We start from the raw sequence: 143,794 nt of genomic DNA, 5'->3' as shown, positions 1-143,794 counted from the left end.
ACAATCCAGTGCAATTCTGTTAAATGACTAAACTAAGTATGCAATTGAGTACTGCATTTCTCATCCATTTTCAGTGTAATTCAGAAGTTTTGGGCTAATTGGATCTCATTTGTCCCCTGGTCAAAGTCATGTCATGCTTAGTGGAAGTCATGACAAACACAAAATGTGTGAATGAGTTCCAATAATGCCGACATAAAAGCTTTTTGCCCAACAACAGCGACATATTCTGATCTCAAGTCACGTTGAAATTAAAGTCGCACTCCAGACATTAACAGTTACACACTTTTCACGCCTCTCTCTCTCTCCTTGCTGTTTGATGAAACTCTCTTGCACTTTATAGGATCACTCCCGCGCACACACGCACACACACACACATACAGACACACCATGTCACTTGCACTACGGTGTAATTAGCCTGTTTTCTTGTCACTGCAGCCCACACTATTATCCCACAAAAACAGACACACACTGGTCCTGCAGCCCACACTGGATCTCATTGGATGAAGCCCTCAGGGGTGTGAAACTGTTTTGGAATTATCAACCGTTTACTTGTGCTTCCTCCTCCTCCTCCTCATAGCTGCTCTCCGAGGACAGGCGACGTGTTATGTGCAGAACAGTATAATTCCCTCCCTTGGGAATGAGCGATACACTTTGTCCTCACCATCTATATCAATTGCATTTCATTGTTGCATGGCTACAACAGCCACATTCTCAGATGGGACGGCTCACAGTGGACCCTCACCTGAACCAATTAGCCTACAGCCAGCTGCTCCATCAGGTGTTGAGAACATTCAATTACACACTAGCAATTCCCAACGGGACCATCTGGACAGTTGACACAATTAACAATTACGCACAAACATTTACAAGTAGATCCTCCTGCATAAATGTGGACCAAACAACACAGCAACTAATATATCAACCCCTGTATTAATTATGTACAGGATTTAAGACTGTGCATCCTAACCAGCTAAGAGCATTATTGTTCACGAGGAAGGTTTGCTTATTAAATCAGGGCCAGTGATTAAAATCCATTTTATTGAGTGCAAACTGCACAGACTGAACAGATTTGGAGTGGGCGAGCACTTGAAAACGGCCTGTTGGTTACAAATGCTATTTTCTCCCAGTTTGACTGTTAGGAGTGAGGATGAGACAATACAGCGGAATACATTTGAGCGGAAGACGGAGGCAAACGCTATTTGTGATGACAGGTAAATGCCTGAACACTACGACACACAATCTGTCACAGAGAACCACCTAAACTACCACATCCACTAAAGTGTAGACCTCTCTGTTTTAGCCTGAAGCCGACCCTGGAAGAAGCCCACTCCTGGCCACTGTCGTTCGAGAAGCTGATGAGAAGTGCAGCAGGACGTAGCTGCTTCAGACAGTTCCTGCGGACAGAGTTCAGCGAGGAGAACATGATGTTCTGGTTGGCCTGTGAAGAGCTCAAAAAGGAGACCAACAAGACGGTGGTGGAGGAGAAGGTTCGTCAGATATACGAGGACTTCATCTCCATCCTCTCCCCTAAAGAGGTGAGCAACCACGGGCCAAACGTTTGATTAAAAATACACACAAAAAACACTTTTTGACCTTTGGAGTAGTGTCTGAGTACATTTACTGAATTACTGTTACCACTGAAGCTCAACTCTCCTTCCTCTGCAGGTTAGTCTTGACTCGCGTGTTCGAGAGGTGATCAACCGCAACATGTTGGAGCCGACCTCGCACACGTTCGACGACGCCCAGCAGCAGATCTACACGCTGATGCAGAGAGACTCGTACCCGCGCTACATGAACTCCACGGCGTACACGGACCTGCTGAAGAGCCTGGAGGAGCCTCCGCCCGAGCCGTAGACTCTCCCTCCACTCGCCACACACACACACTTGGCTTTCGAAAGCGGCGCATGCATCCCAACCCCAGGAGTTCTGTGTTCCTGTAGGATTCCTGCTATTTTAGACCACAAAGGGGGGGGGGGAAATGAACACTACTTAAACCTTGTCTTTACCAAGCTGTACTTGCTGTTTATTTATCCATTATCAGCTTACCAAAATCCTTGGATCAAACAAGAACAAATGCTAAGTTTGGGGTCAGTTACTTGTTCAAAACATATCTATATTTTTATATATATATTCCCTAGCGCTTTGACATTGCCCTTTTCTACCTTGTTTTATGAGGGAAAGCATGTATCTGTGAGCACTGCATTGGTATTTAGGTACATTCTTTTTGCCTTAATGCACATTCAGTTCTTGTAGAAACTAGTTCAGATTTATTTAATGGTAACTAAGAAGAAGGAAAGTGCCTTGGAATAAGATCTTTTACACTAGCACCTTTGGTCTGACATGAACGGTGCGACAATGACTTCATGTGTTGGTGCTTTCAGCTCTTCTCAAAGATTTTACAACGGACGAGCTGATACCCGGATAATAGATCTTGTCTGTGCATTTGAATACTGTGATATTAGTCATTCTATTTAACAAAACAGGGAAAAATAAAGCAAACACATGACCACTGATATATTTGTGTATTTAAAAAGGAATTTGTGTGAAATAGCTATTTCAGTTATCACAAATTAAATAAAGCACAATCATATCTTGTTTTTGCTGTTTTGTCTCATGAAAAGTTACTGAATATTCTTTAATGGTACCTTACATCGTTATAAATAATTCATAAGTCGATTGCATATTAAGCTGTTTTAACATCATATCGTTAATATCACCTTTGCATCTGTGCTTTGTTAACAAATCCTACTTGTTTTGATTTGTATACCTATTTCAATAGCTTACAGTAAAATTTAACAGGCAATTTATTGAGAGATATCACGTATTAAACCATAAAGTATAGCCCTAGTTATTCCAATACGTATGTTTCCAGCAGGAGATGGCTTTTCTCAATGGCAATTAGCTTTACAATCAACAGTGGCAACTAATGTTACTCTACTGTAACACTGAGGATCGTATGTGGCTCCAGGTCAGGATGCAGCATTGGTTCAGTCATGCCTCTGCAGGGGGTAACGTGTAGCCCCGCCCTCCCCGGCTCTATGAGTAGCAGCGTGGTTTATTGAGTCAAGTCAGTCAAGTGTTCCTCGAGTCCTCGTGAAGTCTCACCGGAGTCAACCCCCGTCCGTCGGACTCTTGACGGTGCTGTGCGGGCGCGCGGCCTCTCCTGCAGTCACAGCTCGCTGATGGGAGGAAGCTGCTTCTCTACAAACCGTTTGACATCCAACATTTCCTGCAGGGCATGGAGCAAAGACGCGGTGTTAGAGCGGACATGTGAGGGAAGGGTCCGATGCGTTCGAGTGACACGTGACCCCGTCCCCACGCTCACCTCGGGGCAGGCGCTGTGAGGTAGACCCCGGTACGTCTTGAAGGTGACGTTGGCAGGGTCGATGAGGGTTTTCATCTTCTCTGCCGTTTGATTGCCGAAGACAAAGGGCACCAGGGGGTCGGCTTCACCGTGGCACTGCAGGACGTGCATGTCCTTGTTAGCACTGTTGGCAGAAGCCTGAGAATAGAAAGATTAGGATTATTGCCTTTATCAGATTACGCAAGATTATGTCAATGGATCCACTTAAACCTTAATTCATTTAAAGGAATAGTTCACATTTAAATTAACCTTCAGCATGTATGAGCAGATGGATACATTCCAACTTTGTCCTTAAACCCATGTGTTAATATTCACTAATCCTCTACTGTATTACCATCTAACCTACTGAAACTCTGAGAACGAGCGGCTCATTTCCTCTGTACCTGAGGGAAAGAGTTACGGAGCGGCAGCCAGCAGCTCAGAGCGACCACTCCAGCCAGCTTCTGTTGAGACGTCAGAGCGGTGTAGAGCGACAAAGCTCCACCCTGGACACAACCACACAACTATTACCACACTTGAAACTTGTACCACAGATCCTACAAGAACAATGCTGCTCCACCACAACCAAGAATGAAGATTTCAGAGCCTACTGCATGAGGGAGAGAGAGATTTAAATGTAGTTCACCATCTTGAGATATAAATGCTTGGAACAGATTCATTCTGGCACAAGTGGATTCTAAATGTCTCTCTAAATTGGCATTTTCCCCTCAGTTTTCAATGAGTCTGCCGGGTTGAATCTGTTTTAGAGTACTCAATTTAAACGAGACACCTAGTTTTGTCATTCATACATATTTAATTGATGTACAAGTGTGTGAGCGTGTGTGTGTGTGTGTGTGTGTGTATAAAAATACCTCTTATGCATGAGGTGACTCACAGTTGAATCAGTGATACATATCTGTGTGTGCCACATGTACCTGTGAAAATCCACCCAGCATGATCCTGTGGGAGGGTATTCCATTCTTCACTTCTTGGTCTATCAAGGCTTTAACTGCAAAAAACAACACGCAGAGTCCAATCGTTCAATCGAGAAAGCAGCACGATAAAGAGTACAGAGCGTCATTGTACGTAATTCGATCTTATACACGTACTGTTGTCTGTTGCCCTTTTAATACCCATCTCATCCTCCTCTGCATCTGGGCTCAGTCCATAGATATCAAACCTACAGATGAGAAAACAAACGTATGTATTTTGTAATAAAGGACAAGCCCACTGATTGTTCCGAACACATCCCCAAACAGTGACACTTACCAGGAAGGCATGGACATCCTCATATTGAGGGAAACAGGCATCGTGGGACTACAAGTGGAAGATAGAAGACAATTAGGATTTGGCCTCAGCACACAAATATGGCTCTGTAAACACAGCCTTAAATGATTTGCACACAATAAAGTCATTAAGACATACAGACATGCTGATATGAACACTTACGCGTGTGGACAGATGTATTTCACGTGCGGTAACCGCATGCCCGCAAAAGTCTCGGCCCAGCCATGACTGTGATATTGGACAGATTTAACAAGTTTAATACGAAACTCAATTTCCACACTCAACGTTTCTCATACATGCGTTTGTTGACCCAGATCGGAACATTTTTAACTTGGGCTACAGGATATTTCTGGAAATAAGAGACGTTTTAGGGTCATCTTGACATTTTCACAATTGTAAAGGATTCCGTATTTGTCAGAGTTAGACCTGACTTTTTGGGGACACTGACAACTTTTGGGAGTACTTCTTACTTATCAGGCACCAATTAGAGCAGTCATACAAGACCATTTCAGATCCAGAATTCAGACTTCAAATTCAGAATCATAAACACATGTACTACCTAGAACCTCAAACAATTCGATTACAGTACAGCAGTGTAAAGCACTACAAAGCTGTCATGATTCACTCAGTTTGCAATTTCGTGAACACAAATTGGATGTATTCAAAGAACCAACACCAGCAGAAGCAACATTTGCATTTACCCTGTATCTCCCAGGCCGTGGAGGAAGATCACCTGTGTGCAAAGGACACAAACACAATTACGGGCTAGCAGGGTGGATTAGCATGGTACAGTACAGACAGCACCTGTGCGATTCATACCGGCACTAACAGCAACAAACGAACCATACGGTGGTGCCCGGTGAAATAATGAATAAACTCACCGCTGCAGTGGCTTTCCGGGCAGCAGGCACGATGGCAGGTAAAGGCGCCGACATGTTATTGCCGCACATACAGCGTTGAAGAACAGCAGTAGAGCTAATGCTAGCTAAAGACGATGTCCACACTAGTCTGTGCCGCCCGCCCTTGGTCTGACTCCCGACTTTCAGACAGCTGCCATGCGATAGTTAACTAATACAAAACTTAAGCGACGATAGATATTACAAAGTACAAATGGTCTTAGTAAAGCGTATCACCGTGTAAATCTTGAATTTGGTGGAAAAACACACCAGCGTATCTCCACAGGACTACACTAGCCACACAACACTCACGAGCTGCACCGAGGGGATGCGTAAACCCGCCTCTTCTGACCATTCGCTATAAGGAGTGGTCGTTATAAATGCGTGACAGACATTGGCTCAGCGACATGTCAATCACTCTTGTGTTAATGACGTCTTAATCCTTAACAATAATGATATACTGTACTTTGAGACTGCGAATTATGATAAGTGAGGGTGTTCGTCGATACAGGTGTTATGTTTCTAGACAAAGACATAACTTGTGATGAATTACCTCCTGACAATAAATTAGATTTAGAAATTAGAAATGTATACGGGTGCTTCAGAACGTCAAGAGCAACGTGTATTGTTCTTCTACCTATTAAACAGTATATATGCTATCATTTATGATTTCACACCTGTTGATCAATTGTAACGACAAAACTGACGCCGGGTCACTGGGCGCTACCAAACTTTTATACTGAAAATACCGCTGAACTAAACAAAACGTACTTCCGCTAACCTTTAGGTCACGTGACCCGCATGTCCTTGGTGTAGCGTTGTTTGACATGTGAGCTACACAAACATGTCTTTTCCCAAGAAACCTGGCGGAAAAGCGTTCGAGATTTTAAAGACTCTACCGCGGATAACGTTGGCAAACTTACGACCTGAGCCGGGATCTCAAAAAGAGGTACTTATGTTTGTATATTTCATTCAAACGCCCCTCTCAAGCTAATATAGTTAGCCTGCTAGCCTGGGATGCACATCATGTCAAGACTGTCCGCTGATGTTTTTTGCTGTGTTTTAGGGCAAACGGCGGGGCAGAGGTCAGCACGGAGGGAACAGGAGCGGCCGGGGACATAAAGGAGAGAGACAGAGGGGGACCCGGCCTCGGCTTGGGTTTGAAGGGGGTCAGACTCCGTTTTATCTGGTCATTCCCAAATATGGATACAATGAAGGACACAGGTAAGACAGCCAGGGTCTCATCTTCACTGAGCTGACTTGGTTGTAGTTTCACACACAGATCTAATCCGATTTGGCATGATAGTAGTAATAATTCATGATCAAAACCAGATTAGATCTAAAATTTAGCTGTTGCATAGGAATTTGAGCCATTAACTAATGCAGCTATTGTTATTTTGCCCCCCAAATCTTAAGCCAAAATTGACATTATACAGTATAAATACAGTTCAAGCATTCCCTTACCAGGCCAGATTGTTAGGTTGCCAGACCAGCTTCCAGTACTGAACACAGTCATCATGACGACTTTGTAATGAGTGTGTCTCTGCGATTTTCCACAGTCGCCGTCCTCAGTACCAGCCTCTGTCTTTGAAGCATCTGCAGTACCTGATTGATCTGGGAAGGATCGATCCAACTCAGCCCATCGACCTGACCCAGCTTGTCAATGCCAGAGGGGTTACGGTCCAACCTCTAAAGAGGGACTTTGGGGTCCAGCTCGTTGATGAGGTGACTGCTGATTCATTGTAGCCTCAGACTTGTGAGATCAGTATGTGTTGAATGTGAGACCATGCATCTTGGTCCAGTAGGTGGCACTACAGAACAACATTGTTACCATTCTGACAGACACAGCTTAGGATGCTCCTGTTGACCCCACCGTGCCCCGCTAAAACTTGACCTCTGTTTGCTTTGCCCCAGGGTGCTGACATTTTTGCTGCAAAAATCAACATCGAGGTTCAGAGAGCTTCTGAAACTGCAATAGCTGCCATAGAGAGGAATGGAGGAGTCATCACCACCAGTTTCTACGATCCTATCAGCCTTGGTAAATGGACCGATGTTCTTTCTTTGATGTTTCAAAAAGTTGAGCCCTAAAAGTTTTCCAACTTTAACACGATCTCTTTACTTTTCAGGGATTCTCATCAAGCCTGTGCCCTTCTTCACACGAGGGCAGCCTATCCCCAAGCGAATGCTACCAGGGGAGGATATGGTCCCGTACTACGCAGACGCTGACAATCGGGGTTACCTGGCAGACGCGGCAAAGATCCAGCAAGCCCGATTAGCCCTGGCACAGAAGTATGGATATATCTTGCCAGACATTTCAAAGGACAAACTGTATCACATGCTGGCCATGAGGAAGGATGTCCGACAGATCTTCTTTGGCCTCTCTCCAGGCTGGGTCGTTAACATGCCAGAAAAGAAGATTCTGAAACCAACAGATGAGAAACTGCTTAAATATTACAATTCTTAGATGTTGCAGGAAAAAGAAACAACATGTTTATGTACAGGGTCTCGTGGTAAATATTGAGCTTTGCATACTTGAAGCTTTCAAAGGATCAAATGTTTCCCCTGTTTCTTCATTCTTCACTCTCTTTTTGTTTTATATTCATGAAAAATCTGCATAAAAGAATGGACATTAAACTATATGATGGAAAACAGTGTTACCGTGCAGTAATGTCATTTGTAATTTTTTTTACAGCGGTTATTAATAATGTGACACTTTTGAAGCCACATGCCGCAGCATTTCTGTGGTTTGGATTGGCCGACCCCTGACGGCCCGGTGTCAAACAGTAAAAAGGCCTGTGCGACATGATGGAAGGAACGTGGACTGTAACAGGTGAGGGGGAAATAAGGAAAATAAGATAACTCAAAGAATGAAAACAGGAAACAGATGCCTGGTGATGTGTGTTACATGTGAAATGGGTTGCCTAGGCCGAGGAGGGGAGTTAGAAATTAGTCATAGGCAGCTGTATCCTGGTGTGGACGTTCAAAAGATCCCCCCCCCCTCACCCCCTGCTTGGAACACAATCAGAGACAAACACTTATAAATTTGTTCAGAGACCTGATGGATCCAAAATGAAGATGAAATTGCTTGAATAATACAAATTATAATCCTTGTTGGGATTTGTGTTTCTCATTTGCGGCTGATTTACTGATTTCACGGTACCACGCGTTCAAACATGCTGCTGTAACACAGAATCCAATTTATTACGAGTTTAGTAGCTATTAAAAGTCTATTTAAGAATAGACTTAAGGGTGTAATGGGTGTTGGACAGAGAGGCCCCCTTGTATTTAAACTCTCCCTTACGCCTGTGTTTATTTTTTGAAGTCAAAATGGCACACTCGCTATAAATAACTTGGTATTTTACGCAGATATTGTCTTAAGGAACGCTTCCATAGAATTGCTGCTGGTATAAAAACACTTTATCAAAGGAAGCATATGTTTGTGTGTGTGTGCAGGACTTTTAGCATTGTGTTACTGTGTCCCCTTAGTTACTGGCAAGTCTCACTGACTCATGCACTAATTAAAAGAGAAAAACAAGCCATAAAAATAAACCGAATCAATCAGCGAGTGCAGTTTTATTAATAGGTTCTTCATTCAACATCAAAATCTTCTAAAATGAACAACTTCCTTGCAGTATTTGGAAATTCCATAAGCTGTTGCATTTTCACCAATGCAAAGGTTACAACACACTTTGATGACTTTGCATGTGGTTCCTGTGAGTGTTTTCCTGAATCTCAAGTATCCAATAAACCACAAGTAGTGGATGCATACACAGCCCGCCGGCCAGGAAAACCAGCCCAAATCCTTACAGCATAATACTTTAAATAAATCACGCCACAGGAAAGAAACAGCACAATCATTGTTTATGGCCGAACTACAGAGCTTATCTTCAAAGCAGCAGATCCTTTTGAATTTCTATCAGGTCTCAGACGAGCATGAAAGCGAGCTGAGCGTCTGTGTAGAGGGACATCTCAAACTCAAGACTAAATCTGTGAGAAAGCTGCAAAAGTCAATATTAAGGTACATGACATCACTTATTTATTTTGTTACAGTTAATAAAATAGTCCTTCACCTTGGTTAAACAGATTTGTTAGTCTCTTTCAGCCTGGCGTTTTATCTTTCCGCTCCAAATAATCTAATGTCTGAGTCTAACCAGTTCACACTATTTAATTAAACATGCAAGTGCTTGTCATTGGAGTTGAGCAGATTGTTTTGGTTATCTGCTGCTGTGAGTGAGCCGTTTAGGACAGACACATATCACGGTGTCTCACAGGTCTCAGTCTAGTTCCAGTTAATAATTAAGGATAATTAAGACTAAATCCTCTCTGTGTCTGCTTAGAGAGAGGGAGAAGTGTGGCAGCAGTCTGGTCTGCAGCCACTCTGGAGACGATTTGGGACCACAGCTGCGTCAGATGTAATGAACGGCCGGCCTGCTGTGGCAACGTGCCGCCGGCAGCACAGAACTCAACTGGGTGGAAAATAAAAGACTCAGGAGACTTATTCAATCCTGCAGATAAGAGCCTTATCAGTAGAAAACAATTCCTAATTTACAAAGAATAGTACCGTTTTTCAGTAAGTGAGTGGAACCATGCTTCGTTAGTCTGTCTCAGGTCTGACAATGTAGAAGCTTTACGACCCTTGACCCCACAAAAAATATAACGATGATAGGATTATTTGTCAACACTTTAAGTAGTACCTTATATTGCTAATAAATGTTGTCCCGTCTCCTTCATGTTGCTTGTTTACTGCCCTGTAAGCTCTTATCCTATCTATTTTAATGTATGTGTAAGTGGCTTAATAACATCTGGCAAACTGTGGCTCATTTACAGTATTTCAAGTAATATGGACAGGCTGTAAATAAACCAGACACTTATAAGGTTATGGTTTTTATTGTCACATTCATGAGATGTTAATATTCATGTTTGTTTATTCTCAACACCATGTCGTTAAATGGCACAACAAAAAAAGTGCAAAATGGATTTAAGACAGTACAGTAAGATTGTTCACAAGTGCGAAGCCTGAGCAGCATCAGCTCTCCGGCCTCCATCCTGAACTACGGGGCCTTGTGAGTGTGAGCTGTGTTTGATGTCTGGCTGTGTGTTATCTGTGCTGAAAGGTGGGGGCATTATTGTGTTCCGCTAATGAGGCTACATTAAGCCTGTCTACACCAGGGGGCATGTAATCCTCTCAGCTGGCCTCGCGTTGGCCCGGGCAGGGCACTGTTTACCCTGGGAGTGTTGAGGCTAGCACTCAGGGCCTGGGCCTCAGTCTGATGTTGAAAGTAGTCAAACACGTGATTAGAGGGGGCTGGATGTTAGGGGGGAGAGAGAGAAGGGGGCGGGAGGGGGGGTGAAGGTGTGTGTGGAGGGGGGCAGGTCACGGGCCGCTGCATAGAATGGTGTCTGAGTCTTGACAGGGTATATCTTGATGCTGGCCTGCTGTTCCCATACAATAACACAATGCAATGCAGAACATGGCTGCGGAAACATAGCCACCTGAGACAACAGCGTTATATTCCCTTCACACCTTCAGCTATGAAACAATGCTGCTCTGTATGAATGAGCCACTGTAAGGAAAGTCAGTGGGATGGCACTGAAGAAGTGACTGAAGCTGGAATACAGAGCTTCATTACCTGAGGTCAAAGTGCAGGACGCTGGCTTTAGTTTTCTTACTTTTTCGAGTCTGCACTCAGAGTTTTTAATGTTGCTGTAAGAACTTATCTGGATACTCAAATGCCACAACATCCACATAAGAGACAGGAAGCAAGTGCATAATGCAACACCACCAACTGTGTTAGAATTTACACCATTTCTGATATTTTCACGGTCATGAAGGTCCTGTCCCCACCTGGAAAATCAGCTCACCAGGCGCTATGAGCAGCATTGACTGAGCAGCTCTTGTCCAGGTTATCCAGGGATCCATCAGGCCGGGCATCTTTACACACAGACAGTCCAATTGTGGCATATTTCATCCAAAATCCTCACGATTGGTGATCTTTGTAAATCCTGTTGGAGTGTTCCTCCATGAAGTAGTCCTCTTTAGTCCTGAGTGCACCGCTTACCTGCGCTGTGCACCTTTGGCCATCACTGACACAAAGTGAAGAAAGAGAGGAGTGTCCCATTTATGAGTTCTGTCTAATACAATGGTACATTGTGATCGGAACAATCCCCATTCACAAAACACAGTGCCTATTGAGCAGCAGCACTCACTTTGTTTGGCTATGGGACAAAGCAATGATACCTTAATGTCATTAGCAGTGCAGTATCAAGCCCTGATCAGTGTCAATGTATAACTCCATATTTTAATAACATATTCAGGTCATTTAAAGAATGCAATATGCAAATTAAGCCAATATTTCTTAGAAGAATAGCTCTGGCTCGCCCCTCCCCTCCCCCACATCATGCTCTCATAGTTATCCAACTCCATTCACAGAGAAGATGAGCCGAAACTAGCGTTATTGTATTCACGCTGCGCCGCTCAAACTAATTGATTCAATCCATTAGCGCTTCTCACCGCTCAGTGGAGCGCGTGCTCCCTGTAACACCGCGAATGTGGATTCAACTTCTAATTCTGACAACCTGTGAAAGAAGAAAGAAACCAAACACACCACACACACAAACGCCCTACGGCAAATACTAACAATCTACAGGCAAGCACGGTGAATTTGGACGGATAATTCTATGTCAAATATAAACTGAAATCAGCTGAAATCACACAGATATACAGGTTTTGAGTGCAGTGTTTTGTTATCTCCCCCCTCTCTCCCTCAAAGAGACCTTATCAGTTTCGGCCATGGGTGCAGATAGTTACAGAGGGTTTATCTGTAGTCTATAGTCAAGGGGAGATGAGTGGTACAGTTTAAAAACACTTTAATCAATTCTGCAATTGAATTAGTCCATGTCACAGTATTGATCTGACTTTTGGATGAAGGAGTCAAGTTCCATTTGGGCAAAGTAATCGAAATTTTAACTTTATTTGATACATTTTCTGTCATATTATTGCCATTTGTGATGTGAAAGCCCTTGTAGTATTTCTGATTGTCTCCCAAAACTCTGTTATAATAGGCCCAAGCCTCCTGGTTTGACTTGTGTATTATCACTCTCTGCTCTGAGCTTTAATACACAGTATTTGCAATTTAAAGCGTCTGCATAAGTGACTCGTCTACCGTGACAAAGCAAGGCAGGTGCATGAATTAGGACGGTCCGTGTATTGCAGATTTAACGTTGCTGCCGTCGGAATAATGGCATCTTTTGTGTGTGTAACGTGCGTGTGTGTGTGTTCCATCACGTATTCATTGAAACTGGAAGGGACTCGAGCAGATGTAATGGCTTCCTTTTATAATAAAAGTGGGAACACACGCCTGAACAGCTGCACACCTAAACGTTCTGATCACAACAACAGGATAGATCACATTTTAATGTTTCCATGGTAATATATAATGTAAGCATGTTGCAATTTTTTGCTGAACGAATTCCGGTAGTCAGTGAGTTCATCCCTAAATATAAAGGTGGTTTAATTTCCTGTGATGAGAATATTCCTATAATATAAATATATTGGCTGTAATACTTTTTCGATTTGATTTCCAAGAATAAAATATGTTTTACTCTGGTATTCATCCTCCAATTGTTATAAAAAAGATACATTTAAAGTACCTATTCTGTAAAAACCCTCCAGATATGTGAAGATACATGAGAAACAAGCAGAAAGAGGGAAACACAGTAAAGTAGCAAAGATCCTGATGGTTTCTGTTAATCTGTATCTGCCCGGGAGTTTGTGACGTGTCAGTGTTCAGCTTCAACTCACCCGTTCATTCAAACACACGTAGGCGACTATGATGTTTAAATCAAAAGGTGCAGTTCCTCACGTGTGCTCCACTTCTATCTGCTGTTTCAGGTAAATATTTGTCCGAGGTAATCGCGTAATAAACACGCCTTGATCATGTTTGTAAAATGCACTTTGATAGAGACAGTGGATGAGCGATAAGAGCCGAGAGCCACAATGTAATTAGTAACCAGCTCTGCCTCCCGAAAGCGATGATGTCGACCTGTCAATACGCCGCCTTTCAGCTCCTATTGATCACATTACATTGATCTCATAAAGAAAAATCAAATTACAACGTAGCCTAATACGGAATTAATAAATGAATCAAGACTGAGACAAACCCCAGAAAAGTGATGCGTTTACGTGACAGATTGCTGCAATAGAGGAGTTTAGTGTTTGGTAGAGTAGGATCTATTATGTTTAGTGCATTTATTATAATTCACTCTGTATTCCATCTTTATATTATCACATAGAGGAAACTAGTCCACGTGTCCGTATTTATTAAGCATGAAACAATGTAGATGTTAGTGCAAAGTCTGTTTCCATGAGAGGTTTCGTGAGACGCTAGATTGCACCAATCACTGCCCCGAGGAGACACCTGGAGTTCACACCTCAGACCCTCATCCCCGCCCACTGGTGGACCGGCCACATATATCCGTCAGGGTCCATCACCGGTAGTATGACAGCGGCCTGCCGAGCCCCCAACAAAGACCTCCACTCTACCCTCATCATGCGCTTTAGCAACGACCCCGCCGCGTTCTGCGCCAACATGTTCCACAGAGATGAAGACGCCGCTTGCCTGGACGGGGGCCAGATTCCCGAGGTGCACTCGCCAAGTTCGGGAGTCGCTAGCCCGCTTTCCGTCCAATCGGACTCCAGCTGCGCCAGCCCCGACGCCAAGTCCGTGCCCACGCAGCAGCAGAGGGTCAGAAGACCGCTGAACGCCTTCATCATCTGGACCAAAGCAGAGCGCAGGAGACTGGCGCAGCTCAACCCGGACCTGGAGAACACCGATCTGAGCAAGATACTTGGTAAGAGGGTTCAGCAGTAACAACCTGGTGTAAGAGTCCTCAGGAGATTCTATGATTTTTTATAAAAAGTTTATTATGCAGTAGATTAAGAAATGTTCAATGTTGATGAAAAAAAACCAAACATATCGATCTCAGGAAGTGATTCAGGTTCACCTTCACTTAACACATTATATGTTTAGATGATTAACTCAGTTGTTTGTCTGCAGGGAGGAGCTGGAAAGCCATGACCCTGACTCAGAAGCGTCCATACATGAAAGAGTCCGAGCGCTTGAGAGTGCAGCACACCATCGACTACCCAAATTACAAGTACAGGCCTCGCCGCAGGAAGCAGCTGAAGAAGAACGCCAAGCCACAGGCTGCAGAGGCCCCAGCTGGTCTCCCTTCGCAGTGCAGCAGTGACTACAACATGCCCTACAACCTGGCCTACCTGCTGCAGAGCCAGCAACAAGCCTACCCAAACACCCTGGCTTTCCCAAATGCTCCGGCTAATTTCGCCTCCGTGCACAGCAGCTATCCCAGCACGCCTGTTTTCCCAAACGCAGCAGACTCTAAGCCCGGGCCGTACCGTAACCCGACAGCATACCCTGCTCCAGAGCCACAGGGGTACTTCAGCGGCCACCAGGGGCAGATGCAGTCCAGCTTCTCCAGCTCCGAACCCCAGCGAGAACAGGGGCAGTCCAGGATTTATGGGGCCCAGCCGTGCTCCTCTGTGCCCCCCCTGGAGTTCTACCTGGAGCAAGCTAAGCTGGACATGCTGAACGATCTGGACCGCAACGAGTTTGAACAGTATCTGTGTCCGTCCCTCCACAGGCTCGAGTTATCCGACCCCCCCAGTTACCAGCAGCAACAGAGCAGCTACAGATAAAGGAACCCTCCCTGCCATCAAACTACCAAACTTTTGTATTAATTTAAATGTTTTTAATGTATTGTGTAAACATGTGCAATATAATGACAACTGGCAGCTTCCTGTTCTTTGTTTCTTAAATAATGAGTATAAATGTAATAAGTGTGTGTCAATAAACAACTACTTCAACTTATAACACTCTGGTCTTTATTAGAAGGTTTGGAAAGAAATGAAGTGATTTAAAAGTGATGTGATTGTTTTTGAAGATGGTTGCACCTGATATCTGCTATGCGTGATATGGTGGGAGAAGCAAAAGTGTTGATACACTGTTTAATCTGTATCCCAAAGTCTTTGTTGGCTGGCAGTGGGAAATCTGGTGGGCGCCAGAGGGATAAACTTCCCTACTTCCTGTTTCGTTTCTAAAACATTTCACAAAGGCTCTAAAAATATGCAGAAACATATCTCCTAACTCATTTGACTTTGGGTGGTAAATGTTTATCCATTTAGGAAAATGTTTCCTTCCCTGCCGTGTGTTTTCTGTGTCACAGCGTCAAGCTTTTCCTCTGTTCAGTATTCGTGCAATTGTAGGTCAGAGGTCAAATGCCGCTAGAGTCCCTGTCAGGTGCTCTGAAGACGTTACAGCCAGCATCCTTTGGAAATGAGTCAAACACACAGGGAAATATTATGAGTCAGTAATGGAAATCAGATCTGAAAGTGTTGGAAGGAAATGGATGAGCACAGAGCCTGGTGGGCCTGCAGAGTGCAAATGAGCTGATTAGGAATGTGAAGATCTGCTCCTCTCGCGCTGCAGTACAACAGCAGCTGAATGAGAGGAAGAAACCTGACGTCAGTTCTATTCCCATGGTAATATCGCAAAACATTGCAATATGCAATAGAGAATCTGCTCCACAGACGAAAAAATGACAAAAATGTGATTTTCCTCTTCGACTTTTCCGTTCATTCTTTTGATCTTTCTCTAGTTTCATCATTTGGACATAATTCAAGTTGTGTTTTCGTCCATTTTTTTTGCTCCCTTACTAACAGTTAACGACCAGTTGCCGGGATTTCCTGAAGGAAAAACAACTTGGTGTTATCAGGTGAAAATATGAACAACAACAAACAGCTGTGGAAATGGGAATGAGACAGGCTGACCATCTTCTCTACATTTGTGCAACTTGTATTTCACAGGAGGTTCATAATAATAATAATAACAATGTTTCATATTAACTATAATACTAACTACAGTGACGGCACAACTGGAAAACAAAGAGTCAAACAACAAACAACCACATAGCAAACTTACATATATGATCATGTTATACTTCACAGGTTATTTTAATGGCAAAGATTAGTCTGTGGCACCAAACAATACTTTGTATCCATTCAAATGTGTCTTATGTCAATAATGAGGGGAAATATACTTCATAAATCAATTAAACCCAGTGTGCAGCGGACTGATGTGCGGTGAGGCTCAGTGAGGCACGGCTGAGCTTATCATGAGCGAAGAATGTGTGGAATCCCAACATGTCAAACATGTTGTAATTCAGAAGAGACATTCCTCAACAATAAAATACTTTCCTTGTTAGAGATTAAATATTTAAATAGCTCTGTATGTCCAATATTGACACATGAATCGCTCCGGTTTATATTCAACCTAAAAATAGATTTGTGTTCACCTTTGTGGTACATTCCTGAGATTTTGTGAGCCATAATTAGGTTTTCTTCTTTTAGCCTCTACTTCCTCTCCGCCGTGCATTTTGGGTGGATTTGGGACTGCTGGGTTCGGATAGTGCTCATCCGAGTATTATCCTGCAGGGACATCTGCTCTGTCTGAAGCTGCAGAGGAAATTCAAACAGGATTCGGGATGAAAAGTGAGATACTCGACAGTTTCTTATCCAAAAGAAATAATGGAACTAAGTTGACGTTTACAGCGTTTACCCTCCGACTCTGGAAAAGGTTTTTCCATAAAACTAACACTTCCACTTGAGCTCAGACATGATAGCAGGACCTACTGGAATCAAGCGTCTGTGTCTGACGGCAAAATGATCTGATAGGAGCACTTCATTATGAGCCTGTCTGCTCAAGGCCTAATCAAGCACTAATTGGGTCTATCAGATTAATCATCGGGGTAGACCTGCATTCCAACTTGAGCAACTTTTCACCAGCGAGTCTCACAGTTGTGTTAACTCAGATTAGAACCAGGCATGGCCTCTGGGCAGATTACGGTTCAAAGAAGCACAAATTTCTTAGATGGACGTCCCTTGTACAAAGAAACAGCAGATCTGTGTTAAATATGGCACACGAGACATGTCTCCAGCCTGGATACAGACAGTCAGTGACCGCGAGACACACTGAATAGAAAAGGACAGCTGGGTGTGTCTCTGTGACCTGCTGAGCTGATACAATACTCTATCAGACGCCTGTCAACAAACACTCACAGGATGATTAACACACACACACACAGTCCTCAAAGCAGCTGGAATTGTGTGTGGGGGTGTGTTTGTATCTTTTTACTGAAAAGCATGCTTTAATGTACATTTTTTTTATATCTGCCATCATTTGTATTTCAGTGACCTCATAGCGCAGTTGTCCACCGTTCCTGTTTTCCCTGGAAATAACGTCACACCTTTTCCGCAGTGTCTCCTGTTTCATGAGTCAGTCTGAGAGTATGCACAAGTCTGTCTGTGTGAGTGTGTGTGTGTGTGTGTGTGTGTGTGTGTGTGTGTGTGTGTGTGTGTGTGTAGGTGATGAGTGTCATTGTTTTTTTTACACAGATTTCCTTACACTGGAATAAAATGATTCAGGATTTATAGAGCCAAAACTTTGTCACACACAGATTGATTCGCTGAGAGCATTATTACACAAACAGGAACAGGAAACTAAATAGAATGACTTTAATCTAAGTATCGACAATCTTCTCCTCACTCATTTACATACAGTATGACAAACATAATGTGTTAATCAATGTGAAATAGCTGGTTAACAAAGCTTTCCGAGGTGTTAATGGTCTTACTCTATATATAGAGGTGGACAATTACTAGTGTGTTAACTGTATTTAACATGTTTTTCAGTACAATTGTACACGTGTATATTTGGGGTTGTAACAAGAAGAGAAAAGGTTGAGAATGTAATTTCACGTGAGATCACCTCGTCTGTGTAATTGAAACTATCTACACCAAGCAGCCATTTCAAACACACGGTCACATAGCGTTCCCATACAATGACATCACCAGTAAAGATGCAGTCTCACCATCACCATCCTCCCCGGCCCCCTCGGGCTTGTCAGGGACCACCTGTTTGTGTTGACGTGACGTCTTTAACGCTTCTGCTGATTGATGCTGCAGGCTCACAGGGATCCTCAGCAGATAATTGACTGTGTGCAACAAGCTGCCGGCACCTGACGGCTTTGCTCTGTGTGCTAAGCTGCTGTAACATCACCATCTCATGACTGGTATGGCAGTTAAAGTGTCTTCACCTCAGGGGGCGTCAGTGATGTCTGCTGTCATGACTGCAGGATGCTTCTGCATGTAGGTGATACGGCTCCGTACATAAAAAAGTTTGGGATTCTTGTTTTGCATTAGTTTTAATTGTTTACAAGTATGATGTGCAGCGAAATGCAAAGAAAATATTGAGAAATGTGAGTGATAAAACAAAAACAAAGTGAAAAATTAGAAATAGATTGGAAAATATAAATGAGGTTAATAAACTTTGTAAGGGAAGTAGTCCTGAAATCAGATTGGAGTGCTGCGGCCCTAGCAGGTAACTGAGAGTAAACAGTCCAGGGTTTGATTGGCAGGGTATTGTTGAGTCTGTGGGGGGGTTGAGGAAGGTTGAACCTTCTCTCAGGACGTAGCCTCACTTCCCTTGCTCAGAGGCTCTCAGGAGGAGAGCAGTATGCCTTTTAACTTTTTTATTTGTGCTGTGTTTGTAAAGGCCACATTCCCTGAGCCTGGCCGCTACTTCTGTTATTCTTCCTGTGCTGTTTGCACCACTCGCAGCTGGAAGGACAGGAAAACCTATCTGGAAAACTACTTCGTGTATGTCATCGGTGATTACAGGACGGCAGCGCCCGCCTCTGCCTGATATTGGCAGGCTCATGCCCAGACCCAGGGGACGGAGGCGTGCAGGCCTGAATAATACTGTCCCTCGGGGCTTCTTTGCACACCCCTCCTCACACAAGGCCTTGCTTTTTCTTCCAAGCAAGGAACTCATGAGTCCATGCAGCCTTGTCAACACTCTTCCTGTGGAGAAACTGAAGAGGAAGCTCCACCAACCTGAGGTGGCCAGAGACTGGCACAACTTTCAATTTCTTTCTTTCATCTTTCCAGTTAGAATACGCTCACACAGATGACACGGATAGAGTAATGTATTTACACATACATTAGTCTGATGATGTCTTTATCTCTCCTTTGATTGTGCAGAGGAACATGAGAGACATACAGTAGCTGAGACCACATTCTGGAATGTAACATAATAAAATGTATCGCCTTTTTGTGGCTTCCTCTTTCCTGTGCTTGCACTTTCCCAGGCAGAGGATCTTGAAGAGCAATCTAAGACGATTGGGAATGACAAGGCAGTCCGGCCTCCCATTGTATGTGAGCGTTTACTCAGCATGGGAGAGCAAGGACAGTTAGGCTACATGAATACAATAGGCTCATATTTATTTACTGCTTAGTGGTGGCCGGGGAGACCCCCCAATCGCTGATAGCAGCTTTACAGTAATAGACCTCTAATAAAGACCCCCAGAGGGCAAGTAGAGGCTAGACGACTTGACTCTGCTGCCTACAGGTACAATTAAAAAGTCCATTCTTAACCTACATTGTGCTATTGCAAAAAAAATAGCAAAGGACAAGAAATCATGTTGTCATTGAAAATAATAAAACTACTGTTATCAATTTTCCGATGGATTTGCATATTTGACATTAAATACTCTGCATATTTGTGCGTCAAAAACATGAACAATTAACAAAAAGTATACCTTTGCAGTGATGACCTTAACACAAATAGAGCACACTGTATGCTATATAAACCTTTAAGAGCCATGGGGACAGACTGTAAATTCTGATGTGCAGTACCTATGAGCTCCAGTAGAGGGCTGTCTCTGTTATAGTGACTGTCCAGCTAGCACAGAGTTTATAAACCATCTGTAAATCCCAGAAGAAGTCTATCTAAACCGATCTGATACACATGACGTGATGAATATCTATTTGATGGTGTCTCATTCTATGGTTCTATGGCTGCAACTCCACATGCAGCGTGAATCATAATGTATGTTTTAATCTGATGGCAAAAATGCCCGGAAACGAAGCAAACCGCTGGCGACAAAACTGACCTACATGACCGCTTCACAAAATTAATTTTCACAGAAGCATTATGAGGGCTTGATTTATTGGTTGCCTTGCCACAGTTTGTGGGTGTAAATGTGAGAGCGGTGCTGAAGATGAGTGGCTTTCATGCCCCGGTCCATCCCCTCCTCCAATCCCTGAGATTAACACAGACACTGGATTAAAATCTCAAAATAGAGAAATCCTTTTTAGATGAACAGATTGATTAAAAAGAAGAAAAAAAGATGTGTGTGTGTGTGTGTGTGGTAGAATGGAGCTTCGCCAGGGCTCTCTGGGATATCAGGTTGGTTTCCCATTTAGTCGATTCAGGGATCCTATAGGTGAAGGAGATCCTGGACTCAAAGGGATTCTGCTTCATAGGGAGATCAGGAGTGCAGATGAGATCAGTTGATCAATGTAAGAGAGGGAAAAAATATATAAAGAAAGAAGAACAGAATGAGGGAAGAAGGAAGGGTGGAATGGAAAAGTAGACAGGAAGCATGAGAGGAAGGAGAAAAGATGAAAAGAGGACGTGATGACGGAAAGAGGAGATAAATCAGGGGGCAGGAAGTAGAAAGGAATGGGAGAATATGAAATCTATTGAATTTGTGGGTGTTGCATGTACTGAGTTGGAAGTAGCTGGAAGGTTGGAAGTGCCAGAACTTGAGTCCATCCATCCATCCATCCATCCATCCATCCATCCATCCATCCATCCATCCACCCATCCATCCATCTGATCTTCCATTGCCAATCCAATTTAAGTTCTGGGAATTCTCTGTAGCTCCTTCTTTTCATGATGTTCCCATACAATCCCCTCCACTGTATTCTGGGTCTGTCCCGTGGTCTCCTCCCAGTTTAGTTTGGTTCTATTTGCACCAATGCACCACCTACGTCTGGCTGGTTTTATTGATTTCAACAAATGGCAAGAAATTACAAAATCTGTGTGCATCTTATCTACACTCCTTATTCAGAGGCCTGTAACTCTGCTCCTTTTCTTCTTTATCAGCAGATTTTGCATCGGACAAAAGCGTCACATTCAGTTTGATATCGTCATCATTGTGTGTGTGAGTGTGTGTGAGTGTGTGTGTGAGTGCACGTGTGTGTGTGTGTGTGTGTGTGTCCTGTTTGATTGCGGGAAGCAGGTGTATGTTAGTGTGTGTTGGCTTTCACACCAAATTTAGTCATTCACTTACTTCCCCCTGGACCCCAGCTAGGTTCCCCCTGCGTTTCCCAGCAGAGAACTCAGTCTGGCATGGCCATTCGCTTACTCGCTCAGCTCTCCCTCCCCTCCCCTCCCTCCACTTTCTCCCTCCCTCGCTCCCTCCCTCCCTCCCTCCCTCCCTCCCCCCTCCTCCTCCCCACCTGCCTGTATGTAACACAGCGGTGCATACAGATACCAACGGCTCATATATGTGGTCTAAATTTTGGTGCATTTCCTTGGAGACGTTTTTCATTCTCGTGCTGCTTCACTCCCCCCCCACCCCCCCCCCTCTACATCCTCCCCTCTACCCCTCCTCCCCCTCCTCCTCTCTCTCTCCTTCCAGACCTAAGCTCTCTCTTCCTTCCTGGCCTCTCGCAGCTTCCTGCTCCTGCTCTTATCACTCCAGAAAACGTGACACGGTCTCAGCCTTGTCAAACCAACACTAACCTCTGTCGTCCCTTTTCTCTCGGCCATCACCGCCTTAAATGGAAGTGTTCAGGCCCGTTGGGGTGGGTAGTGCCTGTGGGGGGCTGAGAGGAGCAGCTGGGGATATCACAAAGCCCCCTGTCACCCACCTGGGCCAAATCTGTTAATGGACTTATTTATTATAAACAATTTTGCCTCTACTTCACAGCCTACAGAGGAACAATAAATCTGAAGTGGTCAGGCGTGTTTTTATTTATGTATTTATTTATCTGAAAGGAAGCCGTGGGCACACTGGGACATTATCAACACATTCTCCTCCGAGGGGTTTTCCTATGAGCTAAGGAAATCAGCAGCTTTGATTTACTCTGTAAATCAGTGTCTCATAGTACAGAAACAAGAAGTGCTGTGAAGTCGCATAAGAGGGGTCATTCTCATTCTCTCAAGTTTTACATTGATCCTTCAAAACAAGATTAAGACTTTGTTCTTGGATTTGCATTTGTGATTCTTAATAATTTCCTTCATTCAAATAGATTTTTAACAGCTTATTAGCACTCCTGGCGATCCCATTTTATTTTGGAAATCACACATTTTCCAAAGATACCATATATGTCAGGCTGAATTTTGTGGAAATGTGCATAAAATAGAACAGAAATTTACTATGGACATTTTAGGGGAAGTTCAAATGGCCTATTTTTATGGAATCTATGCATGGGTTGATTTGTGGATGATTTAGTAAATAAGTAATTGTTTTAATGTTAGTTATTCCAGGTTATTGATTTGAAAAGACCCTTACTCCAAACTGGAGTAATTGGACCTACCTCAAAGGACCCATTTTGAATTTTGATATATATGTAATGACTCAAAAGCACTTACCTCTATGAGTCGAAGATGTTAAAGAAATCCCCATCCCATCTTCGGAGCACCTTAAGTGTGTGTGGCATTATGTGCATGGCTTGCATGTTGTATTTATTGTTCTATGACACCGCTGCCAGGTTTAGGTCTGCTTGCCGCACGATAGAGTCTGTGTTATTGTTAGGCCACAAGGCCATCTGATAAGGGCCCATATACTCCACAGCCGGTGGCGATAACACATGTTTTGCATGGTGCCAGGCCAGAAACTCATAACCTGCTGCTGCACAAACTGCAGCAATTCCTGCAAGGTGCAAAGTCTGCTCAATGCGCATTGATCAGAATATCTGGATGTCATTATTCAGCGGTGCATGGGGTCCACTGGGATCTCCATTGTTTTGTACGCTGCAGTTTATCAGTGCAGGTATAGCTGGTTGGCTTTTGTCTGCAGCTTGTGATGATATCAGGAGGGACTTTCCCGAGTTTCCCTGATATGAGCTTTTCCCATGTTATCATATTTGAATTTCACAGGATGGATGCTGATTAGCTGACGTCAGCAGTGGAAGAAGTGCTTAAATCCTTCACTTATGTGAAGAAACTAGCACAATATGGAGAAACTCTTGTATAATAAAGTTGACCAGTACAATATTTGAGTAAATGCACTTCAAATCCACTCAAGTGCTTTATATGTTTATACTTACTTTGATGACTTGTGCTTTTCAGCATTTAACATCTTTCTCTGAGGCTCTGCAGCTTCTTTGGTGTATGTGACTCGAGGTTGATAGTGAGTTGATATTGCGACCCCGACCATTGTGTGTAAATGAACAGAGGAGATAATCTGCATCAGGTGAACTCAGACACAGAGGAGTTTAGTCAAACACACAGGAACCCCTTCACACTTAAGATAGGCAAGATAACGTATTGATAAAATGATCTAAGAGTGTAAATTTCACAGTCAAGCCTCCAAAAAAAACTGATTGTATTCAATATGGCCTGAATTTGTCATAGAATGGGGTATTTTGGGAACATACAGTAATAGTGTCACTCCTCACTTTGCTCTCATATGTGAAATAAATTATTATTTCTTTAAGTGAAAGGAATTTTTCACAGCTCTGGTGGATTATTCCTCACCACACTATCGCTGTTTTACACCCAGCCATCTGCCTTTATAAGTTCAGTTCATTTACCGTAGAGGAAAGTTGAAGTTTATTCATCCTGAAGAAAATTATCTCACACTGCATCGGAAAATTTAACTTAAAGCGTAGCAGCTCTTCCTATCAGTGATACTTGTTTCTATATGCTGTTAGTGTAAAGGGAACAAGGTTAAGGGAGGAAGCACTCACACACACAGTGCATTTCCTCCATAAAACCACAGCTGTGTGAAAACAACGCACAGTGCATTCCTCAGCCATTTCTCTCACTTTAGCACAATCGAGGACAACAGGGACTCAGGTTACTGTGGTTGTAATGTAACGCCACCAAAACATGATTATCCCAGTAAGAGTGGCGTCAGATCAATGTATTGCAACGATAATCGATTGGTGATCGTTGCACATTAATGTCTCATAGATTAGCACTGTAAAGACTGAAGTTGTAGTAGAAAAACAGTTTTAAGGAGCGATTTACAACAGTGTATTAAAGGAGAAGTTAGCTTGTCTATAAGAGGAAGTTGTAGAGGTGAGTTTTGGAGTATTTGTTATGTAATCTCCAGAAATTACAGGTGCTTTATTGTCACAACAAGAAGAACTATGAAAAAATACCATATTACCACCTTGTGATTCAAATTATACAAGGGCTGATCAAGTCCGAAACAATGGACAGGTTACTTTCTTTGCTGTCCAAAACCTTCATGTCATAATAGGATAAAAGGTATTCCAGCAAAAGCTTAATTCATGGATGAAAAGAGGTGAAAGTCTGAGGGCAGCAAATCAGGTGAATAAGGCGGCTGCTGAAATAGATAGAAGCCACAATCGACCATCTTGTATTGCTCAAACAAAAAAAGTCAATCTGCAAAAATAGTTTCTAGATTTCCAGATATTATGTCTGCAAAAACTTTTAGCACACGCTCTGATCTTTAGCACTGGGCTCAGAACTTATCAATCAACCCTTGCACAGTTCTGGATAAGAAAAATGTTCTTCAGAGTTGCATTACAGATGCTGGGGGGAGGGGGGTGACTCTTATCTTCTGTTTGAGAGAGAGGGAGAGCGAGAGAGAGAGAGAGAGAAAGAGAGAGAGAGCTAACTTCTCCTGCTTAGGCTCTGTATTGATCCAGATTCTTGGTAGGCGTGATGGCACTGATCACACACTATTGATCCGCGGCGGTCACCTTGGCCGTCACGGTGTCCTGTTAGCACCCTCCAGGGTATCGCTGTTTTGTTCTGCCCGTGACGCTTTAGCGCCTCGGCAAGGCAAAGGCCACACACATGAAAGGGCCGAGAGTGTTTGAGCGTCCGAGGAATCAATTTGCACCCTGATTGTCATATACAAAGGCCTCACTGTCTCGCCTCTCATTTTCAAATAAACCCAAGTCTGGACGCTGTGATCAGTAATTAACTCATCACTACAGTATCAAACACAGATTCAGTCCAGTCTAAATACGGCCTCGGTACTCTTTGCAGTACCGGATTAATACTGTCGTGCATGACGCAACCAAACAGATGAGATGAATTGAGGGACTTCTCTGGGCGGAGGGGTCGAATGCAGGTCAAGTTGTGGCGGGCAGTATTTATGTGGCTGCTGGTTGTCAGGAAAACAATAATGCCGCTTGAACATAATCTGTCAGTGGTTTTCTCACAAATAGTCGTGAAGCAGTCAGTTATTCTACCACACAAAGCCTAGAAGTGCTGGAATTGTGTAAGCTGTGAAAATTAGAAAAATGGCTACAGGGTTTGATGTTGATGAGTTATTAGGTTTATTGTTTTAGGGGCATTTTTAGGTAGAATTTAATGTCATATTCAACTGAAACAGGCAACAAGGCTAAGGCAAAGATTAGATTAGACCCGAGATGAAGAAAAGTTGAGTTTTAAGATTATTTATCAAATCGTCACAGTCTACTTGTATATTTTCAACTATTTAAAAGTACCAACAAAGTTATTTTCAGCTTGTACTCGTGTGTCAAGGACAAATCACAGTGCGAAAAAAAAAGAAAAAAGCCCCCAAAATAGACAAGTCTTATCAGTTTGGGAATGGTCATTGCACCAGTGGAAACAATGGCGTGGCGAGATGGGAGCTGGAGGTTGACCCTAATAATGTGATCGTTCTGAGAGGGAACCTGGCGAACAGGAAGCCCAGCATGGCTCTGTCTTCATGGATAAAAGTCATAAAAATGATAAACACGGGTCTCCATTAGCTGCAGTCAAGACAATGTGCTGGTCAACTGGTCGAGGAGTATTAAGGTCAGGCCAGTAAAAGTGAGGAGATGAAAGCTACGGCTCGCCTGCTCGGCTCTGACCGCCCTGTTTTCCCTTTTCCTCACTTACTAATGGTGATTTCCCCAGTCAATCAAGATGGGCTATTTATACTGGGTGTGTGTTCAGATTTCTCCCTCATGTGCAGTTAGGAGAAAAAAAAGGGGGGCAATCAGAGGATCAAAGGTGAGAGAGTGGATTTGTCAGTTTCACCTCTTATAAATTGTGTATTTTCAGCCGTTGTTTTCAGGCCTGCAAAGAGTCAATTCCCATATTCTTGTTCCACTTTCATCCCGTGTTTGATATCATACAAAATCCTCATATGATGACCTTTGTGTCCTGTACTTTTGTATCCTGTAAGCTGCCCGAGTTAAGTTACAGCACCATGGATCTTCTCCGGAAAGAGACATTGATTATTTTACTTGTTGCTTCCGCTTTATTGTTGGCTGACCGCTGGCTGCGCGTGAACCCTGAGGTCATCGTAATTTGTAGTGACAAGTTTCCAAACATCCTCATTTTAACATGACATAGTAGAATCCAGCTCCAATACCACAAGACAGAGAGGGCGGGTGAGGTGAGACGATAAAGGGGATGTGCTCATCTCCAAACTGACCAGAACATAAACAAGAACCTTTTATCAATGAATCTACATCATTGGAGGGGCAGGATGGTGCCGCAGAGGGATACAGGGCAAGAAGATCCAAATATTCTTTGTCCTCCGTGGAATACACCAGCCAATAAACACGGCCGCGAGACAAGGAGATTCCCACCTGATTCCCAGCAGATCCCTGACAGATTAACGCCTCTAAGAACAATGAGACGAGAGTGGAGACCGCTTCCTCTGTGTCCCCTCTTGTCTGAAGGCAGACAACAAACCAGTGCTACGCTTTCTTCAGGGTCGGGGTGTGAGCTCGCGGGCAAACAAACTTTCCCAGAAATCCCCAGAGGGAAGAGGAAAACGACCACCAATAACACTTGTGTGTAACAAATGTGTGTTTGTGGGTACGCGAGGGGGAGGTGGTGCAGTGGTTGAGACACTGTGATCGGTTTCTGTCATGTTTGTGTCATGTGCAGGAATTTCAAGTCCCTAATTTCTATAACCAAAGAGTCATGCAGGGTGACCTGGGGAAAAACAAGTCAACTCTCACATCCTTCATCGAACTATCATTTAGCCACCGCAACCTGTGGATGATCTCTCATATCTGCAATCCGGTATAAGGTGTGATTTTCAAATTAGTGAAGAGGAAGTCATGAAAAAGCACATTCACAGAATACTGCATTTATTCAGTTTTGAGGAATATCTACTCAAAAGTGTCTGTTTATGACATATATCTTATTACTCCAGTATTTTTGTCTGATGCTCTGCAGATTGAAACATTAACTTTAAAATCCAACATCAAGTCACAACATTTTGCATCAGGAGAGTTGTTTTTAATTATTTTATTCCAAAATTCTCTCAAAATTGGAGGCGGAGGTGGAGTTACCACCAAATTTGACTCCTCATACTATTACTACAGCAAAAGTTTGGAGGGCTTTTGGTTAGAATGATTATTTTGTGAAGTTAGTACTTGAAGGATTTGTTAACTTCTTTGAGTAATCCGTCCAACAACATGCTTTTTTATGAGTTTTGTGTTATTCACCCGACGTCGCTGGTCCTCGATGCGTCTCTGCACAGCTTGACTGACAGCTGACGGCGGAGCAGAAACTCGCCTTATTTCCAGAGTGACATAATTAATGATGAGCCTTAGAAATGTTCCATCTTTGACAAAGGTGTGATTTCTATTAACAGAATCCGACTCAGACGAGAAGCTTCTCTCTTCTTTTCTCCCTGCACACCTGCTGCGCGCTCCCTCCTTCACCGCACTCTCTCCACCTAACAAACCCCCTCCCCCAGCCTGAAACACCTCCTGCTCTCCATAGCAGGTGTTAGAAGAAGGCTTAATCTAAACATTCACTATCTCAACACTGATTATGACAAATGTCTAAACACCTCCAATTGGATTCAACACTATATCACCTTCATTTTATTTTGCTAATTTTTTTCTAAAAGTGCATTCCCTGGCTCCATAGGAATCGTGGAGCTTGTTGTCTCTGAGATGCCATGTGGCGGTAAGTTTCTATTGAGCAGATATATCTTGTGTGTAGGTGCAAGGGGCCTGCTTGCTTTTGTGAACCTTTGACAGAGCTGAGAGCATGACACAAAGATGAAGGAGGAAGTTTGAGCCATCGAAAGCTGTTAGCAAAATAGTTTTTGTATATGTGGGTGTAGAAAGTGGATTACATGTCCAGCAAGTTCAAGCTGAAACCAGCAATTACAGTTGTGTTTCTTTCTGTCTGCTTGTGAAATCAAAATTGGGCATTCACTCTCTTTCCATCCACTCCTGATAAGAATAAATTTGTTCTTGTGATTTCTTAACTTAATTCCAGTAACATTGAACTACTTGTTAACTTTGTCTCTTAGTCATTGCAGAGCAGGGAGCGAGCTAAAAGAGGAGAGGAGGAGGAGGAGGAGGAGAAGGAGGAGAAGGAGGAGGAGGGTGACAATCCTCTGTGGGTTTGTCATATGAATGACACTAATGTTTCACAAAGCCAAGTCATTCAATTCTAATATGAAAATATTGATTCATGCATACTTAAAAGGAACTTGGCGTTGGCGTCGTTCTTCAATACATCTACATAATGCTCTATAATCTAGGGTTTCAATGTGAAGTAGAGCTTTGATGTCTACAGATTTTGAGATTCTTGCTAATTAATGGTATTGTTTAATCTCATAGTACTTTGCCTTTCTGTGGCTTTGTCCAAGTTCAGTTTTTACAACTTGAGTGGCTCAGGGGATCAGTGGAGAGTGCTAACATATATATATCTTCCGTCCCTGTGATTTAAACTAACACTGCTGCTGCTCTGCTCAGCACAAAGGAGCCAGCAAACACATTGTGCAATTCCCAAGAAAGCCACCCACAGACATTTATACAGCGAGACTGGCGACCAGAGCTCAAACTATGTTTCAGAACTGGCTTGGAAGGCGGACAGTTTGTGCTGCTACGCCAAGGACAGGAAGTGCTTGCAGAGGGACAGGAAGTGCTCACCGCTGCAGTAGCCGAGGCTGGAACTGAGATAATGCCATTGTGTAAGCAAGCCAAGTGACCTCTCCCTGAGCGTAGAGTCCAGAGGCTGGCGTCGAGAGCCCTGGCCCCCACCCAGCTCCAGACTCCCCAGGCACGGGGTGGGGGACTTAGTGGAGGGACGAGTGAGGGATGGGGGGGGGGGGGCATGAGGCGTGTCCCTTCCCCCCGCCCTCGCCTCCCCTCCTCTGGGTTGACTCTGAACCTCACCTTGTAGAGGAAATGTGGCAGCGACTCCAGACTTTATGACTTCTTCCATCAAACGCCAGGGTTTTTTCACTCCCACACACACACACACACACACACACACACTCACACGCACAGAGAGAGAGAGAGTGAGAGTGACCCACACCCATGTCAAACCACACACACAACCAAATACACACTAGTGGTACTCAAATTGTATCACTACAAGAGTAAACATCTGCACTACAACTTACTTGTATTATAAAGTTTACACTTTACACTTTATACTCTTCCAAAATGTGGAAGAGTATAAAAAAGTAGCACAAAATACTTTAAAAATGTACTTCACTACAGTACTGGAGTAGATATACTCAGTTACTCTGCCCCTACACCAACATACACACACACACAAAGAGTCTTCACTCTTCTGGGAGTGCAGGGGGAAAACCCTATCAGGTCATCAGTAGTAAAATAGATGATGACAGTATTATAGTCCAGATCCTGTCCCAGTGCACGGACCCCCCACCCGCCAGCGACCCTCCCACCACCCGCCAACCCCCAGAGGGTCACCGCAGCCAGCTCTGGAGGCCCTGCTAGTCTCTTCGCAGGGCACCAAAAGGTCGCTTAAGCATCTCTCATATATCTGTCAGCTCCTTTTGACGTATCAGAGGAAAGGCTCCGGTCCGTCATGCCGTACGGGACATACTGCACTGCACTGCCCTGCACTGCACTGCATGATGGGAATGATCTGAGGACAGGCGGGGAGAAAAGACGGAGCTGACAGGTTAAGGTCTGCCAACACTGATAAGGACCCCCGCAGCCTCTGGGTGATGTTTGGATTTCTGGCCACAAACAGAGCTTCATTCTCTCCTACATAAACACACACAGAGTCACGATCTTTGGGAACTGAGGTGCAACAGGTCAATCTAACCTCTTCACCGTCCCAGAGGTGACCGGCTCCAAAAACAAGTGAGCACAAAAATCATCACGTATCATAAGATTTAGTAGAGTTTATCTTTGGCGGTGGAATGAAGTCATACATGCCCTTCATACTGACCCTCCTCTCTTTCCTAATGGAGATACTGTTGATATTAGGACAAATCTGTTATAACAGTTATATCTAATTTTTGGTGTTTTCTCATTTTCTCACTTGTGAAACAGGAAAATGAATTGCCCATGTTTTTTGGACAGTGTAAATATCATCTAAGTTCACTTCAGTTTGTCCTAATACACAATAAAATCAGCATTTCATGACACAATTATCTGTGGGAAAAACTAAGATATCAGACATTTTAGTTTGTATAGAATAAAAGGTAGGGGCTTGAATCAAAATGTACATTTATGTCTGGGGGTGGGGGTTGGGGGTGAGGGATGGCTCTTAGATAACTGTCATGGAAGAACACTATTTTAATACGATTGTGTGGCTTTATTATGAGAAAACACATCATCAAAGGTGTCAGAGGTATTTCGTCTGATTTACGTCCACAGCAGGAGAAACTCATTTGACAACTGACTGCGTGAAGGTCTGAGCCAGAGGCGCATCAGTATCACATCCACTTGACAGTCTGATCCTTCGCGTTTCAGCGCTTTGGAATGTTTATTAAGCGATATCGATGGCTGCTGATAGTGTATTACACTCCAATTTAATTCCCAATTAACGCCTATTGTCCAGCGCGTCTCATTAGGCCGCAGTCTCCATGGAGACGACGCATAAAGTTACCAATAAGAGGGCCGTCGACTCCACGCTAAAACCTGATATACAAGATGTTAACACCAACGCCAATACACAGACTGATGTCTATTGCTGTCTGGGCGACAGTCTAAAGCAGGATCAAAAGAGAATATATTTAAAAGTGGACCAAGCTGAGAGCCCGGATGTACAAATTAAGGTACTTGTAAGTTAAAAGATTTTCCTGCAAAAGTTGTTATTGGCTTTAAAATGTGCGTACAATTATGAACATTTGGATTTAAAATGTGTTCTCAGATGAAGTTGTACTTAGATAATTATCTCACTATTTCTTCTTTATATGCCGAATGATTCAATTTACAATCTGTGCGCATTTGGAGTTTGGTTCACGGAGGCTTCTTCTGCTCTAAACATGGAGTGAAGGCGGGGAGCTCAGACCTTTCTGACACCTTTGTAGTATTTGTCACTCCCACCACTCGGTGATTGGTCGCTTGTGCGTTTATAGCGCAGCAACCTCCCGTGTCAGCGCCGAGTAGTGAACACCGGTCAGTCCCTGAGGGTCGGGGAGTCGCTCAATGGATGTGACTGATTACTTTCTGAAAGACATTTAAACTTGTCCTGATAACTTTTAGACTGTAATATATCCGCCGTCAGTTCTCGGTAGAGGAGTCGTGCCGCCTGTCCGAGCTGTCCGGTGGCTCTCCAAACCTCCCAGCTGGACAGAGATGAGTAGTCCCGATGCGGGTTACGCCAGCGACGATCAGACCCAGGCAAGGTGTGTGATGTCAGTCATGATGCCTGGAATGGGACACTGCCAGTGGGCCGATCCCCTCAGTCCTCTCGGGGACGCCAAAGTGAAGAGCGAGCCGTGCGCGTCCAGCTCCGGCAGCAGCCAGAACCGAGGGAAGAGCGAGCCGCGGATCCGGCGGCCCATGAACGCGTTCATGGTCTGGGCCAAGGATGAGCGCAAGAGACTGGCGCAGCAGAACCCGGACCTACACAACGCGGAGCTCAGCAAAATGTTGGGTAAGCAACACTTTTGTTCACCTTGTTACATAAGTGCCTGTTGCATGATACCAACATGTTATTTAAATAGAATTACATTGAAAACTACAGCATTTATTTCGTTCAATTTGATCTATGTGAATTGTTTTATGTGCTATCATGTTATGTTAATGTGATGTAATGTTGATTGATGATTATTTCATCTTACTCAAACAGCAAATTGATATTAATTCCCTGGTTGATGCAGTGATGTAATCATATTGTATCACGTGGTGAAGTTCATAAAACTTTCCTTTGCTACTAAAAGTTCATGTATTTGGAGACCTTAGCTCAAATCATGCCGCTGTGGCCTAAAATGGCAACAAGCTATTTTTGAGTACATCACCCGGCTGCGTACAGTATCTGCTGGCATATCGCTGATGTGCACTCTCCTGTTGACCTGCAGGGAAATCGTGGAAAGCCCTTCCTGTAACAGAGAAGCAGCCGTTTGTGGAGGAAGCGGAGCGGCTGCGTGTTCAGCACATGCAGGATCACCCAAACTACAAGTACCGGCCCAGGAGGCGGAAGCAGGTGAAGAGGATTAAGAGGCTGGACTCTGGCTTTCTGGTCCACGGCGTGTCTGACCACCAGGCCCCGTCTATGGTTGGGGACGGCAGAGTGTGTGTGGAGAGTCTCGGACTTGGCTACCACGAGCACGGCTTCCAGTTGCCTCCCCAGCCTCTCGGCCACTATCGTGACGCCCAGGCGCTTGGGGGACCCTCTTATGAATCTTACAGCCTCCCCACTCCAGACACGTCCCCACTGGATGCTGTTGAGTCAGACTCCATGTTCTTCCCCCTGCACTCCCAGGAGGACTGCCACATGATGCCTGCGTATCCATACCACCCTCAGGCTGCAGAGTATGCACCTCAGGACCCCCACTCCAGTATCCTGCACCGACACCCTGCACCCTCAGCTCCAGAGCAGTCTCCTCAGTCTGCTAACCTCCCCCCATCCTACATGGGATGCCCCAATCCTCTGGCCATGTACTACACCCAGCACTGCAACCCGGGTCACCCCAAACGGCACCCAGGCCACGGGGCAGGACAGCTCTCCCCCCCGCCCGACCCCCACTCTCATTCTACAGACAGCGTGGATCAGATGCACCACTCTGACCTTTTAGCCGAGGTGGACCGCAGCGAGTTTGAGCAGTATTTGAGTTCCTCCTCGGCGCGAGCGGACGTGACAGGTTTGCCATACGGGCCACACGAGGCCGGCATGCAAGGACCCGAAAGCCTCATATCATCAGTGCTGTCGGATGCCAGCACAGCTGTGTATTACTGTAACTACAACAACTCCTAACCTCCTCCCTCCCAGCAGCCCTTGGCCGCATGACACATGAGCTGACCTCAAATCTTTGTAGCTAAATTAGTGGAGGAAAACTGTTTATGTTTTGTTTTTTAAATCCAATTACTACTGACACAGAAAGTCCATTAGATTTTTTTTAAAGCAGCTTTGGAGAAGACTGATGTACTGTATCTCTCTTAAAACTGTTATATGCTGATTTTGTTTTTTTTAAGCCATAGAATATTTTGAAATGAAGCTTTGCCCTTTCTCTCTTTTGCAGGGATATGAAATCATTTTGTGATAATAAGTATTGTACAGTCACTATTTTTAAGTTTATGTATGTATATACTGTAGGTGTTTTTATACTTTTGCACTTTTGAGAAATAAATTTTTGGAAAACATAAATCTTCTCTTGTATTTATTTTGAACTCTAGACAACACACCTGCACAATCGCTTAAGTGATTTAATTTATGGTTTATTTTTCAAAGTCATTGGTAACTATTCTGATTTATAACATACATTGCAATAATAAAATCTCAATATGGTGGGAAAGCAAAAGAATTCACCTTTTAGATAATTTTCAACCTGGGAAAGATTTATTATGACTCATTCTGCATTCATATCTGTTTTGATTTGGGGGTCTGGCAGCAGCAGCATCGCTCAACAGGGAGCCGAGCGGAGCCCGACGAGAAAAAGGGGCTTCAACCCGGCTTCCTGGCCCGGGATGCACTGAAAGCATGTCAGTGGCGCCTTGTTTCATGGCGGCAGGCGCAGCGTTTACTCTCCGGACATCCTGCCTGTAAATGATTTAGCCTCTTCTGATTAATGGTGGGGCCCATTAAAATTCTTTATTTTGCATATTTCCATTGCTGAATGTGAGGTATATTTAAATTCATCCTCTAAGAATGCATTAAAATAAGCAATAGCAATGACATCAGGTTTTATTTTGTGGCGAAAGGCAACTTAAAGACTAAAACAGATGGGTGATATATTCTTAAAACAGTCATAGTAGACACAACTAAATCCACATTTTTAGGTAAATACCTTTAAGTGAACAGACTAAATCTAGATGAATATTTCAATGTATTTCTGGCTGAGAAAGGGGGACCGAATTATAAATAGAGATTTGTCCCATTTTAAAAGGAAGAGGTTCTTCTCCGTGGGGTCAATCACCCTGACCTCCCGATCCATTTTTAGCGCTTCAGAGGAAACATGCTCCAGAGGTGTATATTCACGCGCTTTGTTCAATGCTGAGTGTTTTGAAATATGCTCATATGTAGCAGAGGCTGAGGTTGCGGCTCAAGGTAAATATTGCCGGACCTTCCCACGGTTCATGATAGTGATGTCAGCCCTTGATGTAGTCATGTAACAGTCGGAACAATAACAATTACTTAACATCTAAATATGCAGCATGTGGATATCAAAAGTCTGCACCACCAACATCATTTAGAAGTGTTTTCAGCCCAAACAAACATGTCTGACGGGTATAATGTGTCTTTACATGTTCTTGCTTCCTTCTCCCCCCTCCCCAAAGTGATTTTCCTTCCCTTTGGGCCGTGCAGGGGAATCCACTGTAATTGGTGTGAATGTGTTTAAATTCAGTCTGCAGCTGGGTGGCAGGTTTATCCTCTCTGTTGTTACAGCTAATGGCTGCATAACAACAGGCTCAGACTCTCCCCCAGGCATCAGCAGAGTGGGTGGGGGTCACCTGCACGGACTTAGTTGAGGCAGACCCCCGTGTTAGCTGTGGTATTATCTCCACCCGCTAATTGATCTGGACTAATTGATGAGGAAAAGCTCTCGATGTGAATCTGGGGATTTCAAATTTTCATTCTAAAGGCACAAGAAGGACAAATAATGCATCATATAAACAATATAAATGTGTACAGTGGTGCTGCCATTTTCCTTTTTTTTCATATATATATACATATATATTGTTAATCTCTCAATGCAACAGAAATCTTCAATTCCCACCCAGCCTCTTTGTAATTTAATTCAATTCAATTATAGGGATACACTTAATTCAACACATATTTCACTTCAAAACTTCAAACCTCTGAATTTACAAATAGGACTATGGAAACTTAATAATAAAGCAATACGTGGACCACAAAGAATAAGGCATCTCAATCTAGGAGTGTGTTTTAAGGAGGAAAAAGCTTTAAGGGGGATATATATTTATTTGTTTAATTATTTGAATTACGATTGATTTTACTCAGTGAATCACAATGTATTGAGAGATCTTAACTTCTTCTTGCAATTCTATATGATTATTTAGATGCAAGGAAAGTTTCTGCAGCCTTTTAGATTTTTTTAAATTACAGTTAAAAAGTAAGAGAATCATTATTTGTAAAAAAAAATTTAATTTTTTGATTAAGGTTAACATGGCTATTTTTGGCAAGACTTTTGACCGGCTTGTATGAATAATTATACATATGCAATACACTAGGTTATGTAAATGGTGCCATGCTTTGTATAGAAAAATGTGTGTGTGTGTGTGTGTGTGTGTGTGTGTGTGTGTGTGTGTGTGTGTGTGCGTGTGTGTGTGTGTGTGTGTCTGTGTGTGTGTGTGTGTGTGTGTGTGTGTGTGTGTGTGTGTGTGTGTCCCAGGGCCGCTCAGAGCCACTCACAGATTACAGCAGGCTACATTAACACAGCGGCACTGCCCTAATCTCATCTCAGGTAGCTCTGCCTTTCACAAACGCACTGACAAACAGCTGCAGTCATGTTTTTTGCAGCCTCCAACAAATAAACCAGCAGCTATACTGTACTACAACTCGTGGCTGTATTATAAACCCATCCCTTAAAATGACAAAAGACACAGACACAGATACACACACACACACACACACACACACACACACACACACACAAACACACACACACACACACACACACACAAGCTCCCAGGGCCCAAACTGATAAAGTCATTGATAGTAGATTGCAAATGCAGCATGTGAGACAGCTGCAGGAGAGGGTGTGTCCCTTGTCTAAAGCAGGGCTGGTTGCTCATAATCCCAGGCATATGCTGTCCCTCTCTGCCTGAACGCTTTTATGGTCTCTGCCTGTCAGACCGCCGTCCAGTTGTGTTCCCACTAAATATAGTTTCACAGATCTAGTCGCTGCGATTCAATAGTTTATTTTTCGTCTGATTCTAGCTCCAGATTCGTCCCTTATGAATATAAATATTCCTCTCCTGATGGCAGTGCATGTAGAAAAATCAAATGGATCGTCTGTTTCTGTGCCAGCAGTGCACTAGATGATTTTGTGAGGATTTTCAGCGCTCTGTTTGTAGTTTGTATGTATCATTTGCGTTAAAGTTGTTGATTTCTTTCTGATGGAAAAATTCAACCTCATTGCCCCTCAAGGAGGCTTTATCTATGTTTAAAATTAAAGAACTATTTCAAATTCTATTGTTTATTTTATCTCATGGTCTCATGCATAAATCATGGTAACATATGTAGAAATACAGTAAGTATAGTGTACATTAACATAAATTCAGCAGCGTATAGGGAGAATAAGGAGTTTTGAATTTGAATGCGTCACTGAAAGTGTGATATGACTTAATTGAAACGCAGAACTGACAGAAAACGTGTAGTACAAAATGTGTCATGTATATAATGACTTTCTTGGAAGTTAAAAGGAAATAATTACCAGATTGCTATCCGGTAAATTAAAAAATATTCACATACTGTGGGATAAACTGCTTCAGGAGAAGTGAGTATAATGAGACAGAAATGATTTTCTGTTGCAGGAAAACATTTGGTTCCCAGCCAGACACTGACTCAGTGAGCTGGGCTCTCCTGATCAGCTCAGCTCCCCCATTCTTTTGTCTGAATCCCCTCGTGGCATCCAGGACAATTTTTAGCTCGTGTCCAGGCGGGTAGTGAGTATAAGATGACTACATCAGCAGTCAGTTTCCTTTGCGTCGTGTTTTTCTACGCGAGGATGAAAGGTGACAGCAGCACACACCCTCTTTTTGCTCTCATAGTCATCTGTGAGTTTTGTTTGTGGATTCTCTAATGGGCCTTCTGGACCTGAAGAAGCATCCTGACGAACAGAACGTCATTGGTGACTAACTAGGAGTTGGCATTACTGAGGAAAAGGAGGGAAATGAGAGAAATAAGGACTGCAATTTGAATTACAACATGGTGATGCCGTGTAGATTCTATAACAGAATCATTCCATATTGGGAAAGATAAAAGAAACTCATGCATATGTGTATTATATTAAATAAATAACACCATGAGTTTAAATGATATTATCAAAAATGTTTAACCTTGACTTGAGAACAATAAATAATACCCAGAGGCTCAGATGTGCAGCTCACAAGATAAATATGGACTATTGTCTCTTTCTTTTTTCCTTTTCTCTCTGGATCTCTGGATCTTCCACAGAGCACCTGTCCCTACTTCCTTGTTGGGATCACTCCTGTTTGCTCCATCCATGAAAGATTGGCTGGGAACATCCTCTATCTGAGCGGAAACCACGCTCTGCGAAATTCACACCACTCTGACCATTTTGGGACCACCGGTAGGATTTCCTAAAAAATAAAAATACATAAAAATATGGTCTAAATAAAGGGACAGAGGGCAGAGTGTCATGACCCAGGTCAACAGCTTTTGTTGTTCCATTGTACTTGTCTGTGTGTAATTGTGTGTGTGCCATATCACACATATGTTTGACTAATATACATTTTTGGAATCTATTTATTTGCTTTTTGATCATAATCAGACAAAAAAGGTTTTCCACATTTGTGTAAATTGCTGCTTAGTGCCACACAGACGTAAATGTAACTTGATGTTTATTTAAACCTTTAATAATGTAACAGACTGTCTAAATTCAAAAAACAATTTGATTTGTTTGATATAGCTTTATTTAAACTAAAGCAGCTTGAAATATATCAGAATTACTATTTTTATTTGAAACCTCCCCCTTCCTCTAGAACGTTGGATACAAAAGTATACATACTAACTTTATTGTCTATAAATTGGGTCATAAATCAGAAAAAGGAATGAAATCTTGCAGCATTATCATTGGTTTGTGTATGAAAATGGTTTTATTGTGTATAAAATAAATCACGGCCATATTTAGACGCTGTCATTTCTTGCCGTTCTGCCCTGGTTATAACAAGATGCTGTCTGTGACACAGGAAGTGTATTCATGCTCATGTTCCTGGGTTTGAACTTCAAACAATTATCAAAACATTTCAACTGAAACAGCAAACAGTCTACTTCCAGTTCTCCAAACGCTGACTGAGTTCCTCCCTCCTGTCGCCTGCCCTGCGGGCTCTGCCTTGTCATGAGACACTCAGGTAATTATAAATAACTCAGTCATGCTATGCAAAATGTTCACACATTACACCCATGAGAACAAAACTGTCAATTAACCTTTACTGCGTCTGTAAGTTGCTGAAATTGTTTGACAAGCTTGGTAGAATTTAGTTGTACTGTCTGTTGTTGCCACTAGGGGTCAGCTGTGCATAGTATTATGCAAAGAGTAAAACCTTTCTCAGGTGTTTGCCTGCAAAAGATACTATGGCGAAGGACAGGGAATTACAGTAATTTATATTCAACATTACTATACTATACTATGATGCTATAATACTATACTGTGATATTCTAATTATAGTAATTTGGCCAACAATTGTGGGAAACCGATGATGATATATTTTGATGAAATACATGATGTTGAAAATGTAACTGTAACTTGAACCTTTTTCACTGTAACCACATTTAATTTAACATAAACATACATACATATATATACTTAAGACATCACTTTTCAACCGAACACATGATTTTTTTTCCAATGTGGAATAGTTCTTTATTCCAACTCAACGGGTGACCGTGTACAAATACAAATATATTAGCTGTGGATTATTAACATTAGTCAATGATTGAATGTAGACAATCAAAGGTTGTCCTTTGTAAGGTAACAAAACACATGTAAAATGTTTCTAAATATTATATATTCGTTTATATATAATTAAACTTTTGTAAAAATGTGCATAATTCTAGGTCAAAAAAAGTTGTGAGAACTATTTGTAATTCAGGCTATATTCATCCGTGCACAGTTGCAATCCCTATAAACAGCATTGTGGGAAACAGACTTACGTAAAAGCAACCACTGTGGCTGTATTTAAAAGCATTGAACTTTTGACTTTAGCTTTGCTGAGCGAGTGGTTGAGAAAGGAAGGAGAGTGTTGGACAGCACAAGCACGTGAGCCTCCTGTGAGTCGCATTTAGATCCAGGTGAGGTGACGTGCTACGGTAATCCCTGACAGCAGGCATGTTGTGATCACGCATACCTGCTTTTTCCAGCTCTAACTCAGCTGTTAGTCTTACTGTGGCCTGGTAACAAACCTTTGTAGAGTCACACTCCATTCTTGCTTCTTAATTAATTTTATTATATCTGAAATATCTCTGTCCATAAAACTGTAATTATTAGTTAGATCAGAGTATTTATGTGGTCAAATCAATCAGACCTTTTTGTCTTTGTATTCACAAGAGAGTTACCAACAGTTCATGGACATGTGGCGTAAAGTCCAATGAATATGTATCGTTAAGTCATGTCTGACATCATTAAGTATATTTCCTGGTTTTGTCCTTTTGTTTGCCTGAGTATTGTACTGGACTATAAAAATCAGATGGAGGCTGAAGATTTATGAAGCGGCAGAGAATCATTGTGTAGACAGTTTATAGAGGAGTTTACAGTGTTTTGTTCTCATTTAATCGTCGGACATTTCCTTTTGTAATCACTGTGATCAAATCACAACTCAAGTCTGCTCATATAATGTTGTTTTATTTATGGCATGAACACAAGTTATGTAGTGTAGATAAATGTCAGGTGTATTTTGCATCTTATCTTCATCACTGCCTCTCTGCGGGTAACTTAATTTCTGATTTGGTGCAGAAAATCAATAATAATGGAGTAATGGAGAAGGATTTATTGATGGAATTAGAAGCAGTAATGAAAGAAAAATACAGATTTACAAGGTATTTAACCTGTTAAGAAGCTCCTCATTATGGCCACTTGACTTGTAATTAGTTTCTCTATGTCCTTGCAGACTTGCCTTACAGCAAAATCATTCAATCTCCATTAAAATTGATGGAGCCAGTAACCTTTTTGAACCCTGAACATCAGTAACGCTGATCTTTAACGGCCCTTACAGACGACTCAAACTGTGGGTGACAGAGATTCACCACACCCTTTTGTTGGTGGGTTGAGAGAATGTCAAGGCCAACTCAATAAGTCTTTATCTTGGCTCTGGTGTGTGTGCATGTAAGTGAATGTGTGTGTGCATGTGTACGTGAGTGTCAACCAGCCTGTGGGCGAAAGAAAGGGGAGAAGAAGGGAGTACGTGCACTCCACAGTGTATAATGTACGTTCAGTGGTAAATGTGTGTGTTTTTCCATGTGCACATACAGTACAATTCATGTGCTGTGTGCAGTGTCTGGAAAGTCCATTTGTGTGGTGTTCAGGATGCCAGTGTCTCGCATGGGGGAGACCGCCTGTCTCTCCACCCGGCCCTCGCTCATGCTCTGTTTCTAATCAGAGGAAAGTTGTCTGATGCGAGCACAGACGGATAAATCACTCGTCACCCATGGCCGCTATCTGGGTCGCGGGTAGCCAGGTTGTCCCGTCCGCGAACTGGCCCTCCGCCCGTGCCCTCCAAAGCTAACAGCCACGTGGCATTCAGCCCTTTGGTGAGGAGGACTCTGGCTGCCACAACCCCTCAGAGAATAACAGTCCACATTCTGGACAGATCAGTATTTATATTACTGTCAAGCAGGGCTGTTTGAAAGTTTTGGGTCAAGTCCAAGTTAAATCTCAACTCCTTATGAGCAAAATATAAGTAGTGATGCAACCATCTCTGAATGCTGATCACAACCAGGGGTGCAAAATAACTGAGAACATTCACTGAAGTACTGCACTTGTTTGAACCATGAAAACAAGTTTATCTATGTTCAACTTTGAAAGCAGAAATGTCTATTCATTGTGGGTGTAATTACTTGTTCCATCATTAATCTCAATAACATAAAACCATTTCTACTGGATTCAAACGTTTGAATTTGACTGAATTAATGCACATTGCTTTCTACAGTTGCAAAATCTTTGCATCTCTTAGCAGTAAAATATACATCAGTTTTAAAAGTAAAGATAGTGAGGTATGGTCTCGTGAAAATCTAAAAAAGTATATTTAGTTACTGAGTTTATAGCTTATTGGTAATTATTAAGTCCATTATTAAGTATGTTAAACACTACTTTTTAGATTCAAGAAATACTGCAACTGGCGTCTATGTAAACATTTGCTTAACAGCGACCACTCAGGCCACTACTGGTAATGACATAATACGCTCCCCCAATATCTCGTATTTATTGATATACCGAACGTCAATGAATATCAATGTCAACGATGTCGCGTCATTGACATCATCAAACTGAGACTGAAGGGGATGAAACGCAGGAAACAAACTCGGGTATCCCATTCAATTTTTACTTGACATTTCTTTTCGTTTTTTTTAAATATTTAAACATATAAATCATATCAAATAATGGATTGTCTGTTGTTTACTAAAAAGTAGAAGAATTGCACTGAAAACTCCCTTTAGACATGTTTAGAAGATGCCTGGAAACCTAAAGACTGTGGGGCTGCATAATGTCACAGAGCCTTACTACAGGTATGTTTAAACCCCTAAACCCGAATAAGTAACTTTACACTAACCTAAACATAACCCGAAACCAACGAAAACCAACGCTAAGAAAGTTTAAATGTCTTCTGTGAACTCGCTGACGGTTTAAGGGTCACGACGAATCCTAAATGACACAGCAATATCTGGCTAACATCTGCTATCGAGCTAGCGTTAGCCACCTGCTGGTTGGAGTCAAACACCAAAACGGGTTCAAGTGAGGATGGCTGCATTTATTTGCTCATAAATTCACATTTTACGAGGATTTATGCTGCTGCTGTTTTAAAATCCAGACTGACATTTAAGACGGCGCTGTTCAGAGGACTGTGCGTGCTTTGTTTAGCTAATTAAAAAGTAGGAATAAGGTGAGAATGTGTGTTGTTAAGTAGAAGCGTGGTGCGTTTGAGTGCAGCCTAATTGAATAATGGTGATCTGAGTGAATGAGTGTGAGTGTGGAGTGATTTACTGCTCAGAGCAGTGTGCTTATCTCTCTGTGTGTCCCATGCAGGAAACACTGGGATGTCACCAGGCAGATTAAAAGCTTGGCACAGCTGACACACAACGCTCAAAATGGACAGGGTGGGGACCTCTGACTGCCATGAGGGGTCTTTGGAGGGGACGGGATAGGACGGGGCGGGTGGTGTGACCTTATGAGTCCTGTTTGGCAGACATTCATTCAATATCTGGGAATTCCACTGGAAGTTGACGGGGAAAAAAGACATAACCCTGAACACATCACGTAACTCCAGTGGAATTTTGAATAGCAAGCATATTTTTGACATTACTTCAGACAGGCCACATTTTATTTCCCTCCTAAGGACAAATAGAATTTACATCATAATTGTACATATTTTAAATTTGTAGCAGTTGCTGATGTTGAGGCATATTTTATACAGAGTAAATAGTTATTATTTCATTGTAAATAATTAAGAGATCAATTAGGTTATTAAAATTCATCTTACAAAGGTTAGAGGGTTTCTCACTATATCAAAAGGTATTAGGTCAGCATAGCAGTTATATACTGTATACCTTTATGTAATTAATGTAATTATTTATCTATTAATAAAAGTTTTTTTTTTAACCAATAATAGAATATATATTATTCAGTTATGCCGAAGGAGGAGGATATACTCTTTGGACTACAACCCAAACATTCTTTTAAGCATTATTAACTTATAATAAATAATTTACCTAGTTAAAGATAGTTAATTTAACAAGCAAAAGAAAAATCAGTTAATATTTTTGGGAAAATCTTAAAAGAAAACTTGATCTGCTGCCTTTTTTTTGAGTTGAGGTGAAGGTTCAAAGCTGCTGTTAGTCACAGTGCAGCTGTATTACTTATAATTGAATTCCTGACAGCTGCAATGCATGGAATTTTAACCAGTTCTTACAACAGGAGCTGGGCATTTCATTTGAAATGACACCTCCGAGGCTAAACATGGCACCACATCAGAGCAAACTGATCTTATTTTTCGACGCAGTCACCAGTGTATTTCTGCTCTTTTAAGCAGGAGCTGACTGAGTCTCTTTGACTCTTGAATTGAGGCAATATATGTAGACTGGAGCGAGGTGTTTGATGGGAACATAGGCAGACAGATCTGGAGGAGCAGCTGCATAGAGGACGCTGGGACAAATATAGAAAGGGGACAAGGGCCAAAACATATCACACATTTTTTCCCATTAACAGCATAGGTTTGAATCTAACTTGGCGCCAATTAGGTGCAGTATAGGCGCAAGAGTTTAAAAATAGAGTGTGGCAGGGGTGGCAATACACTCGGAACGCAGAGACAGATATCTCTGTCCTGGCGGCGTGTGATTTCACTTGCAATCATGTGAAGGAAAAATAGCAGTATTCATATTACCAGCTGATTGGTTATAACTGTGACAGAGAAGGTTATGTGACAAATGGAAGATCAGACGTTTGTTACTATTACCTGTCATGCTACTTTGAGTGCAGAGCTTCGACTCGGGCCTATTTTCAGTGTATGTTTGGCAGGATCCGTGCTGCTCTATCAGCGTGACCACCTGCTTTTACCCTCCAGATTTCAACATTTGCTTTTCTCTTATCTCTGGAGGAGAGAGCAGGAATGAGGGGCATGCAGGCTTCGGGCCTACCTGTTTACTCTGAGGGCTTCCTCCATTGTTCCCCCCAGCTTCCTTTGAAGGATTTTTCACATTTTTGTGCTCGTTGTTGTTTTGGGAACAGGTCATGGGCTCGGCACATGGGAGCCTCCTGAATTCCTCCATCTCTGTCTGGTCAGGCTCAGCAGGAATTCTTTCCTACGGGACATACTGTAGCTGTTTGATACGCGGTTATAAACTATACAGTATATCAGAGTGTCGTCACTTGATCCCTTTTTATTGAGCTGAAACCTGATAACTTCTGCTTATTCCTCTGATTCCTGAACTTCAGCCCTAGATTTACTGTGGAATGAAGTCATGGTTTATAGACTAATCCCTTTCACTACAAAAATAGACTCAGTCCACTTCGGGTTTGGTAAGTGTTACGCAACTTGTGGTGGTTCATGGTTAAGCATAACCATGACCGGCTAATACCCCCAGTAATACGATTCAACCTAATCTATCGGACTCCACTACCCTGCTAAACTTGTCTTTCTAGAACACAAACTATTTTTTACAAATATATTTTTGTATCTACTATAAAGGTCTTGTGTGGTTGCTATCAAAGCTGATTTTGCGTGGTTATATTTGTAATTCTTATTTTATATTGACCTGAATTATACTGTATGTGCTCATACAGAGGTATTTTACAGAGGTAATTACAGAGGTAATTTCCAAGCGCAAAATGTTTCTACTCCTAAAACATATTGCATATGGGGGGGACAGGGGTTGTTCACCTCTTTCACTGAACACAGCTGTTCTTCTCTGAGGGTCCTGTAAATGGAAAGCCCTCTTAATCCTTATTATCTAAAGCGGTGTTCAATGAGATTACAACTCTGCACGAAAATTACAAATGGACATTGATATACCATCTGCTGCCTTTAGAGATAGAAAGCATGTTCTTTTTGCACGCTGCAAAACCTGTAAAAAGGTGCAGCTGTCTCAAGACTCATATCAACGTCATATTTTCTCATATAGACCTGCTGTATTTCGTATTTCCAGGTGTGTCTTACTCTTTGTGTTTGAAAACGGGTCTGCTATTGGCTGCACATTTCCTGCTTATTATTCCCATTTAGTTTATTAACAGTTACAGAGTTACGGGTGTGGCAGTAGTAAATCTCAGCTGTGTTGGTCCAGTTCCTTGGCCTGCTACAGCAGCACTCCAAGCATTGGTGACACCTTTCCGAAGAGGATTTTAAGGCACGGCACTTGAGGAGATTAGGTTTAAGCAAAGATTAAGCAAATTAACAGTGATGGTGTCTCCTGAAATAAACTGTTGCTGTGCAGTTGGCTCAGCGGCAGCCATCATGTAGCCAGTGCACGGAATAACATGTTATGGATATTTTAAAAAATTGTTGGAAATTTCAATGCTGACATAGGTGAGTCCATATAGAAATCCTTTCAGCTAGATGCGACTTTCTCAGTGTGTTGTCTGTTTTCTCAAAGATGAACTTAAATGAATAGTCATTTGTTATAGTTGGCGTATCAGTCGTATGATATGCCAAGTTGGTTGCCAATTATTATTGTTGAATCATTTCATCCTTTTGTTTTAAATTTAAATGAATGTGTATACTGTTGACTTAATAATAGACATGTTCCTAAGTGTGTGTTGATATATGAATCATTATATACCATATAGGACATTTTCAGATCAGTTCAGTTCAGATAATTGTAATACTTGATAATAGTTGCTTTGATATTTAAAAGCATTGTTTGGAAATGTGACAACTGTGTTTAAGCATCAAGAACTCCATGCTGTTTCAAACATTCAGGTAATAAATTAAGTGAACGCGCCAACCATATGGCAGCTTCCCAGGACTCAGGTCATGTCATCATGTAAACAACATCTGGTCATTCAGCTGTTTGCAAGTCATAAGTAGCTTCAAATGGAGTTGTGTTTTGTGCATTTGCATCCTATGAGGTGCATCTGGGTCATTGACAAGTTTTGTTTTAATAGACTTACTGTCATTGATACTTACATATGACATAGTTAATGTGATTAAAGCAAATGAGCAATCTAGGTCAAAATTGTTTATTGTGAAAATGTTAGGGTGTGCACCTGAAGAAGAGGTTCATTGAGAAAGGCTCTGGGTATTCCTCACTGTGGGAAACCTTTTTTATTTTCATGTCATGGAGGAGATATTTATAATCCTCTGCTGCTGCACAACCAATTGTCCTGTGGGACATGCAAAGTCGTCTGACCCAGCATTAATTCTCCATCTCTTATATTCCAGCCGTTGATCTATAATGAATGACGCCGGATTTCGGAGGATCCCCCCAGACCAGTTGTCAGGGAGCGGGCACACTGCTGGTGCCTCACGGCACCAAAATGTCACCAACCCTATTCTGTCCAAGAGAGTGTGCTTCTACAAAAGTGGAGATCCTCAGTTCAGTGGTCTGCGTATGGTCATCAACAACCGCACCTTTAAAACATTTGATGCCCTGCTGGACAGTCTGTCTAAAAAGGTTCCCCTGCCGTTTGGGGTGAGGAACATCACCACCCCTCGGGGGGTTCACGGTGTCTACACCTTAGAGGAACTTGAGGATGGGAAATCCTACATCTGCTCTGATACGCGGAAGGTGAAACCCATCAACCTGGCGTTGGCGAGGAAGAAGCTACCGCCTTGGTATCATGTGAGGCCTGTTAGCTCCCATCGCCGGCCCAAGCAGCAGGCCAGGTCTTTACCTGGCCGTGCCATTCAGAGGCAGCAGCCTGTGCGCACACCAAAGAAACTAGTGATTTTTTGCAACGGTGACCCCTCAGTAAAGCACACCCTGATGCTCCAAAAGAGGACTACACCCACGTTTGAGTCTCTCCTGGATCGTATTTCAGAGCTGATGCAGTTCCATGTGGTGAAATTAAACACACTTGAAGGGAAACGTGTAAGTGTTTTCCTCTGTCCATACAACACACTATGCGCAACCTCTTCTGAAAATTAGAATTTCAGAAGCACAGTATAACCATGCTAACTGGACCTCTTTGTATTTGGTTCCCCTCAAAAATGTAAGTCTGTTACCCTAAAAATAAAACAATTTTCAATTAATTCAATTTAACAATCATAAAGGCTTGACTTGCCTGTAAATAACCAACACATATGAGGAGAGAAAGTTTCTGTGGTTACTCACCCTGATGCTGCAGTGGAAGGCTTTGGGTTAAAGATTTTCTGTAAACTGAGACGCTTCTATTGCAACATAACATTTTATTAAATAATATATCTAATTAAGGCTTCGAAGAGACGTATGTTTCTTCCAATAATTACACCACTACCTGACATATAGAGAATCAAGGTTAATGTCTGAGTCAATTTTGAAATCAATGTTTGTTGTTATGCGATGTAGTTGTCAGTGACAGATGAAATTGTTTTGTTTGCTGCAGGTGGATGGGCTCCCAGGTTTGATCATGTGCTCTGGGACTGTGGTGGCTGCAGGCAGGGAGCCTTTTAAAGCTGCAGACTATGACACACAGAAATCGGCAGCACCAACACAGCAGCGAACCAACAGAATGGGCTTGACAAGACCAAAGGCTGGCAACCGTAAGTTTAGTTCAGGTTTTATCCGTCATTTCTCCTTTATATAGAAATGCTGCCAATCAGATGTTGTATACTGATTTCAGAAGATCCTCACAACTATTAATTAAATGTAAATGTAAAATGGAACTTTTTTCAGAGGCACAATTGTCATTTTCACGTTTTGGGAGCAAAATATCATCCTCTTCAGGGTTATGCCCTGACAAACACAGAAAACACTGTATATCATGCACACACACTGCAAATGAAATTTTGATTTGCTAGAGCAGTTTCATATTTATACTGTCAGACCTCCATTTCTAAAGTATGAAACATGCAGGCATATTTTACAATTCAATATGAATTCAATATTATCTGTACATTTACGCATATCTTTCAAATAATGTGTCCAGCAGAGCAGAGGAGTATTTATACATGGGCACTTGCAGGGCTCCTGGGTCTGTAGTAATCTACCTGCTTTCATGGGATGAAGAGCAAAGTGCTGAGGCAGATATTATTCATAATACCATAGCTGACCTACATACACTGTCAATGGGGCTGTCGGTTATTCTGCAATATGAGCTGTGAATAGCTGTTCTTGTACCTCTATGTTTTCTAACTTCTTTCTTTCTTTCTTTCTTCTCTCTTCATGCTGCTTGGATTTCCTCTTTATCTGAACACCATTTCCTAAACTCTCTGGACATTTCTACTTTTTACATTTATATTTTTCCTTTTCAATACTTCTTTGTGGTTCCTTGGACTGACTGACAAGGTAAAAAGAAGTCAAGACCAAGAAATTTCTCTCTGTCTTCTGAGAGGTACATCATGAATCGAATTCAGAACTCCATTGCAGAAAGCTTTTGCGATCTTCCCAGTAACCCAACAAATTCTATTGAGTTGGATTCCAATCGTATACTGGAGTCGGTAGCAGAAACAGAGGGTGACATCTGGCAAGGAGATGGACCTGAGGGGCAGGGGTGCTGCCTGCCCACTGACGACGACATCGAGAAGTCTTTTCGGGTGAACCAAGATGGGAGCATGACAGTGGAAATGAGGGTTCGGCTGACGATTAAAGAAGAGGAGACCGTCCATTGGACCACAACCCTGAAAAGGTCCAGTGTGAACAATCAAATAAATTCAACCTGTTTACCTGAACCTCTACCAGAGGAGGAGATCAGCTTGGCTGAATCAAACCCAATAGATTCACATATGCCCATTGCACTCATTGATAACACAACTAAAGTCAACAATGAGGATGATGATGATCCACATTCACTGGGTAAAAGAACTGTCAGTGAGGACAGTGTAAATGTTCACACAGATCTAGTGTGCCCTTCAGAAACTCCTACCCCTGCTCACAACCATTTTTGGAAAGATCAAGCCTCTGTGGAGAGCATAAAATCACTGATGGCTGATAGGATTCAGGAAGATATGGTTGGCTCATACTCTTACAAAGAACAGACGGAAAATGGAGCCATGACAGAGGGGTACTGCATGGTCAAGCAGAGTAGCACCAGACCAGTGCCCAAACCCAGAAGATTCGGCTCTATGGACACCAACAGTACAAACAGTGGAGATGTGTCCACATTCAAATCAGCAGGGATGACTGAAATCCTGCAGATGAAACCTGGCGGGGAGGAGGTCACTGAAACTGTGTTACACATATATGAAGAGCAGACCTGCCATGATAATTTCTTTGCAAACATTCAGCCTTGTTTTGGTCGAGCAGCTACTTCAGATACACTACATTCCTTCTCCAATAATGATTTTGGAACTGAGCCTGGAAGACCTTCAACAGCTTCTGAGTCTATCAGTATCAAGAGGGCTGAGAGCATGTCAGTAAGATCTAATTTCACTTTAACATCACCGAAGAACAGTGTAGACCATACATCACAGCAAGCAACAGAGGCTGTGCAACAATACTCTGGGCCTTCCACAGATTCAAGAAAAGGGAAGGTCAGAAAAGCCAAAAGGGCATCCGCAAAACCCAAAGTGAGCAAGAAACATGTTCATCGGATTATGTCACCAGGCAAAAGACAAAAAATGAATACTGTGGGAGCAAATGAGAATCATGAGAAATTGAAGAATTTTTCCAGTGCTCAATTCATTAAGAAAATTTATGGATATAAACCAAAATCCGGAAAAAGAAAGGTGAAGCTTCAAAAGAAACCAGCGCAAAATGGGGATGTTGCAACCAAGACGTCAGAGGTGTCAGATGATCCAATAAAAGGCAAAGACCCCAACAAACCATCACAAATGAAAAATATAAGAGAAACTGTTTCTTCAGACAAAAGCAGCTTGGATGTACCTCGAGCTTTGAAACGGCAGACATCAGTGCAGGGAACGAGCAAAAATGAGTCACTGCCTTGTCTTAACTCCAGCTCTGTGGTTAACCAATATATAGAGAACTGGTTGGAGAAAGTCCACCTCAACCCTGCTGCCTCCCCAGATGAAGAAAGTTCAAAATCGGAAGCTTTAACTGAGAGCAGAATATCCCACGACATTGAGGGTTTACATGAAAATACGGTGAAACAGAGAATCCAGTCTTTTGAAAACAAATCGTCAAATCCAACCATGCAGAAAACTAAAATCACTCAACAAACTTCTCAGAGTCAAACTACAAATACAGAAAACAGTCATAATTTCACTCAGACAGACGTCTCTGAAACAAATCCACCAACTAATGAAAAACCGTTTGTCACTCATGTTGAAAATAAATCTGCGTCTATAAAAATCTCATTACAACCAATAGCAGCCGATACTCTTTCAGTGGAGAAAACAGCACCACCTACTGAAAGCCCAGTGAGAACAGAGCTGTCAAGCACTGAACACAGTGTGACGGATGCAGCCTCAATGACCAGTAGTCCATTATACAGAGTCTCATCGCTTAGCAGTCAATCAGATATTCAACCAGTATCCATCAGTCCTGTATCTGACACGACTGTATCACCTACAGACCACACGCCGGAAACTACAACATCAAATCAAACTGAAATGTCTTCCACGCTGGAAGGAGGACACTTGACAAGAGTTCCATCTGTGAAGAAAGCCCAGTTGGTTAGTAATGGCTCCTTTGAAAGGAAAATGTCTCTCAAGAAGGCTTCTCTTGAAAAGCAAGCCCTCGGCAGTGATTTGGAAACTACCAATGTGGCTCCAGCACCAACTAATCCCAAAGTTAACAAGACAAAAGCAACACCATCGCAACATTCACCTCTCAAAGAGGGACCCTCTCCTAGACCTGTGGTGAAGAAGGTCAAATTGATGAACAGTCCGTCTCCAGAGAGGAAACTCCAAAACAAGGGTTCCTCCCCAAAGAAAAAAAACCTTCCGAATATCTCTCCAAAGTCACCAATACTAAGTCGCCACTCTGTTGATAAAACAGTGTTGCCAAATCCCCTGCGAAAACATGCTGCACCAAGTTTTACTCCTCCTACAGAGAGAAAGCAATTGCAAAATCAACTCTCTCCGTACTCTCAGTCACTGGACATGATGTCCCCGCCTGTGAGACTCAAGTCCAATAAAGCGTTGCTCTCCAGAAATCTTTCATCAGACAGTGCATCATCTAGCAGAAAGCACAACCACACACCACAGTCAATAAACGAAACGCCTGAACAAGACGAAACACTAAGCTGTGCCACTCTGGATGGATTAAACCAAGTTCAGACTGAGCAGGCAACTGATGAACACATATCTGAGGGAAAGCAGAGGATCGCCGAAGAAGCGCAGTCATGTAAGAACATCGTGAATGAGGACAACATTTACGAAGACAAACCAAACCAAAAAAAGACAGACCTGGATGAAAGATTTAGCACCGAGAAAAATGTAGAAAAAGAGAGATTAAAGGTGAAGATGCAAGATAAGGAATATGAACAGCTGAAGGAAAGCAAGTGTATGCTTCAAAATGAGCCAAAAAATAAGGGTGAATCATGTCCAGGTGTTGCAGGGCAGAGTATATCAAGTGCCAGTGAAGATGTTAAACAAAAAATGAGTTGTGAGGTAATCATATCTAGCTCTGGAGAAGACGAACAGCATAGCATCGAAGAGAAAAAAACGGACGTTACATGCAATGAGACAGAGCAAGTGAGCAGCAAAGGAGATGAACATAAGCCTAAAAGTTCCTCTGAGGAGAAAAAGGACAAGCAAACAAATTATGTGGAGCTTAGTGCCAGTAGGAAAGAAAGTATGTCTGGCTCGGGTAATGAAAAGCAGTTTTATTTAGAAGAAGAGCAAGTGAGCCACAAAGATGCTTTGTCTGCACCTTCAACTCCACCCATGTCAGAGACGGCTGTCATTGAGGAGAATTTGCCTGATTCTGAGAGAGAGCAGGAGAGTGTGGAGATAGAGCAAATCCACGAGGATGGTGAGGAACACAATGAGGGAGAACAGAAAATATGTGCAGATATGAGAGAAGAGATTTGTTCAGCTGAAATTACCCTCATCAGTGCTCCAATGAATACTGAAGAGAAATCAGAAAGCCAGGATTCATACACAGTCTCAAAACAGTCAAATCATGAAAGTTCAGATGTTGATCAAGATAGTGGGAATGATCACAGCAACTCTGAAGAACATGAGGGGGAACAACCCAGAGGACATACACACAGCTCAGTCGAGGATGACTTCAGCTGCAAGGAGTCCAGCTCAGAGATTGAGAGAAAGAGATATACAGAGTATCAGGAAACTCCTGCAATGGCAAAGTTGGCAGAACTTGCAAAATACGAAAATGCTGAAGAAAAAGTGATATCACAGTCTGTGGCAGAGAGGGTGAGCCTTCTGGAGAAGCAGGTTGCTGCTGCACAGCAACCAAAAAATATTACAGGAAGTAGTGGCGTTAGACGCCCATCGCAAAGAGATTCCCATCCTGTGTCAGATGATGAGGATGCAAAGTCTGAATCACCCACATCTCAGTCAGCTCCTCAGTCCTCATTATCTTTTAGTTATGATTCCAATAGCGTAATAACCAAAGAGCCTGAGAGCAGCAGGGTCAAGTCAATAAGGGACATGTTCCTGGCTAAAAGTGCCACAGATATCCAGCAAGGACAAAGAACAACAGAGCTGTCTGAGCTAAGAGCAGAGACCTCAGCCAGCGGTGGCTATCAGACGCAGACTTCAATCGAGCTGTCCAGCGGGGAAGACCACTCGCCCCGGAAATCCATCACTAAGGGCTTTGTGCAAAGGACAATCGAAAGGCTTTATGGTAAGAAAGATGAGGAGTCAAGACCTCCATCTGGATCAAAGCAGAAAACAAAGGAACATTCTGGCATTTCCTCTCCCTTCCACACAGCCCGGTCCAAAGCAGTGTCTGAGTTGTCGTACTTCAGCTCCACAAACACATTGGACACCTTAAATGAAGCAACACGATGCATTGCTTTTAATGCAAGTGTGGGGCCTGGAGACATTGCCATCGATAACCAGAGATGGCCACTCAGAGAGAACGCACCAATAAGAAAGTCAGCGTCTGACCCTGTTGGAATAAACAAAAGCTTGAGAGACTCTCCCCAAAATGAGGGGATGTGTGAGGATACAGAGAATGTCCCTTATTCCCTTTTTAGCACAAAGTCTGAAGTGGAAGAAAAGAAGTCAGACTCAGCAAGGTGCACCTACTTTTCTTTGCACCAAACTAGTGACTCAGACGTGTGTCACGATGACGTGAGCACCGTTAGCAAGAGCAGTGGAAATGGTGACACTGGTGACACTGCTGCAGAAACAAAGGATTCAACAAATGATAATTTGAAGGCAGAGAAAAACGGCAAGCTGCCTGGTGTCAGTGTCACGGACTTTAAGCTGCCGGATAACAAAGTTCACCCACTGACGGAGGCTCCAGGTGATACCAGTGGGGTTGTATTGGTGCAGCCTGGGAAAGGTTATGGTGTCGTTGACAGAAGAGTTCAGGATCCTGATGTTTTGGACTTCCTATATGACTTTTGTGGTCAGAACTGTCCAATCCTCTGACACACGAATGTATGCAGCAAAGTGTACATACTGAAATCACATGCTAACAAAAGAAGAGTTTAGGATTGTTGATCTGCAGCATAATTTGGTGCCTACATTATGATGTTGCCTCATCTCATGTCAACTTAACAAGCTACATCCTAAACTGGTAACAATATGTAACAAATGCACTACCCATCGACTTCAACTTAATTCATATGACATGTAAATCCAGAGCTTGTGTGTATCTCCCTTGTATAATGTAAACCAGTATTAGCTGTGTACGTTAATGTATAGTACATTCACTACACCTTGATTGTTTGTCATGCACACTGAAGATCAGCTCCTTCTTCTTTAGGATGCATGTCAACACAAGTATCAGGAGTATTATAGTAATCTTTCTTTAAAACCCTTAGTGCAGATCAAGTCCCCACAGATGTCATGCACTGAGGCCAATCCCATCACACGCAGTGAACAGTTCACCAAGTGGTCACGGTTGAGGTTGAAACAATGCCGTTTCTTTTCTTAGTCTCAGAGCATGTGAATTCACAGATTATTTGTGGATTCTAGTAACTCTCAGTAAATAGTTGGTTTGTATATTTGTGTATATAATGTATTTATGTGTAATTGAATTACATATCTAAGATAACCTATCCTTTATTAGTTAAGACTAACGGTCTTATGGTTCACAATGTGGCAGCTGTTTGTCTTGTGTGTGACAATAAAAGTGTGTATTTGTGAATGGTTTTTTTTCTTGGCTGATCATTTCAGTCCAAGTGATCCCTGAGAATTCTGGATTGGATTGAATTTCACCGAAAGACTCCTCAGTAAAAGAGTCCAGTAAAAAAGTCACCAGGTCAAGGTGGCTGTGGTGTCAAAGGCACCTTGGAACGGCCCAGCTTGTTTTCTCCCTATTGGTTTCAGATGTGTGAGGAGGAATGACAGCTCTGTTTTCTCACTCTGTCTGAGGAAGTATCCGTGTTGTTCTAAGCTTGTTTGCTTTCTCTGAAGTTGCCATCGAGTTGGTCGGTGTTGTGACAGGAGCCCTATGGAATGCACTTAAAGGAGCACATTTACATCTCCAACTACAAATAGAACATAATTCCTGACATTTCCAAACTGTTCATACTTATTTAAAATTTAAAATTAACATTTATTAAGAAATAACATCCTGATCCAGATTGAATTATTATTTCTGTTAAATCATTATTTACCTTCAAAACAGTTAACATACAGCACATGGAATACATGGAATTTAAACCCATTGTTTTACACTATGATCCACTAGATGGCGTTCACCATCAACTTCAAATTCCACTTGTGGCAATTCATGGAGTTTCCTCTTTTACTTCTAATACAAGTGCACACAATTCATTATAAGAATGGTTCTAACAATGTTTTCAGTTGTTTATTTAAATAAATATTTACATAACAGCTTCGTATAAATCAAAATTCTTTTTCTTAGATGACACATCTTTCTAAAAGCGACTGCATTAACAAGAAGGAAGAAGAAAACAAAAATGGATGGATTACAATTATGCTGTAGAGTGGCAGATGTTTTTCTCAACCTTTGATCACTGAGCAAATATTCCCATTTATAAACACAAAGGCTGGATGACATTAACCGTTAGCCATCAGTCAAATACAGTTTAAAACCTGAGTTTTAAGACCTTGCCCATCTCATTCAGTATAAAATTTGTTATAATATGCATAAATCTACATGATAATTTCATATACATTTTATTAACCGTTACTAAGCAATAGAGACATGATATTCTACACAAACTCAATTAAAAGTTAAGCCAGACGCTGCCAATCAGCACATGATAAAAAATAAAATAAAATAAAATCTGAAAAACGATAAAAAAAAGAAAACAATAATTCTTTCAGGCACATTCAAAGCAATAGACAGGCTGGGTGAAATTAAAAGACATCAGTCATACAGTATAGGCTACAATGCCCTGCTAAATGGTGTACAGTATATGGCTCAGCTAATTTCAGGCAAAGTGATCTAAAACAAATTAGAGCACGCAATTAATGCCCAAGCTACACTTCTAACCCACATCTCTTCAATCAGATTGTATCTCTTCTTGAACCCTCCAATCATATCAACTGGTTTATGCGATTAATTTGAAATATTACAATAAATCATGACAGTGAAATTGTGACACTGTGGTCGTGACCTTTGCGATGATGGCATCAGTAAGAAATTAATATGAAAAGACCCTCAATGTACACATGTACAGTTTACAGGATGTAAAAGTTGAAAACATAGCAGAATGATGGAAATATTCTAAAATAACCCTTTTGAAATGAAGTCTATCGATCTTATGCTTCTCTTTGTAATTCTATTGCTGTCAGTTCATCCATGTAAACCCTACACTTCCAATAAACCCAATTCTTTTACTTAAGAAAGGTATAAAGAAAATATTATTTGTTTCAAAATACTATGTAAGGTGGGATTAAAGGGTAAATTAATATTTTTAACAACACTTTGTTGTTTTCATCCTGAGATCAAAACCAATACGCAACCTCTCTAATGAGCTAATTTACTTTTTTATAGTTACACAAATAAAGCCTGTATCAATGTCAAGTTGGTGACACTGTTGAGTGAGGGCAGGTCCTACTGGTCAGTGAGCGTCTCAATGAGATCCAGCTCCAGTCCAATTCCATTTTTACCTTTACCGACTGTCACATGGCATCGGTTTTGGGTTGAGTTGAGGGTGTTCCACTAACAAAATTGTATACCAAAAACTGAGAAGTGCCAAAATATTGTGTGGCAAAGAGCTTTCCATCAGGGGTAGGGTCAGAGAAAGCGATCTCGTCTTTGCTCAGGTATGATCCGTATATGAAGTTGTTCCTGTCAAGAAAAAGGAGAGGGGTTAATTTCACGTAAATGTTTTTGTTTTGGTAAACAAGAGTTACCCTCACACTAACCTCAGGCATTCGATCATGCGTGAGGCGATGCCCTGACGTCTCATCATGCTGACGACCCAGATGCGGCTGATACCACAGATGGCCGGTTCTGGGACGGTGGAGCAGCACCAAGCTCTCTGTCGCTCAAACATCAGCTTCTCTCCCTCTGAACCCTCTGGCACAGCTTCCTCAATCACTCTGTAACCCTGTGAGGATTTGTAAACGCATACAGTATAAATGGCCTGATAGCACAATTTAACAAGCACAATCAGGTTTAATTAACAATCCATGGCGACACAGCGACAAAATTTCATGATTGATGTGAGATGGCTGTCTCTCACCTCTTGAATGTGCTCTGCTATGAGGCATCCGGCCACTTTCTTGTCATTGGAGATGAAGAGGAAGGTTTTTGTCTGAGAAGGACACTTGGTCTCCACCTGCTGGAAGCCCAGGTCATTGTCCACCATCTCTCTGATCTCCTCTACCTGAGGATCAAGCAGTGAAACAATCGTACACTGATGGGCATTGATATTACGATACGAAAAGGTGTCTTCAGTTGCACTTATCATAATGTGTTACTGTAGATGAGTGTCTTGCAATGTATCTCCTTTTTCAGTATTGCCAGTATACAGACAGTATGTGCTGTGAAAGTTAATAATTTTTCACCTGCTTTCCAACAATATCCTCCTATATAAATTTAAAGAATGATTTGTATCCAACTATGTCCTTCAACATGACTTATTCAGGGAGTCTAGCTCCATGTCATTTGCTTGACTAATTCCATTGTCGTGTTAAAGACATTGTTTACATTGTCGGCTGTTATAAGAAGATTTGATTGTCATTGTATTTTGCTCTCTGTATTTAACTCATCCTAACTGTGAGCAGCTGGCAGCCACAGTCAAGCGCCTGCAGACCAGCTCCATTAAATACCGCCATTAAACTTAATTTAAGAGTGGTTTAATAGTTCTGAGGTAATTAACAGCCAATTAACCTTAAACCCTAAATTCGTATGGCAAGCACCATGCCTTAAGTAATACTGGATAGTCATTGTCGTTGTCCCAAAGATAATTTTCTGTGAACATACCTTCTTCAGAGCATATTTTGGATCATCTGGCAAAACAAGAATCATTTTGCCATCAGGATATTCTGCCAGGATCCTCTCCTTTTTCCATCCCTGAAACACAAGGAAAATAGGTGTATAAACATTAAGGAAAAGTTCAATAGCGCTCTGATTGAGTTTACCAGGGTTATTTACGTATGTGCTATTAGGGGTCCAAGCACGAAGTGTGACATGAGCTAGCATGTGACAAGATCTAACCATGTGACAAAAATCACACTTGACAACCATGGGGGGGGGGCGCTTTAGTGAACACAAAAACGTAATGGTTTATACCTTGCAAATCGGAAGACTGAAAGTTCAAGTCTCACCTTTGAACCTTGGAACGGTTTTATGCATGGCATTTCAGGGGCTATAAAACTATATGTATTTTCCATTGTTACTCACACTGACTGACGGTTGTGTATGGTTGTGTTCAGGGCAACTCTGATGACACACCTACACAATATCATAGCACCAATAACATCCTGAGCCACACTACTCCCAAACGTACCATTTTGAAAATCATTATTCTACTGAAGACCGTTATGTCTCTGTTAAACCAAGTATTTGAGAATGACTTAGTAATTTGAAAATTGTTGTTGAAAAGAACCCCCAAAATATTCTCCACTTCACCTGAAATGCCATTCCCTTACAACTGGCCCAATGCCGACATGCCATGGTTTAAGATAACCATCTGAAAGCTCGGACCCCTTTCAAAGTTGCTTGCAACTCTAGTATGTATTTATTTTCAATGTTCATACTACTTACATACTGTATAATAGAAGTAACTGCCTTGTGTGTATGACATCACTAGTTATGTGAGTTTAAGTAAATTTCCTCTCACCACATATTTGACAGCGCTGATGAACTGGTTGTGGAAGAGTAAATGCTGAGACTCATCCTCGGGGTTGGCAGCAGAGTAGAGCATCCCACACACATTGCAGGCCACTGCTCCAAAATGCTTCTGTCCTGCATCCTACAAGAGAAAGGCGGATCACTCACATCTGAATGACTTCTTAAAAATACAGAATTATATTGGAATTTTTTTAGACCTAATAATATCAATTCCACTTCCAGTACTATAGTCGACCAGGCCCTATTCTGTTATCTCATTATTGTGATCAACAACAGGTAGTTAATTCATTACTGTGTATAAGGTACAGATTCTCTCTTAACCATAAGATGATAAAATACATGAATTCACTCACAATGATAGTTTGGTTGCCGTCTTTGCCTGCCTCTTTTAGTCTCTTGACTTCTTTGTGCAGGGAAGCATCTGACAGAGTCCCACCAACTTCTAGCTTCATGGCTCTGCTGTGTTAACAAAAAATAGTTCAGCTTCCAGTAGCTAATAGGAGAGGAAAAAATATGTGTTAGGACATTGTGATTTCTTACTTTTGACAACGATTTTCTGACGTCTTTTCAGCTATCTTGACTGTGCCGGTTTCATTCTCTGGAGAAGGATCAACATCAGCAACTGTAAGAAAAGGTAATGTTTTTATAAGCCAGTGTGTGTCTACAATGATGTAGAAATAGTCAAGGAAATTATAGACAAAACAAAACTTTTCATTGACTCTAGTGTATTGCACCTATACTAATACAGCAGGGAATTTTACATGATGCTCAATAAAAGCAATACTGAAGACTGCGTCAGTCCTGGATCTGATTGAGACTAGAATATGATGGAAACACATAATAATTCATCAGAATTGTAAAACATACCTGCAGGCTTTTCTTCACACTGCTGCATGTCATCTGAAGCTTTTACACGCTCTTCTGAGGCAATGGAAAATGTGGAAGCAGGTGAAACTAGATCAGCAGAGTCCTAGGTAAGAGGAAAGACATTGATTAAAGCCTGGATATTCAACAATGCTGCTGATGTGTACAGTATGATTTATCTTTGCATCAGATGTTGACGGATTTACCTTGCTCTTGCCCTCTGTTGGTGTCCCTGGAACATATACAGGCTTCTTCTCGGCTGTGGTTGAAATGGCAGGCTCAGTTGTTGATGCAGCGCAAGGCTTCTGCTGAGCTGGACTTGTACCAGTGGGCTTTAACTGTGGTGCAGCAGAAGCAGCAGGTTTCGACTGACTAGGAACTGAAACGTCCCTCGACTGAGACTGAGACTTTGAGACCGAAGGCTTTACCTGGGCATTACCAGGAGCAGCGGGCATGGATGAACCTGCAGTAGTAGCAACAACCTTTGGTTTAAGGTCTGCTACAATGGCAGGCTTGGACTGTGGATTTGTGGCAATGGTAGGTTTGGTAGTTGAAACGGTGGACTTTGACTGACCTGTGGTGTGTCCAGTTGAGTTAATCTGAGCTTTGGGTTTGGTCTGGTTGGTGAGTTGTGATGAAACCATAGGTTTTGACTGAAGTGCCGGTTTAGACTGAGTTGTGAGTTTTGACTGAGGGCCTGCCTGGGGTCCGGACCTTGACTGAGGACTGGGCCTAAACTGAGGATTGGGCCTTGACTGAGGACTGGGCCTTGACTGAGGTGCTGGTATTGGGTCATCATCTAGTTCAAAGTCATCGAAGGAATACTTAGGCCGGGGTCTGTATGGCTTATACTCAACATCAGGTTTCGACTTTTGAGCAGCAGTAAACCCATTAGGCATGGGAGGGGCCACTGCCGGCAGGGACCTCTTGGCTGCGGATCGGGTCATTTTTGGGGCAGGTTTGTCAGTAGGGGTTGCTTTCCGCGTTTCAGGCTTGGGAGTTGCAGATTTCTGAGCTCTGGTTTTTGCAGTTTCAGTTTTTGCAGTTTCAGTTTTTGCAGTTTCAGTTTTTGCAGTTTCAGTTTTAAGTGTTTCGCTTATCGTGGGTTCGGTTTTTATGGGTTCATCCTTGACTGGTTCTGCTTTTGGAATCTCAGACTTTGGAAGCTCTGCCTTGGGTGTTGCAGGTTTGCTTGCTGGGGAAGGACTTGGAAGAGATGCTTTAGGTGGACTGGCTACAGGTGGTTGAGGCGTGCTCGCAGGACCCACTGAAAATGGAGACAGAGGTGATTCCCAGTCTATGTCTGAAAACATCTGATTTGCTTGTTCAGACTTAAGCTTCTTTACACGTGCCCAAGACATTTTCTCTCTCTGAAGTTCAGCCTGCCTTAGTCTCTGGTATCGAGTGAGCCTCTTTTTCTCATGTGCCTTCAGTGGCACTGTAATCTGGGTTATGAAGAAACGTCTCTTTGGGGGCTCTGTAGCAGGCTTGTCCTCGGTGGAATCAGCTGTCGTAGGCTGGGCTTCAGAAGCTTCTTTGACGGGGGTCACAGAAGGAGAGCGGTCTTCTGCAACTCCGGCTAGAGCTTCTGGTCCAGCAGGAGTCGCAACATTGATAGTGTCTGCATCCTGTGTTTTAACAGGTGGATTTTCTTTCTTCATGGCCTCACTCTTGGCCGCTGCTGCTTGTTTTTCCTCTTCTATCTTCTTTAACAGCATGCTGTCTGTCGCTATGTCTTCAGCAATCTCGTGACACAGTGCTAGGAGGTTCAGCTGCTGACGGTTCGTTCTAGCGGCTGCAGCCTTTTTCTCGGCTGCAATGCGAGCTTTGGTTCTGGCCTGCGTGTTCATTCTTTGCTTCATGGGCTTTTCTTCCACCACCTGTCCCTTTTGATCATCTTTAGTCTTATCAGTTGATTTACCAGACATCGAAGTGTCATTATTATTTTTCCCTTTATCCTTTGCGTCAGCTGCTTGAAGAGGGACCACTTCAGATGTTTTGTGGGTATTATCTATTATTGTAATGTCACTATCTTCCTTTTCATCAAACACCACAACAATCTCATGACCGATCTCTATGTCCTCCAGAATCTGCACTTCTTGGGAGTCTAAGTTACTCTCAGCATTCTCTGTCATGACAACTTCACAGTTTTCCTGTGGGCCTTCAAAATGTTCATGAGCATGAGAGTTTGCCATCTCAGTCTCTGCAGTATTAACTTCCATCATATGAGGCGCTTGTTTGCAATGATCTGAAGCTTTGCTCAATTGAACACCGTCCTTTACAGGTGGTGCATGTGCAATTTCCGTTCCCAAACTGGTCTCTACATTTTCACTTAAGCCCTTACTTAAATTGGCCACTGTAGCCTCTTTGATTTCAACACTGATTTGACATTGCTGCACTCCTGCGTCAGGAAAGATAATTTGGTCAGAACCATTCAAAATCTTTTGACTGTCTCCATTGCCTACTAACGCAGCCTCTTGATTACACTGCTCTGAAAGTGAGGGAGACAGCCCTGATTCGGCTGCTGCTTGAGTCACAATATCAAAATGAATTTCATTTTCTGGGACACTGATTGGTTCCAATATTACATACTCTTCAGATGTACTATCTGGTATCTCTACTTCTGAGACGGCTGCAGTTGTTACCGTAATATTTGGAACCTCCTGCAGTCCCATCTTCCCCTGCACCTGTTCAGAAGTCTCTGTGGCACCGATGCACTCTGGAAGTCCGTTCCTTTCGCTACTTTCATTCACTTCTTCCAACTGGCCATCTGGCATGCTGATATCATCACTGGAGCTGATCACTGCCACTTGTTTTGCATCCACAGTAGCATTTTTCCGCTCCAACTGCTCAGAGACGGAACTTTCTGTCACACTGTTAGTTTGTATTTCCATTTCAGCTGTTGCTTGGCTGTCTGAGACACAACCAAGTTTGTTGCTCTTGCTCTCTAGTTGTGGGTGACTCATTTCAACATCAGTAGAGACGGACGGTGAATGATCTGTTGTCTCCTGGGTCTCTGCGCTCTGAAAGTCCAGTAATGATACACCATGATGGTTTTCTAACACTGTAGAAGCCTCCCTTTCATCAGTGCTCTCTGGACTACTAATGGCCTCATACACTATCTGACTTTCCTGGAGCTCAACTTCTGACTGATTTACAGTCTTGATCTGTTCTGTTGAAGCTTGAATTACATTGTCATCCTGTTGGCCACAAACAGAAAACATTACTTCATTGCTCCCGCTTTCTCCCTCTAAACTACTCACTGTTTTGTTAACTGTATCACTAGAAATTAATGTAGCTTCTTCTGTGGCCTCATTAATCACTACCCTTCCCGCTCCCTCTTCTTGGACAGTGTCCTCCCTCCCTGCTATTGATCCAGTTATTTCATCCATATCCCTTTGGGCATCCCCAGCATTAGGCTCCGTCTCAGCCAGGTTGTCATTTCCGATACTTTGAGAATCATCCACTGGAGGTAGATGTTTCTCTGCTTCATTAGATAAGGCCACAGTGTCACAGACTTCCACTCTCTCCCGATTTTGTGTTTTCAGTGTAGCTGCTACACTAGAAATCTCATCGAGGATTGCAGTACTCTGCATATCCATTTGTGTTTCAGTCTCAGGAAATTCAATACATTCCACCGTATCCTGGTTTTCATTTTCTTTAACCTCACAACTTCCAATCATTAGATTTTCTTTCACTTCAGCATCTGTAGAGGGTTCACTGACTTCTTGGCTCTCCCGGCTTTGTACTTCAACAGGTGATGGATTACAAATCTCTACTACTGTTGTAGCATGCAAATCCGTTTCCATTTGATTCTCAGTGGTATGAACACATGTTGTAATGCCATTTACATTACTGTGAGAATTGGAAGTCATCTGATGTTTCTGAACTTCATCAGTTGCGCCTGGATTAGGTTCATCTACCTTTTGCCTGTCCTGACTTTCTATTTTCACTTGAGGTGTTGAAATAGACATATCAGGTGGCGTTGCAGTTTGCATTTCCATTTGACACTCATGTACAGCATCACATTCAAACTTCACTTTGTCTTCATGTTCAGTATTTTCAATATTAAGGTCTTCCTGAACCTTATCAGTGTGCGTGGTAAGTTTACTCTCAGGAGCAGCAACCGATTCAGCATCAACAGTGTCTTCAGATCTGTTGCTACTACAATCCAAAACCACTGGATCTCTCTGAAGTTCATTATTCACGTTCTTAGCGGGCTGCATGACGTCGTGGCTCACTTGACTTTGTGTTTCCACTATCTGTGCCGCAGTTAAGATTTCTGGTGATGCTGATGTCTGCATTTCCATTTCATTCACTGCTGCAGCAACACAGTCCAAATTCACCTCTTCACCTTCCAGACAGCTTGACTTTTCAATCACAACATCCTCATGAACCATAGTATTAGTGGTAGATGCGTCTGTCGTAGGTACACTGACTTCTTGGCTCACCAGCTTTTGGATTTCCACTGTAGAGGCTAGATTAGAGATCTGCTTTGATGTCACTGTTTCCTGAACATCCTTTTGGATTTGGCTCTGTTGTGCTGTTGCACCGTCGAAGTTCACCTCTTCTCGTTTGTCCATACTACAATTTTCAATCATCACATCTTGTGCTTCAACTATGTCTGAAGTGTGATCATTTGTTTTCTGGGTCCCCTTGTTTTGTGTCTCTTCTTTAGGTACTAGGTCAGGCATCTCCTTTGATGTTATTTTGGTCTGTGTGTCCACGTCTGTTTCATCCTCTGGGGTTGTGAAACATTCAGAGATCGCCTTTCTTTGAATTTCCCCATCAACACCCTCACAATCTGCTGTTACACATTCAGCAAAGTCCTCCGATGTCTTGTTTATCACCTTTGCAGTGTCATGGCTCACTTGTGCCTCAACAAAACACCCAGCGACAGTAACGGACTGAGTGGACACGAGTTCCATTTCATTCCTTACACTTTCCTCAACCTTATCCCCGGGATTTCTAACAACCGCGTTCACACCGTCACACGAGTTGGTAATTGTCTCCAGGCCTTCGCTGCACACTTGGTCCTGCATGATATGTTCAGATTTGGATTCGTCCTTAAAAGTAACCTGAATTTTAACACTGAAGTCAGTCTCTGACGTTGTTACATTTTCCCCACTCGGACTGTCTGCATTACTCCTTACGGCCGGGATTTGTTCTGGTGCAGTGTTGGCTTGGTCTGTACCCTCTCTATGACTTGCTGAAACAACAACAGCTTCACAGACTCCTTGTGTTTCATGCTCACTCTGCTTACTTTCACATTGTATATCTGACTTCACCTCTTGCGAGAGGGGCTCTGTGGTCTTCGTTTGAATTTCTATGTCCACATCTGTATTACCTTCTGCTCTACCAGTGGATTCTGTAATTATCTCACTTTCATCTGCCCGGCCTTGGCTGTCACAGTTCACAACTATCGGAGGAGAATCTAGTGTTTCCTCCGACAAAGCTAGTGTTTCACTATCTACGTGATTTTGGCTTTTAGGCTCTGTGATGGACTCTGCGTCATCATTCTTTACATTTGCCTCACTCTCAGGTATTATGCAAGGCTTATCTGCTGTTGTCCCATTAACAGAGTCTAATACTTCACTTGATGCTGCTATTTCTTGAACTGTTAGCTTTTGGCTTTCTGCATTTTTCTCACTTCCTTTAGCTTCACTCTCAGATTGGATATTGATCTTCATACTTTCTGTTACAGAGTGTACAGCTTCCTGTGACTGTGTAGTTATATTAACTGAGTTTACTTTGATGTCTATTTCACTGTCAGGCCCTTTGTTATTGTCATTAGTCTCACCCGCATGTGAATTACTTGGAGAACCGGCTCCCCATCGACCATAGTTGTGGTCCATCTGTACCGGGTCTGCAGGTGCAGCTGATGATCCCTGGCTTGTCTCCAGCAGGTCAGACAATGACTCTTCAGCTTTGCGTTTGGCTCTGACACGATTCGAATATTTCCTGATGCAGCGTGCTTTGTCCCCATCATCTCTCCTTCTAAATAGATCAGTCTTAGTGTCGTCACTACTTAACTCGTCATCAGATTCTGTGGAGGCTGTTCGTGATGGGCTGGCTTGTATCTTCTGGGGGGCTTGAAGGTTGGCTTTGTTGGAGGAAGCTGCTCCACAGGAGGCACTTGTGGCTTTCAGAAGCTTGGCTTTTTTGACAGGCGGGTCGGACGAGCTTTTGCTGGGACCTGTTGGAGGAGAGCTCTGTGTGGGTGCTTTGTGTTCTCCTTCTGCAGACAAATTCTCCATGGTTTGTGGGACTGCTGTCCTTTCCTGCAGCTCTTCTCTTTTAAGGGTCCTGTTATTAGTAGCTGGTGCAGTTTGGGATGATGGATCCTCCTCGTCCTCATCCTCATCCATCTTTCTCATCTTGGGCTGAGTATCCTCAGACGTTAATCTTCTCTTTGGGGCTGGCATTCTGTAAACACATTTGACAATATTAGATTGATAACATAGGTATGACATAGCAAAGTGTACAATGTACTTATTTTACAATCCAATAACATTAACCAAGCTTCACATATTTCTCCGGCCAACCCTGTTACGTTCTCTCCTCACTAATGATGTATTAATGAAGTGGGATGAAGTTCACATGACTCGACAGCAGTCTTGAATGTGACCAGACCGATGTAAATCAGTGCCGCTGACCAAGTAAAGCAGCCATCGCGACATATTGATGTGGACTAAGGGTGGTTTCCTATCTTTTCTCAATACATTACCTGCGTTTTCTAACAAGCAACCAGGCTCGCTAACGATGGACGTAAACACTGATCAATCGCAGTTAAACTCGGTGGCTAGCGGTTCACCGGGTACGGCATCCGTTTAACCAACTGGTCTGTGTCGTAACTCATTACCCCGAGGACTAGTTAGCACCCTCACTACATTGTTGTCATGAGGACTTAGCGTGGACTAGTAGAAATGCTCAGTTGGCTAGCTAAGAGCGGCTAGTGTGCTAGCTGGGAAGTCCACAGTGAGCGGAGCTAATGCTAATAGCAGCAACTCGCAACAAATGAGCAAAACGCGACTCGCTGTTTGAAGTCACAAAAGGAGGAGGCGGACAGAGAGCGTGGGGGCTCCGAACACAAGTCCTCACGAACCTACTGCCGGGGAGAACACAAATACAGGATAATCGACAATGAAACTCACTTTGATGTTTTCTTTTTCAACAACAGCTGTTTTTTTCCTGTGAATAAAAATTAACTGTACTTCCGGAGGGGAATAGGGGAAGTGACGTAGCTGTTCTTTCAGCTATAATTTGGTAAACCTGAGATAAAAAAAGGTGAGAGGTAATTTATTACATATGTTATTACGTTATTACAGATGTTTGTACTAGAACTACATAATACATTAATTACGCGCATAATGAAAGCTCAAGATGAGAAATAAAATTTCACATCATCAAGTCTTAAAGGCTTTTAATTTGGAAGTAATTACACATTACATGTCAATGGAAACAAATTAAATTAAAGATATTGGATTCCCTAAATATTGCGGTTACATGTGTTTAATGAAACAATGGCACGCCCATTTCTAAACCAAATCTCTGACTTGGAGCCTTGAGGAGCTCTAACTAAACTCGGCTTATACATTTTTAATTGATTGACATGAAAAGATTCACTTCAAGATAGTAGATACTTGAAGACTTAGTAGAACTAGATAGTTATGAATAGGTCATGATCGGAAAATAACAGACAGTTATTATATTATTTTATTTTCACACATTGCAGGCATTCCATCACAAAATGACATTAGTGGCAAGCAGATCAACTACTGCACTTTACAGGTGTTAGAAGTAAATATACACAGCTAATACAATAAAAATGCTTTGCATTTTTGCAGGATTCAATCACTGAGCGAATGTAATATTCATCAATCAATGCAGTAACACAGGGGGGAAGTAACTAGGGAAAGACCAAAAGCATCAATAATCATATTGTGAGTGCATAAAGCCGTGTTACTTCTTCATCTCTAGGATTCCACTTCCTGGCCCTCGCCTCTTCGCACTGCAGATATTGCAAAACTGCACCCCAGGAACCTGAGACAGGAAAGAAGATACAATTACATGAAAGTCAAAAGGACATCAGCAACTGGTGATAAGGCAGGGTCATATACAAACCAGGAAATATTAGATTATAATTTCACAAAAATAGCAATGGCAATTATTTTAGGGATATTGTAAAAAGAAATGACAAGGAAATGTAGATACAGTGCAGTGCATGTACTTACTGTTCCTGGTGATGGTAAACATTCTTTGTGAAACATGTGTCTGCAGTGAAATACCACCACACCGAAAGGTTTGGCCATGTCTGAAACAGGAGGAATGAAGCATAAACCTAAGTAACTTTAAATGCAATGCAACCTCAACCGATAGCAGATACAAACACAGATAACCCACCTGATGGCAAGATTGTGGCATGGCAGGATTCACAGATGTTCTCCTCTGCAACGGAAAGCAGCAACAATTTAAATAAGGTAAAATAACTAATATTGACTGCTTCTGTATACACACACAATTGACCTACCGTCCACCCTGACTCCTCTCATTTGTGTCCTGTGCATTTTCTGGAGTAGAGAGAGTGAGTCAGCCACTAGGATCTTCTTACATCCTTCCCTCAGCAGAATCTTAGAGATAAGAAAATGAAATGCATTTATAATTGCTGAGTAATATAATGATTGATATTTGGTGTGTAAAATCATCACAATCATCGATACATTTTTCAAATAAAGCCACTGAGATTAAACTCTGCATGTAACTGGTAAAATATGATATTTTCTATTTATAACACAGCATTTATTGCTATTACTTCAATATCATTCAGTCCTCCTGAGTGTAATCATGTATCAGTGGGCAGCACCCTCTAATCGTCGTGTGTGTCTTACAATTACAATGCCATCTTGCCCAAATAATTAGTCTATCCATAAGTGGATAAATTAGACAACAATAAAATGCTTCAGTTCTACGATTTGCTTGAGGGAACATTGAAGTTTAGGTAACGATGCAGTCACAAATTGCTGCCTCAACTTTTAATTGTCTAACAGCACATTGGACTTAATGATCTACGGACAAGAAGGAGATACAATTAAGAGACACCAAATTTGCCAAGTTCTGCTATCAAACATGCTTTAAGAGGCAAACGTTTACATAAGGTTTAGATTACTGACCTGTAGGTTGTAGTCCTGAAGGATTTTGACCAATGAATCCCTGAGGTTTGGGATCTCCATGCCCTCCTTGATGCGATGAATGAGCAGGATGGGATCCACATGAGTGCCGATATTATTAAGGAGGCCGGTGATGAATGCTAGAGACGATGACAGAGTGAGGAGGAGAGAACAAAAAGAGTCAAGACAGAGGAAGCAACCTGGGGTGGATTTTTTTTTAGAATGACCCTGCTGATGGGCGATATGGGTTTCATACGGGGTTTGTCAATAGAGTAAGAGATGAGATCCTCCCAAAGCTCTACGTCGTCCTGCTCTTTGGCAAACTCTATGGCTTTGTCCACGTCCCCCAGCTCCTCCATGATCATCTGCAGAGCTCTACGGCAGTTCCCCATCCTGCCTGAGAGAAACACGGAGGATTAGCTTCCTTTTAAAACTCTTCACGCACTGCAAACAGGAAGGCAGACATTAATTAATGTTTACTGAGCAGGAAGACCGTCTCCTCCACAAAGTTCCTCTGCTGGCAGATCTCAAGAGCCTGAGAGAGAAAGTGAAAGAAAGGCATTAAATTGGATGTGAGACAAGGCGGTTCCATGTAGGTCATGTAGCTTGTTGAATTTTATTTGCATGGTGGGATGAGATTTAACAATTGGTGTACCTTCTCAAGTGGACAGTGGGTGCTGTCTCGAAGGAACGGTAAGAGATTTGGCCGGTCATACTCAGCGTACAGGCCGATCTGTCTCTCGTGGTACTTTTGGCCTTTGTGATGGTCCCGTTTGAACAGTTTATGTAGATACTGTGGAGAAAATGTGCAGAGTTGTCATATTTGCATTTTATTCTTTAAGATTGATAAAGGATATTTGTTTTTAAACTGATTTCAACTCACCACATGCAGGAGCTCCGGTCTGTCCCCCAGTTCCTCCACCACCCTGTCTGTCTATCGATAGAAAAAAAGAGAAATAGGATGAGTCCATGCTGTAGTTTTCACACAATCTGTTATAAAAGTTGAAGTGACGACACGTAAACATACCGATATCTTGTCTTCGTTGTCCAGGAGCATGTCAACAGCTTTCTGACAACATACATGTAATAACAACATTAGCTGGAAACAGATCAGTGTCATTTGTGTGCTGGGTACCATTTGATAACACAAGTCTTTTCACCTCTTTATCAAAGTCCATGAGGAGCACGATCTTGTCTTCGATGGATGAAAACAGATTGTGCTTGTGGATCAGCTGGTAGACATCTTTGTGCCTCAGTCTCAGGTAGATCTCTAAGGCTCTGTCATACCGTTGGTCATACGTGTACCTGCAACAAAACATGTTTGTTAGTTTATCACCTCAATTTTTACAATTTAACTGAAGTTGTTAACTGACTCGTCCCGATTGACTTTGTATTGTCTGTCCAAGAATCGTTTAGAAATACAGAGATTTATTCAAAGCTAAAGCCAAGAGGTCTCAAATGACACCAGATACGAAAATGATGCCCGACACTGCGCATCAGCATTTTATACATGGTGTAATCTTAGTCTCAGCAGTAAATAAGTGGCATCCTGCATTTAAATAATTCTCTCTGTGTGCAGTAAAATAGGTCCAAGTGGTTAACAGCTGTACATTATATAGTTTGTTGACAACTTTTGTACTCAAGCCACACACAGTTCAGCCAGCGTGGTGAGCAATGTGCTGTTGGCGGGGTCCCTCTTCAGGTGATCGGTGACTGCCTGAACAATGGCCATGTTGTTATAGAGCTCCCCAGGCCACTCCCGTATCAGCGTGGCGAAGCCCTTTGTGGAAAATACGAGAGACAGGACACAATGTAAGCCAATAATAATCAACCAATCCTGGGTACTACTGGGTTTAATGAAAAGATGAAGGGAAGTGCCTCATAATCGGTCTTGAGGAATTCGTGCAAGATCATTTCGTAGATGGCCGGTCTAAGACGCAGATCCCCTCTGGGTAAATACTGACTGATGGCCTGGAATCAGAGAGAGGGTAAGTCATGTGAGGTGGTGCAAAAATGTTTCGGAGACTTTTCATAGTTGATTTATAACCACAATCACTTCAATTCTACCAACCACTGCAACCCTGACCTACCTTCAACTGGCCAATGGTCTTGAACCTATAGACCTCATTTTCCCACAGCTCCATGTTTTTCCCAAGAACTTTCTGACACTTTCTGAATGGTAGAAAACAAATTAAACATTCAGAATTAATCTGTACAATGTGGATATAAGTGAGAGTGAAATCTAAAATTGTAATAGTTCATAACTTAAAGATTTCTTATCAGAGAGAGAAGTGACATCCCTAGACCTGCTCCTTATCAAATTGATGTACGAATGGTACATCTGTAGAATATATATGTAAAACTGACCTTGCAGCACTGTCGTAGTCTCCTTTCTCCACCAAGTGATTGATATACGCCATTCCAATTTTCTGAACATCATGCCGCTTAATGTTTTTGAAGCTGATCTCTGCAGCCATCAGTGCCTCCTGCAACAGACCAGAGTAACAGTGACATGAAATTAAACTCACTTCTTTACACAGCCATTGTAGACTGTAATCCATATCGCAGACAACACAAACCTCATATTTCTTCTTTTCAAGCAGCCAATCAATATGATCATCCTGGTCTCGCTCCTTGGCCACCACAATGTCTTTGGGGCTGATGATGTAGAAAAGCGACTCCCCTTCAGAATGCTCTGTTAATGAAAATACATTTATCTCTCTGTGCGCTGTGCATTAAAGCTGACATTTGATAGTTGACGCATAATGAAATCAAAGCGTAGTAAAAGGTTGCATGACATTTCTGAGAGGTCGGCTTTTATAGTCTCACCGAGCCGGTAGTCTCTGCACTCGTTGTCCTGAAAGTTGCGCACAGTCAGAGCGTCTGAGGAGATTTCCTCACAGTTCTCAGGTAGAGGCTGGATGATGTCGAGACGAGGCCGCGCACGGAACTCCTCATCCTGCTCTCACACACATACACACAATGAGCAATACATATTTCTATAGTTGCTACGAGAATATATATGTATTGAAAAAACTCAAGACTAACCATATGATCGGAGTTCTCTTTAACAAAGTACAGGGTTACAAGCTGATCTGCAAGCGGTGCCAAGCCACAGATGTAAAACTCTGTCTCAAACGCAGACACTGTTTAGAAGAGAAAAGAAATCAAAGCTGTTATGCATTCTTTATGGTGCTTTGAACTAATTCATGTGTCATGGTTAGTGACAAAGAGATTGGAAATACAGCACGTATTATGAGCCTAATTGTCATTGTGGGTTTACTGCATATAAGAGTTTAGGAGTTTCACAAAATGTTAATTATTCCCTGATCTCAGCTAAATCTGTCCTGTATTACTATAAGCAATATAGACTCTTACTTAGTTAAAGAACATCTTCACCAACACACATTCCTGTATTCTACATGAACACTCACCTATTTCCACATAACGGCTGGGAAGATCTCTCACCTCAGTGGGATTTCGCTCTTTCACAACACAGAGCTAAGAGGGAATGAAGAAATCACAGGAATTATGAGAATCTAGAAAGCCAGCGTCCTTCATGATCAATCAATAAGACGACGAAGAAGAGCAAACCTTTATGGAAGAACCCCAGCCGACAATGAGGGTGGTGTTGTCTTTCCAACACAGGCTGCACGGGTACATGTCAGGCCTCAGACTAACATTATCCCGCAACACATTGGTAATCCGCTGTTTCGTGCTGATGTCATAGATTTTAACTCCCTAAAACAAATCGGAAGAAAAAAGATCGTTCCTTGTTTGTTTCGTGTTCTTGCCAGATAAATGAGTGTTGTTTTTCTGTCACATGTCGCAGAAATCTTACCACATTGTTGGCCCAGGCGATAAGGTTTGCTCTCCACTGGATGTTAGAGATGATACCCTCGCCCTCGTGTAGGACAGAAGTCTTCCAGCGATTCAGCCAATTTCTTTCATACAGAAGCAGCTTTGAGGGGAGAAAATTACAAAAAGCATTCAAATTGTGTTGTTGTCAAAAAATAGCATCTAGGACTGCAGTTGTGTAGCTTTAACCATAGAGGGCAGTAGATGAACAGCATATGTTACTGATCAGGAACAGCCCACAGCCCAGATCCACCTTATTGCTTTAAATTGTGGGGACATTTGTAAACTCATCCGCTTTACAAATAATGAGGAAAACCTTATTTTGGTCATCATATTAGGACTTAATTCCATTTGACAGCATGTAGGCACAAAGACCAAGCCAGATTATCATGAGACCACATCTAAGAGAGAGAATTAGTTTGACATTCACAATGACGGAAGAAGTAATTTCAGAGATTTGTCTAATGGATGTAATATTCAAGTTGAAAAAGGATTGAAAAAAATGATCATAATTCGATAGATCATTCCCTCTCATCACAATGATTATGGCTTCTTAAGGCTGCACTCCAGATACTGGGGGCATGGAAAATTATAGACAGTATACAGTACTTATTCACAGAATGCTGCTATTGACCTTCTTTGCCTAGATTGAACCTTTATCTTTTCAAAAAAGGGGTGAAAGCACAGTGATTTTAATGGCGTGTGTAGTGTGGTCACAGTGCTGCCTTGTCAGCTGCAGTTTAGGCCTAGGTTTAATTTTTACCTTCCTCGCCACATAACCTGTTACCAAAAGCCAACGTGCATACTATTACCAAGGAGGCAAAAACAAGGTTGTATAGCTTCTTTAATTCAGCAGTTGGGCTATGTTAATAAACAGTTTTGCTCTACAAAGAGACGATATGACAAAGGAACTGCGGCGACAAAATTGAATTTCCTTTGACAGGATGTGGCTCCTGTTGAGATGTATTGATTTTCATCACAGGCACCTTGTGGAGGCCTTCACAACTTGGAATTGAGAGGAATCAGCACCAATTGAAAGAAAATGGTAAAGTAACACTAACAATGGGGGTTTCATAAAAACGTTTTTCTTCATCCGTGTTTTGTAAATGTCAGTATACTTTATTTATGGATGTTTTTACCATCATGCAACGTCAGTGAAGTTACAGTAATATAGATGGCATTTTGTAATGCTTTGAAAAGAAAATGACCAACTTAATATCTGAAAAATAGTTCTCACAGTGACATATCGGAGATGACGTTCAACACAGAGAGTGAGAGATCACTGTATGCACCCGGAAATCCTAACACTATGTACCCCCTTGATAATGACATCTGTTTGCTGAGCTTGTGAAGCATTGCCTTTCAAACACTGTTGAGCGAACAGCACTTTGTGAAAATGGGCATCTCTCCCGAGAGCACTTCAGCAAAGAGACAGAAAAGTAAGAGCCTTTCACACCACACAAAGGCCGCTGCATCGCCTCCAGTCAAGCCCAAGTGAGAATGTTTGCAGGATTCTCTTACTTTTCGATACAATGGCGTGGATTATTGTGGAAGGAAATAGCTAAAAATAGAGAATAAAAATGGTAAATAATGAATCTAAAAACTACAAATGAAACTTACCTTGCTGCCTCCAGTCACAAACTGTTTGTAGTTTGATTTGGTGAAGTGAGGATGTAAAGCCACCACCTACAGAACAGAACAAAGGGACCAATTAGACCATCGAGACTTACTATTTTAGAGACTTCTCTTAATGCCACAGGCACCTACTGCTAATGAGTAGCAAGTATATTTGTGCAGAAAAATGAGTAATCTACTTACTTTGATAGGACAGTCAAAGTTCTCATGGAAGCCCTCTCTTGTATAGAGACCAAATACTTGAACCTAAAGTAAAGACAAGGTGAAAGAACAGCAAGCCAAGGTGAATAAGACAAAATTTCTCCTTTAATTGCTGCGTCTGCAACTGTCTGAGGCCAGCACGGGGAATTGTGGCCTGAAAAGAGTTTGATCGGCTACCTTCCTCTCCACTGGGTCACCAATTAGTGGCAAACGTGATTCTTTGAACCCTGCAGGGTTAAGAACAAGAGTCCTAATCTTTGACTTGACCACGGCTTCAGCTGGCTACAGCAAACTCTGATGTACCATTAAAGTTTATCACAGCCAATTTTCCTTATCTGAGGGCCCAAAAAAGAAGAATTTGGTAAAGGGGGAGTAATATGATGCTCTGCTGCTATCTCCCTTTTGAACTGAATCTGTGATTGAGGATTAAGTTAGATTTCAAAGGATTAACAGCCAACTCAACTGCTGAGAGCAAACAATTGCCGTTGCATTTGATTTTAATTGTCTGCTCCACTTTCAGTGCGACAAGATCTTGATTTTTTTCACTGCCAGAGTGCTAGAAGGAAGGGGTATCAGAAAGCATATCTTGACTGCAAAATCCATGAAGGATGGTGGTAATGATGAGAAGAGACAAGATAACAGCAAGGTGGAGAACATGGAATGCGTATCCACGGACGGTTGATGGCTGACTGACAGCTCATCGGATCTGAGTGCAATCCTCCTCTCCCCACTCTTCAAATTGGTACGAGCTTTTTATAAAATCCCACATCATGAAAAAAATATGGATTTATTTGTTGATATGGTGAAGATAAACCTCCAGGTTAATGTTCCGGCAGTGAAACAAGTCCTTTCTGAAAATTACCACTCTGATGCCTAAACCCTCCCAGGTTTCACATCATTAGCATAAAGTTTAACACTGATAAGATGAGGCTTATATGAATCTGAGGCGGAATTACGAAAGATGAAAAACACTGATTGTTGATTCTTTGCTGCATGGCCCAAGGATCAGTAAGCACCGGTGATGAGCGGAGAGATCTCACCTTGCCATCCTCCGAGCAGATGCCCACATGCTCTCCACTTTCATCCAGACTGATCTGGTTGATCTTCACTGAACTCTGCGGAGACGGAGACAGAATATCATGGCATCTTTTAAAGAGCAGTCAAATATCCCTGTGGCTGGCCAAATATTGCTAGCTGACCTCATAAAGTGAAAGGCAGGAAAGCAAAACGCCAAATTTTATTATAGTGTTTGGTTCTTTATTTGTCAACGTATAGATCAAGGCACAAACATAGAACAGTGGTCTGTTCCCCATCAGTGACATCCAACATCTGACATTATAAAGCTCTTTGGATAGAAGCTTTGACCAAATAACATAAATTAAGGCATATGTTACTTGAAGATTGCTGTTGCTGCACTGATAGAAGTTAGAGTTTTGTTGCATTAGGTGTTTGTTCATTGGGTGACAGTGCATCACGAGGAATGCATTTTAAATCACCCTCTGCTTTTCACCGAATCCTGACCGACGCGGTTTGAAAATACATCACACATCCTCACCAACTCACTGACATAATCCATCACCTGCAACTCAGCGGCGTCTCTTCTGTTCACTGAAATAGCTTCCTTGTTTCTTTCAGGCGATGACTGATAACTGGCAGCAGCAAGTTCTTTAAGTAAGTAGCATTTGAATCAATGTGCTCAGCAGGACCATTACAGTCACAAAGACGGAGACAGATGGAATAATATGAAACTCCTTTGATCAGGTAAAATCTGCCTTGATTACGGAATTTCTGGCTTGCAAGTTAAAAGGATGTTGGAAACTATCCAGTATGATAACTGGAGAATTTTGAAATGGGGACTAGAGATAACCTTCAGGATCATTTTTTCTTAGACATATCACATATGTATAAATGATGTCTGATTTTGTGTTAAGTCTCCCTCCGTGGTGCCTCCTGTTGCATCCTGCATGTAGGATCTAAGAGCTGTGTGATGGAGTCTGAGATAGATACAGCTCGAGTCATGGAGGAAAGTCAAAGACGTGCAAAATATGTCAGATACCATTAAATATTCACAATGAGGACAACACCACAGCTACTAGTATAGTGTTAGGTTTGGCTTGGTATTTGTCAAGGGGCTCTGTGGATTGGTTAAAAAGTTACATTCACAAAATGCATCAATTAAAAGGTAGTACAGCTGCAACACTTTCATTTTCAGTCGTAAATTATATTAAGTTAATTACTAAATAATCGAATCAGTACACTGTGAGGTGTTTGCATTGTACTCACAATTTCAAACTTCTGAGTTACATTTCCCTGGATGTCCAGCAGGAACACCTTTCCAAAATGGGTACCTAGGGCGAGAAACTGAAAAGGGATAAATTCAATGTAAATTAAACAGAGAAACACTTGAATTGAATTCTAAATTTTTTTAGAAGAAAAAAAAAGCCCCTTGTGCTGATGGAGGCTGTGGGAGAGGATAAAAAATGTTTCTTGCAGCGGGAGCGACAGGGCAGAGTGGGGATTGGGTGAGCTTGGAGGCAAAACTGTGAAATTGCCGGGGGTGGAAAAGCCCTATTTATTAAAGCAGACAGTGTGAAATGGCATTTTTTTCTCAAATTAAAATGCTTAAGCATAATAAATGCACTGTACATCTGACTTCTTCCCATGCTCCTCATGCAACCCAATCACCTCCCTGCGTATCACAGAGCTGTTATTTCTACTGAGCAGCAACTGGTTTCCATGTTTTGTGCTTCAGAGGATGTGCATGTGTGTACGTGTTCACGTGTGTATGTGGGTCCGCTGGGACAAAGAAATTATAGAAACCGGGGGGATTTTGGCATTAGATTAAGTGTGTGTTCTTCCACCCAGCCCCTGCTCCAGGCCCTCCTCCTAATCCCCCTCCCCTGCAGACCAGCATGTGGATGTGCGGCGAGCCCACCATGCTTCAGTGCAGTCTATAATGAAATGCTTATATTTACAGGCACAGCTGAGCATGTCAGACAGAGCCCCTGCAATCTCCCCAAATAAAATAACCAAAAATAAATAAATAAATAAAGGGTTCAACCTTGTGAGGCGGATCGACTTTTAAAAGGGATTTATCAGAATGGAATTGTTCAAATGAAATTCCGATTCAGACACTTAAAATATGAGGCAACATAAGGCTATATGTGCCGTGGGCGGCTTTAAGGTTGTGGGAGTTTGCCGTGGTGGGGGCTTGCCTGGCCACACAGCTGGCTGGGTGGCAGAATGCGCACATGCACAGACATCACAGGAAGAAAGACAAGTCATATCGAATTTAGAATTTCAGCAAAGCAACAGCCTTCACTGCGGCATGGCTTCTGTTTTGAGGTAAAAAAAAAATACAGAGAGACAAAGGGAGCAAAACCCTCAAAGTAAAAATAATAAATGAAAATCAATAGCGTTTAATAAAACATCAGCTCAGGAGACATAACTGATTATGACTTTCGCTCTGCTCAGGCGGGCAAATGTGCCACTGGTGCTGTGGCGATTAACCAAGAGTGCCCCTCTTAAGAATATGAACATTCAACAAACGGAGGAGAGGAACAAAAATATGCAAGAGTGGGAATAAAAAAAGGAGAAGACAATGATGTTTGTGATGTGCCTCCCTGAGAGGAAACAGAGGGAAGGTGAGAAAAGAATGGCCTGCCGTTACAGATTGGATGGAGGAGACGAAAAGTGAATCTGAAGAGGATCTTTCAAATGTCTATGTAAACAATGTCAAATCCGTACTTGAGACAGGCGGACCTGAGACTGAATGTCCCTGTGGGTGCTAGATTATAACCTCTACCTTGTCGTGGACGGTCATACAGCTGGCTGCATCCTTCTGGAGAATCTCTGTCACCCCGTTGGAGAGCCTCTCATATTTCAGCTTGGGCTCCTCCTCACTGTCCTCCTCCTGGTGCAAAAACAAGCATTAGTGTCTTCATCTACAGCATTTCCTTAAGTATTCCTTCAATAGCAAATAACCCTCACAAACATTCCAGCTCACAATGCTCTTCTAAAAGCCATTGAAAAACACAAAACCCTTCATGCATCAAATGCACTCCTCAAGTTCTATTGCGTCTACAATGTCTTTAAGTTTCATCTTTTGTAAAACAAGTGAGAAAAGGGGAGGTGAAATGACTTTACTTACTGAAAATCCAAGTCAATATATTTAAATCTAAGTTTATTGCACTTTCACACAGAGACTTAATCTAATATATTGCTTTAACAATGAAAAATCTGCATTGTTTGATAACTACTGTGATCCTAATGTAGCTGAAGCACCTCTGTGGCAACATTTACATGCTGTCCAGCCTCTGTGGGTTCCATGTGTGCAGGAAACAAATTTACATTTCCTTTTGTGAAATGTAGGATAAAAACAGAATTGATCTTTTTATGAGAACATTTATCCCCAGTGATACAGTAGATGTGAATTTGGCCTTTTCATAAACCAAACTTAGCCCATTCTATCGTGTTACGCTTTCCAGCGTGAACCTACATTTGCGCCCAGTCACAGCCTGAATATTACTCATAATTCAGTTTATAACCAATGCTGCACAGTCTGTGGCTGCCCGGAGGGTGCATCAACTCAAAACATTGTCTGCCATTATGTGCTACTGGGTTGGAGGTGGGGGACAATAGCGTGGAAAAGATGTTATTTTCAAAAACAATCCTTTCCCACTCAACGATGCCATATCTAGGCTATTTCCTGTGTATTCTGGTTGTGCAATTTCTAAAGCGAGGGCATTTGTCACGGGTTTCAGAGGCGTATCAAACAACAAAAGCAAACTTCAGACCCAAAGAGAAACTAACAATTTTCAAACTTTTGCCATCAGTTATACGTTTTATCAACTACTCAGTTGACTTAAACTATTTTTGCCTCCCTATGTTTTCGTCTATTAGCAGTTATGAAGCCACTCCCTGAACAATCTCATGTTTACATCAAGGATAACTATGCTCTACAAATACAGAAGGATGGAACACACTATCCGAGGAGGAGCATAGATGAGAGTTAACACAAAGGATATTTTATGCATAAATTTGGACATGTTGGACACTCCCATTCATCCTTGGAAACTGAATTTTCCCCTTAAAATAGTAAGGATGGAGCTCAAACATTGTGGTCCATGTTTTAGAAAACAGGTTTCACAATGTGGATATAGCTATACTGTTTTGAATTTGTCAATTACTGCTGATGGTTTGAAGCATAAGGGACATGGTGGTCAGTAGTTTGCAGTGTCACTCCACTGCAACAAAGTCCTGAATTCAACTTGTGGGACTTGTGTATCTGTGGGTTTCCTCCACATTTCCCCTCCTCTCATCATCTAAAAACATTCAGGATAGTTAATTTGAAACAACTCTGGGGAGGGAGTGGCTCAGTGGGTAGAGCTTCCGCTTGGGAACCGGAGGGTTGCCGGTTCGAGCCCCTGCCGAGGTGCCTGAGCAAGGCACCCTCAATTGCTCCCCCCTCTGCGAAGGGTGGTAACTGTAATGTAAGTCGCTTTGGATAAAAGCGTCTGCCAAATGATCGTAATGTAATAATGTAATGTAACTCTGCCTCTTGTCCACTGGATGCTGAGAGGATTAGAAGTAAATACATGACATTTGAAGCTTGAAACCACTCAGAGAAGGCAAACTGACAGGACAGCTGCTTAGAGTCCTGGAGTACTGAACAAACATAAAAACAGGATGAATTTTTCTCTTTTCCTTGGAATCCTCCTATCCTTGGATTCCCCGTGAAATCACTCATTGCTTTCCCTGATATTTCATTCTATACTCTGCCAGCTAAAAAGACAAACCCTACACTTCCTGCCAGGCTGATGCACTGTGCTATCTTTTATTCAGTGTGCCAGTGATTCTCAGAGGCGCCAGTGTACAGCTATATGTTCAGGCTCAGTCATAATGCTGAAGGATGCACATCCAGAAATCTATCTGTAATTCATGAGTATTTGACACCTCTCAGCAGCTGACAACCGCCCTTCTGGAATCAAGCAATGTTGATAAAAGGTTGACTTTATATTGCGCACTTTTCAGTAAGCGACAAGGTTTATTCGGATTCAAAATCAGCCAAGCCTGACAGAATATGCAACACCCATGACTTCAGCAATAAGATGCAGCTGTCAGTTCTGGTGTCTCTTCTCCTGATATTTGTTGTCGCTAGTATTGGACAGTGAATGATATGCTCCTTTTTGTCATTATTTAGAAGACACGTGTGTATTCACATTTCTTACCTCAGACTCATCTGTGAATTCCTCACTTGGGTTTCTGTCCTAAATGAGGGAGGGGACAATTTGAAGAGCTTTTGATCATTTGGCATGAAGTGTTTTGCATTAAAAGACATGGAAAGGAAAGCAAACAGCAGTGCCACACATCGAAACTGAACCATTTGAAAAGCATTTGCACTCATACTTTGTAGAGGTGTGGCAAAGGGCTACACTCAGAAATCAGATATACACTTTACAACATCACATAATAGCACCGATTATTGCGGACATATTCTACAATTACCAATCGTTAACCAGATAATAAACGTCACTAAATTAAGCAACGGAGAGGCAGCTGATTACATCCACCCAACACAACAATTCATTTCGATTCAGCTGCAAGATGAGCTGTCAACATTAGCCGGCTAGCATAAGCTACCGTTAGCATGCTGTTTACCTGATGCTCCACTTCCGCCATTGTGATATGAGCTAAATATATCGGAACGCAATAAGATTTCTCAACGTGTGTTTACGAAGTACATGTTTGAAACCCGTGTTGTCCAAAATTGGATTCGTTTATTCTAAAAAGAGGCAGATCCGCTGCAGCTGTGACAAAGTGTTCATTGTTGACGGAACCTGCAGCCCTGTCATAAGTTACGATCACATGACTGCAACAAATGCGTGAGGCATTGTGGGTAATGAAGTTCTCCTCGAAAAGAGTCGCCGAGTGCACGAAGTTGTGGGTTTTACACAGTTATGTCATTTGAGGACTCAATTTAGTGTTTCTTCGCCGTAATTCCATATCCAAACAACATGTAAGAGCAATAAGGTGGTACCTGCACTTTTCTTACAGCTGTTTTTAGCCGCTTTTCCCCTACAACGACTTAAACAGCGACAAATGGAAGCGAAAACAAACTGCTAACATTCAGGTTTGTGTAAAAAGAAACAGTTTAATAGTCTTGTGGATAATTCCCTCTTAAAATATCAAATGAGGCTAATTTCGCCTGTTTTTCCTAATAAACTAATCCGTTATTTCCTCTTGTTAAACTTTCACGTCAGACTGAGAAATTAATATAACATTAAAACCCTGCAATATTTTCCTGTTTATGAATTTATCTTGAAAGTACAGTCTAAGCACCTGGATTTGTGTATTTTCAGCAAAATGCAGAGCAGCGTTTAGGACATGGGGACCAAATGAAAGCCTCAGATGTCAGCTGGTGCTCCTGGTCTATCTTCTCCCTGCAGACAGGCAGGATGAATGCTAAAGGTATGATTTGCCTCTTCTTTATTGAGATTGTCTCACACCTCCATCTTGCCTCATCCATCCTCAGGAGAACCTTAATGCACTGATACCAAGGGGGAATAATTTTTTTCCCGTACAATCTACTTAGCAATGATTTATTGATTGCAGCCTCCACCCTCACTGAGAATTACTGATCCTTTTTGGGAAATCAGATTTTCACACCTTTCATGAGTGTGTATGTGGCGCAGGTCTCCTGAGACATAGCGATGGGAAGCTGACTTTGAGGAGCAGCAATGTGTGAGTCTCTGCGGTGACACTCCTCTGCCACCAATGGTATGTCCCATAGATGGTCCTGTGGTTCTTTACTCTCCCCCATCTCTCTCTATAGTTATGCATTATTTATTGTTTGATAAACAGTGTCCAAACATCCCTATTTTCATTATGTTTTCACTCCTTTTCAAACCTTTAGAACAGACGGTTAGTCCACCTTTTTTTAGCATAGTAGCCCCTCTGAGGTTTAAGCATTTCACAAAAAAAGGAAAATAATAAAAACAACCCTTGCCCTCATAGGAGGAGTCAGATTAGTGCACTGAAAGCTTTGATGCTCCAGAATGTCAGCTCTGTGGATCGATCTAGCAAAAAACACACACACCTGACCAATCAGAGTCTTCTGTCTGTTGTGGACCTGCTGGGCACCGTGGTTTACAAGCTTCAAAGAGCTCCTTTTAATACACTGCTTTGATAGCCCTCAGCCTCCGCTGACCCACCACCTATCCTTTGGGGAGCGTTTTAGCTTTAGTGGGGTAGAAAGGGATAACTTGATCATCTTAATGATTGTGGCAAAAAAAAGAAAACTCATATAAAATCTTGAATCTAAGTCCGAAGTATACATTTGTAATAAAGCATTTTCCATAAGAAAAGCACATTACTGCCAGTTAGATCGTTGGTTCAGGGTGTGCTGGTGTGTTAACTCCCTGGGGTTAACCTTAGAGTGTGAGAAAGTACCACATTATGTTCAAGAACTTTATTAAGAGAAGTCATCTGGTACCATACTTCATCTGACGTCTTTGGTTAACACAGCAGAATAAGGTTTACAGTTTTGGGGGCCCAAATTACTGGGCATTGTTGTCATTGACATGCTTTAAGCCAGTGGGTATACATTAATTTTTACCATTTAGAAAAAAGAAGGATTTTGTGACACACTCACCTTTGATTAGTTTTAATGGCTGCCCTTATTGAGCTCAATTAGACTTTTTTCTTTTAACCTTTAATTAAAACTATTCATGAAGAACTAAATCGAAGGCAGACATTACAAGGTGACATAATTTTTATAATTTACTGTGCCAATGAAAACTAAATATCCAATGGTGGATATCAGATATTATTTTTGTCCTCGCTGTCAGTGTCCCTGGCTGGGCATTACTCAGCTCATTAGGCTTCAGCAGCAAATCACATCAGCTAATGGATTTAATTTGCTATTAGGTAGCAGGCCATTTAGAACAGTGATAATAGGCTTCAAATAAGCTGTCATGCACTTAAATTACATCCACAGTGACAATGACAATCTCGGTTGAAATGATAATTATAATAACAAATGCTACGTTTTGCCGGCAAGGTTTCCCCTGTGTAGAGTTTCTAGCAATAGTGTTGAGTGACTGTAACAAAAACGTTTTAGATGGCAATAAAGAATACAAATACGTTCCACAGCACAGCGTCTTTGGTGTACTTTTACCTCTTAAACCTGTCTATCTGATAAAACTATTCAACCAACTGTTCATTCCTGTTCCATAAGATGCCAGCTGCTGCCGCTGTGATATCTCTATCCACAGCACTGGTAACATGAGCTAGTGCCATTTTTTTTAAAGGAACTATTCCATTATGAAGGCTTAACAGTCTCACGGCAGATTACATGGTTTCTTTTGGGTAGATTATAAATCTCGCTCGTTCATGAATTTTTCACACCAAAAGAAAACGTCCCACACAGGTCAAAAGAGATTTCAAAACCTACCAATTTTCTTTTGTAAATCCAGTCTTGCGATTCTTTATAAATAGCAGTGATTGTTTTGATTAACTTACCATGCATTAACTTACCATCCATTGTGATGGATTGTCTCAATCTGTCTCTAGATGAGCCTTGGATGGAGTTTGGACGGGGGCGTGCTGGTGAGAGGCTGAAACACAGGGACAGCTCTGGTAAGAACACTAGCTATTAGCATGATATCTGATGAGGGCTTGGGACTTGGGTTTATCCACTGATTCCCTGGCCACTGTGGGTGTTGGGTGGCGGAGGGAGGTGGAGGGGGGGAATCAAGTGCTTTTCCTTGTTCCTGCAGCCAATTCCTGACTGAGCTGTGGCCAGAGTGAGTGAACACTGGAGAAATGAGACAGACCTTCCCCATATGTACTTCCTCCAACCACCGCCCCCCTTTACACTCAGACACACAGAAACTCACATTATCAGACGCACATTTAATCAGGGGTTTGGGGTTACTTTCAGAAATGTAGCTAATCCGTTGCGCAGCCACTCCTTATTGCTTAAAATTGGAATCAGTAATGTAATTCCTTATGGTAATTTTTTAATATCCTTTTTTATTACGGATTTTCACAATTAGATTTTCTGTTATCCCATTTTGTGTAATTGTGTTACTCCCAGACCTTAAATTAATAAACATACCCAATTTGGTGACATGATTGCAAACAGCACAAAGCTCGCTGTTTTTGAAATGAAGTAATTAACAGCTGCGTAAGATGGTGAGAGATGTGTTGCCCTCTTATCCTGGAGCCTCAGAGGCCAGGAGAAGATTAGAGCTCTGATCTCATTCCCAGCACTTGTTTGGAGTCTGTCAGGAAGAGAAATGCCAGCATTAGAGAGGTACCGCCACACTCCTGATATGATGAAATAAGGAGAAAAGGGGAAAGGGAAAAAGATGGAGGGATGGACAGAAAGGAGCCTGCCCTTCTCTGAAGTGTCAGTAGCTTGTTTATTCTATTTTTCATCATAGCTGCTGGGGCAAAGATTCCCATTTTTCCTTTTCTTTTTTTTACCCCACCTTCTAACAAAAACCACTTCTCTCATTTTTTATAGGTCTTGCAAACTCTCATGCCCCAGTGAAAATTACATTGTGAAACGGTCGGAATTTCAGGGCTGCCTGTGCTCTCCGCTGTCCCTCAGAGCTTTCAAACAGTCAACAGACTGTGAAGAATAAATAATAAAAAACTATTGATTATTTTGATGACTGCAAGATTCAATTAGGTATTAATTTTGCCCTCCAGTGGACCTATCAAGCAACTCAAAGGAGATGAGGTGGGAGGTGGGGGTGGGCCCAAATGCATGCAGAGTGTGGCCAGGCTCAGACAGAGGGGAAAATGTGTTTACCTCAGTGGGCAGAGAGGTGCATTGATGCGCAGTGTCCCACATTTAAGTGCTGCACAAATGAAGCCCTGATGACTTGTGACATTGTTACCAGGGATATGAGTATTGACCAGCCTGCTCACATTTTTAACAGCGGTTTAAAGTATTTTTATTGATTAACAGTTTTATCACGTGTTCAGTGCCACAATTGTATGCGTTGCAGAGGATTTGGACAGAATTGTAGAACACTAACATTTTGGTCAAATTAGGAATTCAAACATGAATTCCACAGTGGACAAAATGTAAAAGGTAAAATATCAGAAACAAATTAATAAAATGTGGTTAAGTTCAGCAGTGAACAAAATGTCTCCCCCAAGGAATTCAGACACAACATTAGTGACACAATAGAATGCATTACTGATATGTAGGGGACAACAAAAAAAGTAGTGGATAAGTGCAAAAACCAAAGGTTCTTATGTGTCCTAGTCACCGGTCCTTTGCTCAGATGCATTAAGGTTGGACCTGATTCATAAACACAGGATTATTAGGGTTGTGTAGTCCTGCTGCTCTGTGTGTGTGTGTGTGTGTGTGTGTGACTTGAAACCCGGAGGGGGGGTTGGACGCTGCCTGAGGACACAAGGAGGAAGAGACACAGAGAGGGTGAAGGTGGGAGGGAATGCGTGTGTGTGTGAAAGAGAGAGAGAGGGAGAGAGAGTGAGATGGAGAGAGAGAGAGGAGGTGACAGCTCCACCGCTTGTCTTTAGGAGGCAACCTCAGGCTTGAACTTGCTGTGGTTGTTCAGACCTTCACAGAGGTCGAGGAGCCTGCTTGAGGTTCAGGAAGGAGTATGTACTAGCTGCTCCCTGCACTGTGGTGGCTTGTTTCACCCGCTGACTGACTGACTTCACTATTTGGACTTTCCGATATCTATTTTTTACTGAAATTTGCTGGAACTTTGGGTAAGAACACAAGTTTTGATAATGTTAATTTTGTCTGTATTCTATTCCACATGCCTCTTTGTACCATCAATCCCGATGTTTCATTTTGTTTGAATTGGTCTCAGTTCAAATGTTCAAATAGAATACATTATGTAGATGGTCCTTTTCAAAAATGTATAACAATTTGTAATTCTTGAGGAATACCAGTGACTTTATCTCATATTTCAATGAGGCCTTAACTTCATGTTGATTCACACTGTGCTGCATGATGTCACCTTTGATCTCTTTGAGTCAGCTACTGTGTGAAAATTGATGTAATAGCAGCGTGAATGCTCTCTCATGTTTTCCTATTTAGACGTAAAATTAGATTTTATTTCATTTATGTATCAGCATGCAGCCTCTACATCTCTTTGTACACCGCTGTCAGCTTACTGTTTGCTGAAGATGAGGCACATGTCAGGTAGTAATGAGTCCTTAGAGATGTATGTATCACTGTTTTAAGACTGCAGGGTATAATGGCAAAGCCACGCGAGCCGTAGCAGTTCTTTACCAGTCAGCAGCCGGCAGTATCAGCGGGGTAGCACCAGCCTCAGATAAAAGAGAGTGCCGGAGAGGGAGGGAGGGAGGGAGAGAGAGGGAGAGTAATGAGTGAGCGATAGAAGGGAGAAGCCGGGATAGAGAGGGAGAGAGAGAGAGAGAGAGAGAGAGTGAATGAAAGGGGCAGAGACGTAGAGAAGGAGCCAGTGAGTGTGAGACGCCGAAGCACATCTAACCAGGGTGTTTTTCTCTTTTTTTCCCTTCTCTTCTCCTACCTGGGCTCCCACCTCCCTCCAGGATCCGATGATTACAGGGCAGCTGAGCAAGCCGCTGCTCTCCCTGCGCAGCGACATGAGCGCGGCTGAACTCCGGGCAGACGACAAAGCGGCCAGCCCAGACAGTGATCTGAACGACGACCCCCTGCTCCTCTCCTCCGAGGCCACGGACACAGAGGGCACTCCCAACAAGCTGTACGGTAAGTCACAATCTCCTCTGTCCCTCTTCTCTTCTTCTCCCGGCTGAGGTTTGGATGTGCAGAGGTGAGCTCACGTTCCTGTAAACAGAGGACTTTCTGTGCTGGGACAGGTGTCACAAGTGTTGGGCACCAAACTAAGTTAAAGTGCAGATGTGTAGCCAGCCCGTGCTTCAATATCTGAAAGGGGCAAAACTGTATTTCATGTTGTTTCTCTTGTCTTGTCTCTTGTTAATTTTTTTAGAAAATGCCAACACTGTGCCCTTGTGGTTTATCAGGGACGGTTTCACAAGTAATTCTGTCTTAAAGCGATACAACAAGGAATTGTGTTGAGTAAATCCCCCTTTTGAGGATATAATACATTTCTGTTGTATTGTAGTGCCTGTATTTGGCATATTCTGATGCTTTATTGGTGTGGTATCTTTTTGACAGGAGGTGTGCTCGACTCTCCTTTATGTTAAACCAATTTAAAAGTTTAGATCATAAGTTTGAACTTCATTTTCTTGTCATTGTATTTTTGTTTAAATTCCACCCTCTCACCTGGCAGTGTTTGGTCATGTTATTAGTTTTTCTTTTTGCACGAAAATGTCATATTTGTCATTTGATCACAGCTAAAAATAACTGTGGAAATTGTGAGGATAACTCTCTATCAGAAAGTGCATCGTTGAGAAAATGGACTGTGATTATCAGCACTGATAGTGACAGTGAATGCAAGATGCAGTATGTTTTATAGAACATTACAGTCTTCTTTTCTTACAGGGATTTTTAGGCTTTTGGTAATCCACAGTTGCAAATGATCTTTAAAATTATCTGAATTCTGTGCCTCATTATTTTTGCAGTTATCTCATTACTTGTGTGTTCACACTCTATTTGAGCTGCATTTAAATGTATTAATGTCCTTTTTTCTATGAGCTCTTTCAGTCATGTGGACTAATTCAATCACTGGGCCTAGTAATGAATCAATAAGCATAATGATAGAAATCATTTATTGTAATGGAAAATGTAATGTTGCTTTAAAATCTTTTAATCTCAGAGATTTAGATAATTATTCTAATTATACAATTATTTTTACACCTTGAAATATTGGATTTGAATTGAATTTCAGCATCCTGTGCTGAAGAACTGAAAAACATGTTCATGAACACATAAAGAAATGTTTGTATGAGTGAATGAGTGCATATCAGTATAAGGTTGTTAAAGGAGGCAGTCACTGCGGTTTGTAGTTCGTTGTGAAAGCAAGGTTTGAAGAACTTCAGACAGTGAAAGATGAAGGTTTATCTTGGCAGATGCTCATGGTTTGTTCTTTTTTCATATCATTGATATTCTAATGGTTTGCTTTGAATCTGTGAGTAAGTCAGTAAGTAATCGTGTGTGTGTGTGTGTGTGTGTGTGTGTGTGAGTGAGTGAGTGAGAGAGAGTGATTTAGGCCTTTAATTGATTTATTGATTGCCATGGTCTTTTTCATTTCATAATTTAATAACAACAGAATTGTTACTTGAATGTCAGTTTGCTTTTCACTCGCTTTGTCATGTGTGTGTGTGTGTGTGTGTGTGTGTGTGGGGGGGTGTATTACTACAAAGTATGATAAAGAGCATGTAGGGGTAGCTTATCAAACATTTGTGAAAGAAATGAAAGAGATGTGTTTTGAGGCTGCCTTTCTAAATATTCTCTCTAACTTAATCAGTTGAGTTACATTTTAAATCCTTATCAGAAGAAGCTCCAGAGGCTGAAGTCTCTAAACAAGCCATGTGTGCTGCACAATCTGTCTCAGAAGTGTTGCAATTTGGTTTAATAAGCATCAAATCTTTCCCTCTTTCTTCCCATCTGAGACTCTATCTTACTCCTCTCCTGCTTTTCCCTTGCCTCTGTTTTGGTCTGTAGTCTCATGCATGTGCTCTTATGTCATTAAAACATTTTAATATTTAAGGGTGAATTCAGTTCTGCTCACTTTTGTCAGCGAGGAATAAGATAGAGGTTCGACTTATTCTGAGTTGTTTGTTTTGCTGTTCCTGTTGACCTTCTTTTTAGTCTCATTTAGTGCTAAAGGAGTCGTTTGCTGAGTGTCTGTCATGCATGTGGCCGTTAGGAGCCTCTCTGGTGTAACTTGTGAAATTTTGGAGAAAGGCTTCCCTCTGCCCGGTGGCGAAGCCCTGGGCTTTGCCCACGGCAGGCTGCCCACATGACCTGTCAGGGAAAATGCTGGAAGCCGCCAAAGAGATGTGGCACAATCTTGCCTTCTACTTGAGGCAGATAGGAAGGAAGAGAGAGAGAGAAGGTTGGGTAGGGTTATTTCTTCACATACGATGAGAGAGGAACGGTACAGTGATTGTGATAGGATGCTTAAATATCTGTGCTTGAACTGCAATGATGATATGTTGTTTCCACACGGCTCTGGTTTGGTTTAGTTATTGCATATTGTTGCGTGCATTTTTAGTATTTTCCCTTTTTAAGCACAGATGACATTTCTCTCTAATGGCTGAGAAAATCTTCGGGTCTACCCAAGCCTTTCATAAACCATGGGAACCTAAAATCTATGACGGCTGGCTTGTTTATTTGCTGTATTTTTGTTTACTGTGTAACCTCATGGCTTCAAGGAGACTGGGTAAAGTTTGCAGCCCTCACCATTTGAGTAGCATCACAAATTCTGTTGATAGGGGGACTATATATGTATCTATATATAGATAGGAGCTGAGCCTTTAAACTAGAGCTCACATTAGTCAGTTGTTTTCTTTATGTGGTTTTGCACCTTGCAGGAGCCACAATATTGAGATTCTTTCATTTTACTTGTATTATGGTAAAGCTATACTTTGTAATGAGATTTCTGTGTATCAGTAGACTGAAAAATGAGAAATTCCACTGTTTTTCTGCTGTCATTTCACAAAATTCCTCTGATAGAACGTCGCAGTTTTGTGATTATCACTCATGACCTCAGCATGCAGTAAATGGATCTTAATTGGCAAAAAATATAGACACACTACTGCTTTTGTTACAGCCATTAGCGAAAGTAAAGTGATGGTAAGAGCTGGCTGCCTCTGACGATGCTCTAAGTCTTCCATGAGATCTCTCTCTCACACACACAAACACACACACACAGGCACGTACACAGTATAGTCAGTACCTAGCAAATTGAACTAATTGAAAAGTTTGTACATTTTGATATAATGTGACTCAAACATTGTTGAGGATAGATAACCTGCAGCGTAGATTGATTCACAGATGAAGTTACACACGTCCCATATTCTCTGTGTCTTTAAATTCAGAGGGCCTGCCTTGTAAGAGTTAGTGACAGCATGAAAAGAAAAAAAGTCACCCGGAGACAATGACAGTAGCGGTCATTTTTGTCTACAGTAACTTGTCCACTTTCTACACCCTCCGCATGCTTACTGCAGCGGTGAAAGGGTCACTCTCCTCCTAAAAGCTTGCCTGTGCAAATAATCTTCCACTCCAGCTAACAGGGGCTACGAGGTACCACAAACATCCTGCCGCCTTGTATTTATTCCAAGGAGAAGTGGACATTAGGTGGAAAAGCTGTGGTTAGTAGGGCAAGCAATTTTTTTCAGACGACGAGATGGTGCTGGATGTGTACAGTTTCTGTCTTCTCTTCTCAAGCAAATCTCCCCCTTTCAGACATCAACAGACAAGATAATAAGACACTCAGAGCACAATTCCGTATTATATTCAGCAACCAAAGGCTCATCTCTTGTCAGTTTGCATTTACTCTCCCAAAGATGTGACGCTTCTATCATCATGCTGTCAAAGAGAGCCAGGCTGGAACGACAGAAGCACTCATTTCATACACTTACTGTCTACATGAAATGGTCTGCACTTATACGAATTCTGCCAAAATGGTGGAACATTTTCCCAAAGGTCACCTAGGAGCCCCCCTACCCAAAAGAGCAAAATGAAATTCATTGATTCCTTGTATCGGAGGTCATTGAGGGAAGAAAAGTCTTCTCCCAACAGCAACAGCCACCGCAATGCTCACCCGCGCGTTTGTCAGGATTCCACTTGTCCAGCGGATTAGCAAAATTCAGTATTTAAATTGAAGTGATTTTGGACAGTGATCAAAGTACTTTTGATTCGGAAAACTTATTTCTCCTTTAAGTGTGGCTTTAAAAAAAAAAATGGCAGTAACACATTTTCATCCGTTTTTTTATTTGGTTGGTTTGCATCATGAATATTCACAGGGACTCTGGAAATAAGACTCAGCTTAACACTGTCTTTCATTCAAAATTCTCTTTTGCTATTCCACATTCATACACACACACACACACACACACACACACACACAGACACAGAGGGAGAGAGAGATTGCACGAACACATGCACATTGCTGGAGGCATGGGTTCTTATTATTTTTGTGTAATCAGCTTAGTGAGCAGGATGCATGGTGGGATAGGCTGCTTGCTGATGCAAAGAGCCTCGTAATGTTGTATGGCGAGGTTAAGTAATAAAGTGACGCAAACCCGCTGCTGAATGGGCCACGCTGAGTAAATAAGAGTGGATAAAGGAGACCGGAGGGGGGGAACATGTCTCTCCCCAGGAGGTGGATCTCATTATGGGGATTTCAGCTGTCTGCGCAAACTTGAAAACAAGCTTAATGCATGACTATGAAGCAGGTGTAATACATTTGCAAATGTGCCCGCGGTGCCCTCAGCTACAGCTACACAATCACCGTGTCGCAAAGGGAACAGGAAAGGGAGGACGAACCCGAGGCAGTCGGGATGTCTTCAACGCCGAGCTCATCAGCTTGCTTATGCAGGAATTACTTTGAACAACATGTAATACTTTAGAGTAACTGACAATATAATTTCCCCTGTTGTTTGTATATACAAACCAAAGTGAAGAGGGTTATTTTTGTGTTGGGTGGGATCAGAAGAATTCCGAAGCGTATTACAAGAAGGCAGGCAGCGGTGGAGGAAATAAATTCCATTTCAATATGCATTTAGTTTAGTTATACAATCACCATACTGCTACTTCTTTTTTTTTGTTGCAAAGTTCAGACATCATTTTGAACCACGCATACGCATTGGATAGCAAAGGCTGAATAACCAATATCAATAAGCCTTTCATGTAAGCTAACAAAAAAAGCATCACATCTCCTGGCACGGACACGGTTGGTGTTGTTGAGATGTAATTGAAGCTGCAAGGGTCACATTTTCGGAATAGAAATTACAGTCTTGTCTTTGACTCGTGTGGCGTGAACCAGAGATGCATCCTACAGCCCTTGTGTCCTTCACAAGCCTTTATTATTTATAACGCTCGCTCTTTGAGCAATGACCAGTACTAATGCATAACCTTCTGTCCTTCTGGCTGATTCGCTTCCTTTGAAACCAAAGATTGAGGCAGGAGAAGTGGGTGTATGGTGGATGAGGCAGGGTTGGCGGTGGAGGGGGGGGGTAGCGTAGGGCAGTGGAGATCCAGGCTATCGAGAAGTTATTATGTTTTTTCCCTTTATATCTGAGGATGTGGAATAACACTGTGATGCTTCTTTTCTGCAGAATAGAGTTATGGGCTTCAAAGCAATACTATTTCCCGACATCCCTCCTTCCACTATTCGTCTGCCGCACCAAATAATGTACAGGGGCGGGGAGGGGCAAGGGGGGTCTTTTAGCTACATGATTATTTGCTTGTTTCCACCTGTTCCCATTGAGTTCCGAACATATCGCGGCGAGAAGGGGGACTCAGTAACAGGTAATATGAGACTTTTTTTTCTCTGTGATAAACTCATTTCCAGATAAACTCTGCTTAGGTTGAGTGGAGGTAAGATATACTCTCGTGCCGCCGTATCACCTGATGTTATCCTGCGGTGATTGAGCCTTGGTGCTGCAGAGCCGGTGTGATCCATTGTTATTATTGCTCCATGACAGAGGGGACGGGTGAGGTGGGGTGGGCTGGGTTGGGGTGGTGGTGGTTGGGAGGGGGGGGGGGGGGGTTGGTTTCGAGGGCCATGGGGTAGAAAGTGGGACAGAGGCAGCATTAGCGCCGGATAGCCTGGGGGGGCCTGGGCTGATGTGTCAGGCGTGACATGTGGGTGTCTATTCCCCCACCCACTCACACACACTTCACACCGGACCGTCTCCCCATCCTCACACCCCACTGGCTACTTCTTCATGTCCTGCCCTGTCTCATGCTACACAGGCTGATGGACAAAAACATGCCATATTAAAATCCAAATTATCGATTTAAGTAAAATGCGGAATTTTCACATTTTTTAATTGGGTGGTATTCATTTTAGATTCGATTTACTTTTATGATACATGCTGAAATCCTCTACCTTCACTTATCAAGTTCATCTTATGTCAAATTTAACATTTTAGGATTTCTACGACCTTTAACTCAATGATGTAAATGTATATGTATGGAAAACTCAAAGTACATCAACGTCAAAGAGCATTTCTGATATCATGTTTATTTGAACTTGCAGTCCTAAAAGCACGTCATAATGTGACTCTCAGCATCAGCATTTTGTCCCAAATCACAAGAGCCTTCAGTTGATATCTTCAGAAAGTACAAATTTATGATACAGAAAGCAAAAGAAAGAGGATGTAGGATGCAGCCAGCAGAATCCTATTTACCAGAAATATCATTTAAGTAATTTAGGAGGAGGAGCAGCAGTGAAGCAAGCATCTCCTAAAAGGCTTAGAGCTCTCTAAAGCTAGTCCTGATCCCACTGTCCCGCCTTCGCTGATGGCTGTAAAAGGATGAAGAATAATTTGGAATGTTATTTGCCTCTTTCAACCCTGAGCTCTAATCAGGTTGACATTGCTTCAGGAATGAGGAGGACGCTCCACAACAGATGTGCTCATGTGCAAAGTGTCCCAATCCCCCGAGAGCAGCACAAAGACCCCCCTCCCTCCTGTTCCATTCTCTTCTCCTCCCCCCCCCCTGCCTCTCTCCATCACACCAGCTCTCCTTCTTGACCTTTGAAATGGGCATTGCCTCTCTTCTCACCAATTTACCTCCCTCTGGTTCCTCTTGTGCTTGTTCTGGTTCCATCTCCACTCCACCATCAAGGGAGAGACAGGTAAGAGCTGGACGAGAGCACTCTCATGTCAGAGAGCCTTTTGGTGGAGACCTGTGCCCAGAGAGGGCATGAGTACTGGAGCACAGGTCCTTACTGCTCTGAGGATCATTTGCATACAGAGTCTCCATTCATTAGAAACCGAGGGTTCACGCCTGCCAACTGGAGTGTGTTGTTCTCTCTGGTTAACCTTGTGTTTTCTTGTTGGTGAAGACAAATTAAAACATCCATTCCATTTCCTCCCCACTTCTGCGGCTCCTCTGAATTTATTTGTGATTGAACAATCATCTCCATAATAGTCATCTAACTTTTGTTTTGAATTTGCTTTTGTTTTTCTGGTGTGTGTCCCACTTTGGAGTGACCAATGTCCTTTGTTCTTGCAGTCCTCGTCACTGCTTTGTCCCCTCTCTGCTGACAGATGCTGACAGCTATGTGCTTCTTCTTTGACTGGTAATGTCACTGCCCGCCTCTTTTCACCTGCGGGAATCAGGCCAACAACAACACTCATATCCTGCCCTCCTCCATATGCAGGCCCCCCCCCCCCCGATCAACGTAACAGCAAGGACTAGATCCCTATGTTTGCTTCCCAGCGACAAACACGGCCAAACGAGTGCGGGAAGTGAACTCAAGTCCCTGTTGTGCTGCTCCATCCGTGCACCCGTAGCCTTAGAACTTCTGATGCGTAAAATCCTTTCTGTCCACCACCTCCTATGTAACTCCTTAACTCCATAATTCCACTTTGTGTCAGAATAATGAATGAGGCCGAGTTTTTTTCCCCCCCCTGTAAGGTCCATGCCCTTGCACTATACAGAATCAGGCTTTTAATGCCAGGAGCCCTGTGAGATTACCCTGGCCTCTTCTCCCTCATGTCCAGTGCTGGGTTCTTAATTAAGGAAATGACAGCTCTCCTAGCAGCAGCAGCAGCAGCAGCAGCAGCAGCAGCAGCAGCAGCAGCAGCAGCAGTAGCCATAATGTAGCTGATAGTGTTACAGGCAGCCACTCAAAAGTCAGTCTCTGGTGAGTTCCAACCCCTGAAACTCTATTGACCTCTCCCTTGCAGCCTCCCCACCTCAGCCTCTAAACAGAGTATTACTTCCCTGCAGGTCCGGAGGGAGCCATCTTACTAAGAGCACCTGGAGTTATTGGCAGCAGATTATGCCCCGTGTTATTGTTGAGGGCTTTGGTGGGAGTAATGAAACACAAAGCTAAATCACTTGTGATTTTGGCTCTCTTGCATTCTGCGAGGTGTTAAGTAAATCGCTCTAAAGCACGTGCTGCATATTATACGCCGCGCGGCTCTATACAGCGCTCCGCCCAGTATGTAACAATACTTTTTAGACCTTATTCCCATGTGCATTTGGGGGGGGGGGGGGGGGCTGCATTAGTTTGAATGAATGCAAAATGATAGAAAAATTCTCTCTCTCACTCTCACCTTCACTCTATTTTTCTCGAATGCCACATCAACTCTCAAAGTGCTAACTGAATCAATAGTCAAACAATCAAGGACAATTGGTTGCGTATTGATGGAATTAAGCCTGGTGTATGATGTGGCATGTTGTCTATGTAGCCCATCCTTTATGCTCCAACAGCTCTCTGTCCAATGTAAACTTTCTGGATCACGGCACATGTTTGATCATGAAAAATGGCATCGCTCTACATGTTTTAACACAGCACTGCCACGCTAATTCAAATCAATACAACGGTTAAGAATATAATTAGCATGCATGGTTGAATCTCTTTTATTGTGTTCGCCCGCAAAATAATCTTATGTGTATTAGATTTCAGTGAAAAGTGATTGACAACATCTAAATAGCAAACACATGCACTCAGCCAGACATTTTCAAAAGGACCATTATAAAATGGAGCTTGGCTGTTCATTCTGAATAGACTGAATCGTTACCAGGCCTCTCTCGCACATTTGACAACTTACATAATGCATTTCCACTAAAATAGCTTAAGTGTTAAAGCTTCTTTTATGGGCAAAAATTGATTCATAAATGCACCGAGGCGAAAGCTAACATGAACACAAAGCCTTCAATAACACCCATTTTATTCAGACTGTCAATGTACGAAGCGGTTGCATTAGACGAGGTGGCATGCTGATTGCTTTATGAAATCCAGGCTAATTGTTTTGTAGTCTAGTCCTTGGGGCACCCTGCATTAAGACGAACCAGAATGAAGTCAAATAAACCCCCACTCCCACCCAGCCCGCACACACATGCACACACACACACACACACGCACACACGCACACACGCACACACGCACGAAGCCCTCTGCCTTGTGTGGCCTTGAAAGTCACTCTCCAGTGGCCACTTTGGTGATCAATGAAACTGAATTTATGTAGTGGTGGATATTGGCAATACTTCCATGGCGTAAGTCACATCAAATCACACCCAGTGCTGTGTAATAAAGATCATGATTTTGGTTACATAAAAGAGTCGCCACTTAGTAAGTGAAGTAACCTGACGCATTCTCTGAGAATTCCATCATGTCACCACCACCGGTATGAATATCAAATAAATAAGACATATTTCCTGAAATGAATTCCTTCCCCTCTTGTACATTCAGGGCTATGAAAGAGAACGTTGCTGAGCTGTACATTTCTGGGCTAAAGAGCATTTTCGTTAATCAAAAAGATGTGATGCTATGTTGAATGCGTGTCGCCTGTGCTTTCATCCCTCTGCCCTGTTCTTTCATCTCCCCTCACATCAATACTTCCATTCATTCTATTTTATCCATTGTGTGACCCGTATAATCACAGCATCAAAGGACATTCTTTTTAGTAAAGGTTTGATCGAGAATTTCCCCCCCCCCCCCCCCCCCCCCTTACATACAGTATTAATTGCCATGCAGAAATCCATTTATGAATCATTCACAATGGATAAGTAGATTTCTTATAGAAAAGAAAAGCAAAACATGTACAAAGATTCTAGTAATAAAACAGAATTGAAGATTGACTCCCAGGATATTTCTCCTGTCAGCTATTTAATTTAGTTAAGGAAATTACATAAATCCTTAGAGAAAAGATGTGCATGTGTATTTATTTATTATTGATTTTTCTCTGAGAAAAACACGTTAACGTTACAGATATTTGCAAGGGGATAAAGCTTTCCAAGTTATTGTGAAATGATGCAATGAAAGGCAGGAGTTAAACTAATCGTTATTCAGCTAGCCTTCTCCTACACTGTTTATCAGATAGAATACATTATTCACGACCAATACTTTAGCTACAATCATGAGCAATACAGTCTCCAGCACTATTTATTGATAATGCTATATGGCTATTTCTAAAAGTGTTATTTCTTCATTGTTGAGCACATTCATGTGGGTAATTCACTTTGTTAATGTGTTTCGATAAATACTAGTTGCTTAGTAACGCTGGTATGTCTATTATCAGTGTGGGTCTGTTTAATTTGTTTGAGTAGAAATAGATTGCAAGCTTGTGTTCTGTAAATGAAATTCTTTCAGGTCTGGGAGGGAAGAGAAAATTATGTTAATTTGATCACAGCTAAAGTGAAAATTGACTGCTTGGAAAAAGAATAATGTGAGATAATACTTTAAACTAAAATCCAATCGAAAATATATTGCTTCATCATCTACACTCCAGTTTCCCCAAGTGAAATTGAAATTATACAGTGGATTATGATGATCTTGTACTTTATCCAAAGCGTGTGTTCAATCTAATATCGTCACAAAGTCTTCACTCACTGTATATTGGGATTGATCTTAATTCTAGATGCAGCAGGCTCAGGGCGGGGCCGCGCGCACCGTGATCCATAATGGGGGAAGTAATTGGTGAAAAGAGACTCGGACGTCAAAACAAACTCCGCTTGCGAGGTTGATAAGCGAGAGAACGTGGACCCTTCGTCGGGAAACGGGGCCCAGCCAGCCAGGGGTGGAAACCAGCTCTCAAAGCAGGCTTCCCCCCTGGGCTTTCAAATCAGCCATCCAATGTTTGAGGTTCATTTGCTAGGTCATGCCATTCACCCATTATTTGAATCTTATGTAAAGATGAAATGATTTTACTTGGCGGAGGAGAGTTTAGAATATAATGCATAAGTATACTTGACAGGCAATGAGTTCTTGCAGGCAAGGTTATTCAATAGTGTTTTGGTGGCTTTTACAGAAGGATCCACTGCATTGCGCTGTGTATTAAGCAACAAATAGGAGAAGAAAAGGATTTCTGGCCCCCTGTGAACAAAAAGACACAATGCATCAAGGCTTTATTCTTTATTTAAAAAGCTGCGTAATTCCACTCAAGAAAATCAATCTTACAGTGGAAATGTGTGTGCATATTTTTCATTTTCCAGCATTGTGCGTTTTAAACAGGCTGTGTGGTCTTCAAATGATTTTCCACATGGTTGGCTTCACTTCATCGACAAAATCCACTTTATTCAGCGGAGGAGTTGTCGTCTAAAGGAGGTTGTACGTTTAAAAAGATGTTTCATTAACATGTTGCGAGGGTATCATAGCGTGCAGTCATGTTAAATTACACACGGGTGATTTCAGACTAAATTAGGTTTTGTTATTGTACCTGTAAATTGACCCTCGTAAGTCTCGGTAACAGCAGGCTCTCAATTTAACTCTGCTCTCTCATTATCAGGGTTAACAAGGCTTTCAAGTACTCAATCAAAAAAGTGGAGAGTTCACTTGTGTTTTTTTTTATTTTTCAATAGGCCGGCAGTGCGTTTAAAACTCAGTTACGAGTAATAAAATCACGTGTCGACGCTCCATGTTTTACACTGCCGTATAACGCTACACATGTGTGCCTTCTATTGCCCTCTGTCATCAGTTGATATAACTGTAAGAAGATTGAGCCTGTCGACGGCCAAATCCAGAACACCATTCACTAAAATGAAAATAAAAAAATCTAATCTTAGAATTCATAACATCTCAAATTCGATCAACATGAAAATCCAAGTAAATAATGTCATAGTACTGTTGACGCTGGAATCAAACATGGAAACCAAACGATCAAAAAAATGCAATAAAATACATTGAATTACCACTTTAAGGACAATAAAACAGCTATATACACTTGTTTTAGGCTCACAGAGAACATAAGCTGTATCTGAGTCTAAGTAGCGCCGCATGGCAGTGGCACAGCTCAGTGATATGAATCTCTTCTCTTGTATTGACAGCCTGTTTGTAGAGGTTATTGTGGATAATAGCAGATAGTTGTGCAAGATTTTGTCTCACCAGCACAAACAACCTCCTCGCCCTCACAGACTCATTCAGCCGCCGTTCATCCTCTTAACAGCACAACTACCGCAAATTCTTTTCAAAATCACCTTTTGAAGTTTCCCACATGGAAATCAATGTGAGGTTGCTTTGTGTGCAGGATGTTTGTCATTTTGCTTTTATAGAGTGAGCAATTATAAGAATTGCACACAGGTGTCTAATTTTTCGTCTCTTCACTTATCTAGTCCATCTTTAAGTGTAAGATACTTGTGCATGTTGACAACGATATCATGTCAGATCTCATTTTGCCTGGATTGTCGCAGGCGGCTGCATTTTTCTTTCGGACAATCTCTTTGGTAAAACGTTGGAAGAGAGATTTCTTCTTTTCTGACAGTTTATTCTGCGAGATTCACTCGTTTTCACACTCCACAAAGCTTTGTGTCAACAGTGGAGCGTCAAAGCGATCAGGAGGTCGAGGGTCAAAGCAGCCTTTCGGACCTTTTAAAGCAGTCTACACTCTGCAAGCTGTTGGGAGACACTCCGTGATAGGGTTTGCTGTGATATCCAATTGTCCTTTATTTTCCCTGCAGCCATTACCGAGCTTATTATCATGTCCCTGTCTGCTCCGCTCCACTCTGCCCTCATAGCAAACAGGTCTAATTGTGTCTCATAGCTGCAGGCATGAAATGGAGGGGGTAGTGGGTTTAGATGAGTGATACTCAGTAATGTAAATGGCTGAATAATATGGCCCCGGCGTTTGTGGTTGAGCTCTATCTCTCAACGGTAATCTAGGCCATCGGGGACCCGCCAGTATGCATCATCCCCCATCAATGAGCCTCTCTGCTGGTTGGTAATTTATTCACTGCTACAGCGGTTATTGATAAAGCACTTAAATACAAATTCGCCTCACTCTCCCAACTGCCCCCCCTCTGCTCTGTTTCACATTCTGGCTTGTAATCTCACATTGTGTTGCCCTTAGTTTCCACATTTATCTGATAATGCTTAGTGTGTGTGTTAATCTTTGGGTGAATCTTAGTCGTCTGTCTTGTTCAGCATTTTCTACATGAATTTATGTGTCTTGCCCCTACCAGGAAACCGGGACGGTTCGGTCCAATCGGACGCCAGCAGCAGCCCCTCCGAGCAAAGTCACCTGGGCCAGTCGCATCCAGGATACCCAATGGGTCCACAGGTGAGCGAGCAGTTCTGTCTAAAAGTACAATACAGGTTTTGGGGCTCGGTGCAAATTCTTTTTCCTTAGTTTGATGTCGCCGTGCTTTCTTTACTGACATTTGTGCTTGAATTCTGTCAGAAGTTTTTCAGGCAAAATGGATGTCTGGTGGAAGTGAAATGGCAGTTTCCACTTTTTTTTATGGATGAAATAAATTGAACCCTCAACCTTGAATTTTGGGATTACAACAGGAAAAATGGGCGTTTAACACATTGGAGTAATTCAAAGACTAACTTATAAATCAGCTATGTTAGTTAATTTCCTCTTCCAATTACAGAAATTGTGATGATGGCATATAGACCTTTGCGTGTCACTTTCATCAATCAGACTGTTTGCTTTACGCTTTAATCTAATTGTTTGTGTATAAGCACACTGAAAGGGAAAGAAATGTAAACACAGTGAATCATTTTCAGCTAAAACGTGATGTCGTAACATATTTCTCATCACATATCATCGGCTAAAGTAATTGAGTTGTGGCACTAATGAGCTGACAGCCGAAGCCTTGTCAAAACAAGCAGGGGCACAGGGAGCCTCCAGCCCTGTTAATAGCTCAATCAGCCATTGTCCTATCTGATTGGATTTATTGGCCTAGTGGGCCGGCGATGTTTAATGAACATCTATCTCATTAGTGTTGCTTGGCTTCACAGCTTAAACATACGCCCGCACAGACACACACACACACACACACACACATACCCAGGCATACATTTTACCCAGAGAGCGTCAGGTTTCCTTTAGCACTTGAACAGCCTCTTTAATAAGGCCATTCTCTCAGCGCTCAGTGTTACTCAGTGACGCTCCTGACAGTCAATCCTCATCAAGATAAACAAAAGAGGAAACACGAGGAGAAGACAGACATTCGGTTTTGTCGGGCGGATTTGAGGAGTGTAAACTCCCTGGTGAATGAGTCAATCTGCTTCTCTAGTCAAAATAAAGAATGGGTCTAATTAAAAACCCTTTTCTCATTACTGTTACCTTCCCTGCTTTGGTAATAGATAAGAAATATACACAAAAAGATAGAAGGCATCTCAAGCAGCCAGCCGTAAGAGTCTGAGCCTCAGCAGGCGGCTCTCAACAGTCACCATCTAATATATTAATGCTGTCAGTACAGTCTCTGTGAAGCTAACACTTTTCAGAAACAAAGGCGCTCCGCATGCCATACCCAATTCTCTTGTTCCAGGATCAATATGTTTTGATAGATTCTCGCTCCAGAGCCGGATATTGTTCGAACAACCATTATCCGATGGTAGTTTACCCAACATGAATCCACCTTCCTTCTGTTTCCCACTCGCAGTTAGGATGACAAAAGTCTGCTATCTAGGTGATTATGGGCAATTTCTCAGTGCCAGAGCTGCCAAGCAGATAGAAGGGCCTATTCTCCCCCTGATGGGCAAAGAGGCTGGGTACCACATCCAGTCCTGAGTGGGGCCGCATCCCCGCACGGAGCGCAACACACACCCAGCCCGTGTGTCCCCCCTAGGAGACCAGTTCTCAACACTGAGCTGTCAGACCTGCCAAGCACTGAACTGCAGCTTTCCAGCAGCACCTATGGAGAGAGAGAGAGAGATAGAGAGAGAGGTAGACAGAGAGAGAGAGACAGAAAAGCCACGTGAGCAGCTCATAAACATAGCTGATTGAGCCGGAATTCACAGATACACACTTTTGCTACTTTAAATCTTTAGTCATCGGTCCGCTGTGTGGCTGCAGAACTAATTATTGAATAAATGTATTCGTCTAACACAACAAACAGCCTACGAAACCAAAAGCTCTTGCCTGCTTGAAGATCGCCAAACTGTTTTCTGTCTGGGCTGCTGCCTCTGTGTTCACCCGCTGCCCGGTTCTCCAAAGCTGCCTGTAATGATAAATAAATCAGGCCTACATCTGATAATTGCAGACTTGTTTTTAATGTTATTCTCTTCTATGTAAGGCTGTGTTCGGGTGTCGAGCCTGGCAACCTCATTTAGTTTGACTTGGATGCAAGTGTTCAAAGAGCGCCTTTGATTATTTTCGCTTCAATTCCACACTAAATTTGGTTTAAAAAGCAAGCTTAAACATATGTCACTTGCAGATGACAAACGCGCGGCCTTGTCATTGTCCTTTGTGGATTCTTTGAGCTCGAGAATTATTCATTCATTTTTTAAAAAGTTAATGGCAAATGTCATTTTGAATGCTCTCAGAAGCGTCAGCTGTTGTCATTTGTTATGCATTGTTGCTTTGCATCAAAGCGCAAGTGAAGAAAAAAGGAATCCTGTGTATGATTACTGCCAACAACAATCTCTACACGCTCTTATCTCTTTCATTTAACACCTTCAAAACACAGAACAGGTATTCTTTGACTTTCAGTGCAGATATTTTGCCCGGAGATATACAAAGTCAAACACTTGAGCCGGTACTTCATAAACTGTGATCACATGTATGTCAGAGAGGGTGCCGGGCGTCGTGCACCATGCGGGGTTATCACAGTGACACTCCTGTCACCTACGAGCGCCAGACTTGGCTAGGGTGGCACCGGTCGGCCCGCTCCGTGTCCCTTGCAAACTGCACACACACACCAGAACAGAAGCAGATAGCTGACAATGGGAGTTAAAGGCTGGTGTGCCGAGGTCACGGACGAGAGTCAACACTGCGGCCAGAGTGCAGCCAGGCTTACCTTGGAATGTCTAAAGGCTGGTTTACTCCAGAAGCAAAGCAAAGTGACAGTGCGCTTTTATTACATTTTATTCCCTACTCTTCAGGGTTATGTTGTTTGAGCAATAATTCTGTAAAGGTTTTGCAGAATCTTCAGTATTTCCTTTGTCATACCTTCTCTGACAAATTCAGTTTGACACGCTCAAATGCTGACATAATTTCAAAAAAGGTTTTATCAGAATGAATGAAATTGAAGATGTCACCCTCTATGTATTCATGGAGATTTTAGCCATGGTATAAACCTTCCTGATTCGAGCTCAAAGCTCTCTATGAAAAAATGTGCCGGTGTATTTCCAAACCTACATCCTCAGAAAATACATTTGAAGAGATCTTCTACTATACAAAGAATATCAGAGCAGTACTTCTGATAACCTATCTCTTCCTCTACGGCTGCACAGATTCCACTTTACCTAATATGAATCAACGGCTCCATGAGGAAACTGAAGAGTGATGCTTTATATCCTCCATCAAAAGAGCAAAGTACTACTACTTTCCTCCAAAAACACGGTGTATTTCTGTGGTACCAGGGATTTGTTCAGTGGGATGAAACGTAAAGAAAAGTTCCGAGCTTTTTTTCACAAGGATTGGATTTGATCTCTGTCACAACAGACTCGCTGCCTTTTGACTGACAGCCTGAAACAGGAGAGCACATAAATCAGCACTGAAGCAGCCGCATTGATTAGTGATTTAGTCACTTCAGTAGCATCTGTTTTACCGTGCTGACCTTATCTTTGCATTGATTTCTCTTGACTCGTCTCAATTTATTGTTCTAAGATGTAAAACAGTTTACCTACCTGGAACAAATGCAGGTTTTTTTCTTGTTCTATAGTGAGAATGAAAGGAGTGAGAATGTGTGCAAAATAGGACATAGAACAGAGAATAATGGATTTTGAGAAAAGTGATATTAATATTTGCAATGAAACCTCTGATACCATGCGGTGTGTGTGTGTGTGTGCGTGTGTGTCCGTCTCTCTCCTCCAGTCTCTCCTCGTAGCCCAGCAGCTTGCCAACGCGGTAGGTGGGGTGATGTCCGGTGCAGCGGCGGGTATGAACCAGCCCATCCTCATCCCCTTCAACGCAGGTGGACACCTGGGTGGGCAGCAGGGCCTGGTCCTCTCCCTGCCCACAGCCAACATCCAGAGCCTGGTGGCTGCTGCCGCTGCAGGGGGCATCATGACCCTCCCCCTCCAGAACCTGCAAGGTAAGAAAGAGGGCCAAGCTCAAACAACCAAATCCAAACATTCACAGAACACTAGGGACATTACTTATAAACATGAGAAATATCGCTGACTACAGCAGAACGTTATACATCCATTGTATAACATGGTACAGTGCTGTTAAATAAAAATGCTTTGCTAAGCCCCCGATCAGGTAAGAATCTCTTCTGTGTTTTTATCCCAAAAAGCTGTTATCCTGAACTTGCCCTGAGCAACAGCCATATTAATTACAGGTCAACGTTTTGCAGTGCAGCGCAAAAGCACTTTATGCCTCTTTCCTATGCGTAAGAGTGCACAGTACTCCACTTTTTTATCTATTTTCCAACTCATCTGTCCATCCACATGGCTGTACTTATCCTTTCCCTTTAAACTTTAATGCCCAAGTGTTCTCTTTTGATCATAGTTGTAAATGGTTTTCATTTTAATGTTTAAAACATTGTCTCTTTTATACCATTAGATTGAAGGATGGATGGAGAAACCATCAGTCATAAATCTTGGATGAGAGAACTGCACTAATGTAAAAAGATGCCGGGCTACATGTAAAGCAGTGTGTTTTTAGGCTGGAGATTACAATAATGCCAGTGCAGCACAAAGTGCAGGGTATACTCCCTTCATGTGAGGAAATGGATGGACAGATGCCCTGAGTGAGGAAATGTGGCGGTAGAAGCCTAATGGACACAAACATGCATAAATAACAGCACCCATCGCTGTGGGCAGAGCTTTTAATAAACCCACATCTAGCCAGCAAAGCCCTTCAATGTATCCTTCTGCAGTGGATGATAATGGGCCCAGCAGGCCCGTCTGCCTCACACTTCAACAGATCTTAATCCTTATGTGTGAGGGACAACCCAGAGGCTTCCATGATAACTGGTGGACAAGCACATTGTCAGGGTGTCAGGAGAATGAAACAGACACCTCTCAGTCATTCTTATTGTCCACCATTCGACAGGCAGCCTGGAATTCAGAATCCCAATATAATTCCCCATCCATGAAACTAAAAACTAGAAATGCCTCCTTGGCATATATTTTTATAAGCGTGTGGACTGACAGACTGCCTGTTCGCACGTCCTCTTATCTGAAGGGGATGAATTGAAGGGACCTCCATAGAGAGAAAGTGACACAAGTCACGAGTGAAGCTAAATGTCTTGACTGTGTCCAGGCCCCTCTGGCCATGCGCCGCTCGTCCACTCTCCCCTGTCTGAGTTCATCACAGCTCTGCTGAATGAGGCCTGCTGGCACAGCACCTCTGTCAGACAACTGCAACTGTGGCCTCTGCCCCCGCGTCCCCCTCGCTCCCCCTCCCAGCCCCGCCGGGTTCCCAGGCCTGATTAATCACACATATAATACAGCGCCTCGCTGTCGCTGGGGAGCAGTCAGCTCATTTCACAACCTCAGGAGCAAGTGTGCTTTACAGCACTCATGCTGCTAGCTAATTAGCGTCAGATCGGTCAGAAGACAACTGTGAGGCACAGTAATGAGACTCCAGGAGGAGGCAGTGGCTGTATTTAAATGTAATGAGGCGGCTAATGACCAGCTAATAAGGCTGTTTGTCTTGGGGACTGTGCTTCAGAGGGTGGAGGAACAGTATAGTTAACATGAGAGCAGGGATGTATATAGGTCTTGTTTTCAGTCTTTTACACCTTGTCAGAATGTAATGTAAAGTAAGTCCACTTTGATCTTGCATATTAGGAACATATCATTTGTATTAAGCAGCCCTAATGATAAGTATTAGGTAAGGAAAAAATCACAGACCCAAACACTGGTAACTGCATCTTTGATCGTACGTTTTGATCATGCTAATCAAAGCTCCCTCTGTAAGAATCAATGTTGACAGAAGGGAAGCGTCTGGAGAGCTGTGAGCTTTAGGAGGGCAGCACTCTCAGACTGTGATGAATAACTATCACTGTAATGGGGTTGTGCTATGAAGTCGGAGCAGTTGCTTAAATAAAACTGAGCAGCATCTTGTGGCAGACTCGGTAAACACAGGCACCGATGTAACTGGTTATTTGTCAGAATGATTTATGTCTGCAAACATGCAGTAAAAACAAATTCCCAATGAAACTAAACAAGGGAGAAAGTTATCTTTTGTGACAGAGTGCACACAATTCTAGCTGACTTCACATAGGCAAAAACTAGGTTGGGTCACGCTAGAGGTCTGGTAATCCGACAGCTCATATGAATAAAAAATAATACAAGATTTTCCCAATTTCAAGTATATCTGTGTGTTACTGATGTATAAATAAAAGGTTTTGTAGTAGGTGTTCCGTACAGCATAACTTTCTGGTGTATCTTTAATAGTTGTTCATTTGACATGATTTCATAACAAGCAAAGCATGATTACCATACTTGTAGAACTCGATGTATCAAAGCACAGCTCATGTAATGTTCAATGGGAGGAAGCAGAACAAAGTCCCATCCGTCTACTGCTGTTCCTTTACAACTCACTCAAAGGTAATGCAAGATGCTAGTTTACTGGAGCTCTTTCATATTAATAAGCATATCCCATCTTATTTGCTCTCAGCAACAACAAAAAAAAAAAACAGAGAGCCAAGCAGCGCATCACATCAGAGAGCCGAGTTCTAATGGTGAGGCTGAGAGCATTGTTCCTCTGTACTCGTCCACGGGAAAACACAAAACAGCACTCAGTTCCTGATAAAGGTTGGCTCCCACTCACCTGCGGTAATGAGCCCCGGAGTCGGTGCCAATCAAAGGCTTGTCTGCCGTTTTGATGAAATCGCTCAGCGGTGTCGTTCGCAGGTTGTGGGTGTTGGCGTGATACAAATTAGGGAAATCGCTCTGCTCATTACAGCACCAAAGGGTGGGCTCCTGGGGGAAGAGCCCGATGCTTCCACACTAGTTAGACATGTCAGACTCCATTTCTTCTGCCTCAGCTGACTGCTGCTCCTTTAAGAGGTTTTGCTCACCGGGCCTGGCCGCTGACTTAACCCCTGTCTGTTGTGAGCGAGCCCCTGTGTTTCTTGCCCATTACATTATTGGCACAGCCGGTGAATTTCAAACATTCCTCTCGGGCTTGTTGTTTAACATTAGAGCCATTCAGTTAAGGTCATTTTGTATTATCAGTAAAATATACACAAGCATCCAATACTCTTGGTAAATAATTGCTGTCAGTTTGTTCAATTATTGAAATAAATAACATTTGTGGTGCACATTAATGCATCATGAATGAGGATTCTCAAAATTGGAGAAACAAAGGTTTTCAGCAGTCATTACAAACAAACTGAAATCATGAGAATTCGGCATTGAAAAACCTGAAAATTATCTTTCTTCTAAAAATGGAAAAGGTTTGGAGGTGTTCATGCTTTCAGTCACTGAAGGGGTTGCATGCTGTTCCGAAACGGTGAAATTCTCTGACCTCTTTTCCTTCCCAACCTCTTTAAATAAGTTCTGAAATATATTGTGGCATTGCTTACAACAAGCCTGAGCTGCAGAGTTTACCCAGCAACAGCAGCATTTTGACTTTTTCATGTAGAACCTGAAGTCTTAATCGCCAAAGTAACTAGTAATTTCAGCTGAGTGAAATGAATTAGATACTGTGTATATATTTGGTTTACATTTGGACAACAGAGGGGGATGATATTGACAGGACGCTGTGCAAACAGTCCAAATTGCCTCACATCAACAGCTGCCATCTTAACACAATAGAGGCCACACTCATCCCATCTCCCTCATCGCTGTTTAATTCGAAGTGTTCTCAACCAGTATGTATTCCACATCGTCCTTTAATGATTTAACTTTGCTGTGGTTGTAAGATGACTCGCAGGGGAGAAGAGCAGCATTAAATAAATAACAGTGATAAAATGTAGACCTCATACATTTCAAAGCTAATGCAACTAGCGGCGCAATAGGAGCAGCTGCACACAGTCCTGGAGCGGTAATTTGATTGATTTGTTGTGACAGCAGCCAAATAATTGAGAGTGAGAGGTGCTGCCGGAGATGAAGCGTAAGGCAGAGAGGCAGGTTCGCCAAGCAATCCCAGCAGATATGGCACCCGGGTTCTCATCTCTGCCATTGATATCTGCCAGTGGTTTATTGTTTGTCTTCAATAAGCAGCTTGGAAACATGTGGGGTTACTGCCTTTGTGACAGTTCAGCGAGGGGGAAGGAAGAAGGGAAGAAGGGAGAAAAAAAACGCTCGCCAATCAAAATGTACAGGGGAGCGTTCAAAAGGTTAGAATCAAACACACACGTCACGCCCGGTCTCGTGCACGGGCTTTAGTGTATGCGCACACACACATACACACATGTGCACACACACACTCCCAGGAGACTCCTGATTTCATCCCTGATATCTTTTTGAAAATAAATCTTACCACCTGATGTGTCACTTGTTGCAGATATGTTAAAGATGTGTTCTGCATTCAACTAAGATATTTTTCGTAATTAGACAAAAATAAGTATAAATGAGGCACAGCATATTTTTCCTGTATAATACTTAATGCATTAATTAAGTATATAGGTTAAGAATAAGGTCTTAACCTTTATGAGCTGTCACCACATGTTTTTTGGGTGAAGGAGGAGAGTGACACTGTTCCTCCACCACAGCAAATATCTGCCCTTACTGGTGAACACTGAGGGAAATGTATTAATAACGACGGACACGCTGTATTATTCCATTTGCCATTATTCCATTTAGTTTCTAATAGTTCAGCTCCTAATCGACAAGAAATGAGCACATCTCCTGCTGCAATTATGTTTTTAAATAAGACGTGCACATGAAGAAGAAGATGAAGAAAAATACTTTATTTTCTTTGTATTATCACACGACAAAATGTGTCTGCATTTAACCCATCCGGCACCATGCGGCAGCCACAGTCGAGCGCCCAGGGCCCAACTCCTGATCGACATTCTAGTGCCTTATTATTATTGTGTGCACACGTTCGATAATACCTGTAGTTCAGCGCTGCAGAATTCCATAATTTATGCGAATGTGTGATAATAAAACCTCAATTATCTGAGCCTGTCCGCATCAGTAGTACCATAAAATGAAACCAAACATGCTGATGTTCTTTATAAAATGTTCCATATTTAAGATAGTTGCTTATCGATCAGGTATTCCCAACAATTACACCCGATCAATAAGGTTGTCTTTGAAGTGGCCTGTTCCTGTTGAGGACAAGGGCTGTGGTTCCAATAAATGAGGGAGTATTGAGTATGATATAAATTACAACACATAATAGGATTTCCTTGGTTGTGTGTATTGTTTCCATGGTAATTCAAACTCTTGTTAAATGTTAAATTTGTAAATGCCTTGACCACTTGGCCCGCAGTTGTTTTGTAGAAATTACGTCTCACTTTTCCTCCTCGCTTTCCGGCCCAGGCAGTTTCCAACAGATTTGCTTCCCTCACATTAAAGGTCTGCCATATTGCTGAGGCGCGATTCAGAAGCTTTCAGCAACAATCTGTAGTCAAGCATTTTAAATGAAAATTGATTTGTGATTTACATGGTCAGTGAGGGGAAAATGAACTTATGAAATGTTGTAAATGAAATATTAGACAAGGTGCAGTGGGAGGGAGCAGACAGAGATGGTAATCTTGTGGAACTGGAATTCCCGCCTGGCAGAACTGGGTGACATTTTACATTTATCTGTGTTCTGCATGAGTTGTAATGTTAATGGTAATTTTATGGGACTGAACTGGAATGAAAATGGTGTTATCGTAGATTGCTTCAAATGTAGAATTGTGTAAAGTAGCACAGCTGCATCCTTTATTTCCCATCCCCGATAATGTGAGTTATTGCACAATCTGTCCGTTTAGGTTGAATGAATGAGTTTAGCCTATTTGTATCAGTCACGTTCTACTGACAACACCGTTATAACACACACCTCACCAAAGGAGGTTATACACAGGCTATTGGTTGTTTAGTATTGGTCGTTACAGCATTCAGATCAATTGGGTGAAGGTTTGAAACCTCTGATAAATATGCTATGTTTCTAATCCTTATTTGTTGTTCTTTGCTCTTCCTCCTGTTTTCCTATGAAGGGCATACAGACGCTATACATAGACTATGTTGCAATCCACTACATTTTTCTCCCAGCTGTAGTCATTGGTTACTTCACGGATATGTTGCCGGTGTCAGGTGGAAAAAAAAAATGTCTATCCTAGTCTTTCATTTCGAGAACACAATGCATTTTGACAGTTTAGGGGTGTGAAGGTGAGAAGTGTGTAAACTGTAGAGGAGAATGCAATCCTTCAACTGACCTGAAAGCATGAAATTCCGCCCCAAAACACAGATTAATTTCATTCCAAAACTTCCATTATTCATCCCAAGTACTCCAAAGCTGGATGTAAGGTGTTTCTAAAAGGCTGGATGAGAAAGCTTGTATACTGTGTGTATTGTAGGAATATTATACCTTCACTCGAGTCAAGTCTTTGCTAACTTCATACGGAACTGTTGTCATTTTGATACATCATTGTCAGTATGACTTCACATAAGAATCTTGATGTAAGCCTACACATCATCAATACAGATCTATCGTTGACTTAATAATACAAGCAAATCAATGTAGCATTACCTACTAATCAATACTACTTACACTCAGCCCATATGCTCTAATTTTGATCAATAGCTTGTGCAGTGAACGTTTCCTATTCCCACAATGGGCTTGCACAGCTCGTATGGATTTTCATAGAGCTCGTCATGGAGAAACAATGGAGAATTGCGAAAGAACAAAGTGATGCTGCGCGGAGGCTTTGGGAGTTTGGCGAAACAGCGTGGATCACTCAGAGGTCATCTTTAAACACGGCTCTCCAGTTCCCTGTGTGTGAAACCAAAGAGTCTGTGGTGACATTTGTCAGCAGATGGTATGGAACCAAACCCCTCACCGGTTGGGGACGTCTGAGGCTCTGCTAAAAGCTATCTGTGGTTACTAATTGCTGACCAGGGCCTAATTACTTTAATTAATGGCTGAGGTATCTTGGGGCCAGATTGTGGGGGCTTTTATCAGTATCAGTGCGGCTTAAAAGGTCCCGTAGGAGGCCTGAGGAGTGGGTAAGTCCCCAGGGTGCTATTTCTGGACTAACTGCAGACACATCACAGATGGATCCTGTGGCATCAGTACAGGACGGCGTGTTTGCAGAGAGATATCTGTTACTTACAGATCATAAGAGGACCTCACTAAGTACATCTAAGGCGAGAGAGGAAAAGAGATTTTCTTGCCTCTACCTGAACACATTTTCTGCTCTCTCCCTCACAGGCGTGTTTGCTGAATTACACTGCCGTAATTCACAATGACAAAGTAGACTTAGCACCTTTTTCCACAGACCGTGGGGGGTTTTGTTCAGTGAGCTCTCACTGTGAAATTAGCCCTGGTACTTTCATTTTCCGGCTGCAGTGAAATGGTTAAAAGACACAGATCAGCCAGTATGAAAATAGAACTGATTCAACAAAAATGTGCCGCTCCCCTTCTTGCCTGCTTCTCACCCATCCAGCACCTAACCCACCCCCTCATTCCCCTTCCATTGCCTTTCCCCCCACCCTCACCCCTCCACCCCGTCAGGCACCTTGTCCGCATCTGAAGAAGGCTTGTAACTTTCGGGTGCATACATTTCTTTTGATGATATATTGTCCCGGTGGGGAATTTCATTTACTGCCGTTGCCCTTTGCTGAACCTGTTGCTAGTCAGTGAGCACGATAAGCGTATAAGTAGCATGCTACTTCATTCATCATACATCGTTCTGGGCTCTCAAATATCTCATATGCGATTCAGGAAGAAACTACTAAACCGGCACAAAGAATCCCACCAGGATCAGCTGAGGTTCCATTAAATGCGGTGTACAAAAAACAGCGCATGTTGGTACCTGCTATCAAATACACATTTTCAGGGTTGCATCTACAAAACATTAGTCTTCATTTTATGTTATGCATGCTGTTTGTGTAGTCGGGGAAAATGTATCTCAAGTGCAGAGCTGGTGTAGTACATAATTCCATTCACATTGCATTTTGAATGCGTGCATTTTGAAATCTGTTTTCCCCCTCAATCATAGTGGCTGCTCTGTGTTGTATTAAACAGCATTAATAATCACAAGAGGCTCAGTGTCACTCAGAAGTCTCCACATCACTAAGGCAGACAGTGTTGTGCTGCTGGGCATGTTGTGCAGTGTGAAAGTGCTTACACGCTCCCACAGACAACCAAAGGGAATAATTAAAGACAGAAGATGGAGGCAGAAGAATGGAAAGCAAATCCCATTGTTTGGGGTTATTTCATCCAGCTGAATTCTTTTTCTCACTTTGTTTCGCTCTCTTCTCACATTCCTCCCCAAATGCGCTGTGGGTATGTGGCACACTATCAAAAGCATATGTAAGCGAAGCGGCACGGAGAAAAAGCCCTATGATGTCCTCTTCGTACCCACATTGTCTTTTGATTATTCTACAATCATTTTGTATCTGTGTAAGTTGGAAAGGAAGGGAAGGCTTAATAACCCCATAATGTACAATTCTGCAGCTGTAAAGCGAGATGTGTTTTAGAAAGGTTTGAAAGCCACCGTGCTTATTCCTCTTTCGCTCTTTTTTTCCTAATGGCATTATTTCTTCAAACCCTCTCTATCCGAGTTGTTACCGAAATAATCCACAATGAAATTCAAATTTAAGGTGAACTAGACTATTAGGGCAACTCTACTCCTCTCCATTTCTAGAGCAGTAAATGTAGCCCCTCAATCTCCCTCCGCTTTTACTGTCAGTCAGAGAGCACTCAGTCATCTCCGTGCATCAGGCCCGCAATATTGATTTTTCCACCCACTGAAACAGCCGCATGAACATAAATTTTGCATGAGGCTTTTACTCGCGGCCTCTTCTTTGGTCTGACGACACATGATGGGACCGTGAACACGCTGTAATAACCCACTCTGTCCTGACGGGCAAATAGGCTTTTTTTTTGGGGAAGGGGGGTGAGACTCCGGCACCTCCTTTGAGTTTGGAGGACAAAAGGCAGCAATAAAGGGGACGTTTTTGCTTTTAAGGTTTAAGTTATACACATTCAAAAGTAAAGGAAATGCCTACCGCTAATTTGGTCGGTGTTTAAATTGAGCATAGGCATTTTTGCGTGTGCATTTTTGTGAGAAGTATTTCTTTCCAAAGCCTTCTCACCTACAGAGATCTTTAATTTTAGATCAACATAAGCATACATGACGGCTGTTTGCACCGTTAGGGTCTCAGCCACATGGCACACAAATCCAAGAGTAGGCAGGTTTTTACTTCAGACCAGTTTACAAGCCTGTTTGACTGATTAACAAACCATCAAGAAGAGAAAGGAAGCAACAGTTAGTGAAATTAGCTGATGATTTTTTTATTTGTTTGAAAGGAAAACCTGCGGGCATCTAAAAGAAGTGGACATCATGAGTCTTGTATTGTAGATGTTTAGACAGGAAAAAGGCTATAATCCAAACAAAAACCCATATAGTCCCCTCTCTAAGGAATGAAATCATAGTGAAATTAAATTACATGTTATTTTGCAGGGGACCCCCTCCCCTGGAATCCTGTCAAGGGCCCACCGAGGTCCCTGGGCCCCACTTTGGAAATCAATAACCTACCAGACACAACACCAAAAAGGCAACATTATCAAGTACACAGGGATTTTCTTGTATGTCGAACATCTCCATGGAGAGGATTTGATTCTTTGAAATGCTTCCCCTAGAGTGAGAATTCTACAACACAGCTTGATATTGCCTTGCATCACAAAGTGAAAGCATTATCTCTGGATCCCTACAAGCGATGTGGTTTACTCTCCAAAATCCTGTGGCGCCATGACTCCACTCAAATTTTAACTGCCTACATTTTCTTTTTTTTGCAGTCACCAAGTTCCTCCTGCAGCAAAACTGTATACTGATATTGTGTGCCGTTGCCGTGCCGTTGTGTGCCGTTGCCGTGCCGTTTTTATTCAGTAGTTCACCAGCTCTCAATAGCGTTTCATTCCTGCGCGTTTGTTCCAGCCATTGCCACAGTGACAATCTATTTCCCGTCCCTTTGACACGTTTATGGCTTGACCTAGTTAACCGGATTTTTAAAACAAACACATTTGCGTCCCAGGTTGTGTTAATGAAATATTTGAAAAAGAAAATGTCCTTGCTTTGTCTGATTCATCTTTCTGATTAAGTTTACTCACTTGTCGTCCAATGTCTAAATGTGTTTAAATCATCATCTGAAAAATAGAATTAAATAAAATTAAAGCAGTTTGTAATATTGTCATTCTGCATCATTCCAAAATTATAATTTTGACTGCATGATTGATTAATTGCTAGTATTTATTGTTGCAGTGACGAGACCTGTGATATTATTATGTCAGAAGTGAGCGGTGCTGATAAAAGTTAACACTGAGCAAAAGTAATCAGTGCAGAAAACAGTCATGTTATCCACTTCATCAGCGTGTGAGTGCTCCAATCTAATCCGCTGAGTAAAAATGACCTTCCTTTGACCATCTTCATAATTACCAGATCTCATAGAGTCTAAATCTCCTTACCTCCAGTGGAGTAATTATCAGTGTGACTCACTGAAAAGGCAATTGAGACAGTGCTTTATGGACTCCCATAGTGGAACGTGAGGCAGCGCAGTAATGGGGAGGTTGTTTGTCCCTTCTCACCTCTCGTGTTAGAGAATGACAGCTGTGTTTAGACAAGAGCAGTTCCCTAAAAAATACAGGGTGGGTTCACGGCAGATAATTTTATTAGCTCCCTGACAGGTTCCTCTGCAGTGTCTGATTAGCACTTAATTTCTGACACTCCAGAAATGATGCCAGAGTCGCGGGGACGTGCAGCAGCAGTTAGCGATGATTTATTGTCTCTGCGGAGTGATGGTTTGAAATTATGCTGCTCTGACTTGGGTTATGCATCTGAAGCCGAACAGGTGACTTGGGGTGACCGCGATGTGAGTGAACTGTCCTTCAAATATGGGTTTTGTTGATTTGTGGGTAGGATTTCAATCACTGGAATTGGGTGGAAATTAATTGAAGTCAATGTCATTAGATGTTACATGCCGACATCTTTTCACATCCATGTCGCCCAAACTCGACACAATTACCGTCTCTCCAATGAACACTTGCTTGCTTGATCCGAATGCAAAACATGAGGTCAGATCCCTATCGAGTTCAGCTGCTGCGATCCCTTTTTAAAGTGGGGACGTTTCCTTGTTGATGCTCAGTAATCATGACAACAATCTCCTCCACCCTCCTTTGAACCGCGCTTCCAGCATTGCTTGAAGGAGTGAAAGACGGCCTAAGTTCTTTTGTGTCCATTTGATCACTATTCCTCTGCTGTCGCTCTGCATGTTGGCCTTGACTGGGTACTTTGTAAGGGCTGTAATATGATAAGCGTGACAGCATAACACTGAACTCTTTTAGTTATAGGATCGCATTCTTATCATTACTAAACTATTCACAGTTTCTATTTAATAGAATTTCCAGAAAGCCTCAATTCTTGATTTTACATTCCTGTTACCCCAATGAATTTTCTCATTTTCATCCTTGAAGCACATACAAATGTACCTTTAGGTGGAGAGCATTGCTGTTCGGAACAAGTAGAACGATTTAACTGTACACACTTATACAGGCAATATATAACTCATAGGGACTAGTTGTAAAAGTGTGCTGTGCGTGGAGAGGAAAAACAAGGAGAGCGGGGCTAGAATCCACCCCAGAGAGAAAAGTGCTGTAATAGGAGGGTTGGCAGGGACGACGGAGATAGCGCTGGTAATGAGAGAGCCCACCGCTTCTTCTCCCCCCCCCCCCCCCCCAGCACACACTCTCACTCCTCAGCCACGCAGGAAACAAAAATAGCATTTGTCTGACGAATGAGCCAGCTTTGACCTAGTCTTTCGACCTCTGACAATCAGTCTCGCTTCGCACTCCAGCACTTCAGAAGCCAGAGCCGGGACAGTCCAAAGATAACACTTGATTTCTACTGTGGCGAAAACACAAAAGTGATAAAAAAAAGAAAAAAAGAAACGAGATTATAGACAGCTTCTCAAAGTGTCAAGGTTGGAGGCCTTGGACACCTCAGTTGCTATGTGATCCCTTGTCCCTAAATGATTGTTGTCTTGGGTATAAAGCATACACAGATCCAGCTTACAATCATTTGACTTTTCGCTCTCTCTCAGTCCTCATTATCTCCATTAACATAGATGAGTTTTGACAGAAATACAAGTTGGACCTTTGCTCTTCACCCCTCGGGGCACAGTGACTAAGTGAGAGAAGTGCTGTTGTTGCACAGCCGGAAGACTAGTAAGTGTGAAAGACAACAAAGAGGCTGTGGGAGATATAATGAGCACTATAGGATCTCTGCACCCTTTTGCCCTCTCTCCATCATACGTGAAGCTCTGAGTCTCATCCTCGGTCCTGTGTCTGCTGGAGGAAGGAGCGCAAACAATTAGCTGAGACAAGCCGTTTGGATTATGTGCTCAACCAAAGCAATCAGACAGCTGTGGTTAAAAGAATGAGCTCCAAAATGCCAGTTGCCCAGTTAGAGGGGAAGGGAGGGTCAGTGGTCCTGACAGTCTTAACAAGATGACAGAATTTATAAAGCACTGCTGTTAAAGAATATAGTTACCTGCGGTGTAGCCCTTATAATAAGGCCACATGGGGCTTCTTCCATATTCCCTCTGTATTTGTTTTCTTTTGCCTCATATTCTTTTGTTGTGCCTCTTGTTCCTCTGCGTAATGGTTTGTGCTGGAGGAAATTCTCCAATCGTCTTTGATCTTCGCCTGGTTTTGATAATTTTCTGACAGAAATCTCATTTTATCGCCTTTTGTTTTCGCCGCCTTTGTTCCCTCTCACTCCCCCTTGTTTTTCTCTTTTTTTTTTTATTCCCCCTTTAAATGCGGCTCAACATTTTGTCGCTTTGAACTTGCAGGGGAAAAGAGTTGGTCCTGTCAGGGACTCGGCGCTTGCTAGACAACTTGCCCCAGCTTCTTCAAGTGAGAATTGGACTCTTGCCGTTTGCACAGATGATATATAATTCATGCTGGGGTGTGAGAGAGGTGTCAATATGTCAGGAGGTAGCAGAAATGTAAAAGTGTTACTGTTTACTGGCCAAGAGACGCCGAGTGCTGTGATGCTGCGATGCTGTGATGCTGCGGCTCTACTTTAGAGTGAGGAAAGAGGAGGATGAAATCAAATGCTTCATCGAATGTTCATCTATGCCTGTCCTGATGTCATAGTGACCACACTAATCAAAGACTCGTTGGCCCCTCATCTTTTATTCATCTTCTATATGAGACGACCATACTTAAATAATTTAACTGCATTGATTCAATATGTATACAAGCTTGTCTACGCCTGTGTTCACAATTGCACAAACACTCTTTAAGCGTCACCCTATTGTCTTTCAGCCCCTTGTTTGAAGTCATTTTAAATGGTGTGAGGCCTTTATTTTTGGCTGTTTTGTCCTTTAATAAATGTATTCATAATGTTCCAGTTAAAGATGAATACATTTTCTGTATTGTATCTGCTATAATGAGGGATTTAAAATACAGGTGTACACATTTGTTTTCCTTTTTATTTGTATCAATGAAGAACAAATGCAATGGTTTATCAGTTAGATTTCTTCACTCAACAACAAAGCCAATAGATAATATGAATAGTGAACAGTGAATAGTTTCATTCATTGGTTTAAGATCCATTTTCTATCCATTTTTATTATTATGTTAACTCCTGCTTGTCCGTAGAAATTACTATCTAATTTGTTATTCTGTGCCTCGTCTCCACCTTATGATCAATATTCAAGAACCACCAAATTCTGGGTTGTCAAACAGCCGTACAACTCCATTATTAAGTTGAGGTGCATAACAAACATGCAGGCACAGTGTTCAATGCACATACGACATTCTTTAAACATTATTTTATATTTGAAGTGGACACTCTTCTTAGTCTATCCCAGTCTCTGCATGCTGGTGTGGCTGCAGCCTGGCTCAGTCCTAACACTTACTTTTAAACAGCATAAAAATGTAGCAGCATTTAAATGTAGGAATTAACTTCTAATGGCTTGCCATTATTGGATCCAATTAGTTAATGGGTTTATTTCTGAAGTCCTCCACTGAAGATGGATGTCTTTTTCCTATGAGATTTTAAACCATTAAACCAAAGATTCTGACATTCTCCGAGTGACAATGAAGACTTTTGGCTCCAGAGAGCAATTATATCAGTCAGTCTTGATGGCTTTGTCCTCCAACGAGCTAAATTAAATTCTCAGACTCTATCATACTGGCTAAAAACCCTAGAGGACCTTGTTGTGGCACCATGCAATTTACATCCATATCTCACTATTTACCCTATGCATCCCACACCTCTATGTGTGTGTGCATTTCTATCTGAAGTGTGAACTCCATTCCTTATATAATGAGTGCCACCTTCTTCACTTGCATGTTTAGATGCTCCCGAAAGGTTCACCGTCTTTGTTGTGCTTTAGACTGAGAGTTACTCACAGTTGTCTTATGCAAAAAATCATTTTAACTGTTAAGAAACGAGAAGATTGCATTCTACCAGAATCAACACCTCCCTGTCCTCTCCGTCGACAGCTACCTCATCCCTGAACTCCCAGCTCCAGCACCTGCAGCAGCTCCAGCAGTTACAACACCATCACCAGCAGCAGCAGCAGCAACAACAGCAACAACAGCAACAGCAACAACAGCAGCAACACCACCACCACCACCACCAACACCAACAAACCCTCTCCCACGCCCAGAACCAGCTGCCGTCCCAGCATCACATAAGCCAGCCCAGCCAGCAGCAGTGCTCGGTCCCCTCCCCCGGCTCTGCCTCCTCCTCCTCCACCTCCGGACATCCGCAGCAATCCCCGCCCCACCGGCCCAGCCAATCGCCGGCACGCAGCCTGCCTTCACCTGTCACCCCGCCCATGTCTTTGCCGGTGAGTCTGCATGCCATGGTGCATGTGTTTTCTAGGTGAAGCTGCAAAAATATTCATCCATTTTTCCTGTGCATCCATTATCTCACCGGTCTTGTTCATGTCTTATTCATGTACATCAAGTGTCAAGTGCACAAATGAGTTAATACTATATTAACTCTATACTATAATGGTTTCTCTTAATGAATGAAGAGTGCACTTGAATGATTTCATTAATGATGGCGTGATTGTGAGCAGGCCAACCTTGAGGAAACACAACGCTGGAGCCGTGTATGCAGTGCTCTCTCAGTACTCTATCTTTACCAAGCTTCAGCCTTTAAATGGAAGCTGTCAGCTCTTCTGTCTATTAGAATATGCGTCGTCTTGTTGCAGCAACCCTCAAACCTTCTCTATCAGACCAGCGCCACAACACAGCCTCCAGCAACCAATTCAGCGGGGATTCTAAGGTTATCTATCCTCGTGTTTTTCAGCTGTAATCAGTCCCTTTATCTTCGCCTCGCTTCCTACTCAACCTCCTTTTTAGTCACTTTGTCTGTCCATCCATCTCTGCCTTTCTGTCCGTCTGGTTGTCACTGTGTGACGATAATAACCTATTTTATATCCCTGTAGTTTCATTTCTGGTGGAGACTGGCCAGGGTCGCCTTTCTGTCCCTGGTCACATTCATCAGCGTCAGACCCTTATTGGGTTGTGGTGCAACCTTCTTTATGGCCAGGATGAGTTGGGCTATTTGTTTCCCCCTTGCAGCCCTCTCCGGCCCTGTCACGGCCTAGTGAGACTCAGCAGGAAAAACAGCCTCTGGATTTAATGGCCTCCAAAGGCTAGCTGCTGCCTCGTACCAAACACTGTCCACGCCGAACATGGGAACAAGTGTTGCCGACCAACATACATTCGCACGTTAGGCTTGCATCAGGCCAGTGGACCAGATTTATATTTCCTACTTCAACAGATACTCTGATTTGCTAGGAAACAATTTGTTGTTCAGATATATGTGAGCATCCTTTGTCTCAGTACGAATCACAGACAGACAGCAGAAGCAGGATTATTTCAGACACTGCTTTGATGAGACTGAGACCCTCAGCTTTATATAGATTGTCTTTTCTAAAAGAAGCACGGAGGCTGATTATGATGACCGAGGACAGACATCCCTTGAGGGAGGCCAAAGGGGCCACATCAGGTATCATTAAGATATTGCCTCATCAAATAGGATTAAGGAGTGTGTGTGTATTTGTGTAACTATGTGTGTGCGTGTGCAGTGTTGGAGAAAGAGAATGGACATAAAAGGTTTAGTTTCTCTGGGTCAGTGCTGGAGTATGCGACCATCACCCAGCGAGGGGCTTGCCCAAGGACAGGCCGCAGCCTCGGCACCCACTCAAGGCTACAATGGGATTTAAACTTGGTCTCCTCCTACTCCCAGCCCCACCACCATTCTGCTTGGATCTGTGATTAGATTTCCAGTCCCAGTATCTTAAAGCGTCTCGCTGCATGCGTGTCCATATACAACTATGTGAGCAGAGATTTCACACAAACACACGTTTGTCTGTTTCACCCTGACTTGCCTTTTAATTTGAAACAGAGAGTGCATGAGTAGAGTATCCATATTTCACCCAGAGGAACTGTCTGTGTAATAAAGTCAGCTCATAATTACCATAGTATTACAGCGATAACTCCCCTTTTTCAGACTGTCATTACTCAGACACAGAAAATCAGCCAACCATTCCACTATTTGCTGAAAATACAGTGCAGAGACAAACACTCATTATGTTCCAATTAATGCCCCATTGTAATTTACTTCTCATGGGAGCCATGTGATATTCGTTGTAAACTCACAGCGATGAAATCTTGAGCATTCATTACATCCCTAATGTTATTAGCCTTTGGTGTTTTTAATTTGCGAGACAAAATTAATTTATTGGCTCATTAATATCCCAATTCAAATACAAAACACAACAACCGACTGTGTCCCCTTGAGTCGGTGGTCGAAACTCGGATTACCACAGCTAATTTATTTGAACGGCATGAGAATTTACCTTTCTAGCCCTCTTCCATCCCCTGCTCCCTCCCTGGCGTATAGAGTACAGTAAGATGCGGCCTGTGGCTGTCTGAAATAACCACCACAGTGATGACAAATAGACGAGGGGAGATTATGAAATTTGCTTAAGTGTGTTAATGGGCTGATTGCGGGAGCCCGCTGGATTTTGCTGGAAGTTGATTGATTAGAGCTGCGGGTTTTCTCCACGCCCGGAGAGCTCAGGGATTTGACTGGGTAAAGGCGCTCGCCAAGTCTGTTACACCGGAATTGATCTTAATTAGATCTGAAAGACCTGCCACAGCAGAATGGTCGCGGCGATTAAAATGAAAAACAGGAGAAATTACTGATCAAATTAATCATAATGTCGGGCTACAGCTGTAGGTCTGGTGTAATTTGCCACTCCAGTGAGTTACATCAGCCCGGGCAGGGGAAGGAGAGGCAGTACATACTGATCCATGGCAGGCGGCAAGCTTAGGACAGCCTATCAACGCTCCGATTCCAGCTCCTATGCCCAGACCCTCCTGACCCTGCTGCGCCATCCAGTGGAGTCTCACCATCTCTCTCCCCCTCTCTCTCTCTCCCTCTCCCTCTCTCTCCCTCCTTTATTCTCTGTCTTGCTATTTGGATGCAAAATAGCAGCATCTTCTTCGACACCGTGCCGTGTCTGCCGTCTTTTTTGCCCTGTCTTGTCACCGGCGCGCTATGCATTCGCTAACAGACTCTGACCTTGGTCCCCTGGCTGGCTGGCTGATTTGGGTGGCCCCGGCGGAGACAGAAACGTGTTGTCTTCTTCCTCCGTTAGACTCCCGCTGTCTGTGCGTCCGTCTCCACTTCTCTCTTGTCATCTCCTTGGTTGCTGTCAGAGTCCTGGACTTGGCCTGTCCACTCTCCATCCACACACTCACAGGGGTAATTACAGCCCTGGGGCTTGCCTCCTATCCCTGAGCTCCACAATTTACCACCAAAACGTCCACAGACATCTCTCTTCTTCCACACTGCACCCCGACATCACAGGACCGCAGGGCCCCAGACCCACAAGTGCTGCAATTACCTGAGCCTCTCCTCTATCCTTTTCTCACTCTCTCTTGCTCTCTCTTCTCCCCCTGTGCTCCCCTCTCGTCCCCTTGGCTGCCATACCATTCCCTGGCAATCAGCCTTCATTAGAAGCCTCTGGTGAAAACCCATCGTCGCCAAGGTCAGCAGCTGCCAACCACAACGGCCTTTCAGATTCCCGGGCTGTCTGCGCTCGGCGTCTCTCCTCACCTCTCTGCCAGCCTCCCTTCTCCCCTTCCCATTCACTCCACCGCCCTCCTCCAGTCTCTCCATCTCAGCTGCTTTTGTCTACAGCTTAGGGCCCTTCACACACCCCCCGTTTTCCACTGCGGTGCACTTTTACTTAAGTCAGTCGCTGTTAAATTCGCCCACTGTCCAATTTGCTGGAAATATCTCTTTTTATGGCTGGCGGATGTTTCTCCCATTATATTAACATGAGTATGAAATGAGCCTCGTCCATCGATTAATTGATTTTCCAGATCAGCCCCACGTCGATTCAATTTAGAGAAGCGGTCTACGGTTATTCTGCCGGGGTATTAAATCAAAATTAGAATGACATGCTTAAATGTAAACCCCGTGGCTCACGCTGTGTCATGTCGGTGAAAGTGGCGGCACTTAAGTTGAGGGAAGAGTCCATTATCTTCAGTATGCGTCATAACTCATCTGTGGTGTCTGGGCTAGGAACAAGTTATCGCAGTTTATGAATCAGATTTAAATTTAGCATATTTTAGTAGTGCATTTTAAGTAATGTCGCTGTAACATAACATTGTTCATTAAGATAAATGTGTTTTTTTCTTTTTTACATTCACATCTGAGCATTATCAACTCTTTAGAAATTACCATTCTCTAAAAAAAAAACCTTTGCATACAGTATTTATAAATGGTTTTGTGGCAAAGTGTGCTGGTTGGTTGTGTGGTTTAGAGCATGAACAAGCCCTCACCCCTCCAGCAGCTCAGCTCCTTATTAATGCACAGGAGATCCAGCTCTTAAGAAGGCAGAAAATTGCCTTACATAACAAGCGCGCCACAATTTAGAAATACAAATGTGCACTGTTGACTGAAGCAGAAAATAAGACTGTTGCCCATCAACACCACCACATTTCATATGAATAATTATAAAGCATGGGAGCTAGATGAGGAAAACAACCTGACCATGACAGCTCTACTACTTTTATTTACTTCAAATGAGGGATTAGGCAGGAAGAAAATCTACAGACTTAAGGAGCCACGATGAGTCTTGAATTTCTAAATAAGGAGAAAGTCAAATTTCTCATATTTTAGATGGAATGACTGGGTTATTTTGAGCGTACTGGCCTTTCCAGTTTTAAATACACAGCCATCTTGGACTAACTTTTTGGCTTTAGACACTTTTCTGGTTTCTTAGAATTTTCCCAACTGACCGAGTTGATATTTTCTTTACCTTTTTGAGGTCTGTATTTCTTTCATCCCTGGCAGTTTCACTCTCCTGGTGGGCAGAGGGCTTCCAGCTCAGACACCCAAGCAGAAAGGCACCGTTCCCTGATCACCCACACGCACACTCGGGGCAACACACATTAGTCGCCCACAGGGGAGCCCTCGGACGGAGCACCAAGCTAGGGTTCACCTAACAGTGGATAAGGAATAGGGTTTCTTTAATTATGAGGCAGGGCTGTGACATTGAGTTCCCCCCTTCCTCCCAGACACTGTCTAAGTGCTCCGCTCCGCTGAGGAGGCCAGTCCCCCCGCGGGGCGCGATTCCACTGCCTGTAATTTCTGATGCCCATTAGTGACCGCAAACAGAGCACTGGGCTCACACACCAAACACAGCCACACAGTGCTACCACACTGTTAAAAGACCCTTTTAATGCAATGTTATTGCATTATGCCCTGCTCATAGACCAAGTCAGAAGTCCCATTTATGGTCCCTGCAGAATATCAGATATTCTTCTCCACAGTGTCGAGTACTGTTAGCTGAGGCGTATTTCATGTATATTCTGTAATGTATAGTGTGCTGCAGCCATTGAAATTCTTCTATTATTCTACACTCTTTGAGGCATTAAGCATTTCTGCCGGTTGGTGATTTCATGCCCTATTTAATTGGGAGAAAGGATGTGAAACTGATAGATTTGTAAATGAACGAGCCCGGATTGCAAGAATAGCGCATTTTTTTAAGTCAACTTCTCAAAGAGGGGGGGAGTCTCGCAAGTCAAAACTCCGGCGATCGATAAGGCGAAGACGCCTGTAAATGTCATCAATTCATCCCTCCACTTATGCTGATTTAGCTTGTGCCAAAGACGGCGTGTATTTTGGAGAAAGAGAGAGAGAGACAGTGAAGAGGAGAGAGGGAGAGAACAGGGGAGGGCAGCAGGCAGATTTATCGATCAAGGGTGACCACATCTTAGCCACAGAGTCCCTCTCTCGTGATTAATCTTTGGGCTTAGAGTTGGCCAATGACACATGACAGGCCTCCACCTCAAACTCCTCCATTTCTCTTCATTACCGGCTGTATTTTTGGACACCACAGTGGAGAGTAATCATTTACCTTTATTGTGTTTATAAAGCTGCGGCATGGATGACCCTTCCTATATTGAATTGAGGACATCAAAAGATCACTGGACATTGATTAGGAGGATATTAAAGTCATTCAAATGCTATATTTATATGTCAAACAACAGCAGAGTGAAAAGAGATGCCATTTTGCCCTAAATGAAAATGAATGGGGATGTGTTTGGCCCAGTTGAAATAGAATTCCTAAAATCAAGAAAGATGGTTTATTATATATTGAATGTTTGAGGTAATTGCCATCCAGAGGTTATGGGAGAGTTTCTTTAATGATCTATCAAAAATAATGCAGTGTTCACAATTTCTTCCCAGTCCTATCTTGTGACTGTAAGGTTTTATATATTTTCTTTACTCGCTTTCTCACAGCCCCGAAAAGTAGCCTGGGATCCCGCTTTAGAGTCGCTGTAGATTTACTGCAATATTTTGGTTCTAAAGCTGCGATGACTTCCAACCTGGTCCAGAAATAACTGCACCAAATATGTCACATCATGAGCTGTAATGGTCAGCACTTTCCCGTAGATACTTAATCACCAAATTTAATACATCTGGAAACAGCTAAATATTATAGATCATTCCTCAGGAAGAGAAATAGTGGAACAGGAATGTAGTATAACTTATATTTTTACTCACAGTGTCCCCTAACCAGAGGAAATATACTGTCCCCGTGATTGATGTCAGAGAACCCCACTCTGAACCTCGGCGCCTTACAATTATCAACAAATGGGCCGGAGCGGATTTTATGTAATGATTAAAGCTGCTGTTAATTTCACACGAAGGTAATGAGCGGGGAGATTGACGGCCACTGTCCGACATTCCATCACTCCTTTATAGTTAGTTTGAACGTTTTCACGACTCTTTTCCTCCTTCATTTGCATTTTACCTCATTAGATATGGCCATTTCTGCCGCAGCCTGGGTATCCATTTCCTGGAGCTAATGCATTTTATTTGATCAGCCAAACCTCCTTCGTTAACTAGCTGTCATTCTGGAATTTCATATGACATCACTCCATTAGCACCCACCTCCACGTCCACACCCGCTGCCGCCGCCACCGCTCAGCCCCGCCCCCCCGACCCTTCCGCTGCCTCCAGCAATTACAATGTCCCACCGTCACCTGACGCACCGTTATTGTATTTCGCCGGGTGTTATCTGCCCCAGTTGTTCTATCCGTCTTTCACTTCCCAATATTTTTCCCCTAGAATGCTTCTTTTTAGGGTTTATTTCTCACAACGGCCGGAACAGAGGCCCAGTGGTGAGGAATCTCCGCTCAGAGGGCTCAAAGTGCACAACCACAGTGTGAGGCCCCACCAACCATGGGACCAAAGGTGTTTTGGAGGGCCTAATGGCATTTTGATGTTCATAAGCACAGTGGATGTGAGGGGGGTGCGAGGGGGGAGAGTCAGCAGAGGGCTGTCAGAGGAAGACTACCAGAGTCCTGACAGACAGAGAACATGTTTTCTCATGTCACAGCTGATTACATTCACTCCGGAGTGAGAAAAGAACAGGAAGGAGACGTAGATGTAGAGCTCGGATGAACAAAGGAAACTTTTATATGCTTCCAAAGATAAAGCACATTCTCCTCTTGTATTGATTCATTATTTGGATCGTTTTTGGCTTAATCGTCAGTGTTAGAGGCTTTTTATCAGCACGTCTATGCGCCAAATTACATTTAGCTTTGCTTGTCGATTGAACATCTAGTAACCTCTTTGAATAGTTAAACCCACTCATTAGGTAAATGACCAATTCAATTTCTACGCACCGCCGAAGACTAACACAAAGTGTCTGTCCACTTACTGGTATCTGCACCGGTTTGTCCATTCATCTCTGCTCTTTTTGTTCCGCACAGGCCAGAAAAGCAATTAAGTTTAAAAAACGGCCACATGAAAAGAGCAAACCAAGAATAAACTCCGGTTAGTTTGTGTCAGACAATTTTAGTTTCCAGGAGTCTCGCCACGGTTGCGGGGACGCTATTTTTCCCTCTATTCCTGAGATTACACGGGTTGCTGCACCAGGTGACCCTCATGGTCAAACAGGCGATGGAGCGCCTGGCGGAGTTTAGATTCACTCCCCTTTTGTACCGCACGGAGAAAAGATGCATTTTTAACAATTTGCAGGCCTTTTTTTTGTGTCACAGACATTTATTTGGTGTTGGCTGATCCCGACGTAGCCCTGCATATTTGGCTCTATAGAGGTGAGATAGTGCAGAGAGTGAAAGCATTTGCGGTGACTTAAAGGTGACAGGAATATCACGTGATATAATGGAGGCTCGGGGGGCCGTTTGCTCCTCCTGGGTTGGAATCTAATAAGCACAACAGGAAAACTTGTGAATTTCTTTCAACAATGTATCATATTTCTTAACAACTGGACCTTTTGGTGGTGTGTGTTTGTGTACCTGAATACAATGGGCAACACCGCTGAAATCCACTTGATGTCCTTATTCGCAGACAATGAAAAGAATAGAATATAAGTAAAATAGAACAGTTTACATGCAGCTTGTGCAAACTGTTTATCCCCCCTCCCCCCCACCCCACACATGCAATCAGTCCAAATACTAGGTCGAGTCTGTCATTTTGTGCCTCCCGCCGCGGTGTTGAGAGGAGTCACCGTGGCGGAAAATCACCTGTTTAGGTGTTGAACACAGCCTCGCCTCTCCTCATTCCTGGCCAAACTGCTATCCATATTACCCAGTGGCGAGAGATGCAGCAGTAAAGCCTGCTTTCTTTTTCACCTAGATTTAGCAGAATAACATAGTATCTAAAGGTGGCTATCATTGAATGAAACACAATGATGATATTTGGGAACAAATGTAGAAAGCCTCTCCGCCAAACAGATCACTCACAGTCACACAGAGCACTGCAGATCTCTAGAAAACTTGTGTGTGTTTTGACTCAACATAGTGCCCTATACACCCATCCATTATCACAACACTTCTACTTCCACTAATTTAACCGAGATGGATAAATGTTGCTTTTCTGTGCATTTACAGCTTGTATTTGACATTCAGAAAAGAAAAAAGTGTAAAAATTATTATCAGGAATTCACATCTATCAATCCTGGCCAAACCATCTGAGTGTATTGTTTTATTTTTGTTAGTAAAAACACGTTTCCTGCCTCTTTCTCCGTCCATCCTTCAAACTAAATCATGTGCGATTGGAGAGGAATTCATGTCGTCTCTTTTTCTGGCCCAGCTGACAAAATGTTGCTTTTCCCCCTTCCGCTGTGATAAATGTGTGGCGGCGTGCTGCTGTATCCATAGGAGTGGCTCTCCTTGAGTTCATTTTTCAGATGGACAATAATGCCGGCAACAAAACCTTAAAACCGTACCAGAACCATTTGTATTTTTCTTGAAAGATACGTAATTGGTTGTAAGCTCTGCCCCCAACGTCTGATCAGAATCGATGTTTGGCAAAGGACAGTTTGGTAAGGCAGACACCGCTTTGGAGGGAAGATAGATAATTTAGGGGATTTTCAGATATTTAGTCTCACCAATGTGTATCACAGTAAAACCTCCTATTAACAAAACATTGTGTGCGATACAGTAAACGCATTCTTCCGTCGTAGATCTCCTCTGAGTTGTGTGTACACGCTCGCTGAACGCCTATACGCTCGTGTGCCCTGTTAACATTTCAGACGTCAAGTTTTTCCCCACAAGGACAACCGCGGCTGGACACATAAGAGACAATCTTGCGATTATCGAGGAAAAAAACTGGATGACTTTCAGACGAGGAGAGGCAATATCAATCACGGCCAATTTGAGGCCACCAACATGAAATATGATTTCATAAGACAAATGCAGTGTCATTCTTAATGTGCTTAACCTTTACTGTCAATGAAAAAGTATTGATCGCTCCGTGGCATTTTTTCATCATTTGATTTCAGAAAGTGTAATAATATATGGTGGTGCGGTAAGATAAAAGATGAATAGTGACTGAATGATCTCAGACGAACAAACCCAGAGTTTCCTGCAAAAGTACAGAAAGTGGAAAGTTGCTGCTGCTGCTCTACCACTCTACAAAGATTTCTTATTACAATTGTTGCACCATATTATCTTGCAACAAGCGCCCCCGTAGTAACTCTGTTTTTCTGTAGCCTTTTATGCAAACAGATTAAGCAGTCTTTACTTTTAATGTCAGTAGCCTTGTTTGAAATTGCAGCCCAGTAGTCTAAGCAGCAGGGAGTATGCAGCCTGCCTCGAAGCAGTGTTTCTATTATTTCTATATTCTGTTGAGTAATTGAGGGGGGCTCGTCTCTCTTCTTGCTCTTTGATCTACTTACTCAACCTAATAAGACTTTGCTCTGCTGCACTACAACCAAATCAGCAGTGCATTTTCAGCTCCCTAATAAGTGGTTAGCTTGATTTATATGGGTAATCGCAGCAATGTGGCGGGGCTCCACAACCTCTCCCCGACACAAGGAGTCTCTTTTCACAACCACGGGCCAGACCAGATGAGTCCATTACAGCGGGGGTAAAGATGGTCATTTTAACCCCCCGCTCTCCTTTCCAAAAGTAACAGTCTGCTAGTGCATTATGACACAGGCCTAATTCTGAATCGAAGCATATTGAAGCGGCTGACGATACAGTGATGCATGGCCGCGCCGCTCGGCTCTATTGTGAGAGCTGGATGTTGTTGGGCCATTGCTCCTGGTAGAGAGACGGTGCTCAGCCCGTGGGGAGCCCCGGGGGCCAAAGGAAGCACTTAGAGTGGTAAAATGGCCACTTATTCACAGCCTCCCTCACGATCTCACTGCTCCTCCCTACCCTCGAGCTTCCCACTGGGTTCAGGAGCAAAGACCTCTGGGAACTGTATGATGGACTACTGGACTGCACAGACCTCAATGCAGTTGCCCTATTCTGGCCTTGGTAACAAAGGGAAGAAGTCTTAAGCTATGAAGTCTCCACTGTGTTGGGTGCCTTCCTGAACCTCTCAGGAATATGCATTACACTGGTAAATATAGGTGCCGCTGACATTAATAGATGCAGTCTTGACGAATGATTCCTTTGCCCTTCCTTACCAGCTGAATCCTCTGGCGAGTCAGGCGGCAGTCGCAGCAGCAGCGGCCATGGGCTCCATCGCCGGTTCTCAGGTGTTTGGTAACGCACTGTCAAACCTGCAAGGAGCCACCGGACAGCTGGTCACCAACGCACAAGGACAGGTGAGCATTCTGGAAAGGCTATTAGACAAGCTGGGAAAACTTTCTGCCTGATCAATTATACATACACCCCTAATTAAATACTACACAGAGAAAACCAACCCCGTTTCCTTGGCAACAGCATGCCTGTATTATCTGCGGGCCTGTACAGTCAGAGTGTGCAATACCACAAACACATTCCTATAGTATTTCCGATCTTTCCTCATAGATTTCCAGTGGCGGCTTGCTGTGTTGTTCTCTGACCCGTTTGTCCAAAGCACTGTGGCCGTCCCACCTTATGTTAAGCTTTTTGGGAATAAACAAAGCCCTTCTTTCCCTTATCCGCATGCGCCTGTCGCAGTAAAACGCTGACCTTGTCATATTTACAGGGTGGCTGCAGAATTGTTCCATCAGTAGCCAGAGGCTTGAACGATGATACTTGTCATTGTGGGGCCCTATCTAATGAATCATCTTATCGCAGGTGCACACAGCACATATTAAAGGAAAATTGTATGGACAATGTGCCCTTTCATGCCACACTGTTCTTTACCTTAACCCTTGTTTTCATCCTTTAACGCCCGCACTCTCCTCACCGGGAGCTGAAACCATAGCACATGCAACACTTCACTTCATACCCGGCGCATCATATTTACCCTCACACACACCAGTGCCAGCATACCAGTGTAACCACGATCTATTGTTCTGCGTGTGCGAGCTCTTGATGCTAAATGTCGCTAATGAGACAGTATGGACTCGCCTGACTCGCTCGGTGCCTGGAGCGCTGGGGGGGACGGATCACTGTGGGTCTGGACGTGATGGCTTGCTCTGTGCTTTTGTAGTGTCTTGGCTGCTGACACTCCCTGACATAATCAGGTCACAGAGACGGTCAAAGCCGTGGGCAACAGCCTTTGCTCTCGCACCTCATTATTCCCCAGCTTCATTCAGACGGCGGGGTTTCTGTAACATGCACTACCCTATAAGAGGGTCCTAACCCCCCTCCCACCCCCGGCTAATGTGAACCTCAAACAAGGCCCCAGGACCAACAAACACCCCCAGTGCCTCATATTGTAACAACAAGGCTTTCCCAGCGAGCGTTGTTTAGTTTGAGTGGCATGTGGGAAAGAAGTGTAGGTATTCAACTTAAATCTGGGCTGACTTTGGCTCCAAATTTAATTATTTTTACATTTTCATTATTATTATTTCACCTGTTCATTTCCTCCACAGCTCAGTGAAAAGCCCTTTCAGTAACAGAGAACTCTGAGGACCTTGAAAAGTGCCACGTTTGATGGACATTTGGAGTTCGATATGTTTTTAAGACCTTAATTATATTGGGCCCCAGTCTTTTTAGTCTCCAAGGAGAATCAATGAAGCTCTTTTATCCTCAACTCCTCTTCAGCAGTGATTAAGGCTGTGGATAAAAGGCACCATATTGTTACGTTACGCTCACCTCTTTTCTTTTTTTTGTCCTTTTATGAAGCTGTGGCACTTCTGTGAACATTTTCTATTCAGTATAAAGTCTTACTTTCCCCTTGGTTTTAGATTCAAAAAGTAGAACTTCGGGAGGAAATTAGGACTTGGGCGGTTGTTTCATGTCGTGTGTGACCTGAAAGGTGCAGTCATCCCCTTGAAATATCTGTGTGTGGCCAATCCCAATTCGGTTAACCCTGGTGCCTCATCGTTGTGTATGGAAACCCTCCTCCTCCCTCCCTCCCCTGAGCCCGTGCTGTCAGCCCATCCATCCCTTTCACCAGCATTCCCAGGCTTTGGTGAGGGCCCGAGCCCCCAGGATGAACCATTCTACCAATAATGCAGACAAACAGAGTCAATTAAAGTCATACTACAATTTTCAGGTCATTTACGCCCAACGAGGTCACCACGCATTCCGCATTCCACTGATATTTGCAGTTCAGTTTGAAATGGCTGCTTATGTAACGCTTCAACAGCACAAAGACACAAAGACCTAGGTTATGCACACCATAATAAAAGCTTAACTTCCCTGCATGTACGTGCATCTTAGCAAAATTCTCTCTGCTGCTTCACATTAACATTAAAGACATGTCAGGGGAAAATGACTCAATGACGTCAATGCTGGACTTATTTGGCTTACAGACCTGGTAAGTGAATACGGAATATCTCATGAATGCTCCACATTACAAAGCATTCAGATCAGTATTTTCATATAAATGTATGTGCAGTAGCTTTATTGTTGCTCCTGGTTCTTGTCAGATACACCTTGTGTGTAGCTGGTTCCTCTATGTCCATGGAGCCTCTTCTTCATACTTAATCTGCTTCTGACACACATCCCTCATTCTGGCTGGTGTAGAATCTTTGAGTACTGGACTTCGCTTTGTGCCCGGATCATCTTGTATCTCATACTGACAGGGGATTTGACCTAAAAAAAAAAAAAAAAACAGTTCTTCTATTACCCATTCAAGTAAGAAATGGACCCAATAAACATTTACTGTAAATATCACCATAGATTTGTTGTTTGAGTCCAATACACCGCTATGAGCCTTTAGTTTTAGGCTTTAAGTGTTAGGATTCTTTTTTCGGACTTGGCCAAACTTCCAAACATTTTTTCCACTCGGGTCCCAATTCGCAGCGCGGATGGCAGAGGAGAGAAAATGGGCAGAGATATTGCCTGGCGACCATGGCTAAAGACACAGATTGCTCCGGCTGGAGAGATCAGATGACATTTTTGTGGAAACAAGAGCGGCATAATCTTAATTATCTGCTGGGCTGAGTGCATTTCTCACGTGTCTCACCAAGTAATAAAAAACAAAACACAAGAAGCAAGACAACATGCAAAGACGCTTGAAGATATCCAGGAGGAATCATGAATGAGAAAACGTTCTGTATACTGCAGCCGTGTTTCTATCTTACAATTAAATGTTACCTGATATATTAGACTCAGGAAGAAACCCCTAATCAGGAAGAGCTGTGACACCACCGTAAACCATGGAACGGAGGTAGTCAGACAGAGAAGCATTGCATCTTGAGGGAGGGGTGAGAGCTAAGCTGTCAGTTGCCTGCTCTTTTATTATGCTTATAGAACAACCACTTAGTCCAATGACGATGAATAATTGAGCGGAACAAGTTCTCTGCCACAGTGGCATGCAAAGCGAGATCAGTGGGACTCAGGAGACATGAGCGTCAGGCAGGGCAATAAAATATGCTAAGTGGCAGAAGAGCATTACGGGGAATTTGTAAAGCCGACAGAGAGAGAGATAAATTATCTCTCCCCTAATGCGAAGCAACATAAGCAAATGAGCCGTGGCGAGGATGAATTACAGATTGTCGGCCCACCTTTCCCTCGCTGATCCCCCCCTATTATGTCAAAGAAACGGGGGCAGGGAGGAGGGGCAGGCAGGCAGGCAGGCAGGCGGGCCGCGCTCAGACACAGGAGAGATATTGTAGCAAAGAGAGGACTGCTAGAGATATGCAGAAGCTGTTTGTAAATGTTTGTTGCTCTGGCCTGAATTGTAGAAAATCTCACTACGTCACCGAAGACTCATAGAACATAGAAGACATGAAACACACTGTAGTTTGAGCCCAAGTAGTTCTTCGCCATACCCAGTTCAAATAACAGAATTTGGAATGATGGGCATCTCATCCGCGTGCTGTCCTCTGGTGTAATGAGGCTTGGTGGAGGAGCGGTGTGAGTTGGGGGTGGTGCTGCTCAGGAGCTGCCCACAACCAGTCCCCAGATGACATTAACCTTCATCATGGTGAAGAGGCGCTAAGTCCCCCCTAAAGCGCCACTCTTGGCCACACTCTGGCAGCTCTGAGAGCTAAAACGCTGCAGTGACACTCTGTCACCCCCTTTGATCTGCCCCTCCTGATTACAGCCACACAGGAGAGGAGAGCGAGGGATGAAGGGGGAGGCTAGGGGGGTTGAAGTACCCCTGGGACCCTAAGAGTTGAATTAGAAACAAGGGATCCTCTCTCTCTCTCCCTTTCTGGCACTCTGTCTCACTCTTGTTGTTTCATACGCTTTCTTAGTACTTTCTTTCTTTGTGTGTGTGTGTGTGTGTGTTCGCGCATGTGCCCCGACATATACTGTATGCGTGAGAGGGTGAAATGGGGGTCTGTCCCAGCAGCCCCGTTGCATACAGCACCACAACAAAGACTCTTAAGCACACACACTTTGTACAGTCACACAAACACCCACGCAGCCACACACACACACACACACACACACACACACACACACACACAGACTCCCCTGTCCTGATCTTGGCCCGGTGATGGATAATACAGTCAGTGGTGTGCACCATCACACACACAGGTATTCAGCGCTGACCTTTGCAGTGTGCTCCCAGCAGTCTGCTTTGGCTTTACTTGCTCCAGTCTGTAAAACCACCTCAGTGACAGATGATCAGTGGACACGTCTGCATATTCTCTCTCTCTCTCTCTCCCTCTCTCCCTCTCTTCCTCCTTCCCTGATTATTCCCATAACACTGTGAAATGTCTGCCTCCCTCCTCGCTTTGAATTCCCATCACAAAGCGGTGGCAGAGATCATTAAGAGTGATACCTCCAGCAGCATTTACCCTCTCTGCACCTTCTTCTTTTAAAAAGCACCCCAGCTGATTTTGTCTCCTCTCTTCCCCCCCCCCTTTTGTAGATAATTGGAACAATCCCACTGATGCCCAACTCTGCAGGGCCCTCCAGCCAATCAGGGGGTGGCAACCCAGCACTGCAGGTACAGCCAATTACACCTCAGCTTCTGACTAACGCTCAAGGCCAGATCATCGCCACGGTGATCGGCAATCAGATCCTGCCTGTCATCAACACCCAGGGAATCACGCTGTCACCAATCAAGCCTGGACAGCAGGTAACGTATGCTTTTGTACACACATACACACACACAAAAACAGGCCTAGAGAGGAAGATGTCCTGATTAATCTTAAATGTTCACAGAAATAATGTCCGACAGTGATCAATGCCCGTCTTTATAAACTGTCGAATGAGCAGCACCTAGTGGATTCAGACAAGAGCGCTGCCGTGTTCCAGCACATTCCTTGCTCTGCGCCTCTCCTTACCCCCAAAACACCAAACATCTCTCCTCCCTCAACAGTCACAAACCCTCATTTGCACAATTTCACTGGGAAAAGAGTAGATTTTGGTGCCGTTCACAATCTGCGTGTGTACACAGGCGTAATGGTGTGTGTTTGGAAAGCACTTGTCAGGAAACCTTTCAGACTTACTCCCAGGGAGTCTGCTAAACCCCTGCAGAGCCGCACCAAAAAAAAAGCAACACTTTTCATCACCCCCACTTAAGACTCCAACACTCCTGCCTCTGTTCTCTTCCTCTTTCCGTTTTACTCTTCCACCTTTCCGCAATCACACTCTCGAGTTTTCCGGTTTGTCCTCTCCGACCCCCAACAAGAAGTACTTTGTTTTGATCAGACATTTAAAGGAAGGATGTCGCTCGCAATGCTCACACTTCTCTCTCTCTCTCTTTCTTTCTTTCTTTCTTTCTTTCTTTTTTGTTTGGCACACTAGATTTGTGTTTATAAGCGCAGAAAGGGGGCAGAAGTGTGTTGCCACATGCCCGCACATGACATTGAAAACGTTATTGACTTGATAATGACGATGTCAACGCTGAATTGCAGGGTTCACGGGAGAGGCCTGTACAGTGTGGACTGGGTGAACTCTCAGGAGATGGACACCTAATTGTCAGTCCGTGAAACACCAGATCACACTCTTGAATGAATTAATGCATTTGTAATAATATTTATGCTTTCGTCTCCACTTCAAAGCCGCATATACACATTGTTCCGTGGGTATAATTTACGGTTGTCAGAATCTGCAGTCTAGAATATTTCCAGTGAAGCTAGATAATTCTCCCAGCCTGTCAACAGTCCTGACAGTGTGTGCATCGCTGCTGACATCCCCCACCATCCAAACAAACACATGCCACTGAAAAAATAATTAATAGCGAGAGGAGAAGCGATGCCGGCCCCGGCTTACGGGCGGAGACGCCTTTAAAAGTGGAGACGCACCATCTTGATCTTGTAAAAGCAATTCAAATGTGCATAAAACATGAAAATACATTGTTTTTTCTGGCCGTCAGAGCACGAAGCTTGTGGATCATGAATTATGTTTGATACGGGGACTCGCTGTATCCACATGTATTTTTCACACACGCTGCCATAATTAGGAGAAAGTCTATGATTGTCACGAGCTGTGTTTTAAAAGATTTAGCAGCTTCCACCCAATGATCGTTCATCATAGAGGGAGTGTTTGTCTGCCTTTCACACGATCGCTGTCTCCTGCACCAGCAAAGTGATCGGGAACACACACTGTGTCTCTTAGTGTATTGAGCATATTGACACTTTGTTCAGCTCCGTCAATCTAAACACTGCAGGCAGTAATTAACACTTAATCATGATCACATACATGTAAACCTCATTATATTCAGCTGTTAAGTGTCTAATTTAATAGCTGTTATTGAATTACAACACTGTAACATCCTAATCACCTTAATGTCATGATTACTATGCATGATCAGCATCAGTGTATCAGCCAATTGGTCAACCTTCAAAATAATGAAGCTCTTTGAAGTAGCTTTGTAGCTTGCCAAAAACAAAAACAGCTACTTTATTCAAAATATACTCACACTCCAATCAACCCTCAGACATACCACTACCAACACCATGAACATATCCCAGAATGCATCACTATTCGTGGTCAACTTGCTTAGCCTTATTTATTTTATTTTGTTGTAACCGTTTACAAATAAGAAAAAAAGTTTAAAGCAAGAAATACAGAAGTTCCTGTTACTTTAAATGTTGTTTTCCACATTAATCTGGTTATTTGGAGCTTGTCGTAGCTTAGCAACAGTTTAAAATCTGTAAATCAGGAGCAGCTTGTAGCTTCAAAACTGTTTCTCCATCACTGAGGTATATTCAGAAATGTCAATAATGTTTTTTGTTTGTGTGTGTGTGTGGGTGCGTGTGTGTGCGTGCGTCCAGCTGCCTCAGACTCAGCAGGGTCAGACAGGCCCGGCGTCGTCTCAGCCTGGCCTCCTCCACATGCCCCACAGACAGAGTCCTCTCAACCAGGCCTCTTCCTCCTCCTCCACCTCCTCGTCTTCCTCGGCTCTCAGCGTGGGACAGCTGGTCAGCAGTAAGTGCGATGGCAAACACTAGCTCTACTGTATACACTCTGCTTAGGTTAGGGTCAGTCTTGGCAGCGATGATGAAGGTGAAGGTGCATGATTGAAGATGAAATGTGGCAGACGCAGCGTATCTAAATGACTCTGACCGATCTCCCAAGAGTGAGTTTTCTTTTTTCCTTGCCTGTCGATTTCTTTGCTTTATTAGACTATCAAAAGTGGCGTGTGTTTGTTTAATGAACATAAGTTCACTCTGCCGATGTGAGGGCCTTTGGCAGACCCTTATAAATCACAGGGCCACAGCCTGTCAGCATGCAGCTCCTGCCTTAAAAACTCTCTTTGATTCAGATAAATTTCATTTGTCAGAGTCAATTCCCCCTAAACTCAACGTAAACTCATTTCAAAGGCAGCTACAATGCCGGCCAAATTTAATAAAACCCAAGTTGCCATTGATCAACTTGTTGTAGACATTGTTTTTAGTTGATGTTTACTTATAGCTTGGCAAATATCTCATATAAACCATTTTTGAGTCCGCGCAAAATCATTGTGCTTCGTTCTGCTCGTAAATGGAATTAATGCTTTATGCTGAGTACGAGCCATATCATCTCCTCTCAATATCACTTACAGTATACACACACACACACACACACACACACACACACACACACACACACACACACACACACACACACACAGAGCAAACTCCCATGACAGAATCACAATCATCAGCCGGGGGACGGGAGATGAATTGTCATTGCATTTGTTGGACGCAGACAAAGTGGCAGGAGTGAAAAGTTCCAGCTGTTTTAATCAGATAGGGAAATGTCAATCCAAAATCACAGTTTCAGCAGTATTTTTGCATTAAAATCCTGTTATTTTATTTAGAAATCCTTGTTTCTCAACTGGTGGCACACGACCAAAACAATGCATCATAAATATGTTTGAGGCCCAGAATGTGTGCCGTTTTGTCGATCTCCACACTCTACATTATGGCAGCTTATTTAACAATCATTGTAAAGTCATGTTTGGGTTCTGACCTAATGACCCTAAGGAAACATATGGATGCTTTGGTTGAAACGTGATGCTAACCGCTAGCCTCAGCTAAGAGAGTCCGTCGGGAATGATGAAGAGGTGCTCGTCAATGCGGAGATGATGGGAGCCGTAGCTGTGAGCACTCCTCTCTCCCGTGTTAGGCAGGGCGGAGGGTCTCGCCCCCTCGTCCTCGCGGCGCTCGCACGTCCCGAACACGGCGCTTGCACTGCACATCACTTATGAGCCACAACGAGATGGCAGCCCCATAGATTTCTGCTTAAATACGCTTGGAGGATTTCCTTTTAATAATTCATTGATAATGACCAAGATGAATAATTCAGAGGCACAAACTTTGCTTTAGTAAGCAGGATGCCAGGCTACCTGACATTGATGTACAACGTGAAATCACTTTTTATTAGCCAGGAAATTCTTCCAAATGCTCCGGTGAAGTTTTTCAAATCCACTTACATGCGGTGGACAAAGCAGAGATTTACAAGCAGCGTGCTATTCTTCTGCCCGGAGCTGGGTAACTGTCTTCAACCGGGTCAGGTGAATGAATTTCCGATGCATTTTTAGGGTATGTCTGAGAAAATCTGCTTCATACAAGAAAATAAAAGAGGAGAAACACATGTAACCCTGCACAGAACCTGCCTATTGACTAAACAAGCACTGTGTCATGTGTTTGTGTCTATATGCTTTTGTGCCTCAGATTAAAGAGAGCTGTTCAGACATACCACGTCTTTATTCACACCTCAAAAATAATTATTTTCCAAAACATCTCCCAGATACAAGTCGTTTACAGGCTTGCATAAGGGCACAGGGGGAATAATAAGCTCTGCCCCGGGGCCAGACTATTTTCTCAGCATTCTTTAGATGTGATCACGATCGCTTTAAGGTTGGATATTTGTTGCATCTATCCTATCAAATAAGGTAAGAAACAGGAGAGCAGAGGGCTAATAAAATAAGATATGTACTGTATGTGTTGTTGTAGACCCACAGACCGCCCCCAGCGAGGTGGACGGGGTCAACCTGGAGGAGATTCGGGAATTCGCCAAAGCATTCAAGATCCGCCGCCTGTCCTTGGGCCTGACACAAACTCAGGTGGGGCAGGCGCTGAGCGCCGCCGAGGGGCCGGCGTACAGCCAGTCTGCCATCTGCAGGTAAGGACGGCATCCCAGGAGAGAAACGCACGCACGGTTAGACACCAGAGATATCCAAAAAAATATGATCAATACGTCTCGGAGGAAGAACAGCTCAAATCTGTTATTCAGGTAAACTTGGTCGTGTCACAAAGCGAGCTATGATAAGTGAGCAGTTGTTGAAAGGTTAAGAGTTTGTAGATACAACATTTTAGAGCTTAATTTGTTATTAACATCAAATGTAGACTGCATTTGTTAGGTAAATGTAGTGAATGAAAAAGTACAATGTCTCCAAAAATGTAATTACTTGAGTAAAATACATCAACATTTTATTTGACTGAATCTACTTTGTCATCGTTGGCCTTCAAACTCAAGCTGCAGCTCTCCAGTCTCATTGAGTTACTTGGTATCCATAACGACCATCTATTTTTCATCCCCTCTCTTTTAAGAGACATTATGAAGATATTAAAATGCATAATTGAACATCGCTCAGACAAACGCAGATCCCCCGTTTGTACTCACTGCTCCTCTTGTTTCCCCTCCCGCCCCTGTCGACATGACAGCCGCACGGCGTTACTTATGCAAAATACATACATGAGTATTACAGGAAGCACTTAAAGCATTTAATAATTACTAAGGCCTGGTGCAAATCACTCCGACTGAACATGAGAGAGCTTGACGGCAATGATCTGTTAATAAGATTGGCCGTGTTTTACAGCGCCAGAAGGACAGTTTAGTCATAAATGGCTTATTATATATTCATGAGACAATCAGAGAATCAGTGTTTCATCCCTGTGTCTCCTTGTTGTTCCACTTGACTAACATTTAATGCGGAGACACCAAATGAGACACATTTCCCTTTCAGGGCGGAATAATCGGCCTTATTACTTTTTCATCGGGACAACTGATTGTAGAGAAAACGCGGCGGCGGATTAAAATGCAGCTTAATGTTGATCAAAGGGTTTTGTTTTGACACGTGGCGCCAAGTTTAACGTCCTTCACCTGCCACCATTTGCATCATTCTCCACCAGAAGGCCCCCGTCTGTCTTCCAGTAGAAAACAATTTCCCTTGGCATTCCTGCTTTACTTTGAATGTGCTTTGCTGAAACGCCGGCGCCTTGCTGATGACCTGCAGTGTTTATGTGACACGCCGCCGCTGCCACGCACTTTTAAAAATTTCATCACATCAACATCAAACAGCCGATAAAATGTGAAACCGCGTAGAGTCCCGGGGTTCTTATGAAGCGCGGCGCCCTCCTCCTCATGTTTAAAGTCTTAAAATCAGGCATGAAATATTTACACTGCGCATAATTCAAATATTTATAACATACATTAAAAGCCATTAGCTTCAAAAATAAACACTCTGCAGGGCCGTTAAGACAATTTCTGGGTTTGTAAGACATGGGACATGACAGGCATCCACTAAGCAAGAGTCGCAAACTTCACATGCTTTAGTTTAGTTAACATCAAGGGAGACGTGGAAGTTTGAGGACGTCACAGCGGCTCAGGGGACAGACGGTGACAGACGCAGTCCCGTCGTGTCTCCTTTCATCCCTCAAGGACTTTATTAGTTTATATAAAAAATGCCTCCCGAATCATAAGGGCACCGTCAAAACTCAAAGACGCGCCGGTCCGTCCTGTGCCTTAAGTTCTCTCTTACATTCACATATTTTCAAGATAAAAACATTTGAATACAGCTGAGAATGTGTTTTTTTTATTTTGCTATTAGTGCAACATTACACTGAGGTTTCTGTGTTGGTTGCATAAATCATTTAAATGAAACATCTGACGCAACCTAAATGAGACGAAGTTTCACATCCTGATAAACCAGAAATAAGCAAGAAAATGTTCAACCAAATCCAGGCCGGAGTACGTTTAGCATCATACAGCAGCCATAAGTCTTTAGAATGTGCAACACCTTCTGGAACACGTGATACATTTACACGCACTTAACACACCGATTATTTGTCCGTAGTGCGATTAAGGGAGGCGTTTTACTCCAGATAAGATTTGTGCCGATTGCGATCCACTTTAAGTTCTACATGTGATGTTTTATTGCCTTTATCGCAGCATATCTGAGTTTTTAATGTGCAGGGAAACGTGCCGAACGTTACGTCTCAGCAGAGCTCGTGAGAAATCTTTAAAAAGAGAAAAGAGCTTTAAAAAGAGGAGCATTGAAGCCATTTCCCCCCCTCATCCCCTCCCCTTCACATGTTTATGCTCTGCTGGTGGGAGTGCAGCTCTCAACTCATTTTAGTATCTTTGGTTGCCGTTGATCCATGAAATGTCCCGTCTCTGGCGACTCTTCATATTTACTAATGTATTCCCTGCAGCATGGAGCTCTCCTCCTTCCTCTGTTTAGGAGGACAAGGTTATAAATAATACCGCCTGTCCACGCCGCGTAATGCACCAGCAGGTGTTGGAGCAGAGGAAGCTCATGCATGCATGCAGGCATCATCCTGATCCTCACCGTCTTTTGTGCATTGTTTGCTCCTCAGAGAGCAGCTGAGCTCCCTCCCTCATCCCTCCATCACACCCGTCCATCCCTCCATCCCTCCATCCCGAGTCCAGGCGTCTTCACTAAAAGCTTCCGCACACTCACGCTCGTCTTTGTTCCATAGACTTTGACCTGAGCGGAGTCACGTTTTCAGTTTTGATTCGAAATGTAAAAGAATGTACAATGGGAATATAAGATAAAAAAATCTCTCACATCAATCTTCAAAATCTGTCTCTAATAAATATAAGATTACGCTGCCAGTTGTTGTGTGTCAGAGTCAAACTTCATTTCTTCATTGTCAGTGTTGCTGAAATGCTGGGTGTGTGAAGTCAGTGTGTCACGCCGAGCCAGAACATTAAGACCAGAGTGTGTAAATGTATTCATATGAAATATAAAAACAGGGGTCGTTAGAAGATGAAAGAAAGTTTGAAAAATGTATTAAAAGTACATTTTGATCAATAATTCAAGCCTCTTTTGTAAATAAATGATAGCTGCGTATTTGACTGCATGCATTAGTTGATTTTTGATTTTCAGCACCTGAAGCAATGAAGAGATGCTTGCTTTGTTTTTTTTGTTACATTTTGATTAATGGATATTAACATTATTTCATACATTAGTTTGGTATGTTTTTATGGTTCAATTGGACTTGTAGTTATTGGCAGCATCTCCTTGCTCCACCATTGCCACAGAGCCTTACTGGTAACCATCAACTCCAGCTTTGAGCCTGGATGATAGTCTTAGTCCCTGTGGCATTCTGGTCGAGGAGAACGAAAGCTTCTCCCTGTTCCCAGCAGGGCACCTAAGTAAGATTCTTTTTTCTCGATTCTCCCCAGACACACCATCCTGAGAAGCCACTTTTTCCTACCACAGGAAGCCCAAGAGAACACTATAGGTAGCAGTCTGACTGGAAAACTGAACCCTGGCCTTTTATATCCTGCCAGGTTTGAGAAGTTGGACATCACCCCTAAAAGCGCCCAGAAGATTAAGCCCGTTCTGGAGCGCTGGATGGCCGAGGCTGAAGCCCGCCACCGATCCGGCATGCAGAACCTGACTGAGTTTATCGGCAGCGAGCCTTCCAAAAAACGCAAGCGGAGGACCTCTTTCACCCCGCAGGCGCTCGAGATCCTCAACAGCCACTTTGAGAAGAACACACACCCGTCCGGACAGGAAATGACGGAAATAGCCGAGAAACTGAACTATGACAGGGAGGTGGTTCGCGTCTGGTTCTGCAACAAGAGGCAAGCTTTGAAAAACACGATAAAGCGTTTGAAACAGCCGGGAGAGCTGGGCGAGCTGGGTGCCGGGGCGCCCATGGACGGGCTGGCCGACTCCCTAGAGGAGCTGCCCAAGTGAAGGAAATGAGGAGGCCACAGCCCCGCATCCCCCTCCCCCCTTTGGGACGAGAACTGAACGCGTGCGCCCCTTACTCTCTCTCTCTCTCTTATCTATCTATCTCTCTCTCTCTCTCTCTCTCTCTCTCTGTGGATGGACTGTCCAAACTACGTGTTGTCAGTGTGATTACCACAGTTATGTAAATGAACCTTGGCGAAACCAAAAAACATGAAAAAAGAGATTAATATGTGAGAATTATGTAAAAAGATAAAAACAAAAAACCTACTGTTGTGCTGTTTCAAAGAGTTTTAGGTTCTGGTCTTACGGTCCAGACTTTTGCCCAAATTTTGGTTCCCACGAACAGGGATTTA

The 143,794-nt window shown here is 42.8% G+C and overlaps 8 protein-coding genes across 8 annotated transcripts in view; 5 read left to right on the top strand and 3 right to left on the bottom strand.

The window, feature by feature from the left end:
* The window catches only part of LOC143006934 (regulator of G-protein signaling 20-like), a 2,441-nt gene extending 587 nt beyond the window's left edge, over window positions 1-1,854 (top strand). Inside the window, exons 2-4 of the mRNA XM_076158297.1 lie at window positions 1,128-1,211; window positions 1,301-1,535; window positions 1,666-1,854. Coding sequence (XP_076014412.1) covers window positions 1,128-1,211; window positions 1,301-1,535; window positions 1,666-1,854 — 508 coding nt within the window. The remainder of the gene's footprint in view (window positions 1-1,127; window positions 1,212-1,300; window positions 1,536-1,665) is intronic.
* A 177-nt stretch (window positions 1,855-2,031) lies between these two features.
* On the bottom strand, window positions 2,032-5,859 carry lypla1 (lysophospholipase 1). The gene is made up of 9 exons (XM_076158379.1): window positions 5,512-5,859; window positions 5,332-5,363; window positions 4,793-4,858; window positions 4,613-4,660; window positions 4,453-4,523; window positions 4,279-4,352; window positions 3,748-3,849; window positions 3,326-3,502; window positions 2,032-3,229 (listed from the first exon to the last, which is right to left on the bottom strand). Exons 1-9 carry the CDS (start codon window positions 5,578-5,580, stop codon window positions 3,170-3,172), a joined length of 699 nt encoding a protein of 232 aa, XP_076014494.1. The 5' UTR covers window positions 5,581-5,859; the 3' UTR covers window positions 2,032-3,169.
* A 433-nt stretch (window positions 5,860-6,292) lies between these two features.
* On the top strand, window positions 6,293-8,180 carry mrpl15 (mitochondrial ribosomal protein L15). The gene is made up of 5 exons (XM_076158155.1): window positions 6,293-6,475; window positions 6,593-6,750; window positions 7,086-7,251; window positions 7,441-7,564; window positions 7,653-8,180. The coding sequence occupies exons 1-5, from the start codon at window positions 6,371-6,373 to the stop codon at window positions 7,988-7,990; spliced, it is 891 nt and encodes a 296-aa protein (XP_076014270.1). The 5' UTR covers window positions 6,293-6,370; the 3' UTR covers window positions 7,991-8,180.
* A 5,895-nt stretch (window positions 8,181-14,075) lies between these two features.
* On the top strand, window positions 14,076-15,241 carry sox32 (SRY-box transcription factor 32). The gene is made up of 2 exons (XM_076158369.1): window positions 14,076-14,376; window positions 14,583-15,241. The coding sequence occupies exons 1-2, from the start codon at window positions 14,076-14,078 to the stop codon at window positions 15,239-15,241; spliced, it is 960 nt and encodes a 319-aa protein (XP_076014484.1).
* A 16,723-nt stretch (window positions 15,242-31,964) lies between these two features.
* sox17 (SRY-box transcription factor 17) lies at window positions 31,965-34,130 on the top strand. The gene is made up of 2 exons (XM_076157915.1): window positions 31,965-32,450; window positions 32,875-34,130. Exons 1-2 carry the CDS (start codon window positions 32,150-32,152, stop codon window positions 33,768-33,770), a joined length of 1,197 nt encoding a protein of 398 aa, XP_076014030.1. The 5' UTR covers window positions 31,965-32,149; the 3' UTR covers window positions 33,771-34,130.
* A 21,064-nt stretch (window positions 34,131-55,194) lies between these two features.
* On the bottom strand, window positions 55,195-66,960 carry LOC143006763 (uncharacterized). The gene is made up of 10 exons (XM_076158039.1): window positions 66,893-66,960; window positions 59,945-66,164; window positions 59,742-59,844; window positions 59,415-59,496; window positions 59,228-59,333; window positions 58,864-58,995; window positions 58,005-58,094; window positions 57,262-57,405; window positions 56,942-57,126; window positions 55,195-56,864 (listed from the first exon to the last, which is right to left on the bottom strand). The coding sequence occupies exons 2-10, from the start codon at window positions 66,161-66,163 to the stop codon at window positions 56,696-56,698; spliced, it is 7,230 nt and encodes a 2,409-aa protein (XP_076014154.1). The 5' UTR covers window position 66,164; window positions 66,893-66,960; the 3' UTR covers window positions 55,195-56,695.
* A 422-nt stretch (window positions 66,961-67,382) lies between these two features.
* Window positions 67,383-81,461, bottom strand: vps41 (VPS41 subunit of HOPS complex). Its single transcript, XM_076158265.1, has 28 exons — window positions 81,260-81,461; window positions 80,830-80,868; window positions 78,405-78,512; window positions 76,883-76,960; window positions 75,640-75,714; window positions 74,582-74,644; window positions 74,384-74,449; window positions 72,747-72,866; window positions 72,500-72,646; window positions 72,340-72,406; window positions 71,954-72,051; window positions 71,735-71,864; window positions 71,485-71,600; window positions 71,273-71,391; window positions 70,996-71,077; window positions 70,784-70,876; window positions 70,558-70,685; window positions 70,066-70,210; window positions 69,933-69,974; window positions 69,789-69,839; window positions 69,561-69,698; window positions 69,386-69,440; window positions 69,162-69,302; window positions 68,909-69,045; window positions 68,269-68,368; window positions 68,142-68,186; window positions 67,973-68,052; window positions 67,383-67,781 (listed from the first exon to the last, which is right to left on the bottom strand). Exons 1-28 carry the CDS (start codon window positions 81,278-81,280, stop codon window positions 67,701-67,703), a joined length of 2,565 nt encoding a protein of 854 aa, XP_076014380.1. The 5' UTR covers window positions 81,281-81,461; the 3' UTR covers window positions 67,383-67,700.
* Window positions 81,462-87,163: 5,702 nt separating this feature from the next.
* pou6f2 (POU class 6 homeobox 2) lies at window positions 87,164-143,517 on the top strand. Its single transcript, XM_076158291.1, has 9 exons — window positions 87,164-87,347; window positions 100,644-100,741; window positions 104,450-104,669; window positions 119,204-119,553; window positions 130,189-130,326; window positions 134,928-135,137; window positions 137,281-137,434; window positions 139,447-139,615; window positions 142,925-143,517. Exons 1-9 carry the CDS (start codon window positions 87,176-87,178, stop codon window positions 143,442-143,444), a joined length of 2,031 nt encoding a protein of 676 aa, XP_076014406.1. The 5' UTR covers window positions 87,164-87,175; the 3' UTR covers window positions 143,445-143,517.
* Window positions 143,518-143,794: the final 277 nt, after the last annotated feature.

This window comes from Genypterus blacodes, unplaced genomic scaffold, assembly GCF_046128005.1.
Source record: "Genypterus blacodes isolate CSIRO-AG114 ecotype Tasmania unplaced genomic scaffold, CSIRO-AGI_Gbla_v1 ptg000076l_1, whole genome shotgun sequence".
Taxonomy (NCBI): domain Eukaryota; kingdom Metazoa; phylum Chordata; class Actinopteri; order Ophidiiformes; family Ophidiidae; genus Genypterus; species Genypterus blacodes.
This window is presented reverse-complemented; position numbering and strand designations above follow the sequence as displayed.

Coding starts and splice junctions, on each gene's coding strand:
- mrpl15 (XM_076158155.1), top strand. CDS start 6,371: ATGTCTTTTCCCAAGAAACCTGGCGGAAAAGCGTTCGAGATTTTAAAG. Junction 6,476..6,592: donor AGCCGGGATCTCAAAAAGAG/GTACTTATGTTT, acceptor GCTGTGTTTTAG/GGCAAACGGCGGGGCAGAGG. Junction 7,565..7,652: donor CTACGATCCTATCAGCCTTG/GTAAATGGACCG, acceptor TTTACTTTTCAG/GGATTCTCATCAAGCCTGTG.
- pou6f2 (XM_076158291.1), top strand. CDS start 87,176: ATGATTACAGGGCAGCTGAGCAAGCCGCTGCTCTCCCTGCGCAGCGAC. Junction 130,327..134,927: donor TCACCAACGCACAAGGACAG/GTGAGCATTCTG, acceptor CCCCTTTTGTAG/ATAATTGGAACAATCCCACT. Junction 139,616..142,924: donor AGCCAGTCTGCCATCTGCAG/GTAAGGACGGCA, acceptor GATTCTCCCCAG/ACACACCATCCTGAGAAGCC.
- sox17 (XM_076157915.1), top strand. CDS start 32,150: ATGAGTAGTCCCGATGCGGGTTACGCCAGCGACGATCAGACCCAGGCA. Junction 32,451..32,874: donor GGAGCTCAGCAAAATGTTGG/GTAAGCAACACT, acceptor GTTGACCTGCAG/GGAAATCGTGGAAAGCCCTT.
- sox32 (XM_076158369.1), top strand. CDS start 14,076: ATGCGCTTTAGCAACGACCCCGCCGCGTTCTGCGCCAACATGTTCCAC. Junction 14,377..14,582: donor CGATCTGAGCAAGATACTTG/GTAAGAGGGTTC, acceptor GTTTGTCTGCAG/GGAGGAGCTGGAAAGCCATG.
- lypla1 (XM_076158379.1), bottom strand. CDS start 5,580: ATGTGCGGCAATAACATGTCGGCGCCTTTACCTGCCATCGTGCCTGCT. Junction 4,859..5,331: donor CACGGCCTGGGAGATACAGG/GTAAATGCAAAT, acceptor CCAATATCACAG/TCATGGCTGGGCCGAGACTT. Junction 3,230..3,325: donor CTCACAGCGCCTGCCCCGAG/GTGAGCGTGGGG, acceptor CATGCCCTGCAG/GAAATGTTGGATGTCAAACG.
- LOC143006763 (XM_076158039.1), bottom strand. CDS start 66,163: ATGCCAGCCCCAAAGAGAAGATTAACGTCTGAGGATACTCAGCCCAAG. Junction 59,845..59,944: donor CAACAGAGGGCAAGAGCAAG/GTAAATCCGTCA, acceptor CCTCTTACCTAG/GACTCTGCTGATCTAGTTTC. Junction 57,127..57,261: donor TAGCAGAGCACATTCAAGAG/GTGAGAGACAGC, acceptor AAATCCTCACAG/GGTTACAGAGTGATTGAGGA.
- vps41 (XM_076158265.1), bottom strand. CDS start 81,280: ATGGCGGAAGTGGAGCATCAG. Junction 74,450..74,581: donor ACTTTGACTGTCCTATCAAA/GTAAGTAGATTA, acceptor TCTGTTCTGTAG/GTGGTGGCTTTACATCCTCA. Junction 68,369..68,908: donor TTCAGGACTACAACCTACAG/GTCAGTAATCTA, acceptor CTTATCTCTAAG/ATTCTGCTGAGGGAAGGATG.